This window comes from Mercenaria mercenaria, chromosome 7 (assembly GCF_021730395.1).
Source record: "Mercenaria mercenaria strain notata chromosome 7, MADL_Memer_1, whole genome shotgun sequence".
In the NCBI taxonomy this organism is placed as follows: Eukaryota; Metazoa; Mollusca; class Bivalvia; order Venerida; family Veneridae; genus Mercenaria; species Mercenaria mercenaria.
The window spans coordinates 70,201,093-70,345,271 of record NC_069367.1 but is presented as its reverse complement, the minus strand read 5'-3'; the positions used below and the strand labels follow the sequence as shown (position 1 = coordinate 70,345,271).

General features: G+C 34.9%; 4 protein-coding genes across 4 annotated transcripts; all 4 read left to right on the top strand.

Annotated features, from left to right (window-relative positions):
- Positions 1–27,767: 27,767 nt before the first annotated feature.
- Positions 27,768–36,060, top strand: LOC123555742 (G-protein coupled receptor 157-like). The gene is made up of 4 exons (XM_053548629.1): positions 27,768–28,662; positions 29,205–29,410; positions 31,830–31,974; positions 34,136–36,060. The coding sequence occupies exons 1-4, from the start codon at positions 28,176–28,178 to the stop codon at positions 34,312–34,314; spliced, it is 1,017 nt and encodes a 338-aa protein (XP_053404604.1). The 5' UTR covers positions 27,768–28,175; the 3' UTR covers positions 34,315–36,060.
- Positions 36,061–60,349: 24,289 nt separating this feature from the next.
- Positions 60,350–71,240, top strand: LOC123553961 (uncharacterized). The gene is made up of 5 exons (XM_045343741.2): positions 60,350–60,556; positions 62,702–62,791; positions 63,634–63,823; positions 65,699–65,973; positions 66,424–71,240. The coding sequence occupies exons 1-5, from the start codon at positions 60,376–60,378 to the stop codon at positions 66,585–66,587; spliced, it is 900 nt and encodes a 299-aa protein (XP_045199676.2). The 5' UTR covers positions 60,350–60,375; the 3' UTR covers positions 66,588–71,240.
- Positions 71,241–77,130: 5,890 nt separating this feature from the next.
- LOC128558646 (calcium-activated chloride channel regulator 4A-like) lies at positions 77,131–89,920 on the top strand. The gene is made up of 13 exons (XM_053548628.1): positions 77,131–77,415; positions 78,576–78,858; positions 79,047–79,158; positions 79,691–79,868; positions 80,120–80,264; positions 80,569–80,669; positions 81,647–81,871; positions 82,242–82,532; positions 82,927–83,136; positions 84,004–84,268; positions 85,987–86,142; positions 88,160–88,393; positions 88,776–89,920. Exons 1-13 carry the CDS (start codon positions 77,266–77,268, stop codon positions 89,246–89,248), a joined length of 2,823 nt encoding a protein of 940 aa, XP_053404603.1. The 5' UTR covers positions 77,131–77,265; the 3' UTR covers positions 89,249–89,920.
- Positions 89,921–93,073: 3,153 nt separating this feature from the next.
- On the top strand, positions 93,074–120,638 carry LOC123553960 (calcium-activated chloride channel regulator 4-like). The gene is made up of 13 exons (XM_045343740.2): positions 93,074–93,325; positions 103,068–103,350; positions 103,646–103,757; positions 104,262–104,439; positions 105,169–105,313; positions 114,328–114,428; positions 114,865–115,089; positions 115,620–115,910; positions 116,161–116,373; positions 117,695–117,959; positions 119,528–119,686; positions 119,917–120,150; positions 120,592–120,638. The coding sequence occupies exons 1-13, from the start codon at positions 93,176–93,178 to the stop codon at positions 120,636–120,638; spliced, it is 2,403 nt and encodes an 800-aa protein (XP_045199675.2). The 5' UTR covers positions 93,074–93,175.
- Positions 120,639–144,179: the final 23,541 nt, after the last annotated feature.

Genomic DNA, 144,179 nt, shown 5'->3' with positions numbered 1-144,179 from the left:
GAGGTTAGGTGCACTATAAGCCGGTTCACACTCCCCAGTGGTGTTTTGCAACTAAACGTTCCAATTTGGTTCCCCACTGTGTTCGTTTATTTGTTCGATTTGTCTTTTTGTGCCTGCTTTGTGTGCGAGTGTGTATATGTGCACGTCTTTGCGCTGAGTTGTGGTTTGGGGAGGCTGCTTTCCCTATTGGATATTTATCCTTGATTTTATTTTCTGCAAAGGCATTGATACTTGCGTATTCGTGTCATTAGTTTTTCTTTTTTTGTATATATTTGCATGAGCATGTCTATGTTTTACATATCGCGTCTGTATCGTTACGTTTGTTAGGTATTCACCAAGCGGGGACTACTTTTATTTACACCGTTCCAAGGCGATGTCCCACTGTGTTGGTTTGTTTACTTTGTCTTCCTTTGTCTGTGTGTTTTGTGTACATATCCATTATGTGAATGGATAAATATAACAAATAATTCTTTTTGACTATATTATTTCACATATAGATAGGTAACATACTGATTATTTACACATCAATATATCCTCAGGGGACTGCGTGTTTAGGACGTGGCTTTTCCAAATGGACCTTTGTCTTTGTTTTATTTAGTACTGCTTTCTTTTCAAGCGTGTCGCTATGACGTTTGAGGCCATAACGTAATAATTGTGACGTACAAACAGTGGTTTTCTTGCATAGTTACACAGTTTTCGTTATCTCTGTTGAATAGGGATACAAATCGGGGCGTGTTAGAACATGTCACCACAATGAATAAACTTTTTGATGATATTCGTTCTATTGTGTAAAACAATATCCGTCAAAATTATTTTTTCACTTTCACCAAGTTATTTACAATTATCAAATAGCTGATGTTTTTAATATGTTAATATTTCGTCGGCATCGGCTTCACAAAAGCTTTGCTTGTAAGAAGGTTTCTAAGAAAGTACCGGATAGAATACCTCACATGGCAGGTTTCATAACTTTGGCTTACAATTTATCAAAATTATGCCAATTTTTAATGGTTTGCGTGTAAGCAAATTTCTGACTAAATGCTTTTACGCTCTTCTGAAGATTTCAACAATGAACCAAAATGACCGCTATGAGCCAGTTTCAGTACCTTTGACTTACATTTTACAAAAGTATGCATTTTGTATGTATAACATACATAACCTTAGAACTTATTATCAATTGATATGGCGATGAAAAAATGAGCTAGAAGTCTAAAATTGTCTGAACATCTTTTGGCAAGTATATAACACGACAAAGTTACACATGTTACAATATCTATTTATTGATTTCAATACAAATGACATCTTAAGACCAATCAGCCGATCACCTCAACATGACTGCAATAAAGATCATGACTGTATTACTTACAAACATTTTAACAGCAATCAACTGCAGAAAGCACTGGAGTTAGATATGAAACATCCTATGATGAAAAAAGTAATCTGTCACAAGTACATAATGTACTGAATATTTTTACGCAAAGCTAACATTAGAATGTTTTAACACAAGCAAAGCCGCCTTATTTAACACTTACACTAGATCTTGTGCACGCACTACACAAAGAATAATTTGTCATATGATCCAGGACTTTAAGATGAAGTAAATCCATATTCGTATTGTAGTTCAGCAAAACATATATGGTCATCATGTGATTCAGCAAAACATATATGGTCATCATGTGACTCAGCAAAACATATATGGTCATCATGTGACTCAGCAAAACATATATGGTCATCATGTGACTAAACAATAAATATATGTTCATCTTGTGATTCAGCACAACAGATACGTTCAACTTGTGACACAACAATAAATGTACTTTTGCTTGTAATTCAGCAATAAATATAGGTTTATTTTGTGACTCAGCAAAAAGTAATGTTCATTTTGTGATTCAGCAATAATTATATGTTCTTCTTGTAATTCAGCAATAAATATATGTTCATGTAGATGTAATGATGGTTAGAAGACAACCTAATAGAGATTAAGGTACAAGATAGATATTTAATTATAAAACACTAAATATTTGAAACTGACACTACAGAATGTATAGCTACTGAGATCTTAATTATTTATATATTCTGTCAAGTACACAAACATCCAGCATCAAAAAGTAAATGAAAATACGACATCACATATACAATGGAGAACAAAAAAATAATGTTATAAAGTGATTCATATTTAAATAAAGCATGGTCAGATTAATCTCTATCATTGAGATTGGAAAAGTAATTGATGAACCTACAAAAGAAAAAGAAGGAAGTTCCATCAAAAACAAAACCAAAGAAAATACATGTATGAAAAGAAATGGATAAATTGCATGATGAAATTGAAACCATTTGGATTTTTTTTCAGAAATTTAATACACACAAGAACATTTAGGATATATAAAAAGACTAAAGTCGATGATGGCGTTGTCACGAATGAAATGGATAAAGCGATATTTATGTAACTTTTCTACTGTTGTAGAATTCTTAATTTAAGTATAGAAAACTTGGAAAACTATGTTTTAACTAGCTCTAAACTTCCCAGTAATGACCATAATGAAAGTTCCAAATAATCTACGGGTCTTGACAATATTGGTTCTTAGCTCTTAAAATTATATGCTCCTTACATATGCTAAAGTATTTTGTGGATTATTGATCAGAGTATCTCACTGTCATCTTTCCAAGATGTGTCGAAAATGCCAAAGTTAAGCAAACTTGAAAAATGTAAATATTTAAACGCCCTATTTTGCCGAGGCACTGTGTGGTGTGTCATTTAAAAAAAAAACACAAAAAACAACAAATGTTTCATGAAACTCAAAGAAGATTTTAAAAGACAGTTGTAGCAGACTTTTTGAACAATAGATATGTTTATTGCGTGATATAACTATCAATGTTTCAAGCTAAAAAGTCATAAAACATATGATGTAAAATTCCCTTTACAAACTTTGTACATGTATGCACTGTTTACACATGTATGAACTCATTTACATTGATGGGAAAATGCACATTTTGGTTATGGATGGGAAAATACACATTTTGGTTTGACCCGTATGACGTCTAACTGCAAAAGCAATTTCGAAACCAGTAGAGCAAAGAAAGTGATGTGTTATCCTTGTAAACAACAACAACATAGCCTCTTTTCAAATACAGGCTTTGCAAAATTGCAGTGCATACTACTAATGTATGACCGAATGAAAATGTGTCTGACCGACATTTTTATGATTTAAAAAAGAGTTATTCCAACTGTCCAAATAAAGTAGTATTGCATTAAACAGTTTAAAATTGGATGTTTAAGATTGATAGACAAAGCATTAAACATTTGCTACACTTTTGTCTAGGGAAACCATTCTTTACTAGTTTAAGAGTGTAAGTGTATAACATTCGGTCAGGGACCTCTCAATTAATATCCAGACCTGCTTAAAATTCACATTACATGTCAGACGATCTAGCACCTTTAGCGAAGCCTTCATTGTATTAAACAGCTTTATAGCGATGCATCGAATAAATAACACAGAGGAGGAGAAAGGTCGTGAGACATATCACGTAAGGTTCTATTGCTATTGTAATCTAGTCCGCCTGCCATATCAACTTAAATTGATTTTACAACGTGTTAGTTTCAGTTGAATTTAGTATTAGAAAACTTCGGATGATCAAGCTCATGTGCTTCTTCTCCCTCTTCAATATTCGTCTGTTCAATGAAGTAATCATAGCTCGATGGGTAGTACAGTATTGAAGTAGATGGGTTGTGAGTTTTTATTTGAAGAATGTGAGATTTTACCCGTCATTTGGCGAAAGGGAACCTCGTTAAGTTTAAAGGAAAGTAATTTTTTTTATCAACAGCTGTTTTAAATTTTTGCCATTGGTGCAGTATTGGTGTTTTTTATAATACAGTGAACCATTGTTAAGCTTGACATACAAACATTGTGTACAGTAAATTGAAAGTTTAACTCACTCATCTGACTTCTCACAGATGTAGTGCACGTTGATATGGCACGAGTAATCATTCCATTGCCACGTGTTATGTCCATTGTCTCGTAAAACGGCGCAATTCTCGTCAGAGTGGTAATTATTTGGTTGCCCCGGTTCCCAGTCTGAAAAGGCAGTCGATGTTAAAGGTGTGTGACTGTTCATCCAAATCCAAGTTCCTTCCTCGCGTATATCTGATAGAGCTATCCAAAACACAGCTGAAATAACAATGCTCCAATGAATTTAAGCTGTGTACTTTTATAACCTTTATATAGGAAACATTAACATTAAGGATTCTTCAAAAACAATACTTCGAAGAAATTATATTGATTTAACTTAACTCAACTAACTCAGCTCAACTTTAATGCATTTCGCACTGAAACTTGTTGGGATAAATAGTATCAAATATTTGAGCTAACAGAAGACACACATGATACATGTAGCCTTATGCTCATGCAATAATAACTTATGTCTGCATATCTGAAGAAAAGATTAACACGTGTATAAAGTCTTCTTCGAAACACTTAAAGGTAGAGGGTACAATACTTTTTTTTGATAACAATAAGAATCAAATGATTGCCATTTAATAGGACCTGCTTTCAACTATGATGATAGGTTGACTGAAATACACATGCATAAAGCTGTTTTAAAGATACATTTTAAAGGGACAAACCCGCACATTTTAGGCGAAAAATAATTTCTCTCAAAAAATCCATAGAAAGTGAGCACTCTGTAATGATGGGAGGTGCAAACTTATTCTCATAAGACGTTTGCAAGATATTCTTATAAATTACCAAAAATATTGTAGTAAACCGTTGCAACGCTTTTGAAATAATGCAGGAAATTTGCATTTGTCTTGCATTTTTACCAATATCTAACTTTTTACACCCACTTTATCATTTTTTCAGTGTCATATATACATTTTATGCCAAACTTGAACATGTTGAAAAATTTCACCAAAACCCTGGGCGAGTAGCTTTAAAGATGCTATTTGTATACACAGCCATTACAAAGATGCACTATCATGCAAAAAGTCGTAAGGTTCTACATAGTTCGAGCTCCTATCACCGGAACATATTATACATGTAAATGTAGGTAAATATCCTCGTCTGGAGAAGCTCTAGAAGCTAGGATAAGTCATACATTAATGTGCAAGTTTCTACATGCTGGGTACAATATATAGATGTGTAGGTACAGGCATCCACGTTTCATTATAACTCTCTAAGAATTAGCATAAATCGCTCAACAACATTTTGACCGACTGAAAAGACGTTCAAACTTTGCGGATAAATAAGCACGATTTTAATTTTAGTACAATGTAAATAAATAAAACGCTCATGGTACTTATGCTCTTCCGTAGAGGCACCGTTCTGATGAAATTTTGTTTGATAAGGTATATAATTTGCTATTATTACTTAATACTACATAATTATTTTATATTAACTTGACGTCATGATTATCGGGTCAGAAAATATAGTTTTGACCTTTTATTGAAAGGGCACAGTTTCCTATATAAACATTCTGTTATCTCAAATCGTTATTTTTGGAAACGAAAAATCGGTCTTATATACATCCCATATTGGTATAATATTGTATTTCAAATAATTCGAATTAAAGTTGAAAGTTAAACTGAATTCATCTGATTAAAAAGTATAATGCTTAAGATATTCTGCCAGGATATATTATCTAAACCTTTTATAATGTAACTGTTTATCCAGATGAAATAAATAAGTTTCCTTCAAATTTTGGACTGCTGTTATGGAAATCAAGGCCTAAACCTTAAGCCTGCCGGCGGCCAGTGTTTTTTTTAACTATATATAAGACATCATACGAATCGTAATCGTATACAGCAGGAGCGCTTGCTCGCGTTCAATTATACAACGGGACGTAAAACCTATTCGCCGTGTCAAAATCAATTAAAACACGCAATGCCGTCGTTCATGTCGCTTGTACCTCATCGCTGTGGGTTCAGAAAGTAGATTGTTTCATGTCTATAAACCATCCAGATGGCTTAAAGAAGGTCAATGGTCCTACCCAGGTACATGAGAATGCCTATAATAATGCCCAAAGTCCTACTCACCCGAGGTCTTCCGTTAAACTCGACAAAAACAAAACAAAAGCTTCTGCTAAACATGAATATTATTTCTTAATTCAAATACATACCATTGCGCCAAGCCAGGACTCGGTATCATGGCTGAAGTGATAACAGAAAGCACCATGTGTCACAAAACCAGTTGGACAACCTAGAGCTATGTAAAATATTTCTGTTAAGGAGGTAGGTTACCTTGTTACCAGGGTAAATTCAAATTAGTTGAACCGCAGCAAATTTTTGTATTCCGTGTAATATGATGTTTTAAATGCTACAATCTCAATTTAGTTTATCTCTGTCCCTTCAAGTTCAGTTATTATCCGGGTTTGAAGAACATGACCCTCCAACGGTATTTTATATTGAAAGAAGAAGGAAAATACGGATATTTAACACTTTTCAGTGTATTTTAGTTTCACTGATATCCGTAGAAGTCTGCATGATTGATAACTTTACTTGTATGCGTGTTAGCTTTCTATTATAAGCTTAAAATGTATATGTCGCGGGGCTCGTGTTTCCATGGTAACGCATTTTCTCTCATTTTTAAACAACTATGTATAAAAAACGGGGTTTTCGACGGCTTCAGTGCAATTCTGTTAATGACCAACATGGAATATTTGAGTAATATTATTAGCAAAATACCAAGCACTTTACATGGTACCCTATTTTTCTTAAAGTTTAAAGTAACCATGGCAACAGAGATGTTTAAAATAGCTTATATCTTGCTCTTTGTCGTAATTTCTTATAAAAATATTGAATAAAATTATTTTTCTTGTTAATGTAGCTTTAAAACATAATATTTCTAACGTAAGTTATATTTTCGTGTTATTTGCATTTACTAAAACAAATTTCACAGCTTAAAATACTAACAGCAGTACCCTTCGTCTGGCATTTTTCATGGAAAAATCGTTCAGCATGCTGCTATTATTCTCATAGATATTGTTGAAATGAAAATAAAAAGCCGAAGCTGTGTTCCTTAAATAGACCAGTGTCAACGCTTTTGAATTTTACATTCAGATATATAGGTCACGGGCTTCGTTTCCATGGTAACATCAATTCAATTCAAGAAACCACACTTTTCTACTGAAATTTGTTAGTTTTAGTATATATGTAACAAACTTTCAAGGAAACTGAAAAATAGGTATTTCAAATCAAACTGAAAGTTTTTTATTTGAAAATGGCCGTAACAAGTAACCTTTCACTCAGCTATATTCCAAATTACATTGGTTACCATCATCCATTTTCTTACATTCCGCGTAACATTTCAATATAACTACATAAAAGAAGCAAAATATTGATTATAATTCAGAGCAAAAGACTCATAAAAATTATTTCAGCAAATAATGGCTGTTTGTAAATAGTTCAAATCAAGAAAATGCACAATAATTACGTACTTTCAAAATAAAAGCTATTGATTTTGCGCGGTAGCTGACACGTAACGTCATGACGTCAATGACGTCATTTTAAGGCAACATTGTTTTGAAGCGTTTCTGCGGCAATTTATTCATTATTTCTGGATTATTAAACCATAAAGCATCAGATCGGAGACAGGTCCATGAATTGTTTTCAGTAAAATGGATATATAAACACATTTAGTTTGTCGTAAACGTGGTCGTAAATCGTCACGTTAGCTTCCGGTTGGACATGCGCACATACAAATATTAAGGTAACCTACCTCCTTAACTTTCATTTCTTTTCAAAATTATTTTCGTTAACTTAACAGTTTGAGAAAATATACAGAAGTTAACTTATGCTTTGAAATAATATGCTGTGAAATAAATTGACACCGATAATATCTAAAACTGAAATTCTATTTTACAAATTGGAATATACCGGTACTTCAGTTAAAATGCAATATATTACAAAGTTCATATTTTAATAGAAATACCTACCGGTACCAGTTCCAATTGAAATAGTTACAAGTAGAAACAAAAGTTTTACATAATCCATGGTTGAACTTTTACAGAATAAAGCTTTAAACAAAGCCAGACCTTATCAGCAGTGTTATGAATATGTATGTATGTATTCGTCACAATTAGGTCAACAGTAAATGATGTGCATTTTATAAGGTAGGTTGAACTAAATGGTTTTGTTATTAAAGTATACAATAGTATTTTAAGGATTCCAAGTACCAGAACGATTAAGGTTCGGTTCTAAAGTAGATCTAATCAGTTAAGAGGGCAGTTGGTGCGTCGAATGTCTCTATTCTGTGGATAAGATTCAGCTTGTGGATCTTTTGCTAGTCACATTGTTTGTAAGGTATCTTGTATAAGTTTTGTGCGTATCTGAGAATTAATTCGTATCAGTTCTATTTTTAAATTTAAAATCAATGTTTTTACACCGAATCATCGTTCATACTGAATGTTTCGTATTCAGTGAAAGCACATTAAAGAACATGTCTCGAGTTTAATACAAACATTTCAAACTATTAAAACAAACAGAGCAGAGCCTCGTAACGTAACTACCAACACAGTTGTCCTCGAGTCGGGTGTTCCAGACATATGCACCTACAACCAGTGAAAAATATCATATTCTTACACTAGACATACTTGATTTCATTACATGATAATACAGCTTTAAAAAATCACACAGACCTTCCTTTTTACGTTCAATGGGGAATATGAAAATGTTCGTTTAATTTAAGTGGACAGTTTTCTTGTACAATGTTTGTGTAAATGGAAGATAGCGTTGTCTGAAGACGACTGATCTTTGACGAACGCTGCGTTGGCATGGCTTGTAAAATGTAGTAATATGTGTCGAAAAAACAAACACGGCAGCAGAAGTATGTCAAATAAATAAAATGCAAATACATTCCTATCTTGCCAAATTAAACCATGTAACAGAGTACGACTGACATATACATCGGTGTTCTTATATATTGGTGTTTAAGCGATCAAGTCATTAATGAAAATATTAGGTGCACTACCGGTCACCAAAGTACAACATTATATCTAAATATGACCGTCGTAATATGCTTGAGCTGAGAAAATCAAGTGAGCGATCTATGGCCATAACGACCCTCTTGTTGAGAGAACAGACTATGATATGGACAATTTCTTTTTTGTACTTTCGTCGACTAGGCACACTATGCATGCAGAAAACATGTGTTTTATTTGAGAAAGAAAGATAGTTATGTTATCCTATAGATATAAATAAACTGACTTGGTGTTAACAGTTTGAATTATTCTGAAATAAAACTAGATATATTTCAGATAAAATAATTGTAGAAGTGTCCGATGCATTTAAGCCTCCATCTAAGCAAACACACATAGAAACAATCGAGGACAAAACGAATAAATAAAGGAACATGACGGGATACTGCCTCGGAACGGTCAAAAACATTACAGGGGAGCTTAAACCAGTAAAGACTTACTCCATACATAATGTGTTAGACAGTAATTTGGCACGATGTTAAATATTTTGAGCTACACATTCTGAGAATTTTATGTTCAAATATTTATTAGAAGTACGAGTTATAATAACTCAAGCATTCTAGATTCCAATTAGAATTGATCTTGAAAGTTCAGACTTTGTGCGTAGTCAACTACAGCACAGTGTAAAAGGTACACATTACATATTTAAAAACATGACATATCACTTTATATCAACATAAAATTATGTGTATTACCGGTACTATGCGTTAACTTTAAATTAGTACACACTATATACATGCATATATAAACACAGTATAATGTGTACTGCCACTAAACACTGGCTGTTTTTATAACAATCAACTTTTACTGCATGACATTAAATTATGAAAGTAGTTCTATACGCAAACTGAATTCATATGTGTATATATATAGTTAAATACACTTCATGAGGATGTTTTACTTTTTTGAAGTATAATGAAAGATGGCCATTGGATATTTTAAAACTACTCAAGAAAATCTTCATTACACCGACACACTAATATATGGTGGGAAATCACAGAATACTTTCCTATAATTTTAATTATTTTGACAGAATAACTGTTTTAATTCTGGTAGCAGATACAACGTTAAATAAATGTTACTCCAGTCATAGTTGGATGTTTTTCACAGAAGAACTATACATAACACTATCTATCTACATTAGACATGTGCGAGTTAAGACGAAGCGGAGTGTGAACACCTCGGGCAGGGGGAGGTGGGTGAACGCAATTTGATCTTGTTGTAGAATAGAAAAAATATGCGTATAACGGTGATAAGGTCTGGCTTATTATGCAACTACTATGCGATAGGGATATAGATTTGGGTTCTGTCTCTTCATCCGTCCGTCTTTACTTCAGAGAAAATTTGTGCTACTTATATCGCCAAAAGTATTGAACGACCGTCATGAAATTGTATAGGAATATCATTCAATATTAGGCATCTGAGTTTTTAGCATATCTGAACACAAAGTGCTCAAGGTGAGCTCTTGTGGTAGAACTGTGTTCGTCGTCCGTAATAGTATTTATAATACAATAAACCATTGTTAAACTTGACACACAAACATTTTGTACAGTAAATTGAAGTTTAACTCACTCGTCTGACTTCTCACAGATGTAGTGCACGTTGATATGTCACGAGTAATCATTCCATTGCCACGTGTTTTTTCAATTATAACGTATGACGGTCGATGTTACCGTGACTGTTCATCCAATTCCTAGTTTCTTCCTCGCGGATATCTGATAGAACTATCCAGAACACAGCTGAAATAACAATGCTCAAATTAATATAAGCCGTGTGATTCTTCAAAAACAATACTTTGAAGAAAGTATATTATATTAATTTGACTTAACTCAACTACGAGGGCCTTGCAGAAAGTGCTGTCGCTAATGGGCTACCATAGTTATATCCCATGTATTTTTTAAAAGGCTTCATTGCACTTGAATGGTGTGTCCAATAGCTAACGATATCCGTTTGCAAATTGCTTTTCAAATGACCGAGTAATTTTCAATTGAAATACATGCAGTCATATACACTGACAAATTTACTTGTCACATTGTAAAATGGACGAAGTGACTGAAATTCGTAGCTGTATTAAATGCCGCATTTTGCTTGATATAGATTCGAAGCAGATATTTGATGAGTTGTGTGGTATATATGGACCTGGACCTCAGGCCATTTCAATGCGCACAGGTTTCAGGTGGGTTAAAGCTTTTAAAGTTAGGAAATTATCTGTCTAGGATGATACCTGTTCTGGTAGGCCTAAAACCTCTGTTACCAAGGCAAACATCACTGCTGTAAAAGCTGTGGTCGAACAGGATGCGCGATTGTCGGTGGAAGAAGGCAGTGTGCAAACAATTCTGAAAAAGCGTTTGGAACTGAGAAAGGTTGGCGCTGAGGAGCAAAAGAAACAACACCGTAAATATGCCCGGGAACTTTTGAAAACATACAAAGTCTGTGATAGTCGGGTTACTTCTAACTTGCTAACGGGTGACGAAACCTGTGTGTCCATGTCTGACCCACAGAGACGGGCTGATAATAAGTAATGGAAGTGAAAAGATAAAAAACGCCCCTGTATTGCCAAAAAAACCATAAGTTCGAAAAAGATTCAAAAGTAGATAGTTACCTTTTTGAGGCTTAAATTATCTTTTTGTCGAGACTTTCGACTCTATCTCGGAGTCTTCTTCAGGACTGTGATGTCACGTGACGATGGTGGTGATGGACGATAGACAGGCGGGAGGTCGTAACCTGTATTTTCATTCAAATCGGAGGCCCCTTCCATGATTCCAATTGCTTCATATTCTTCCGTCTCACGGTGTTATCTTCACGGGCCGCCACCCGGATGTTATCTCATGTTATTGAGTGTCCAGTATCTTTACAGTGTTCGCCCACTTATGTTAACCGGCTTCTTTTTGTACTCATGTGTTTCTTTACCCGTACCCCTAAGTTCCTGGCAGTCTCTCAAATATATTCAGAATTGCAACCGTCACACTTGATCCTGTATATAACACATAGGATCTTTTTGGTGTAATTAATTTGATCTTATTGTGTTAAAAGGTTTGTGATATGTTTGTACTCCATGTCTTTAAACACTTTTTATAGCCTCTCTGAGGTCAATCCGTTTCCCTTTTTTCAGAATTATTCTTCTCACTGTTCTTATCCTTCTTTCCTGGTATTTTCAACATCCAGTTCTTATAACCATTTGTTTTAAGCAATATATGATGTTTTTCCGTCTTGATGTCTTCCAGCTCACTGACTACATTTTCCGCTCTATACATGAAAGTTCTTACTACTGGTTTCTTGTGTTGTATATGATTGTTCGAGTCAAAATTCAGATACTGGTCTGTATGGGTTGGTTTCCTATAGATTTTCACTTTTGTGGAGCCATCATCTTTAATATAAATATCAGTGTCGGAGTACAATTTGGCAACAATCGGAGAGATGTGTGAGCCCATTGCTGCCCCGTGTTTCTATTTATAAAATGTTACATGGTACACAAAATATGTTGTGTTCAAAACAAATTCTAGAAGGGTGGTAATCTCATCTACCGAGAGTGTTGACCTTTCCTTGAGTGTGTTATTATTCTTCACTCTTTTATAACTTTTATTGCTTTATCCACGGGTATATTTGTGAAAAGGGCAGTCGCATCATAAGAAACAAGTTTCTTTCCCGGTGGAGCTTCAAGGTCTTTGATTTTCTCCGTAAAATGTTTACTATGCTGAATGTGGTGTTCCATAAAATTTCGGTACCTCATCACTAGTAGGTTCATAGTCTTTTTCATTCATTACGACCGTGGCCCTACCTTTATCGGCCAGTAAGATTATCAAGGACTCGTTTTTCTAGAGATTATTCAGAGCTTGAGATCCGGATTTGGTCACATTGGGGGGTTTTTCATTTTGGATAGCCTTAACTACCTCGTTTTTTAGGCTATGGGATTTCACCGGATCATGCAAATGGTAACAAGCAACCTCGATTGACGTGAGAATATCTTTGACAGGCAAGGATCTCGGTACTACTGCGAAATCTAGACCTTTTTTTTTAGTATACTTGTTTCACTCTCGGACAATTTATGGTCAGAAACATTAACCACCCATATATTCTCACCTACTATTTTACTGTTCTTCCCAATATGAATCAGGATCTTATTCAATTCCTCACGTTTTTTCACCAATACATCAAACTGTTTCACATGTTCATCTTTAGTCAACCGGAAGTGTTTCTCATGCACATGCGTGACCGACTTTTCAACTTCCCTAGCAACCGATTGTGACAAGTGCTTGTTTGCGTTACTAAAATAGCTTTTTGTTCTTCTTCAAGATTTTTTTCAGTGTAAATTCGCACACATTGATTCTTTAATTCAATAACTTGCTCGGAGACACCATCGTTCACCAAGGTAACTATCTACTTTGGAATCAGCATGGCTGAGGCAGGAATCAACCTCTATTCTACGTTCGAAAAAGATGTTGCACTCAATTGTTTTCAATTCTAGTGGGCCAGTCGTTCCAGTGCATTGTCCATTTCGTCATACAGTCACTGGGCTATTCTACAAGAACCCTGTACTGAAGAAACTGAAAAAGATTTACAATAAGAAACGTCCAAGCAAAGGATGGTCAGGAGTCCATCTTATACACGACAACGCCTCCGCTCACAAGTGCGAGGTTGTTTAGTCGTTTTTGGCTTCTGAAAAGGGTGGAAGTTGTGTACAATCCGCCTTATTCACCTGACTTGAGTCCCTGTGACTTTTTTATTACCAAGGCTTAAGAAAATGCTTTCTGGAAGGAAATATAAGTCCAGAAGTTCTCTTGGCAGCGCCATTTATCAGTTTCTCAAACAGATACCAAAAGAAGACTATGTATCTGCTTTTCGCGATTGGATATAATTAAAGGTTACAAAAATGTGTTTTGGAAAAAATATTTTTTATAAAACGTTGCAATTACGAAATCCGAACCCAATGACAGAACTTTTGCAGGACCCTAGGAATAATTTATATGGTATTACTCTTCAGCAATTTTGCTTCTGCTTTTAAATAATTATTTTACGACACGCTTGCTGCAAAAATGAAAAAAAAATCTTAAGTACAATGTTTATTAGAACAGTCTTTCATGGTTATATTGAAGATTAAATAACGTTACATATTTCAGTGATCGTGTTAAACATAATAAAACCCTAACCAACGCATGTGGTCTTCATTTTTGCAAAAAACAGAGCAACAGTAAGGATCTGAGGAAACAGGCCTGAAGGCAAATATCAAAGCAGCTCAATCATAGTCATCCACCCGTTCCATCAGACACAATCAAAGAGGAAAGCATTGCGTCCAACTGTAAAAGTTCTTAACATCAAAGTTACGGTGTGTCTAAATAGTTGAGTTAAATCTGTTTATAATGACACCTAAACGAATTTGAAATGTTGAATGCTCCAGCATCTTACGAAGTTTGTAAGTAACATCCCCGTAACAGTTAGGTTTTTTCTTTGTTGACGCCGATTGTAAAATTGTGTTTAACATATTTCGCAATTTATGATAACGTATGTTTTTTAACAGAAGTTTTTTGGAATAAAAATTTGCTGAAGCTCAATACTGACAAAACTGAGGTCATTTTGTTTCACACAAATCACACAAAAATACCCGAAGATATCTGCGTGAAAGTAGGACCCTCTCAGATTAAACCATCAAGTTGTGTGAAGAATCTCGGTGCTAGAATGGATTCAAACATGGTCATGACACAGCATGTTAACACTCTCTGTAGAGCTAGTTACGCACAACTTCGGCAAATTGGCCACATCAGGCAGTACATCACAGCTGTTGCTACCAAGTCTCTTGTGAACTCTCTGGTTACATCGAAAGCAGACTACAGTAACTCGCTGCTGTATTGAATTTCCAAAGACTCACTGCAAAAACTTCAATGTGTACAAAACACAGCGGCCCGCATCATAACCAGGACTCCAGGATACGATCACGCCGGTCTTGAAGGAGTTGCATTGGCTTCCGGTTCTGCACCGCATTGAGTTCAAAATCTTGACACTTACATACAAAGCTATGCACAATGAATCTCCTAAGTACATTGTCGATATGCTGGACATGTACAAACCTCGTAGAGACTTAAGGTCGGCAAATGGCCCGGTGTCTTTGGTTGTACCGAGGAGTCGAGTAAAGTATGGTAACAGAAGTTTCAAGCATGCAGCTCCAAAGCTTTGGAATGCCCTCCCAGCAAGCATCAGAGGTTGAAGCTCACTGTCAATATTTAAAAAATCTTTGAAAACGCATCTCTTTCACATATGTTATAAATAAATAACAAAATCTGAAATGCTGTTGAAAATGGCGTTAAACCAAATCACACTCACACATGTTATAAATAAATAAAATCTGAAATACTGTTGAAAATGGCGTTAAACCAAAAACCATGAGTTTAGAAAGGGATTGGTCTCGTAATGTAATTTAACGTTGAACATAATTTATGGATGATCTTGTTTTAATTATCCCCCGCCGATGAAATCGGGAGGGGGGTATTGAAATGGCGTTGTCCGTCCGTCACGTCCGTGCGTGCGTGCGTTCGTCCGCAGCCATATCTCAGTAACTAGCAGTTAGAATTTCATGAAACTTGAAATCAACATGAACCAACATACTGCGATGATGCCCGTCAATTTTTTTTGATTGGTCAATTTTCCTTAGAGTTATTGCCCTTGATTTAATGAAAAATGCCCAAAAATGTCCGTCCGCATCCATTTCTCAGTAACTATCATGTAGAATTTCATAAAACTTGAAATAAACATGCACCAACATACTGCGATGATGCCCGTCATGTTTTTTTTTTTTTTGGATTGGTCAATTTCCCTTAGAGTTATTGCCTTTGATTTAATGAAAAATCCACGTCTGCAGCAATTTCACAGTAACAAGCTGGTAGAATTTTATGAAACTTGAAATAAATATGAACAAACATACTTCGATGATGCCTGTCATTTTTTTTAATTGGTCAATTTTCCTTAGAGTTATTGCCCTTTAATTGTTTAAAAATCTACAGATTTGTACATAACAAACCAACCAAATGGTAGAATTTCATTAAACGTCTTTCATTCTTTTCCAAAAATGCAAAAACGAATTGATGAAAGTCGTTAATGCTCTACATAGTTAGAGCCCCTATCACCGGAACATGATACTATACATGTAAATGTAGGTATATATATCCTGGATATAGTTTGACATCTGGTGTAGCTCTAGAGGCAGTGTTAGGTCAGATATTGATGAATGGTAATATATGTTCAAGTTCCTACATGCTTAGTATAATATATAATTGTCCACTTCATAATTTTACAAAAGCAGCCCATTAACATTTTGACAGGCGGAAAGACGTTAAAACTTTGTGGATAAAAAGGCAAAATACTAGTAATATAAATAATATAAAGCACTGAAGCAACTTTGTGCAGCACTGAAGCAATTCCGTACAGGCATTGTTCTAATAAATGAAATTTTATAAAGTAACATTATTACTAAAGGCTACATAATTGTTTTATATTAAATTGTCGTCATGATTATCAGGTCGGAAAATATTGTTTCGACCTGTATTGAAAGGGCACAGTTTTTCCTATTTAAACATTCTGTTATCTGAAATCGTTATTTTTGGAAACGAAAAATCGGTCATACATACATCGCATTATAAGTGTAATATTGTATTTAAAATAATTAAAATATTGTTTCGACATGTAGATTATATTAAAAACAAGACAATTGATTTTTAAATTATTATTATTATTATACCAGATTTACATAGCGCCCTTTTCATGATCAATTTCACGTTCAAAGGCGCTTGACATAGTTCAAATGCAGCTACACAGGGCGCATAATTCATCCTCTACTAGTACAGACACAGAGCGAGCTGACCAGAGGGACAGAGTGAGACAAAGCCCCCACGACAGAGAGATCAGAAATCAGAATCAGGCTTGTCCGGCTAATTTAGCCCAGCTCGTTGCGAATAGACAGCCTGGTTCTTTAACGTGCCCAGTGTATAGCACTGATACACGCATTGAAAATGTAAATTGAAATGTAAAACTCAAAATTATTGAAAGTTTAACCTAAATCACCCAATTAGAAATATTAGTTAATTTATTTGATATTGCTCGAAATAAGAACAATACATACAGCCTTCTCTAAATTTATTATACATGTCACCAATCTGTACCATGAATATATTCAAATAGATATAGACACGTAATAATAAAAAGGAGTCACCGATGAAAATATTACTAATGGCCTAAAATGCTACGAGTCGCATTACCAAAAGAGTCCCACTGATCGTGCAATCATAGACCCCAGCTTCCAAGTTGATCGCACCGTGAATCGGTGCCAACCTTGAAAGCAGAGGACCCATAATCACACCACCAGCTCGATACGAGGTATGCCGGTAGAACATGTAATGCGTTACTGGCAGCAAACACGTAGACTAGGCCTTACCAAAACTACATGGGCCAGACCTAGTGACCCGAAGCAACATTCAGGTCAACGACAGACTACAAACAAACCCGAACATTCGGGTCGACAACAATAAGTAAAGAAGTAACCGGAAGCAACAGTCCAGTTGACAACAATTGAAATAACCTGGTGACTCAAAGTAACAATAACAGCTTACATAAAGTAGTGACCTGCGAAATAAGATAGAATCCGAATACGGACGGCCATGTCTCCTCTTGAACGCAAAATAGAATGCCGCCAAGGAGAGAAGTCACGCTCATATTCCGAAGTAAGCGAAATTTGAAAATGTAAATAACGATAGCTTGTTAAATTTACTTCATAGGAACTGCAACGCCTGGTCACCTTCCGGCCAATAAGAATTTTACCGCCACAATAAATTTTAATTTATCCCCCAAAATTATTATTGAGATGAACAGAGATTTTTTATTATTGCAGATTTCAAATAGTACAGATAAAACTCCAACCCCACCTCATTTAAATGGACCCCGTCAGATCTGATCGGAAAAAATTAATAGCCGTATCAATATCTGGGCTCACTATATCACACTTGCTGGACCGACTTGTAATAATCCGGCCCATCTATTTATTTATTTTTTTTTGTTCGGGTTTAACGTCTTTTTCAACAATTTTTCAGTCATACGACGGTGTCTGCTTGTAGCAGTGAGCACAATACCCAACTTTATAGTGCTGCCTCACTGGAATATCACGCCGTAGACACGTGGCATGATACCCCACCCAGTCACATTATACTGACACCCGGCTGACCAGTCCTAGCACTATCCTCTTAATGCTGAGCGCCAAGCGAGGAAGCTACTAGTACTATTTTTTACGTCTTTGGTATGACGCGGCAGGGGATCGAACCCACGACCTCCCGCACTCGAAGCGGACGCTCTACCACTAGGCTACCAAGGCGGTTCGTTTGCGTTTGACTTCAATAGCTTTGACATTACAGGCCCCATCCAGACCCTCCTTGGTAAAATATCAACCCAAATGATAATTGTCTGGGGGAAGGCATCGCGTAAATATTTCACTTCTGTTTCTATAAGCTTCCTTAGCTCGATAGAGGATAAACTTGTCAAATCGTTACCACCTAAATGTAAGATGATAGCCCTTGGTGTCGATGACAGTTACAATTGAGTCTGTACTGAAATGAGGTCCATCGAAGTCCGCTTATTCCCCACCAGGCTATAGTTATCTCGGGTAACGACAGGTTGGGTTTATCGGTGTCTGCTGCTCGTTTACCAGCCCAAAACGGAATCGAATCGCCCAGGACCCATACGTCTACAAATAGTTATTAAATGGAATTGACAAAAATACCTTAAATGTGGAAAATTCGCTTTAAACGGAATAACTACCAGAAAGAACTGTCTTTAATTTACTTGAAAAAATGTTGTCCGCTGATACAGTTAAGAGTGGGAAAACACCTCTTGACTGTAGAATTACGTTCGGATATATACTTTATAGCAATTGGATTTCCATCTACCAAGTTTCATAATTACACTCGCTGGATAACTCTGAGTTGCCGAGTCTGTAGTCCGGCCGATTCTAAAGCTATGCGATTTAAATGTACCAGTAATTTTAATTTTAATTCAAACATTTATACAGAATGGCTGAAAATTGCGTTCTGGTAACCAGGGTGCCATCTTGGTGACAAAATAAGATTCCTTCATGTTTTGGTCTAACGGCCAAGAAATCTAGTAATGCTTGAACCACACAGACAGGCCCGGATTCTCTGGGTATTTTTAACACAGTCGGTTTTCCCCTTTGATTTGTTTTACTATGCCGAAGTTGAATTGTAAGATAATGGTTATCAATCACGGACAGATCTGATCGTTTAATGGGCCCCTTAAATTGTCCCCTTAAGGAGACCACTAATTCGCTAACCCTGAACAGTCCAAAGTATGCCAACGTAAAGAGTGAAGTAAACAGTTTGTTTAATAGGCATTGAAGCATATTTCTCGCAGAACTCTGCAAATAGATGTAAAAATAGGTTAGTGGGACTCTGTTATCATGTGTGATACGGTTCCTATGGCAACCCTCTAGTAATTTATTAACAAAGAAAACCTGGGTTATATCGTAATATCCAGAAAATTTGTGAAAATAATTTAGCCCAGCTATATACGTCGTGATTGTATTGGGTGACAACCCTTTTTCGAAACAATAAAAATCCCTGACAGAAGCAGCTGTCTAGCTCTAGATCGAAGATGTTCCAAATAAAAGTCGGATGGGGGTGACGTCTGCGTCTGGAGCTAATTCTCTGAACATGTTCAACTGAAAGCGAGATAAAGCGTCGCAGATTTCATTTGTACAACCCGGGACATGAGAGGCTTTGATTAAAATATTCAAGTTAAAGCATCTCAACGTAATATCCTGTCAATGCACATAACTCGTTCTGATTTAGAGGATAACTTGTTAAGAATGTGGACCACAGCCATATTATCGCTGTTAAATCTTATCTTTTTTTTTTATTCATCAGATCTTTTCCCCAAATGAATATAGCTACTAAAATCGGGAACAATTCCAATACTGTCATATCTGACATGCCACGTGTCCGGCCACTTAGCAGAACACCAATGGCTTTTGAAGTATATACCAAAGCCTAATCCCTTGCCACTGCGCTATCAGTGTATAACTCTGTATCGGTGTTCGTGATCCAATAACGGTCATGAAAAATAGAGATACCGTTAAATTATTTTAGGAAAACTAACCACATTGCCAAATGAAGCCGTATCTCTTTTTTAATTCGAATGCGATGAAAAGGCTTCGTGAGACCACAGACTGAGTTTATCAGTCGGCGTACAAAAGGCCTACCCACTACTATGGCTCTGCAACAAAAGTTTAATGACCCAAGGAGAGACTGCACTTTCTTTAATGTTGTTTTATTTCGTGAAAGAATGTCTTCTTTTTTTTGTATAACCTTCTGAATTTTTGAAATAGGAATTTTTACCGTCATATGGTTTGAATCTAGTTATAGGCCTAAAAAGATCAGAACCTCTGTAGGGCCTTCAGTTTTGTCGAGCGCTAAAGGCACACCAAGTTCAGACATTGTACTTTTGAAAATTTCTAATTAACAGATTTGTCTCCCCCTAGGAAGTCATCTAGATAGTGTATTAAGCTATCTGACTGTAGCTTTAATTTAACACAGAATTCAAGAAACCTAGCAAACCTTTCAAAAGTTATGCAGCTTATCGATGCCCCAAACGGGAGCGCTTTGTCAAAATAAAACTGACCACCATAGAACAATCCCAGTAGTTCAAAATCTGCGGGGTGAATAGGTATTAAACGATATGCACTTTTAATGTCTGACTTGAAAAGTTTACAATTTCGTCCTAGATCTTGAACTAACATAACTGCCTTGTCGAAGCTAGTGTATTGGACAGAGCATAAATCTGGGTCAATAGTCATTAATTGAGCCGCCAGGGTGATACGACAAATGATGAATCATTCGGAATTCTCCCGGTGTTTTTTTAGGCACTAAGCCTATTGGCGAAACTATTTAATTAGGAAATGGACGATGAACAAATGGACCAGCTATTCTTCCTTCTTCTAACTCTTTATTAATTTGAGATTTTATTATTTCCGGACTGAGTGCAACAGAACGCATTTGTTTTGAATCTCGTGGTAAGCGAAGACTTGTGTACTGAATGGAAAATCCCTTCGTAAAACCGTCTAGTAAAAACTTTGATTCACTGGCTTCGTACGAGAGTGCATATTGTTTCAAGGCTTCCACTTTTACTGGTGATTTTGCCAAATTAGAAGTATCAAAATTGTTGGGCTGTTGAATCGAGGGGCTGTTTGTTGAGTTAAAGCTTACAGTTTTACTGTTTTCTTGGCTGACCTCGTTTAGGTCCCCTAAACGGTCGGCGAAAGCTCCTGCCACGAAAATTAACCTGAGGGCTTGTCATTAGACTTTGACCTGAAGACCCCGACTGGGAACAGGTGAACTCTGGATGTGGTGCAAAACATTTTGCGCATATATGAGGATATTTACAGTTTGACCAAAAACAACTACCTCTGTTAAAATCACGGCATGTGTACCCGAGAGGATTTATGACAGACTGATTCGCAGACGAATTATCCTTGAACTGTATACATCGCCACCAAAAGTCGTTATTTGTTTGTGACCATGGAGACGGACATAATGCCTGGCGAAGGTGGAATTGTTCGTCATAAATTCTCCAACTGTTGCACCCTTGGCGCATTGCACAGGCCCGTATATTAAATATATAGTGAAGTAACTCGTGAACTTTATCACTATGTGTCTGAGGGTAAATGGAAGCATAAATTATAAAGCGTTAGTCCATTTTTCTATAGATGTAATTTTATCTTTGCATTCTTTTTGAGATGACTCAATGTGGCCGTCCGCCGAAAGTTTGAAAACACTACCCTTACAGAATTCATACAGTTCGATAGCCCCTTTTAGGAGTAAGGCCAAATTAACGTATTCTCCACGACAGATTTGTTGTTTTAAAGATGACGGTACATGTGCAGCCAAATCATCATTTGATAAACGAACGGATGGAAAATTATGATTAAAGGTGGCATTTTGACACGTTTCATTGATCTGACGGGGTGGCAGAGGTACAGTTTTGTCGTGTGGTTATTGTTAAATCCTATATTAGAAGTACTATTTGACCTTGAACTAGTCTAATTACCGTTACAAGGCATAAGACCTGAACTACGAAAAACCTGTTCGAAATCAATAAAATTAGACCAACCGGCAATTTCCTGTAACAATATGTTGCCTTCATCATCTATATCAGATGGCTCTGCAGGACCACGTGGCGGTGTCCTTTCAGCGTGTTCAAGGTCATCGGCTCTTCGTTTCTGCCCACGGGTGTTTGGATGGTTATTGACCTGTTCTGCTTCATTCTGCTGGCCGTCGGCATTTCTGTTTGCCCTAGCCGGCCTTCCTGCCCTTGCCTTGAGGCCTCGTTGTCTAACTCGCCCACGCGGCGTTAGAACGAGAGTAAATTTCAGTAGCAGAGGAAAAGTTTATGAAAAGTTTAAGCTCGATGTTCTTTACAGGTAGACTACGACGTAAGTGAGAAAGGCTGCACGTGTTTTTTTGCATTTATAAGCCGTTATTTAGATTGTTCTCGGTCCAGTAATTATGTGTAATTCGTATCAGTCAGTAAGACGGGAACCAGTTATAAGAAAAGACCGAGAGATAACCGCATGACCATAGCAACGAGCATAACAAGTATTTCTCGAATAAATAAATCAAATTTTTTTTAATTCAAAATAATTTATCTTAGTATATAATGATACACTGAAATAAACACATTATGGTATAACATATAAAAAAACTGACATGGACCGTTAACTGATGGCGAATTAATAAATTTCCTACAAATGTTGGACTGCTGTAATGGAAAGAAAGCAGTTTTACATCATTTTTTTTTCGAAAATATATCAGAAAGAAAAACTTTGAAATACACAATATTTTGGCTAAGTGGCATTTTCTGATGATATCTTTAATTGGAGTTAATTTGTTACAATGTCGGCGTAGCCCAAAGTCGGCATTAAATATATGGGTTCGTCTGTGTGGACGTAAAGACAAAGTCTGCAAATGTAAATATCAAAGAATACAAATACTGAAATTCTGATTGATTCTTAAGATTGACTTATGAAACTATATTTCCACCTAAAAAGAATTTAGTTGAGATTATTTTACTTTCTATATACTAACAGTACGAAAAGGCTATGGAAACTAATATTAAGTTTTAAAAATACACGACACTAGCGACGTCATGTCGACCTAGGCTGTAGCGACCAAAAAGTAGTCCTATACAATGTTCCAACTATATTCAAGACATTGTTAGAATCAAAGTGATATATATCAGAAGCGCTGGACCACCTTAAATAATACAGCGGGACGTATAATCGTTTTGCCGTGTTAAATCAATAAAAACTTTTAAAAGTAATTTTCTGTCCTGTCTAGAAACCATCCACTGGCTTACGGAAGGTCGGTGGTTCTACCCAGGTAGGTTATTAAACAACATTTACGGTCATTTAAAGTCATATATGCGAGAAGTTATTTTAAAACCAGATTTATATGGGGATGTGGTTTACAAATTTCGTAGGATTTTGGGTCAAGGTAATATTCCAACTGTATTTTGTAAAAAATTAAAAGAGGTTACGACCCAACTTTTTTGAGACACACCGCATGTTTAGTGTTCAACCAGTTTACCGTCGGACGCTGATTGTGTCTGACGGAAGAGGTGGAGGACTCTGTGATAAGCAGTGGTTTACAAACTTCGTAGGATTTTGGGTCATGGTAATATTCCAACTGTATTTTGTAAAAATATAAAACGTTATTTTAAAAGAGGTTACGACCCAACTTTTTTGAGACACACCGCATGTGTAGTGTTCAACCAGTTTACAGTCGGGCGCTGATTGTGTCTGACGGAAGAGGTGGAGGACTCTATGATAAGCAGTTTTTAAATCCAACCAAACCTGAGCTGTTTTGACTTGTTTCGTCGAGCATTTAAGTGGGTTTCTTTTTATGCTTTGTTTTCTGCAAAGGGATTGAGTACATGCATTTTTGGTTCTTAAGGTTTGCTTTATATAATTGTGTCTCTCTCCAGACCCCTCTCCGCCCCCCCCCCCCCCCCCCACACACACTCCCCCACTGGGGAGACATATTCTTTTTGCTATGTCCGTCCGTCTGTCCGTCACACTTCATTTCCGATCAATAGCTAGAGAGCAATTCCTCCTAGAACCTTCAAACTTCATAGGGCTTATGGAGTAGAGCATCCCTATTATTTTTGGAGTCACTCCATCAAAGGTCAATATCAAAGGGGCCTGAACATGGAAAACCATTTCCGATCAATAACTTGAGAACTACTTGACCCAGAATCTTGACAATTCATAGGATGATTGGACATACAGAGTTGTTGACCTCTACTGATTTTGGGATCAGTCCATCAAAGGTCAAGTTCACAGGGGCCAGAATATGGAAAACCGTTTCTGATCAATATCTGGAGAACCATTTGACCTAGAACCTTCCATCTTCATAGAATGATAGGGCTTACAGAGTAGATGACCTGTATTGTTTTATGGTTCCTTTTTTAAGGTCTCAGGGGCCTGCACATGGAAAACCAGTTCCGGTCAATGACTTGAGAACCACTTTACCAAGAATGTTGATGACTGGACATGCAGAGTAGTTGATCCCTATTGATTTTGGGGTCACTCGATCAAAGGTCAAGGTCGCAGAGGCATGAACATGGGAAACCGTTTTCGATCAATAACTCGAGAAACACTTGACCCAGAACGTTGAAAGTTCACGGGATGACAGGACATTCCTAGAAAATGACCCGTATTGATCTTGGGTCCATTCTTTCAGAGGTCACGGTCACGGGGTCCAGTTTTCAACAAATAACTTGAGAACCACTTGACCTAGAACATTGGAACTTGATGGGATGATTGGACATGTGGAGTAGATGATCCCTATTGCATTTCTGTCACTTAGCCAACCGTAAGTGTCTCTTTGACTTTCGCTCCTGTCCCCTATTACCTTTTTGCCTATTAATACTATGCTTTGTGGGAGTCATGTGCTTTTCTACAAAATCATCTTCTAGTTATACAGGAGCTTTTTTTGTGTTTTATATGCCATGCCCTCTGTTGCCATTGCGTGTGTGGCGGGGATTACTTTTATTCACATTTTATTTACACGCTCCCCTGACATTGGAACGGTGTGGGGGTAAGAGTGCGGTTAGGTGCGCATCGTATACCGGTTTAAGTTCCCCAGTGGTGTGTTTGCCACTGACCGTTCCAAGGCAGTACCCTACTGTGTTCGTTATTTGTTCGTTTTGTCCTTGTTGGATATTTATCCTTGTGTTTTTAAACAAATAAATTAAATCTTTACAATGCAAAGTACAAGCTATTTTCGAGACCAGCTATGCCCCCAGTTATCGGCGGCAATTATTAGTCTTGATAATTCAGGTGTTTATTGATCTAGACAGATACGCGCAATCTCCTATACAGAGGTACCGTTCCTCACACTCGCTATACATGTACGTAGGAATCTGAAAGAGCAAGAGAGTTTGGTACGAGATCGTAACCGAAAATGTCGGATAAACCGAAGGACGTCATTCCGGAGTCATGGATAAAGAACTCGTCATTGTCTTACCTGTTTTGATAGGGGTTCCCAGGCAACGAACCTGGCCTCAAGATCGAAACAATTTGTTTCAGATAGCACCATTTTCGTCTTCAATTATTTGATCTTTTTAAATATAATACGTTTATTGAAAGCAAAATATATGCTTAATGACTTTTTGTGGTACTATGATTACTCTGATTGCAATTTTTTCAACTGCCAACTTTCAATGGATGTTGAGGCAAAATGAAGGAACCGGGTGAATGTACCGGCTGCTAAAAACCATTTACTTAAGATAGGCCATAAACACATGTATATTAAAGAAATGCATTTTTACTACACAGAATGTAAGTTGTATGATTATATATGCCTTCTTTACAATTTTATAGTATGTTACCGTTGTGAAGAGTGTTGGAACATATTTTTTTGTTTTTGTTAGACTGGTACTGCTTTAAAAACATTTTTGTCAATATTAGTATCCCGTAATAGCGGTCAGGCGTATGCAGATCTAATTGTAACATGTTTACATTGATTGAATAGTTGTGTTAAATCAATAAACTAGTATTTAAAGCGCCGGACAATTTGCTTACTGCTGTCGACGGAATAAACATAGATTATATATCTAACTACATTGAAACATACAGGTACTTTACGTTTTGCAAACTGTTACGTTCATTTACTAAATTTGGAAAATGTAGAAAAATAATTTTGTTATTGTCGGTCTTCGAATGTAGAGTTTGCCAGAATCTGTAGGTTTTCCGATTTAAGCAAAATGTCTTCATAAAACGAAGAACAGACAGAGAATTACTAGAAGTGGTGACAAGTGCGAAGTGAATTAAAGACGTTATGGATAGTTTGGTATTTAATTTTTTTTTTAAATTCTGAAACGTGTTTTCTTCCCATGTATCCAGTCCTGTTTTCTGCTCAAAGATCAAAAGCCACGGCGTATACTTAATATCATATATTACTTGTATAATACTTGTTTCATATGAAAATATCCGGAACACAGGAATAGTAGGTCAGTTCCAATGCAATATGACATTTATTTTTCTTTTCTTTTATAGTTGTCGTGTCTGTCTCATATGGGTCATGACAATTTTCCCCATTGTATTTGGTGAAGTTTGAAATGTTTTGCTTAAAGAGGTTATGACCAAATGTTTGTTTTGAGACACGGCGCATGTTTGGTGTTCAACCTTTTTGCAGTTGAACGCTACGTTTTTGTCTGCTGGAAAAGGCTGGGTCTCTATAATGGTAGTTGTTAAATTCCACCGTGATGGAGCTGTTTTGATATTTTTTCTGATCTATTTCGTTGGGCCCTTAAAAGTGTTTCCACTGATGCTTTTTCTTCTGTAAAGGCATTGAGAATATGCGGTTTTTGTTCTTAAAGTTTTCTTTTTATATAAATTGAAACGATCATTTTTGTGTTTTACATACCATGCCTTCTGTTGCCGTTGTGTGTGTTAGGGATTCACATGGCGGGGTTACTTTTATTAACGATGTTCTATGGCTTTGGTACATGGTCGGGATTAAGAGTGACGTTAGGTCAACATATTAAACTTGTTGAAGCTCCCAATTTTCATGCATGCCAGACAGGATTTTCCCGTGTTTAGCTGGTGCTGGAAAAACTCATCTTACAACCAGGCTTGTAAGATGACTCACGCGCTTAAATTTAATGAATGCGTAAATTCAAACCCTACTATACTCAAATAGTGCTTGAAAGAAAAGCATTTGTTTTATTTCATTTCTTCTTCAATTGAAGAATACGGTATGCAAGAAAAAGAATCTATTACTAGCTGAAGATGCGGATTGAAATATCTGGCTCTCGGGCAACTGATTCGCGGTAGCTCGGAAGAGCCTCATTACCGCTTAAAATGTTGCCATCGAGTCAGATATTTCCATCTGCAGCTTCAACCTTTGAACGATTCCTATAGGTGTTTTACCACAGACCGTCCAAAGGCGATGCCCCACTGTGATACTTTGTTTGTTTCTTTTTATTTTGTCGTGTGATTTGTCTGTGTATATGTGCGCGCGCGCTTGCATGTGTATGTACTAGTCGTGTGCACGTCCACCTGCTTTAAGTTGCCGTTTGGAGAGTGTGCGATTTTGGAACGTGGTTTTCTGTTTGTTTGATTATCCATCCTTGTTTTAAACAGATACAAAACCGGGAGACAGAACAGATGAAAGGTTATAATTGTCAGCATCATATCAGGAAATGCCGATGAATAATTGTGATGACATGTAAATAAACTGACGCACTAAATACAAGTAGGAATATACATGTTAACATGTAATGATATTGAAATTGGATGCTCTACATATACTATTATATGTATGCATGTCAGTATACAAACAATTAAACTTGATAGTAAAATCTAACAAAAGTGTTATCATCCAGCATACCGTACTTAATCAGTCTTTAATAACATTTGGCATTCGTCGGAAGGCAAATATTTTTCTTCGAAGCAGCAACATTTGATGGGATCACATATGATACGAAATTCGTTATCATGAGTAGGGTGCACTATCAGTGATGTTATATACATATTTAAGGTTGTTAGGATGCTTGTCCTTCGGATATTATCAATGTATACATAGTGATAACGAGTTGTTTATTTCACAGTCGAGTTTTTAAGCATTTGCTTGATTGTGTTACCAATCAACCATATTTACATTATGGATCGCTTTATGGACATTTATGGATTAAATACAACAAGTGAATCGCCGCTAGTATTTTATCCTAACTTGCCAGACTACATATTATATCTGACAGTTGTTAGCTGCATTTTGTCTCTTATTGGATCATTAAATATCCTTTTGGCTTATATCTATGTCCCAGATATTCAAAATTTCGCACGAAAACTATTTGTATATCTTACGGCAGCCAACTCATTGGATAACTTTGGTGTAATTATTGGACTCATACGTTATTTTATCATTAACGACGACACGAGAGCGTTTGTTGGTTGGAATTCTATAAAATTGTTGGACATCTGTGTTTTTCAAGCGCTCGTGACGTCATATGCTCCGTCTGTGTCATTCTTTTGGACCACCATGATCGCATTTTACATTTTTATGCAAGTGGAATCTCCGAAGACTGCAAAAGCAATGTCTAAAAACTCATGTCTTTTGTTATATCATGTCATTGGCTGGGGATTACCAGGTAAAGTAATCATTTTTACACTTGAGGTTTTTTGGCAACATGGATTGTTTCAATGAGACTATATTTCTGGAATACCAGTATCAGGTCTACCTTTGTAATTGGTTTAAATTATTCAGTGGATTTGGTTAATAACCTAGAAATTAAGACGTAACATGAACATTGTCTTTATTTTGTTTGCGATATTAACATTTAAAATAAAATCTGTGAAAAGATCCTTTGGAAACAAATAATGTAACCAAGAAGAATAATAGCAGACTCGGTTTGATTGAGTCTGTTCATGAGCGGTATTGAAATAGAGGACTCGGTTTGATTGAGTCTGTTCATGAGCGGTAATGAAATGTGCAGAAAGAATGGACTCTATGATCCCAAAGGACCAGAAAATCTGACAACACTGAATCCAACACTGAATAATTTAAACATAATGTTATTCATTCCGGATCATAAGTTCTATTAAAAACAATCATAGTCGTCTGTCTTGTATTGAATTGATATTTTTTCATACTTCTATAAACAATACTTAGACGCGCTTTTATATACTTAAGCAATACTGTGTATGGTCCCATTATACTATGACGTCTATGGTGAGAACTTTTCAACATACACTGGACCATGGTGTTGGATAAGATCGGGTTTAACACGTAAAGAGACCGTCACCTGGATGTTTGTTTCAGTGAAGGGATGGGAATTCTTTACATATCTTGTTACAGCCGCTGTGTTTATGTTGATACTTTGGACAAGATATAAAAAGGTACACCAATAATTTACTTCTTGGTTTAAAAGCTGTTATTTACGGATAGAGTGTATTTCTTCGATATATTCCACTATACATTTTTGCAGACAGTTTTGTTTTTTCAGAAATGTATCGCGATAACTTGTTTACAAGTATTTCAAAGTTTTCAAAGCAACTTCAAAAACATGTTAATCAAAACGTCCGTTATGTACACATATTATATATCGACAGAAGTGTCAATAAATACTGCAGTTTAATGTGTTGTTTACTACATACCTAAAGTATCTGCGGATGAATCAGGGAATTTACACTCACGCGGCATGCCAATAATGAGAGGTTAATGTGCAACGGTGATGTGGCGTCCGGTCATAATGGCGCACCTGGTACATTGTAAATCTGGGTGTGCTACAGGTACCAGTAGGTACGCACAAGAAATTTATCTAACAGTTTTATTATATACATCACCATAAATCACGCTGACGTCAGAATGCGATGACGTTCTGTCACGCTGTTCCAATTATTTTGTTATTTGGCACAAAGTTCGAATATCACAAATTCAAATGGCATTTGTGTTATTCTAAAGTAAATTTGTAACTATTAAGTATGAGGTATATTAATAATATGTTTTGTGTACGCTTCCCGTTACTGGAACGGTTATCTATATCTATTTACAATAAATCATATTTATTGATGCATATAATTATGATTCATTGTAAATGGTAAGAATCATATACAATGCAGTACTGCTTACCAAATAAACAAATGAGATGAATTCATGTTAGAAATTCCTCTACGTTTACATATTCCGTTGCAACTAATTAAAGCAACTTGTTAAAACACAGAAAAATTTAAATATACTGAATGCTACATAAAACATGTAAGCCCGCCCGCTTAGCTCAGTAGGTAAGAGCGTTGGTCTACGGATCGCGGGGTCGTGAGTTCGATCCTCGGGCAGGGCGGTTATTCTCTGTGACTACTTGATAAACGACATAGTGTCTGAAATCATTAGTCCTCCACCTCTGATTCATGTGGGGAAGTTGGCAGTTACTTACGGAGAACAGGTTTGTACTGGTACAGAATCCAGGAACACTGGTTAGGTTAACTGACCGCCGTTACATGACTGAAATACTGTTGAAAAACGGCGTTAAACCCAAAACAAACAAACAAACATAAAACATGCGAATACAATCTTTTGATAAAAAAGAATGCAGTCTTATCCCGGTCGCGTTACGGACAGACAAACAGGTGGACGGATAGACATCATTCCTATACGCCTTCAGGGACAAACAACACATAACTATTTAGAAGAGGTTAAGGAACAGATTCATAAAAAGTCACTTTAACCACCTGTGAAAGAAATGCTAAATTTACGAAGTTATCTTAAAGAGGACGTTATCTGTCAAGTGTTGAAATAATAAGTGCAGCGATATTTGATAACATAATATGTTACATATTTCTCATTATGTGGCTATCTCACACACTCGCAAACACGCAGGCACGTACTTGCGCATTTATACATGTGTTTACGATATAGAGAACCGCCTCCACAATACACCAGACCAATTACGAGCAAGTTAGAAAGTATACACAAATCTCTGCTTTCTTGTCTCGCAGTGACATTTTCGTCTGTAACTGATTGAGACTAGAGAAATTGTATATTTTTCCCTGAACGTTAATTGAATTATGATGACTATATAGTGAATTCATAGAAATATTGTGCATTCAAGAAAATATCCAGTACGTGAGATCCGCTAGAATACAAGTTTGCAATATAAGTAATTATAGATAGAGATAATTTATAGGGATAAATCACTATCATGATACACCGGACAAAATATGGCAAGACATAAAGCAGTATATACCAGCTTACACTTTGGTTTCTACATTTCACCGTTAGTAGTGTTGGTGAAGCTTTTAATTGGATGACTTGTTACTTGAAATCTTTATAATTACAAAACAGTAATATCACACGTATTTTTCATTAATGTCAGAGCTTAGGTACGAGTAAATGAAAGATCTGCCTTGTCTATCATAAGTGTATATTGAAATGCCCTCAGCTGAGTTAACTCACTACCCACGTTCGCAACGTTATCATATCTTTTAAATATGCGAGTTTAGTATTTGCCACTATTACCCGCTTTAATATTGCGTTTGACAATGTTATATCTTTTATATTTAACTTGTGATGAGTATTTTAAATGTGAAACTTTTTTTTATACATTTTCGAAAGAAAAAGCAGTAGACGTTCGATGGTTCTTTACTACATACTGTATTGTATTTTGGTAATTGATATGGATGTTAGTCTGTTTTAGCTATACAACGTCCTGGGGTTCTAATTTTACTTTTTTGAATTGATTAAGAGAACTTAGAAATTAGAAAACAAACACGTCACAGTTGCAGCAAAATTATCTTTATCTGTGGCTATTTTTAATTTTAGAAACGGAATCCTTTCACAGTTAACGATGCAAGTTACAATTCTCTGTTTCCTAGCGACAGATTCTTGATGTATACGTGGCTATTGCTCGTGCTGCTACGACTGCCAGGCAACATTCGATTGGCTTTATTGCTGAATAATCCAACTGGTAAGGTAGTTTGATTCTTTTAAGCAGCGCGGTAAAGTATCTTGAAATAGTTATCCAATTTTCCTATTTGGATGATATCTCTTCCACATTTTTGTCAGACCCAGCAATACGAGAACAAATAGAAATTGTAATCACAATTTGATATATCATATACAGATACAGTGTGGTATATGGTTTACAAATACAGTGTGATCTATATTATACAATGTTAAATATTTGTATGCATTGTGATATATGGTATACAGTGTGATATATAGTATACAGTGTGATATAATAGTTAACAGAGAGATGTATGGTGTATAGTGTGATATATTTGTATGCAGTGTAATATATGGTATAGAGTTTATACATGATTATAGTATACAGTGATATATATTGTTGAACAGTGCGATAAAGGTATACAATACAGTGTGACTTGTGGTATACCGTGTATACAGTATCATATTCAGTGTGATACATGATGAAAGTTTCAGTGTGTTATATGATATTTTGTGCATTATATTTGTGTATACAGTATGATATTGTGTTATGCAGTATGATATTTGGTATACAGGCAATTATATGGTGTACAAAGTACTACAGTGATGGAAGCAAAAACTACATGTGAAATATTTGTCAGTTAAGCAGACAATGGCAATTACAGTCACTTTTGAGTCGGCTAAACGCTGAAAGCGTTTTGACGAGTCCTTGCTGTTCAGCGATTCTCTAAATGGACCAAATAACACAGTGAAGGGATGTAGTTCCATTAGATTTCTCAAACTTCAAACAGTTCACTGCATGAATGAAGTTAAGTTGTGTCAATTCCCTTTGCTATGACCAATATACGATGTAATCTGTCATATTTATGACTTGTAATTGTGCAATACTCGAATGTAACTCATTAAGCATAAATGTGCATTTTATGAATTGCGCAGGCTTACAAAGCTTGCGTAACATCCAGCGAAAGACAAAAAAGAGTTCCACAGGGCTCCAGATAAGATGCGTATTAGCGTAAATTACGTATAGAAATAATGCAAATACGCATGTCTAATAATTTCTAAGCGTATAAAAACGTATATAAAATTACAGAAATGCACACAATGCTTTTTTAAAAACAAAATCTGAATCGTCTGGATGCGTTAGGTAACATAGCCGATCAGCCTTAATTCTCCCACATTGAACGTATACACGCATCGTATGATTTCTATAAACTTTGCGTGGGTTGAATTTTGCAGTCAGTAAACGGATAAATTATCGGAAGAAGAAGCTCTTACTGGTTTGTTTAGTTACTACAGATATTAAAAATGATTTTAATTCTTATTTTTCGAGAAATAAACAAATCGGCGAAACATTAAATTGTATTTTCTTGTAGTTTTTGAAATCGAAAGTAGATCGTCTATGTTTGGCTGCTTTCACGAAACGAAACAACTTTTTATGAAAAGATTTAAATAAGAGGTAATTTAACCGTAAACTTCAATGTCAGATACTGCCAATTGCTGCTAAATGTCTTTGTATCATCACAATTTGTAAAATATATTGTTGAAACTGGAGAAAAGTGTAATCGTATCCGGATATAATATTTTGGGTAAATATCGAGATGTGTTATGAAATTTTAAGAAAAAAACTAAAAACAAACTGAAACTGGTAGACTATACTGTCAGTACATCAATCATTAGCCGACTCAGGCCCTTCAGACCTTTGATATATGATTTAATATATCAGTATATTACAGTTTACGTTAAACGTTCCAACAATAATAATCGTCTATCTTCATTCTAGCCATTTCGAAGCAACGGAGGTCTAATATCGCAGTCGTATTTGGTCCAATTTAAGAAATAAAGGGAAAAGCGGAACACATTTACGCAATGAAACCGTGCACGATGATAGACTAAAGAGGACATTGGTATTTTTAATAACAAGCAGTTTTAGAAATAGAGTAGTGTTTGAGGCAATAACTTCTTAACGGGGTCTACAACTGGAATGTCAAATAAACAAGGACATATAGTAAGGCTACGGAATGTGCAGCAGCATCAGTTACTTTTATAATATTGTGTTAAAGAACTGCATCGTCGTATAATGATTATTAATGGCCTAATATGCAACACAGATTGAAAAGAATAGAAATTATAGTACATTTAAATAGATAAAACATGTATTCAAGGACTTTCCCTCTGTATTTTAGGTAATTACCCGGGGAGAACATTACTGATGACAATTCAATCAACGTTGGATGCATCACAAGCGTTCACCAATTTTGTGTGCTTCTTTTATTTTGAGAAAAGAATTTTAGCATTCCTTTACAGGTGCAGATGCAAATGCCGTGACAAGGAAAAAAATTATGGGACACTGATGAATGCGTAAATAGATAAATTAGACTAAAATACAGTGTGTTGCATATGCCATTAATTTAATGTTTTACTTGTGGTGTAAAGCTGAATTATTACAACAAAAGGTTACATCGCCAAATAGTCTAATTTATAATTGTATTTTCACATCACTGGTATTTGTTAAGAAAGCAAAGACTTGAACTAGTCTCTTAAAATCTTAAATTTTAAAGTAGTTGAGGATATATTTAGTCAGATCAATCACAATAATACTTTATTATTTTCATATAGTTAAAGTGCAATCTGACTAAAGTACTTCTCCAATTAACGCTAGGCTTTGGATCTGAAGATGCAATTGATAAACTCGTTCTGACGACCCTTCCACTAGCCAATCAGAGCCTTGCTTTCATATATCTTGAAAGTGAAAGTAGAAGTTTAAAAGTCTATATTTAGCCTGGGTTTTTCATATTTACAATTCTTATGACAACCACATCATGACTGCGCCCTCGTGTTTTGAAACGGTACGGACTTGGTCACGTAAGGTGTCAGGCAGTCGGGTAGCTCAGTCGGTAAAACACTCGTCCTGTAAGCGAGGGGTCAAGGGTTAGAGCCCCGAACTGACTGCAAATTTTTCTCACCTTTGACATTTGACGCCATTTTGATGATTTAGCCAAATGCTTGTTGAAACGAGTCGTCTGATAAAAAAGTCGTTCAAATAAAAAAAAATAAATATGCGAAAATAAAAATAGCAGCATTGGAAATCTATTAAGAAGATCATGTAGTTTACCCAGATTGGTTAAAGTGATAAGTACTTTCAGTTTATATTTATGTATACTTTTAGAAACTTAGTTGCATTTTGATCGTTGTACATTCCATTAGCTATTCATCAGCTATTATTATTTAAAACATCCATGAATGTCTCTAAGCTAAATTTAGAATAGTGACAGAGATTATGCAAAACATGATGCGGTCATAGCTGTTCTTTTTTTTTTAAATAGATGTTGGACACCTGATCAGAAAGTGGCTGACCAGTTAGATTGTATTCATGTTACATATTTTATGAAAGAAAAATGCATTCTGAGAAAGATTACCTCAGTATAAAATCGGAACCATTTCTACAATGTAAATTATTTTGTATTTTTTGTATACATGTATCAAATTGTTAGGGTTAAGCAGTCAATAATAATTCATTTTTGACTTTGTATTATCTATTTGTTCTTTTCGCTCATCTAAACTAAAATTTATATTTAGATCACCTTTTAAAATGTTGGTTTGAAAAGTTAAGTAATTTGAAACTTATTTTTCATTCATTTTGCTATATTATCCCTTTCTTAATAATGGGTGATAAAATAGTTTATTGATAGTAAACAGAATATTTACAAGCATTTAAACGAATGTACAGAATATCCAGTCAGGCTAGTTATTTTTATTCTACGCATCTGTGTTGTCATGAGATCGTTTAAAAAGAGTCAGTCCGGACGTAAATATATTTTAATCCCATATCACATTAATTTATCACATCTCAATTGTAACTATCAAGCATCAGAGTTAAAATTTTACGTCAACTACTAGTATGTCCGGTGTATCATGGTTGTGAATTACGTCAACTTATGCGAAGATAGCTAAGTTAAAAGAAACCGATTCTTAATCATTTCAGATGCTTTCAATTTTTATATTATTTCTGTTAAATTATAAAAAGATTTTATTAATGACATGGTTTATTTGGTGTTTATCTCTAGTCCCATATTTTGTGGGAGAGTGATTAAAAGAACACATCAAATTATAGAAAGAAAGTGTTGTTTTACATGAAAATTGAACAGCATATAAAACATGTTCATTACTCCCTAAACATTTTTTTAATTCACTGATATATATATATTTAATTTCGGAAAAGGACTGCATAAAGGGGACACACTTTCGGACAGTTCAACGCCTCAGTAAACCCCTAATTTTTCATAGAACTGTCTGGTCCTTGTGCAATAATGTCCCAGTGCTGAAATTTCACAAAACTAGGTGGAACATTGTCTTCGACAATACTTTATTACTATTTTTTTATCAATTGCATCCATTTAAAAGAAGGACACCTTTCTGAAAATATATAAGTATCCAGTCATACGGGACAGTGTGATAGAACATGTAATGGACATATAGATTGTTAATAGGGGTCATGTAATTTGCAAGACCATTGCGACGCGACACAAAACAACACATAGTAACTCATTAAAATATTGCTAAATTGTTTTGTGTCGTTCAGATATTGAAAACGCGATACACGAAATACAAAGCGACACGTAAAAACGTAGCCTTGTTTCATCGAATACACAGGAAATCGGCTGTTCCAGCAAATATCCTCACCCCCTTCCTAAGGCCTTTTACCCTTTTGAACCCATTTCTAAGACGTCATCATTGAATTGAACAAACATAAGAAGGAAAAACACCCCCATGGACACAATGATTTGACAAGAGGTACTCCCTAGACAACTTATGGAATGCGCTTTCCAGAAAAACACCTCTTGACTAAATGACGCACCAGCCCCTCTTCCAGGATACATATGCTATCTCATGGACAATCTTCCAAAAAGACCCTCCTGGATGCCTATACCCTGGATCACCTACGCCCGACCTATGGTGGTTATTGAGATGGCTTCTCCTAGAGGGTGGTTTCCACGTAAAAATATCTTCCATAAGCAGTCCAGGTTAGCCCGTCCAGGAGTGTCTTTTGAGACAGGTTGTCTAGGTCTAGGTGGGGTCTTTTGAAGGTTTGTCCACGTGGTGCTTTTCAGAAAAAAAAAATACAAAATTGCAATGTATTGACTCCATTTGCAAGGTCTATTTCATTATTTGGAATTCAATGTTTTCTTCTCCAGGCAATGCTATTGTCACCTTATGAGCGTTTTAGCTTTAATTTTGAAGACATTTGTTTGTGAAATCTTTAGTTTCCCTCCAAAAAAAAATATCAGAGGGTGTGGTTGTGGTTGTGGGGAGTTGCAAAAGGACCGGATACACTTATTGTATGATACATTTCTATATTATCAATATTCTGATTGATTTGAGGTGTCGCAAACATATATTTACGGCAATATTTCAGTTTGAATTGCTTAGTAAATGTGTTATTAGAGTAAAAATGTAGAAATTTTGACATATTCAAAGTTCCGAACGTACGTGTACATAACATTTAATTTGTCTATGCCATGTTTTTATTGTACTCACTTATATTTAATCAAAACTTGGCAAAAGTGTTAATGACAACGTTCCGCCTTGGAGGCAAAGGTCAAGGGCGATGTCGGGAAAAAGTAAACATTTGCCGTCCATGCCATAACATTGTATGCTCCGCAAATTTGTGTGCTGATATATTTTCGAGGAAAAGGCAGTTCTTTTATTTGTGTATCTCATATAAGATATTTTACCAACCGCTGGAGAAATGTGTATAGTATTTTTCACTTGAGTGTCAGGCGATGATGCATTTTCGTCTGCTTAAAGCGGAATTTATATACGCTACTTGATAAATTTTACAGACTAAATAATAACAAATTCAGGAAATAAAAAAACAGAGTTTAGAACTCTGCCGGTTTTTGAAGGTTGAGGAAGATCCCGGACGCACTTCAACATGGAACCTGCATAGAATCACATATCTTTTGAAGCCATCTGGATGGCTTCCTCACATGAAGAATTCTAGATCTACAGCTCAAGGAAGCTTTGATCCCTAATTTGTGAGGGGTTCAAATTACTTTCTTTAATCAACCTTTACCCTGCTAAATTTCGAACAAATGGACTGGTCTATCACTTAATTTGTGCAGTACCATTTATTATTTGAAGGGATGGTCACTGAAAATTTACAGACATAGAATAGCGAACAATGCAGACCATGATCAGCCTGCAGGGACAAGCAGGCTGATCTTGGTCTGCACTGGTCGCAAAAGCAAAATCACTTGGCGCTAGCAGGCATAGGATTAAATGAAGAGCAAATATTTTGGATGTTTCATTACCATTTAATACCACAAAATACCAGGGAAAAGTTATATGATGTGCTGTGATCATAACATAGCAAATCAAAGCTAAAACAACTATTTTCTTCTTCTCTGACTTTTCTGAGCTGGTAAATCGTCGTTAGATAATTAACGGTTTAAAATTTGAGTGAATTTTAATGACGTGTAATGTACTTTTGTCAATGTCGTTTTCTTTGACATGATTATATAAAAACAGTATAAAACAATTTTCAACACAAGTGATTAAACTTTTAAATCATCGGAAAACATTCACATACATATTGGATTTGTTACAGTTATTGTTGATAAAGAAAACATACAAATAAATTCAATCGCAAACTGTAACAAGCTATTGCACTGTTTTTTCGTATAGCAATGTATGTACTGTAAACAAAAATTCATTGTTTAATTTTCAAGTGTGTCAACAGTCCCCATATAACTTACCTTTGGTCATATACAAACAAACATTAATGGCAAAGACAGACATACATACAAAAAATCAAAATGTGAACAATACATCAAGTAGCTGAAATGACATTATTACGCACATTTCACAAACAATCGTATTTTCAATGTTATTGTTCGTTAGTTTAAAAGTATGTTTATCATATATTGCTAACTTATATAATATTTTCTTATCTGGATTGACATAAGTATATTCATAGAAGACAAAAATATATAACAATGGTATTTATTTCTCGGACTTCTATATTTAGTACAATTCAACATAAAGAGAAATTAAGTTCCAACCAGATTCTGGTTGCATAATTAACATAATCGTTTTGCTGTATCAATGTCGTTATAACGACTCGTTTCAATTTCTAAGTTAAGTGAACTCAGTCTTTAACCAGCTATGTGTTTCTTAAGGTCATTATTTTTTCTTTTCAAGAATATTAGATACTTTTGAAATCTATACAGTTACAATAATACTCTAATTTAGACACTGACATTATAGATACAGACCAATCCTGCACATATTGTTTAAGGATACGTTTGTTAAACATTGACAAATATTCACAGTTAGATCCATTATCAAAATTCAATCTAACATGTGTAGAACCAAGATGATCAATAACAGAATTAATAAGATTTGCCAGACAACTGGCACTGTTATTGTCAGTAAAGACTTAATATATAGTATAAATTTGAGAATTGATATTTTTCATACTTTAAAGAGCGTTCCTTTAATATGTAACAGATAAAAGTATTCTTCCAAGTTCACCTATAACTGTATATCTTAGTATCTGTTGTTGCACAGCAGAATCTAAAATGTAATTTTTCTACTTCTTTATAGCTATAAACTCCCCAAATCTTGGAACCATACAAGGGTATCGGACCTTCCATGGTATCAAACAATGAAATTGTTTGTTTGTTTGTTTGTTTTGGGTTTAACGCCGTTTTTCAACAGTATTTCAGTCATGTAACGGCGGGCAGTTAACCTAACCAGTGTTCCTGGATTCTTTACCAGTACAAACCTGTTCTCCGAAAGTAACTGCTAACTTCCCCACATGAATCAGAGGTGGAGGACTAATGATTTCAGACCCAATGTCGTTTATCAAATAGTCACGGAGAACATACGCCCCACCCGAGGATCGAACTCACGACCCCGCGATCCGTAGACCGACGCTCTACCTACTGAGCTAAGCGGGCGGGCTAATGAAATTGTAGTTTTAATATCTAATTTAACTTTTTCAAACAGTTAACAGGTTGTGATAAGCTTTCAAAACTCATGTTACTCGTAAACAGAAACTGAATTCCTAAATAAGTAAAGCTATAAACCTGCTCAATTATCTCTCCATTACAAATCTACATTAACAGATCTACGTTTCTTAAATACACATATTTTGGTTTAACTTAGGTTTCTGGGGGACTTTGTATTAGACAAATCTGTTAATGCTGATGTTTCGCGTGTCTCTGTGATAGGAAACATTAAGAACAAGAGCTGTCCGTAAGACAGCGTGCTCGACTTTTCTCAGTGCTTGACTCTGAATTAGAGTTTTGCCAGTAAAACATTATAAAACTTTAACAAAACAATCTAAGTTAAAATAGGCATAACTCTGTCAAAATTCAAACAGAGTTATGGGGATTGTTTCTCCTGGTGTAGACTTTGATAGAAATTAACTGTTTTAAGTTTTAAGTCAATAGCTTTGATAGTAACAGAGATATTTGATGTTATAAGACACTTTAACAAAAACATATCCAAGTTAAAGAGGGGCATAACTATGTCAAAATTCAAACCAGAGTTATGAGGATTGTTTCTCCTGGTGTATGATTTGATAGTAAATAACTATTTTAAGTTTCAACTGAAAAACTTTGTTATTAGTGGACGGATAGCTCAGTGGTTTGGACACTGGCCTTCCAATCCTGAGGTCGTGGGTTCGATCCCCGGCAGCTACTCGGGAATTCTCAGAAACGCTTTTCAGTGTTTCCCACCCAACTAGAGGTGTACTGGTCATGAACCCAGGCAATCCTTGCGTGTATCAGTGCTATACACTGGGCACGTTAAAGAACCAGGCTGTCTATTCAACGAGCTAGGCTAAGTTAGCCGGACAAGCCTGTATCTGATTTCTGATCTCTCTGTCGTGGGGGCTTTGTCTCACTCTGGTCAGATCGCTCTGTGTCTGTACTAGTAGAGGATGAATTATGCGCCCAGTGTGGCTGCATTTGAACTATGTAAAGCGCCTTTGAACGTGAAATTGATCATGAAAAGGGCGCTGTATAAATCTGGTATAATAATAATAATAATAATAGTAACAGAGATATTTGACTTTATCAAAAACTTTAACCAAAAATTCTAAGTCCAAAAGGGGCATAACTCCATCAAAATTCAAATAAGAGTTATAGTGCTTATTTCTCCTGATGTAGACTTTGATAGTAACAGAGATATTTGACTCTATCAAAAACTTTAACCGACGGCGACGCCGACGCTGGGGAAGAGTGCAATACTCGAAAAGTCGAGCTAAAGAAGTGACTCGTGCCCAATTGAAAAAATAACAGTTGATCAATATAAATAGAACAAACATCCCATTAACAACAAATAAGTCTTTCATCTAGAACAGACATCATCATATTCCAATCAGATGCAAGCAATTAATACAAAAAATAGATGTACATATTTTGCAGATGTAGATGATAAACACATACAGATACATTGCATTTTATGATAACTATAATAACAGCTCTATCTGAAGACGATAGCATATTAGTTCATGGACCAGTCTAATATAATGGACTGAAATATACAATACAAAGGGATAAAATGATGACGTAGAGAAAATGAATGAAGCAGGGCTTGGCAAGGATAAGAGTTTGATGAATAAGTGCATAATGCAATCAAATAATGCGAGCAACTACACTTGTAAGGCAAAAGCTGTAATTGGAATATGTAAAGCAGATTAATGTGTCATTTTCAGATTGAAAGACTATCCCAACGCATTGATAATTGGTATTAACAAACTTGAAAAAGGAGTTCATTATGCAAATACACTGGTAAATTTGCTTGGGATTCAACGGCACGGGCTGTTTGAGATTAAATATGATTAATCGTCAGCTTAATTTTTAAGATTTACCTGCAGATGTGTAGAAGCAATTTGCACACTTTGAAATTATTCAGTTTTGTAAAACCATTGAATCCCAAGCAAATTTACCAGTGTATTTCCATAATGAACTCCTTTTTCAAGTTTGCTTCAAAGAAAGTAATTTGAACCCCTCACAAAAGTCTTTTTTGTAAACATCTAGTTTACTTCAATATTCCTTTATGTCTTCATGACCTTTTTGTTAATCCAAATAATATTTGGTGTTAAGGAAACTAACATATAGAATAAAACATTATTGCAAAAAAGAAGTATGTATTTGATTAAAAAGCAATATACACATACTCAGTAAAATCTGATGTGATATAATTTTGCTTCGTCGTGTTTCAAACGGATCATCAAAAAAACAGAAATGTGGACAATTTTTCAGAAATATTGTTGAAGATTTTGTTCATACATCAGTTATTTTTGCGTTTAATTTCGTCAGATTAATCCATGTAGCTACCCATTTCAATATTTAAACAAAAAATGCAAATACTGGCAAAAATCTTTATGGAAACAAAATTATACAGACCAATTTATGTGAACTACGTTACAAAGTGAATAGATACATTCATTACACCTGTATGACAACTAGAATAACATTAAAACACAATTTTTTTTTCTTCCATTTTACTGAAACAATAAAAAAGTTTGAAAAAAAAACTGTTTGACAGAAAAATTGTACCACAGACATACATTTTTTGTTAGATATTTTTTTTTCATTTTAAAATGTGTCTGTTAAAAAAAATCTCTGTTTTACACCATTTTCTAAATATCTTATTTTGAAGTTTAACTATGGATGGCAAAATAATGTTTCAAAACAGGACAATGCATTTAACTACAGGTATTATGACTTCACTTTATGAATAATCCAAAATTAAAATTTAGAAGTAGCAATATCTGCAATACACGTTTGGAAAAAAAACAAATGGTGTTTGGTAACGTAGCTCACCATTTTATAGTTTGCAGTCTATAAATGTCACGTTGCCGTTAATTAATGTTACATAATTTTCCATTAACAAAGCCAAATACTTTCTTGAAAATTTTAAGTTGCAATACAGTAATTTTATACATCTTATATTTTCACAAAATTTTTATTTTACAGTATGTTAAGAGAAGTGGATTATGAAATTTATGATATCACTTAATTTGACTAGCTGTGATGTAAAAAATCCTGCCATATTTATTCAAAATAGACATATAGTCACAACAGCTAACAAATATTGACTAGGAATTAAGATAAAAACAGGAATGTATGGGGGCATAGCTAATGCTGACTATATAACTTATAAGAAGTGTAACCAACATTTATATATAATGATTTCAGTTGATAGTGTTTTGATCAACTGTGTGCTATGTGCTGCATTACACTTAATATTACAAATAAAAGTAGTTACAGTTAACGTAACGAAATGTGAACTAGATGTAACTCAATTAAAAGAACAAGGAACGAAAAGGACATGAAGCTTATGCCGACTAGTACGTGTATTTGGTAACGTAGTTCACAACAATGCTTATTTGTAAAAACTATATCCTTGCTTATAATACAAGTTAAACATATGACGTAATGTTTAAGTTTATGAAACAACAATGCAATGCCATTTCTGAATTGATAAAAACAATTCTGATCACAAATAAATTTTTGTGAGCTACGTTACCATTTTGTGAACGACGTTACCATCTCCAGCATGCTCTCCATGTATTATACCTATGTTTGCATTTAAGGTAGCAGTAACACAACACAAAGTCATCATATTACCACGAGAAAATGTAGAAAATTAATATATATCATTTGGTTAACTTACTTGATCTGTCACTAAACGACGATTGGTTCAAATCTGATAATTTGTGTTACTTTTATTTGATAAAATCACACATGGGACGCACCATCCTTGTTTACACAGAACACCGTGAAGTGAAGTCAGTGCCCATGTGTATCGCTCCCCCAATAATTAGTCCTAGGATTAAGTATTAGACATTTTGCTAATTTGATAGTAACGTAGTTCACGGTAACGTAGTTCACAAAAACTAGATTTAGTATGTTTTGACTGTCTTCGTGACTGATCATAGTTCATATCTATATACACATTGATTTTTAAATGTTCAGCTCAAAATGGTAACGTAGTTCACAGAGATTTCTGTGACAAGACAATATCGCTAAAAGATATTTTTATGTTTTTAATCTGCTCACATTATTTTGCTAGGTTGTTTCTGTATATGTCACCTATTCAATGACATGCAAAGAGTGCATACAAAAGCATCTTTCTGGCAGAGTTTGTAGACCAAAGTAAGCTACCATGAGTTGTGCGGGTTATTTTTGCGAATTCTGACCCTAATACGTACCATGATATTATAAAAGTACCACTGTCAGTGGCCAAACCTTTTTTTAAGTAGATAATGACTATAGCCTTAAATCAAAGCAAACGTGTTATACCTTCTACTCTTAAGTACGGAAGAATGTGCTTGAAACGTTAGTTTTACGTAATTGTCCACTTTTCCGGTTGTTTAATGACTTACACAACAATATGTGTCTACGCTCCCCCAACCGTAACCAAAGAAAACAAGACTGAACCACAACAGTTTTCTCAAATGTAAACATCATCAGAAAATTTGACGTTTAAAAACAATGAGTACTTCTTAACAGTACTGATTAGAAATTTAAATGATTTCTGGACACGAAGTGTCCGAGCGGCCAAAATTTCCGCAACAGACACAGTGATATAGGATTATAAAGACTACACCTAGAATTTCTTAAATGGGGATGTTCATTTCCCAGGGAAACATATTAGCACTTTAGCAAGTCAATAATTAATAGTCATCAGCAAATTGGATACTCAGTTAGTGGTCAGCCAGATATATTTATCTTGCATATTAATTACCATCACATGTGTTTTATGGTTTAGCTAGGTGTTATCAGTATTTTCTTTTTTCAAGATAAAAAAGAGATTGTGGAAACAATGCTTTTTGCTGCTGTAGTATTATTTTCTTTGCAATGCCAGTCTCGCTATTAATTCTTTGGGGTTGTGTTGTCACAGTTAGTAAAATTTAATTCGTCAATCGTATATAACTATTGAAACAAAATGCAAGCACCAAGTTAGTTACAGTTCAATTTATTATGGATGCATTTTATAAAACAAATAGCATGATGTAGTGAATGATTAATTATATTGATTAATTATGAGATTACTATATGTATACGCTGGTCATTATCAAATCGTAAATGTTATGTGCGTTGTCTGCAAATGTTCCGTATATATGATATTTTAAGTTAAATTAAATTTCGTACTAGATCGTAAGTTGACATACACTTTTGAGGATGAGACGGGGCAGTTCAACCTTTGAACTGGAATCACGCCGACTGGTAGACATTTGATTCCGTGTCCGTGTTAATAATGCAATATTATTTGGTATTCCCTTTTATAATATTATGACAGCACATTTTGTACCTTTATAATTAAGTGAGTTCTTATGAATTTTATTTAAGGTGGAATAGCACTTTGTAATTTTTTTACAACCCGCATATGATTTTGATATCATATTAAAGTAGAAGTTATCCCCGGCATGAATGTGTAACTGTTTTCTTGGTTACCAGTGAAACGTTTTAGCTATGACGTCGCAAACATTACCATGCACGTCTGTTTTGGCGCCACGTTAAAAAGCGATAAAAAATCGGTTTATTTTCTCTCATTTGTTTATTTTTCAATTTACGGTAATGCAATTTACATCTTTATATGTGTTTTATACGAAGTTCTACGGCGCTGGATAGTAGTTGTCACTTTTGCTTTCAAAATGATGGAAAAAATGAAGAAAAACGACATTCTCAAAATTTTAGTTTTATTGAAAAAATCACACACTCGTTAAATTAACGGGAAAACGGCTCGAAATTTTTTTGCCAAAATTTTATATATTTAAGATAAAATTATGTTTAACAAAATTTAAAAAAAATGAGAACTTTTACCATCTAGTATTCTTTTTAATCACTGATTTTGTCCGCTATCCGACGAACAAAAAGTGACGTCAAAGTGCGTTCTTAGATACAATGCGGGTATGGTTTCGTAAGAATAATCTATATACTTAAAAAGGCATGTATGCACTGAATATTCCCCTATAAATGTACTTCATTTTTCTTAATTCTTAACTGTTTTATAATAAAAATATTTCGTGAATGAATTTCATAAAAATTCTGTTTCCAGATCTTGTTTAATCTGGCAAAAATGTGCCGTCATGTAGGCAATCAAAGTCATTTATAAATATACCAATTTTTAATTTTTTACGAAATGAAAATTGTTTGAAAATTTTAATAGCTGAAGAATGTAAAAGCCGAAGAACGTTAAAGAAGGATTTTGAGCCCGCCCGCCCGCTTCGCTCTTTAGTGATAGCGCAGATCTGCGGATTGCGGGTTCGTGAGTCCGAGCCCTGAGCGAGGCGTACGTTCTCCGAGACGATATGATAAAAGACAGTGTCTGAAATCATTCGTCCTCCACCTCCGATTCATGGGGAGAAGTTGGCAGTTACTAAGCGGAGAACATGTTTGTACTGGTACAGAATCCAGGAAGACTGTTTGGTTAACTGTCCACCGTTACACAACTGAAATACTGTTGAAAAACCCAAGACAAACAAACAAAAGAAGAATCTCATGATAACAATGAGGTCACACGAACATATGACATAACAGATTCCATCAAGTGTAGTGATAAAAACTGTCTTACAGGAAGCCTTTTTCGCAGGTAAAATATCTTTTTTTCTAAAGTGTAGTAGTGTTTGACAATACCTTGTTTTCCTTTAAATTATGGTACTTTGCAGTGATAGATATATACATGTTTAGATTTTAAACATGTACTTTTACCTTTGCTAGTAACCTTATTCAGACGTAGGCGTACCTTTGTGATTAAAAACTTTTTCAAGCGGATGTACAGCGGATATACTACGGTAGTATGTTTAGGACATGCATCTATTTTTTTAAAGATTAAATTATTCCGCGCGCACGACAGCTTAGCTCGTGGTCACGACATCTTATCTCGTGGTTTCGACAACTTACCTCGTGTGCAAGAAATATTATCTGGAGAGCACGACATTTTGGCATTTTAAAATTAGCATGGTGCACCGGCCTTCCGCAGTCTCATTACTATACTACTAATAACGAAACCCGCTTTCAAAATGATTAAAATGGAATTGCTAAATAATAAATTATAGCCTAATATATAAAACAATTAGCCGCTGTGCCATTCAGTGATTTCGCCTATCATCACCACCCCTCCTACCCAACCCCCTGCCCCCCCCCCCCCCCCCCCCCCCCCCCCCCCAAAAAAACCCCAAAAAAACCAAGATAAAAAAAACCGTATCAAGTTTGGCCTTCCGGAATAACGAAATACGATTGTATTAATCAAACCTGAGAAAGAAAGTGATGAAATTAATGAATAGTTATGATATTGTAAGGACCTACCCCCTGGGTAGTTGCGCATCCTTATTAATCAGGATACTGATCTACTTAGTAATAACTGGTATTTGCTACAGGGAAATATTCATGCGTGAGTGCATGCAAGCGTGCGTACGTCCGTCCGTCCATCTGTTCGGCTAATTTTTATACAGATCATAACTTCGTCGTATATTTTGATAATACTTTATGCTTTACTCAGTGAGAACGATTCTCGGGAGCAAACATAGGACCTCTATCTCTAAGGTAAACGTATCACTTGACTGAGGGGGTTAGACAAAGGTTGTGCTCACAAAAATCATCACACTGAGGCAAGCATGTAGCATTTTCCCAATGTGTAGCAACAAACATTAAACAGACAGATGTTGAGAACTACGTCACACTGACACAATTTTAGTCCTATAGCGGCTTTCCAGCATTTGATGATGGAGGAGACCCTATGTTCCCGTTTGTGCATTATTCAAGGGAAGAGATAAATTGTCATGCGCAGGAGATTATATGCGCGCACGACACACAAGATAATATGTCATGCGTGAGCAGGGAATACGCGCAATATTAACTGAGAAGGTCGTGAAAAGAGCTAGTGTAACTAACAGGTCAAAAATAATGAACTCGTTGTTATTATATTTTGATAGGAAATGAAAATGTAATGTGCAATTTTAATGTACATTTCAGCTGGAACAACTGAATTAGACCTTCCTGGTTTCAGCTCTATTGTAAGTGCACATATACGAGTAGCATTTCATTTCTAAATTTCGTACTTTTTTAAACTCCCAGTTGTTGAAATTCACTGGAATACGACAGCTTGTGCAATTTCATTGTACACGCTTAAAAATGCATTTGTAAAACATAAATCTGATAAGCTATACGTTTAGCTATGTGTAGTGGGCAAAAAGATGGAATTTATTTGTAAAAATTATGCAAGTTTTTTTTTTAACATCCAAAGAAGTTCACTGCACGTACGTGTAACAGTTTGGGATCGATGCATTGCGTGGAACAACCTATATCGAATGTTTAATCAAATGCAATAATTCTGTAAGACTATGTGTCTTTCATTCTTATCATTTCCTACTTATCTTGTTCAAAATATGATGTATGTATTTAATTTGTATATGTATTACTGGGAATAAAATATGTTTAAACTAAATGCAATAATACATTTTCCCAACTGTTACGAAAATGAGTTAATGCAGATACTGCTTGTGTTCTTTTCATTCAATAGCCATTTTTTATTTATTCTAAAAACAAAGTTGTGATATGCAAGACATTTTTCACTTATGTTCAGATGATTTTTTTTCAGTTAAAAATGTTCTGAAAAGAAAACAGAATAGAATTTTATTATTACCTCCACACAGGAAGAGTACGTAATGTGTCACGTTATACATGCATAAATACATTTAACATAAAGTATATTTTTAAAGAACAATACATAATGCAAAATACTTGAAGCTTGATACTTTGCTATTTCTGTCATATGCACATACAAACAAAGCGTGAGTGAAAACGTATTGTATCTGTTCATCCATATTATTCTATTGACGCAACATTAATTAGATAGAGTTTATATTTTGACGTCAAATTTTACTGACGGATATGTTTAATAAACCATTAATTAAAAAATAACAGGATGGTAAAAGTATTTATTTTTTTAATATTCTACCAAATATAAATCTATCTTGAAAATATAAAATTTTGGCAAAAACATTTCGAGCCGTTTTTCCGTTAATTAGACAAGTGTGCCATTTTTTCTAAAAATCTAAAAAATTGAGAATGTCGTTTTTCTTCATTTTTTTCATAATTTTGAAAACAAAAGTGACAAATATTGTCTAGCGCCGTAGACCTTTGTATATCACACATAAAGATGTAAGTTCCGTTGCTGTAATTAGAAAAATAAACAAATGAGAGAAAATAAACCGATTTTTTATCGCTTTTTAACGTGGCGCCAAAACAGACGTGCATGGTAATGTTTGCGACGTCATAGCTAAAACGTGTCACTAGTAACCAAGAAAACAGTTACACATTCACGCCGGGGATAACTTCTACTTTGATATGATATCAAAATCATATGCGGGTTGTAAAAAAAATACAAAGTGCTATTCCACCTTAAGAATAAATTTGCAGTATAAAATCCTCACAGCATAATACATAGAATGAATTCAATACATTGTACACTCACCATGTATTGTGTTGGTATGGAACCTGACCCGGGATTACAACAAATACTTTCACTCAACACTCGAATTTCAGATATACAAAATGCGCTATTTTTGTCTAAGATTGCAAATGTAGATAAGAAAGAACCTATGGAAATGTTATAAGTGTATTGAAAATAAAATTTTATACCTTTTTTTGGGCCTGGTTTACTAGTCATGATATATCTAGATGTGTAATTATGTCTCCCACCACACAGTGGTGTAGGAGACATATATTGATTTACTCCAGTCTATGTGTCTGTGTGTGTGTCTGTCACAAAGCTTGTCCGCACTCTAAGTCGAACATTTCTCATCCGATGTTCACCAAACTTAAACAAAATGTGTTTGACCATAAGACCTTGGCCAAGTTTGATAGCTAGCCAAATCTGTTTAGGCATATTGGCGTTATGGCCCTTGAATTACCAAAAAATCGGCCTTTTTACTTTTGTCCGCGCTCTAAGTCAAACATTTCTAATCCGATCTTCACCAAACTTGAACAAAATGTGTTTGACCATAGACCTCAGCCAAGTTCGATAACTAGCCAAATCCGCCGAGGCACTTTTGAATTATGGCCCTTGAATTACTGATTGGATCCACTCATCCAGACCATCTAATTGGATCCACTAGTCTATACCATCTATAAAACTAGACATTTTTTTTCATAGGGGCAGCTGTGGGAGACAACAATGTAAAAATCCACATATTCTTTCTCACAAAATAGTGTCATTATGCACCTCAAAAGAGGAAATTTCACATTTTATTCTTGTAGCTGTATTAATTACAGGATTACATGTTCTTGATTATTAATGACAATCCTGTCGGTCGATTTTGAATGATATTTTCAAAACAGGGTAATTGAAAAAAATGAATAAACAATCAAATAAACAATAATGTGAAAAACTATTTCTGATAAAAACCTAACTATTCATCTCTGTAGAAATTGTTCTTGAAATGCATAAAATTAAATGTAAATATCTCGCATATTTAGTGAACAGTTTGGTCCTTGATCACATGCGTTCTAACTGGGTACATACTTATTATACTGGCTACTTTGACAATTACCAGTTTGTATATCAATGTACTTTTGTTGTTCATTGCAAATATATAGTATACATGTATAGTACATATTCCTGACTGATAGATAATCACAGCAGGTCAGATGGCCAAGCTGGAAATGGATGGTCATGTTTGCTTCCAGTAATCACTGGGTAATAAAACAAATGAAACGATGATTCATAATAACCTGACAATTAGCTACATGCTATGACCACCAACCGCTACCAACATCCCCCTTAAAGATAAAGACGAGGAAAAACGCTGTCCTAACACTTGTTTGTTCCGTAGATAAAGTAATTGATTTGAGTATGCGGTGCATTGATAAGCTTGATATTGGCTTTGGAAATAATTGTGTATAAGTTATTACAAATATATTAGTTACTAATAATGGCGAAATTTCCAGGAGAAATAAACCAAGAGTGGCATACTATATGTTTTGCAGAACTTCAGTGTATTATAATACGTCGTCGATGTCTTCAAGAACGTACGCTGCTTGCTTCGGAAGCATAAAACTAACCGTTAATCAAAGTTTAGTCAGAATTTTGCATATCTTAGCTAATACTGTGAAATGATCCTTGTTCAACATGAAACTCATGGATGAGTTTGACCGTCAAAAAATCTACGTTATATTTGAACGCGATTGAATCAAGTTCAAAACCGCTGAAACCAATCTTAGAAGATTTAAGCTGTAGGCCTACATCAAGGTACACCCAGCAGATGTGTCATTTCCAATAGCAATGTGTGTATACGAACCCATGACAGACGTACTACTTGTGGCAAGCATATGTCCACAGTCCATTACACCAGGATATATGTTATTTTCAAGTTCTAGCCTTACATCATTGAAAGACGTTAAACGTGTGACACGCCTATGTCCGTAGTCCTTTAACTCATCATAATGGTTACCTATTCTGGTACCACCGTCGACTGGTAGGTAATCATGAAGGTCTTCTGTAAGAATACTATTATAGTCCATTGTCAAATCAACTTACAATAATACATATTTCCTCTGCCATCAGTAACTAAATCCCTACTTTGAGAATTTGCCTTTGCTTTGTGAGAAAATGCAGGCAAGGGTAGTGTTGCATCAGACAAAGGAAGCAAAGGTTTGTTTGTATAAGGCAGAACAGACAAACATTGAGCTGTATCTGACAAATGAGACGATTGCTGGGTTGTATAAGACAAACTAGACAAATGTTGAGTTGTATCACCTAAATCTGATAAATGCTGGGCTGCATCAGACAAAGGTTTGGTTGTCCCAGGCAAATATTTGGAAAGAATGCTAGTCAACAAATTCAAATCGCTTTTCATACTCAATGTATTTGTATGTAGTTTTGACATCATAGCTACTAGTACCTGTGTTGATATATTCAATGCTAATGACAAACTTTCCTGCTTTCTTAACATGGTTAGAAAAGGAATAAGAGATTTGTCTGGCACATTTTCAATGACTTTTGAATGTTTAGTTGTTTTCGCTGAGCGGGTCTGAACAGGGTGAACAGATAGGTCTGGCAGTTCAACGAGGTTAACTAATACACTATTGTACTTGGAGAATTCCGATATCCTTAAACCAAGAATAACCTCGACCTGTTAAAAATCACAAAATAATGTCAGTTTCGGTTTATATAGTAAGTATAATATACATTTGTATTCTCTATTAATTTTTTACATTTAATCGTTGTATAGTCTTAAAGTGCGGCACATGCTTTTTATTCCTTTTTATCGTATTACATACATAACAGAAAATAATGAACTCAGTGCATATTATTTTATGTCCACATTAGCTGCTTACACAACAGAGAAATGACTAGTATGACTTGGTGTGTTTCTGTACTCATTACAACACAATACCATTATCTCACAAAACGAGCAATAGTCCCATGTGGCGACTGTAAATTTTGTCTGCATACTCCGATATAAGTGTTATCATTTTTCTTATCCTTATGGATCAAAGGGTACAGGCAATATCTGTGAAATTGAGTTTCGCTCAAGCCGGTGCTAGTGGGCGTAATAGCTTGCACTTTTCATTACCTCTCATGAACAGACTCCATAAGAGTCTGCTATTGTTTTTTTTAATGCTTCCAAAGGATATCTATATACAGATTATATTTATTCCTTCCCTTATATATGTGACAGGATAAAGAAATTATTTTGATCGTGTCATAATGTTCTTCAATTATAACGAAATTCGCTCGCTTGTAAACTGTATTTTCGTGACTTTTAAAATTGGATGTAGGTTATATAAATTAAATAAGATGAATCACCCGGTTTCGTTGAAATCTGTTTTTGTTTTTGTTTTTGGTCAACATACTGTTTTCAAATTTTACAAAATGAAACATGCTGATAAAGACATTTAATTGAGTGTATATTCCTATATTTGTATGACAGCCAAAGTAGTCAAATGTTTAATCTACTCTAATTGATGTAATTGAGATAATTAAGCATATGAATACTTTGTGTAGGCATATATAGTATCAAATTCTTTATACATTTAAGATTCTACGGAGTAGCAGTCTTCACTTATTTATTTATCGTCGCACCGACATTATTTGCTTTTCTTTATTTAGATATTTTAGTTATATACTCATTTACTAAATACTGAAATACTAAATCTTGAATACAATGCTATTTTGTGTTCAATGTGAAACCTTCACATTTCTTTGCATTATGTAAGTTAAGTAAAAAAAAAAGCAAACCTGCATGTTTATACTGGTACCATGTCTGACTTCTGTGCAAAAATGCTGACAGTTTTTGTAAATCAAGTTGTATCCTTTCTCTCCCAATCGCTTCTTTGCCCTTTTCAAAATTTCCTTCCTTGATAGTGGCCTGAAAGAAACCAATTCTTGACTCTCAGATTTGATATTTGCAGCATAAACTCGAGAATCATCGTTTAATATTTAGAAATACGTGATCGAGACTTACATTATCGATCCTGTACGTTTGAAAACTTTGTTATTATTCACAATACATCCCGCTGATTAAAAGAAGATGATTACCGTCCTTATAGAATAAACGTTTCCTGTATGGCAGGTGCCTCAAGATAATCATTACGTCAATGAAAAAGGAAAATAATACGCGAGAACACATACGCGTTAATGTCTTATTATGTTAAACATCTATGTTATCATGTCGACGTACCATTTGATCCACAATTTAATGAAATACCGGTATACTACGAAAAGGTGTTGTGGTCTCGGCTGCTTTCCTTCTTATTTCCATGTAACAAAGTCGCGGTTTTACGAAAATGCAATTTTACGAAAAATACGCTCCTATGAATGTATTGTTATGCCCTTAAAGCCTGTTTTCAACTTGTTTTAGTTGCAATTTTACGAATGGATCTTCTAAGTTTTCACATCTTCCATAATGGCGTGAAAATGCTTTAGAATGGAAAGTGTCACTATCATTTAGCTGGGCGTAAACAGTGATCAAAGTGTGAAAACTTAGTAATTAAATTCGAAACACATACGCTTTACACTATGCACAAGTTAGTGGTTATTTCTTTCTCCTATAACTATCCGATCGGATGGCAAACAAGTCACACTTGCTTCGATATCTATACGTCTCAAACAATCACTGCATAAAGAAAATAAAACAATATTTAAGTCCTGATCGTCTGTATACTGTCTTTTATTATACCAAAAAATTGGTAAAGGGTAGCTGAGGGTATCGGAATATGCAATTGCGATTTTTTCTCGTACAACAATGTACCCTGTATGTGTTTTATGTACAGTGAATAAAAAGTGAAGGAAAAAAAAACCCGTTCTACATTCTACATACGATCTGAGTTCAGATTCGAATAACATTTGTAGTAAACCCAGATGTACATATAAAATTGGTATACAGGTACTCCGATACGAAAATCACATGTTTAAATATCACGGGTTACGTATATATAAATATTACAGTGTTATACAGCGAAATTTCCTATGCTACGCTCGAATGAAAATGCGATATTACGAAAAAAACGGCCAGTCCCTTGGCTTTTCGTAGGATCGCAATTGTACTGTAATTTTTTCATATGGGCAATATCCCCACTCGTGTCAAACACTCTGTTAGTCTCAAAAGACCAAAACAATGGAAGCAATTTCCAATGAAACTTCATCGCTGCCGACGCTTTACATGCTATAGGTTTAAAAGCTGATTATGTCATGAACTGGCTATAAATTCAAATAAAACTTACATGTATCGAAAGGGAATTCAATTCCTCATTGATTTATGTAAAAACAGTGTTCACGAAAGACTCTGAAAATTCACAGGACAATCGGTCTGGTAAACATGATTTTTTTACAGGACCGGATAATATTTTACCAGACTGAATTCTTTTTAATAAACTTGATATCTGATCTTTAAGTATTTATACATAGTCTATATAGACAGCATTACACAAATTACATCCCTTAAGTTTATTTCCACATATTAACTGAAACAGAATCAGACATTAAGTTTTCAGGCTGTAAAAAGTCTCCCTGTACTGGGATTCAGTGTTGTTATATTTTCTGGTCCTTTGGGATCATGGAGTCTATTCAACATATGTGTAATATTTAGGGTCCTGCTTAAGCCAGTGCTAGGGGGCCTGAGAGGTGTTGCACATTTCATTACCTCTCGTGAACCATTCTCGCATACCAGAGGTCTACCGTGGTTCCCCGGATGAACCTCTGGCACATTTCGCCGATATTTGTGGTTTGGTTACATTACAGGTAAAACGTTTCAGCCAATCAGCGTCGTTTCGCGACAAAATGTAGCGAACCAATCGAAATCGTCCGTGAAAAGCATCACCGCGTCCTTTCATATCGATGCTGACTTACGAGGAGTATTATTATTTCTTCAGGTAAATTTCTTAACATCGAATAACAGAAATAAATCTTTATTAATCGCAATCATGGAATATCGCCTTTATCCATCGTTAGCAACTACCTTGCTTACATATTGTTTGAAATTTCAATTCGGCGTGCCAAATAGTGGTGAACATTTATTGGCTGAAACTTCTCCCGGTAGTAATTACGAGTGCGCATGCTCACCAAATAAACGACAGAAATAAATCAGAGGTTCGTCTCAGGATTTTGACGAACATCTGATAGATGAGAATGCTCGTGAACAGACTCAATCAAAACGAGTCTGCTGTTATTCTTCTTGGTTGCATTCTTTGCTTTCAAAGGATCTTTTTACAGATTTTATTCATATTCATTTGCTATATCATCACTATCTTTTCCCCCACAAGTCTATTGTTTGCACGGAGTCACGTTCAGTTGATGATGACATTGAAAGAGAAAGATGACCTCGGAATTTCTGGGAATTCCCATCTGGTTCCCGCGTACATAAATCGAGTATTCATGATCATTCGGAACAACGCATCCAATGATAACGCGCGTTCTTAGAATTGTTATGACGTCGTGAGGGGTTTCCACTGTTTCTATTTTAAGGACCAATGAAACAAGCGTACTAAAATATAGTTTTACATCAATTTCTCAGGATTCCATGTTACAACAATAATCAGCATGCCCACTCATTTTTAAAGTTAAGGGTACATGTACCCCCTGCTTTTGCAAAATAGGGGTACACTTCAAAATCTGGGGGTACACTACATGGTAGATCTGAATTTTTTCTATTTAACTACTGAAATTTGTATATACATGTTTCTTTTCATGCAGAACTCTTGTGGGTGGGGTATAACAGATGAGATAATTTTAGAAAATTTAAAAATGTTTTTCCAAAGTTAAGATAGGAAATTTGATCATAGGACCCTCCCAATATTATACTAAATATAAATAAGTTTTCAGCACGGTTCATGTATTCCCGATTTCGTGGACGGAACATGATTTGTCCGAAATAACACAGTCAACTGAAGACTGATAAAAACCGCCAATCAATAATAAATGCCCAAACTATTACAGATATGCAATGTGTATCAAAATTGCAGTTAAATATCCAAAAATAAAATACTGTTAACCTTTTGTTGAGTTTATAAAAGCTAAAATGCCTTTTTGCATTTTGTATCCATACTTTTTTTGCACACGACCCATGTGACGTCTGACTAAAACACTTACGAAACCCCTCTATGCGGCTGACAATTATGCCGAGAATTCGGTGATAGAAACGAAATTATCACGTCCCTGGACCGGATCTGCGTTTAAGACTGTACCAAACAATTGGCAAGTGCATGATGAAATAAACAGCGATTTGCCAGCTGAACAGGAGTTCCGAATCTCTGCGTGCATGTACCCCCAACAAGTGATTTTTATGCGTGCATTTGATATTTTGTGCGTGATTCACGTACTGCAGTGCGTGAATGGGCATGCTGATAATGAAAGTCAAACTTTAGTGAAATCATGGAGGCCTTTCTTCAAGGTTTTTTCTAGCTAATTTGGGAACATAGCCTATACCCCCAAAATTGGGAATTTTGATGCGTAAATGTTCCAAATTGGGAAATATTTAGTCCCATAGGATATAGTAAGGATGTGTTTAAGCACTTTCTCATACACTTATTTCACATTGTACAACCTCTTTAACAGACTTCCATTACGAAATTGTCAATAATTTGGTCAATTTTTGTGCAATTTTGATGAAATTTTTTTCAGAATGTAGATTGGGAATTTTTGCACTCATTTTGGGAAAAATACATACTTTTTGGCATTGGGAATATAGCCGAACAACGGCTATAAAAACGGCCGGAAAAAAACCTGTTCTTATTTTATCATATTGACCTGTAATTTTCATCGGACACTCGGTCTTGTGAACATGATATATCACGGTGGACCAGATCAAAATTTACCGAACATGTCCGACGGCTTTCACGACCTCTGTAAAAATTATCAAATAATATCCAAAATTATGAATTTTCTGGTGATTTAAACCTCTGTTTGTACTGTACACGATTAACGTTTACCATGTCTTCATGCCAATATGTGCAAGCGATAAAACCAATAACTTTACACGACCGTGTACTGTGATTTATCATTTTGGTCCTTTTAAAGTTTTGACGTTTAGATTGCCCCGTCACAATTATAAAACAATTTGAGCGTTGAATTATTTTGACTAATAGAAACACTGTGTAAACCTTATATAGATATACGGACATTTTCTATTGTTTACAATGTCGAATATTTTGTATCCGAATTACAGTGTACGGCAAGTTCTATTTAGCTGTAAATATAAGTGAAGTTTGGCAGAATAAATACTGTCAAGTATAACTTACACAATCTGGAAACCAAATATACTTACAAATGTGAACTTTGCCAGAAATTTCCAGCCATTTTCGTTATTTTTCAAAAAAAACGGAAAAAAAATTATTCTTCACGGTTAAATAACCGGCACCAGTCAAATTTCTTCTCGACAATTTTATCCCAGGACTAAGGTGAATTGAGTGACAGGTAAATTACAGGTATTTTGTTTTAAATGACACGTCATTTAAATTGTTGTTAAAAATATATTTTGAAATGACAGTTTGTATGCTATTTTACTTATACGTCAATTTGTGGCAGGAGTTATAATTTCAAAACACATCTCAATGTACTACACCCCACCCACCTCATGATTAAGGTTTTTTTTGTGTCTGCCCGTGTTCATCTCCCCCCCCCCCCCCCACCCCCCCCCAAATTTGATAAGGAGGCACGTAGATTTGCCCTTGTCTGTACAATCTGTCCGTCCGTACAAATTTGTTGTCGTGCATATTATTAAACCTCACAGGGATTGTCATCCAGAATGTGAAGTTCAGTGTGCACCTAGCTGATATAGTCGAACTAATACGAAGATACAATTTGTTTTATATATTGTGTCGGTCAAACTGTAATGTTGTGGTGGCTGCAAATGTCAGAAATGTCAGTTTCGTTTGGATTTCACACTGCAAGACCAGAGTTATTGCCTTGACCTAGTCAAAATATACATTTAGGGCATAAAAGTTTGTGTCAATGTATCTCAAAAGTATTTGATCTGGAGTCTTAAAACATTAGAGGATTGCTACATAAGCTGGTGAAGTTGTGCACTGGTGTTCTGTTTGGGATTTCACCAAGCCAGACCAAAGTTATGGTCTTGATAAAGTGCTTAAAGTGTGTGTTGCATGTTATCTTAAAAAAATATTTCACCTAGTCATGAAACATGTAAAGTGACGATGTAGGTGCCCCGTTTCCTATGGACACACATCTTTGACAATGATTATTAGTTCACCTGTCACGTAGTGACAAGGTGAGCTTTTGTGATCGCCCTTCGTCTGTGGTACATCGTTCAATCAATCAATTTTAATCAAACTTGCACACGACTTGTATTGGCATCATATCACTGTTCCTTTCGATACTGGCCAGTTCCCTTCAGGGGTTCCATAGTTATGGCCCCTTAAAGGGCCAAAATTTGCTACTTTGGCTTGTGAACACGATAGAGACCACATTTTGCAATTGCTTTTAACCAAACTTGCACACAACTTGTATTGGCATAATTCCTCAGTTCCTTTCGAAAACTGGCCAGATCCCATTATGGGTTCCAGAGTTATGGCCCCTTAAAGGGCCAAAATTTGCTATTTTGGCTTTTGCAGCCACATATTTAGAGACTTCAGTTATGGTTTGATTTGATACAAACTTGCAAAATATCTTTAACAACAACAGATCTTAGATTCTGTGATGAATCCGTCAGATCCAATCATAGGTTCTAGAGTTACGGCCCCTGATTGACCCCTGAAAGAGCCAAAATTTGTTAATTTTTACCTTGTGAACATGATAGAAGTGACATTTACATTCAATTTTAACCACAATTATACACAACATAAGTCAGAGTACGATCTCGCTTCCTTTTGAAAACTGGCAAGACTTTATGATGGGTTCTAGAGTTACTGCCCCTGAAAGTGGCAATTTTTTTTATTTTGGCCCTTTTAGCCATATAAAGGTTTCATTTATTCTTTGCTATGATACAAACTTGCACAGAATGTTTAAAACTGGGTCATATTGGGTCAAAAACTAGGTCACCCAGTCAAATCAAGGAAAGCTTGTTAACATTCTGGAGGCCATATTTATGTCCCAAATTTTCATGAAACTTGGTAAGAATGTTTATACTTGATGATTCCTAGTCCAAGTTTGAACTGGGTCATGTGGGATCAAAAACTAGGTCACACTCAAATCAAAGGAAAGCTTGTTAACACTGTAGAGGCAGATTTATGACCCTATCTTCATGGAACTTGGTTATGATTTATTTACTGATTTGTTTACTGTTTTGAAGTTCTTCTAATGTAAAGAATATTGCTTCGGTTTTTCTTTAAGAAATGTCATAACTCTCATATGTGCTAAGTTTTACAATATGTTACCATATCTCAGTCATACTTGTTTTTATACAGAAGGATGCAGAAACTTAATTGTTTGAGGAAAGTCAAAAACAATAATGCTTTTGAACATTATAATATTAAACACCTGTACAGAAATGATTTGGGCCATGCTTTATTTATTGTGAAAAAAATAATAAAAACTAACGAAAATGAGCAATGCTTGCCGGCACTTAAAATGCGAAACTCTTAAAAAACAGATGTTTACCCTAAGCGTATACAGGCACATTGTTTAAACATGGTCAGAATTACCCAAATATTTATATCTGTTTGGAGACAAGGTAATAGCAAGGCATTATATATGCTGGTCATCCCATATTCATTTCATATTTTCTTTCCAGTAAAATGAAGTACCTAGTCTGATTTGGTTGCCTGTTTTTCCAAAAATGCTGATTGGGCATTGTATACCATTGTGATTTAAAACTTACTTACCCTGTACAACCTTAGTATAATTTAAAAGTCAGACCTATTCTGATATTAAACATAATATGGTCAATGCAAGCTTTGTATATTCTGTGTATTATTCAGCTTTGGTACATTCAACAGATCTGATCAACATGTACGGGTTTAGCAAACAGAAGTCTGGGATAGGTAGCAACATGATCCAGAGTTACATGGGAGAACAACTAGACACACTACACACTTCCAGTGCCAAGTCTGTGACCAACTACAAGGACAAGGTCATATCATTCCTTGTCGGAGCGTTTACACTCATAGTGCTGCCATATTTCCATATAGGTAAACATGCTACATATTGTATCCTGAGCAAATCAAATAAGTTGGAAGTAATAAGAATCTTCTGTCAATCATGTTGTCATTAGAATCTGGCCTACTGACTCTTTGTAAATTATTTGATGTATACAATGACCACATCGCACACATTCTGAGGTTCTTCTTGCAGCATAAGATTGAAATACCTTTCAGGGAGTGAATACCGGGTGTAAGATTTCCATGAGTTGCAGAATGACGAGTTGTAATATAAGACATGTTGTTCAGGAGCGAATGATTTTTAGCTGGGCTATTCAAAGGATAAGTAGAGCTATCCTACTCACTGCGGTGTCAGCGTCACACCTTGGTTAAGTTTTTTGTACCAGTCCACATTTTGAAAAAGTCTTTTGAGATAAAGCTTTGAAATTTCAACTACTTGTGTACCATCACCATGTCTAGTTTTAGGCAAGAGTACATAACTCAATCAAGGATTTTGACTGAATTATGACCCTTTTAACTTAGAAATCTTGGTTTAAGTTTTTCTTACCAGTTCACACTTTGTGTAAAGTGTTTGACATACGGCTTTGAAACTTTTATCACTTGTTTATTATAACAGTCTCTATTTGTAGGCAAGAATACATAACTCAGTCAACTATTTTGGCTGAATTATGGTCCTTTTTTGGACTTTGAAATTGGTACAATTTTTGTGTAAGTCCATGTTTTGTCAAAACTATTTGACATGTGGCTTTGAAACTTTGAACACTTGCTTATTATCATGATTTCCATCTGTAGGCAAGAGTACATAACTCTGTCAAGTATTTTGGCTGAATTATGGCCCATTTTGGTCTTTGAAATTGGTTCAGTTTTCGTACATTAGTCCATGTTTGTCAAAACTATTTGACATGTGGCTTTGAACTTTGAACACTTGCTTATCGTCTGATTTCATCTGCAGGCAAGAGTACATAACTCTGTCAAGTATTTGGTTGAATCATGTCCCTTTTGGATTTGGAAATTGGTTCAGTTTTGGTACAAGTCAGCGTTGCTTTGAAACTTTTAACACTTGTTTATCATTTATGATTTCATCTGTAGGCAAGAGTACATACTCTGTCAACTATTTTGGCTGAATTATGGCTCTTTTTGGACTTGGAAATCAGTTAAGTGTTTCATACCAGTCCATATTTTGCCTAACCTGTTTGTCATATGGCTTTGAAACTTTGACACTTGTTGTAATGTAATGCGGCCATTATAAAACAAATCATAACCTTTAACCAGTTTTTATTTAACATAGCAACAGTCTATTATTAATTTGAACCTAACATTTTCAGTACATAGCATTCAGTAACCTAGCTTCTTAACTCTTGAGTCCCATGACTCAATGCCTTAATGGTTCTCTCCCATCTCTCTAATTCTGTCCTCTTAACATACAAAATGTTTTCGACATATATACAACTAGCAGTCTGGCCGCTATGTAAAATTACTCAATTTGTTGTGTCGCTTTCCTTCAAAGATATTATTTTAATGTACCAGGAAAATGAATTATATAGATGTACATGTACCTATGGTAGACAGGCTTAACCCTTGGGCTACATGTTTTGTGACAGGTTTGACAATCACTGTACAGAAACTTGCATCAGATTTTATACATTGTCAAAACATAGAACACACAAAGTTAAGAACCTTTTAAACCTGTTACATTACATTGTTTACCATTATAGTCTACATAATGTAGATATCTGCATAACTAGGACAAGGACTTCAGCTCAGTTATGGCCCTTTTTTGACATAGAAATTAGTTAAGTTTCGCATACCATTTCATATTTTGTCTAAACTATTTGATATGAGGCATTGAAACTTTGAACACTTGCTTACCATCATGGTCACACATTGCCATATAGTGCAATACTTCCATTAATTCTTCAAATAGACAGCGTGCTGTCAACAGACAGCTCTTGTTTGATCTTACATTTATAATGAACACTTTTCTTTTTATTTCATATTTTAATTTAATCTACCCATTTTATAGTTTTTCACCAGTGTAAGATATATTTATTTTACTCTCTGATGTTCTCGTAATTCAGTGAAAAAAACATATAATTAAAGGATACATGTAATGTTGATTTATTATGTAGAGCTCTCTATGTCATTATTTGATATTATTTGTATTTTTATTTGAAGGTATTTACCACTTGAAGATATGGGTACCAGACAAGCCAAGAGTTCCTAAAAATAACTGCACTTGTACTTGTTTTGACACTGTGTTTAGAGGTATGTCTTGATGTAATATGCTACTTGTCTCTTCCTTTTCTTAACCTTTAGCCAGCTACGGGCACATGATTTTGCCTTTGCGACCAGTGCAGAACAGTCTGCACTGTTTGCTATTCAGTTATTACATTTTCAGTGGACAATAATAAATAGTAGATCTACTGCCCAAGCTGAATGAAGGACCAGTCCATTTTAGAAATTTTGCAGGCTAAAGTTTAAGCTGTATCAAACTCAAGCAACAGTTTCAGACAATAAACATTTACATACCAATAAGTATGGGAGGATAAGTTGGTTAAGGTAGCTTACTTGTATCACTTGCAGCCAGTCCATGACATTGTAGTCGAGTGTTTTGAACTGTGCAAGAGATGTAAAATAATTTCATGTGAGGATTCTTATCAAGCTGGACGTTGGTTTAACCCAGTCACCTGCCCATGACTTAAATAATGTCTTGAACTACACAGTGTGGATTGCCTTCAGAATTATAGCTGGAAAGCTGCTGAACAACATATTTTGTGTTGATGTGTCTTGAAAAACATATAAAAACACAAGATTATACATGTTTTGCATTAGAAATGGTTATAAGTCAAATCAAATACTGTCCTCTCATAAAAAAGTAGAATTTATTGCTAGTAGCTTTAACCCGCATTTAATGTTTATTTTCATAAAGTTTTGAATCCCACTCATACCAAGTCTTGGCAATCTAAAATCAACCATATGTCCCAGGGTACTGGACTGTGTTTCTGCAGGATTTAAATCTGAATTGTTAGATTGTAATATACCGTCCCATTCCATTATCATTTAGCAATCTTGTGTACTACCTCTATAATAAATGTATTCTTTTGCAGGACAGTACGAGAACCCAGGTATGACAAGGTACAAACATGTATACTTCAATGCAACATGGCAAACATTTCGTATCTGGATATTTACTATTGTGTTTGTGTTGCTGGCGTACGAAAGCATCAAGTATGTTATACCTCTGGTACGAAGACAGAAAGTGAGAATATCAATGTTTGCCTTATACATCCTGAATATGTAAGCATCTTAGATAAGTGTATTCTATTAAGTTATGGTTGGTGAACTGATATATTTGTTTTCGATATTTAGCCAAAACGTACAGTCAAATGTAATATGAAGAATTTCATGTTCTTTTTTATCAGAAAGTTCTAAAATCAACATTTATTTTTAAGCCAATATAACTGTCCTACTAATTCTTTTGTTTTGACTCAGATGCCAAGTTACAGCTTCAAAAAACTAGGATTTAAAAAGTGTAAAAGGAAATAAATTTTGAGCTACTTTAATAAAAGGAATGTTTATTTGCCGCAGGGTTTTGCATTGTTATATATGTAATAATTAATAAGCATGTGTTTACACAAAATAATTAATTGAAGACTATATTATTTAGAAACTGTATCCGAAAACAACCTTCTTACCCTTGCCAAAGAGGCAAAGCTGTCTCTGAAGAACTGAAACAATTTCTCTCATTTAAAAACAGATGTCCACTAATACATGTACATTGAGTGAATATTCACAAAAAAGGTCCGCACTGCCTGATTTCCTAACTAAATTTAATGTGTTGAATGATTTTGTAATGTTTATAGCTACCAACATTACTACTCCTCTTAAATGTTTTTGTTATGTTTACAACTACCTACATTACAATGTTTTTGTAATGTTTACAACTACCTACGTTACAATATTTCTGTACTGTTTACAGCTACCTACGTTACAATGTTTCTGTAATGTTTACAGCTACCCACAGATTTACTATTCCTGTTCAATGTGTTTGTAATGTTTACAGCTACCTACATTACAATGTTTCTGTAATGTTTACAGCTACCCACATTACTATTCCTGTTCAATGTGTTTGTAATGTTTACAGCTACCCACATTACTATTCCTGTTCAGTGTGTTTGTAATGTTTACAGCTACCTACATTACAATGTTTCTGTAATATTTATAGCTACCTACATTACAAAGTTTCTGTAAGGTTTACAGCTACCTACATTACTATTCCTGTTCAGTGTGTTTGTAATGTTTACAGCTACCCACATTACTACTCCTGTTCAATTTGTTTGTAATGTTTACAGCTACCTACATTACAATGTTTCTGTAATGTTTACAGCCACCCACATTACTATTCTTGTTCAATGTGTTTGTAATGTTTACAGCTACCTACATTACTACTCCTGTTCAATGTGTTTGTAATGTTTACAGCTACCTACATTACAATGTTTCTGTAATGTTTACAGCCACCCACATTACTATTCTTGTTCAATGTGTTTGTAATGTTTACAGCTACCCACATTACTACTCGTGTTCAATGTATTTATAATGTTTACAGCTACCCACATTACTATTCCTGTTCAATGTGTTTGTAATGTTTACACCTACCTACATTACAATGTTTCTGTAATGTTTACAGCTACCTACATTACAATGTTTCTGTAATGTTTACAGCTACCTACATTACTATTCCTGTTCAGTGTGTTTGTAATGTTTACAGCTACCCACATTACTGTAACTACTCCTGTTCAGTGTGTTTGTAATGTTTACAGCTACCTACATTACAATGTTTCTGTAATGTTTACAGCTACCCACATTACTATTCTTGTTCAATGTGTTTGTAATTTTTACAGCTACCCACATTACTACTCCTGTTCAATGTGTTTGTAATGTGTACAGCTACCCACATTACTACTCTTGTTCAATGTGTTTGTAATGTTTACAGCTATCTAGATTACATGACCTTTTTATGTTGATTCGCCATAAAACCCAACTCACTCACTCACATTACATGTTTCTGAAATGTTTACAGCTACCCACATTACTGTTCCTGTTCGATGTGTTTGTAATGTTTACAGCTACCCACATTACTGTTCCTGTTCAATGTGTTTGTAATGTTTACAGCTACCCACATTACTACTCTTGGTGGAGTTACTTCAGTTACTACAATGAAGATTTCTACCGTTACTTCAAGCATCACATGTGGTTCACCATAACGGAGATAATCACCACATGTATCGTCCTCAACTTGTGTGACAAACGTAACGAGATCGTCTCCTGGAAAATTCTTGCCATTGTCAGCATAAATGTTATGCATATTTTTGTTGGTGGTATGGACCAGTTTATAGCAGATGTCATTTACGGACAAGGGGCAGCATTCCACAAAGCGAGAAATATTGGTAAGTTTTAGGAACCTCTTACCTTTACATCTCATTTATTATCCTAATTTAAGCTCGACTTTTCAAAGAATAGTCCAAGCTGTTCTACTCACCCTGGCGTCGGCGTCGGCATCACACCTTGGTTAAAGTTTCGAATGTAAGAACATATAGCTATCATTTAAAGGCAGTTAGCTCTGAAACTTATCTGTTCTTTTTCTAGGTCAATTACCAACCTCCATGTGTCAAGTCCCATAACTCTGACTTGTATTTTGGCCAAAATATGCCCCATTTTAGACTTAGTAATACATGCAAGTTACTATCTCCAAAATTAATGCAGATATTAAATTGAAACTTCACATGTGTCTTCGAGGTTATAAAACCGCGCAGGCTGGTCTGGATCCATGCTGTTCGCAAATGCACTATGTTGGTTTTCTCATTGTGCGGCTCAATTATATATAAATTTACTTTCAGCCTTGATGATTCCAGACTGTCTACATGTTATAATACCAGCATGGGAACTGTACAAGTTTGCTCAACGGAAAGAACTCAAGATCAATGAGATATGCTACAAGGAGGAGATATTTCTTTGTGTTATATTTATTTCCATGGGAACCCTTGTTGGAAGATTACTTTAATAATGTTTGCTGAATTGAATCAGTCTTCAACTTTACAGATCTACTCAAGAATCTCGAGATTTTATGGCATAAAACAATGACCAAATGCCAAAGAAGTTCAGCCATGAATTGACAACATTTTATGGAAATCTTTAGAAAGTGCTTACAGTTGTACATGTATATGGCGATGGTTGTCAGGGATTAGCAATACTATGATGAAATGTGTACTCTGAGTTTAAACAATGTATTTTGTAGTCATTTTTTATACTGTTTTGTATATTTGAATGTAGGACAAAGTCCTCTGCTTAATTTGACCAAGGCAGACAAACTCCCCCTGCTGTAAAGGTGGTTAATCAGATTTTGGTCAGCTAATAGATTTGTTCAAAACATAACCAACTCATCATTATGTCTTCCCCAGGGGGTAGACATATTGCTTTTGCAATGTCTGTCTGTCCTTCCGTCTGTCAGACTTCATTTCCGATCAATAACTGGAGAACTATTTCACCTAGAACCTTCAAACTTCATGTGATAGGATTTACGGACTAGATGGCCCCTGTAGTTCTTGGGGTCACCCAATCAAAGGTCAGTGTCACAGAGGCCTGAACATGGAAAACGGTTTCAGATCAATAACTTGAGAACCACACGACTCAGAATGATAAAACTTTGTAGGATGATTGGACGTGCAGAGTTGATGACCCCCATTGATTTCGGGGTTACTCCACCACAGGGGCCAGAATCCGTCACTTCATTTCCGATAAATAACTGGACAACCTTCAAACTTCATAGGATGATAGGGCTACATAGTAGATGACCCAGTTTTTTTTAGGAGAGTCATTCAATCAAAGGTTAAAGTCATGGAAAACTGTTTCAGATCAATAACTTCAGAACCATTTTACCCAGAAAGTGTAAACTTCATAGGATGATTAGACATACAGAATAGATGACCTCTATTGATTTTGTGATCACTCAATTAAAGATCAAGGTCACAGTGGCTAGAACATGGAAAATCATTTTCAGTCCATAACTTGAAAACCACTTGAACCAGAAAATTGAAACTTCATGGGATAATTGGACATGACGAGTAGATTAACCCTATTGTATTTCAGTCTATAAGCCAACCATCAGTGTCTCTTTGATTTCTGCTCATGTCCTCTATTGACTTCTTGCCTGTTACTACTATGCTTTGGGGGAGACATATGCGCTTTTCTACAAAAACATCTTCTAGTTTACACTTATTTGTGTTCACCAAGTTCTTGATGCAAGTCAGATCTTTATTGGAAGTATTTTTTAAAATTTGATTTACCTATCCTGGTTGCCAAACTCAGATAATGTTATTTAGCATAAGTATAAAATTAGAGAATATTTTGCCTAAGGAATGATATGAATATAAGCACTATTGTATTAAAGCAGGGTTTGAATTTAAGCTCGCATACTCATGAAATGCGAGTGCAAATTTCAAACTGCGAGGTGAGATTTCAGACACCAGCATTTTTTTGCGAGTGAAAATTTTTGGCCGAATAATGTGCATTTCAAACGGTCGTCTCAATCTTACACTGTTCTTTCTTTAACAACTCGCGGTTATTGCAGCGCATTGTCATTTGCAGAACGAATTTCGGAGCACTCTTTCATCTTTCCTCGTAAACGGAAGTTTACACTCGATACATGTCCCGTGCGCATGTCTTTTCAATTGCTAACAAGTACCTGCGCCAATTTTGATGACGTTTACCGCATCCGGTGGGTTTTTTGGCAATCTATAATAAGTTACTATTTATATAGCATAAATACGATTGGCTGGACTCGTCACGTTGATGTTTGTGTTAATGTTCTAATAAAGTGACAAGTCGCGGAAAATGCAAGTTGTTTTTCCATTTAGCAAGTTAAAAAAAATACCACTTGCGAAAAAATGCAAGTAGAAAATCTGGCTAAATTCAAACCCTGTAAAGTTGTCAAAGATTTGCATTGACAAGTATATATTCTGCAGAAATTAATCAGAAATGCAAGTTGATAAAATTTCAGTTACATCCCTTTGTCCATCTTGGTTTCACATGAAAATAGATGAATTCCAAAGCTACATGTTATTTTAAAAAATTGTGTTTTGTTTCAGGTAGTTGAAATATTCCAATATTTGTCAATGTAAAACTAGAAATCATATTGAAATCAAAAGAAACAGTCCACAAGTTTTTTGTGTTAAAGGTAGGTTATTACAAAAAGTAATAAAATAATTATACCTTTCCAATAGGTATCTAACTCTGTGTAAAGGCTCTTCTAGTTCCTTAAATAAATCTCTAATAGAATCTATGAAAATTGAAAACTGTCATAAAGTGTCCCTCAAATGTGATTGACCACCTTTAAGATGTAAAATTTATCAACATAAATTGAAAAATAAGGTGATTTTTAATTGTAATTAAATAATATATTTATTTTATACATTATAGAAGAAAATCATAGGGTGAGAGATCTTGTCCAATTGGTCAAATTGAGTAGGTTTTTTTTTTCAAGGTGTGGTACAAGGTGATGAATATGTGATCTTTATTTAAGTTTAAGGTTGTTCAGTGTCACTGACCATGTTGACCTGCAGATACCAGATTTCTGGAATATTAGCTATTGCATTCTTACCTTATTTTCACACTGAAGTATGTTTACAGTGTTTATATTGTCTTTCAGTTTTAATGGATATCTAAAATGAAGTAGATAAGAACTTTATTTTTTTTCCACAACCATATTTATCTTAGTGTATTTACTATTATTTAGGTTGTAAATCATGGACATATCAGAATACATTCCAACAATTTTACTAAAATACTTATTTTTATATTTTTACTGATAAATAGGACATTGTTGAAATGTTGTTCAGTGGTTGTGTTTTACATTGTCTTTTGAAATGTATGTATATATTGCAATTATATATGTATGTATATAGCCAAAATGAATTCTTTTTGGAAATTCAGATAATACTAGTCTAGGTTCATTGTGTATATTTGTTTAATGTTTTAAGTGCCATCATGGTAATTGTATAAATGTTCACAGAAGTGTAATTCTTCTATTATCTGTTGCATGGTTGTAAACACACTATAAGATTATATTGCTTGATCCACTTATTACATAACAAGGTTTTTTTTAGCTCACCAGAGCACAAAGTGCTCAAGGTGAGCTATTCTGACCGGTCATTGTCCGTCGTCGTCTGTCCTCCATCATGTGTCGTCTGTCAACATTTTGCCTTGTTAACACTCTAGAGGCCAGATTTGTGACCCAATCTTTATGAAACTTGGTCAGAATGTTTTTGTAGATGACCTCTAGGTTAAGGTTGAAACTGGGTCATGTGGGGTTAAAAACTAGGTCATTAGCCAAATCAAAGGAAAATCTTGTTAACACTCTAAGAGTCCACAGTTCAAGTTTGAAACTCATGAGAATTGGCAGAATGTTTGTCTTGATGACCTTTAGGTCAAGTTAGAATCTGGGGCATGGGGTCAAAAAACTCGGTCACCCATTCAAATCAAAGAAAAAGCTTGTTAACGCTCTAGAGGCCACAGTTGTAACCCGATCTTTAGGAAACTTTGTCTGAATGTTTGTCTTGATGATCTCTAGGTCAGGTTTGAAACTGGGTCATGTGAGGTCAAAAACTAGGTCAGTAGCCCAGATCAACTCTGTTAAGCATAAAGGGCCATCATGGCTTGTTTTGTGAATTGCAGCTTTATTTTGCAAGATCTGTATAACATACACATCATTCTAAAGACCTCCTGTGGTTGTAGAAGCTAGGGTCTTTTTAGTTACGTTTTAAGGTTTATGGCCAAAAAGAATCTTAATTTCAAAACAAAAATCTTTATACAATATTTATATTTTTTTTGAAAATGTTGCTATCTTGCTAACTAAGACATTCTGAAAGGTTTACAAATACATGTAAACACAAAAAAAGAATTCATAAAAAGTGGCTGAAATTTACAATGGAAAATACACCATAAGAATTGTTTTTGAAGATAAATTAAAAACTAACCAAGGTATTTTAAAAATGTAAAAAAATTATATTACCACCCTTAAGGATGATATACATGTATAATACCAGTGGTGTTATCTTATATTTAAAGGGGAATCAAGGGGAAACCTTTTAGTGCAAAACATGGATCAAATAGTTGTACAAGTTTGTCAGTCATATGTAAATAATGGTAAAGGCAGATAAGTAATATGTCAGTACTGAAAGGAAAAAGAAAAAAAAAATCTGATGTCTTTTATGTTTGTAACTACTCATACTAAAACTTTAATAGTAACAAGCTCTTTTTAACCAGAAGAATAAATCATGTCTGAAATTTTAAACTGGTAACTGATCTTCTTAATGGATTTTATTAATATTTTGGTTTAAACATATTTTATTTCCCAATAAGTTACATACATAGATTTTGGATTGGACTGGAAGCCAGTAGGCTTATTGAAGTCCTCTCCATCTATTAATATTTTGTCTTCATGAAATTAATTTTTCCTTGCTGAATATCAAACTTCACTGAGCAAACAAAGCATAGTCAAGTCTAATAATATGAAACATTACATTAAATGTACTTATCATGTAGGTTATTTTACGATAATTGTTCGTACAAGTATGTTGAACTAGTACATTTATATATGTTATCAAATTAATCATTTATACATTTATAGAAGAAGACAGAAAAACTGAAAATATATTGAAGAAAGAAATTACTTTGTTTGTTTTTCCTTCTTGGGTTAGCAGTTATCATATTTGGACATCTATTTTTAGTTCACCTGAGCACAAAGTGCTAAAGATGAGCCATCATGATCACCCTGTGTCCGTTGTTGTGAGTCATCTGTCGTCAATTAAATGTGGCTTTGAAACTTTGAACACTTGTTTATCAGTATGAATTCCATCTGTAGGCAAGAGTACATAACTCTTTCAACTATTTTGGCTGAATTATGGCCCTTTTTGGACATGGAAATCAGTTAAGTTTTTCATACCAGTCCATATTTTGCCTAACCTGTTTGTCACAGGGCTTTGAAACTTTGACCACTTGTTTACTATCATAGTCTTCATATGTAGGCAAGACTACATAACTAGGACAAGGACTTTAGCTCAGTTATGGCCCTTTTTTGACATAGAAATTAGTTAAGTTTCGCATACCATTCCTTATGTTGTCTAAACTGTTTGATATATGTCTTTGAAACTTTGAACACTTACTTACCATCATGGTCATACATTGCCTTATAGTGCAAGACTTATATCCAAATCCACAAATGCAGGTACATGTTATATCTTATCTATTCTTTTTCTTTTGTCTGAAAATCTCTGCCATACTTCCATCAGTTCTTCGAGTAGTCGAGTGCGCTGTCAACTGACATCTCTTGTTGTCTACTTAAATATTTTATCAGACTATTTATGTCTCCCCCTCACACCCCCACCACTGGGGGAGACATATTGTTTTTGCCCTTTCCGTAAGGCCATCCGTCCGTCTGTCACACTTCATTTTCGATCAATAACTGGAGAACCATTTGACCTAGAACCTTCAAACTTGGGGTCACTACATCAAAGGTTAAGGTCACAGGGTCCTGATCATGGAAAACCATTTCCGATCAATAACTTGAGAATGACTTTACCCAGAATGTTGAAACTTCATAGGATGACCGGACATGCAGAGTAGATGACCCGTGTTGATATTGCAGTCACTCTGTTAAAGGTCAAGGTCACAGCGGCCTGATCATGGAAAACCATTTCCAATCAATAACTTGAGAACCACTTGAAACAGAATGTCGAAACTTGATAGGATAATTTGACTTGCAGAGTAGATGACCCCTATTGATTTTGGGGTCACTATTTAAGGTCAAGGTCACAGGGAAATCCATTTCCGATCAGTAACTTGAGAACCATTTGACCTAGAACCTTCAAGCTTCATAGAGTGATAGGACTTACAGAGTAGATGACCCTATTTGTTTTGGGGTCACTCCATCAAAGGTCAAGGTCACAGGGGACATCCGTCTTTCACACTTGTGACTTCATTTTCGATCAATTACTGCAGAGCCATTTGACAAAGAACCTTCAAACTTCATAGGGTGATAGGGCTTATAGAGTAGATGACCCCTATAATTTTTGGGGTTACTAGATCAAAGGTCAAGGTCACAGGGGCCTGAACATGGAAAACCATTTTCGATCAATAACTTGAGAACCACTTGACCCAGAATGCTGAAACTTCATAGGATGATTGGACATGTAGAGTAGATAACCCTTATTGATTGTTTGGTAACGGTTTCCAAATAATAACTTGAGAACAGTTTGACCCAGAACCTTCAGACTTCATAGGATGATAGGATTTACAGAGTAGATGACTCTTATCGTTTTTGGAATCACTTGAGCAGAGGTCAAGGTCACAGGGACCTGAACATGGAAAACGCTTACCTATCAATAACTTGAGAACCACCTGACCCAGAATGGTGAGACTTTATAGGATGATTGGACATACAGAGTTAATGGCCCCTATTGACTTTGGGGGTCACTCGATCATAGGTCAAGGTCACATGGGCCAGAACATGGAAAATCGTTTCCAATCCATAACTTGAGAACCACTAGGCCCAGAATGTTAAAACTTCGTGGGATGATTGGACATGTCGAGTGGATGACTCCTATTGCAGCCAACCATCAGTGTCTCTGTGACCTTTGCTCCTGTCCCCTATTGACTTCTTGCCTATTGCTACTATGCATTGGGGGAGACATGCGCTTTTCAACAAAAGCATCTAGATGTGATTAAGTTTAAAAATTTGTTACATTAGGTCAGAAACTAGGTCACTAGGTAATTCATAGTTAATAATTCATTATAATCGAGAATTCCAATTCATGGTTTCAGAGTACCTTTCTCTGTATATGTTGAGTAACTCCCACATGCTAGAAACACCTACCTTGTCAAGATTGAACCTTCCACTAGGCATTGCACCAGTTCCAATGAAATCTCATCAATCTCTCATATGAAGAAGACGTTTCTTACTGTAAACTAACGATAGGCTGGGTATATTACTAGGAATAATGTCAAAACCTTAAACTAATTCCAACATAGTTTTATTGATGATTTATAAGCTCTAGCTACTTATGGAATACAGGAAAAAAGTCCTCAAAGAATTCCAAGCCAAACTATTCTAAAGGTGATATTTCAGGGCAGCTTCCTTTCGATTTTAATAATAAACAAATTACTGCAGATTTATGCTGACATTTGTTTTAGAAGTATGTATGTATGTATAAATTTGGTTAGAAATTCTATGTTCTGAATTTTGACACTTATGTTCTGAATTTTCACATCCTGAAGCGGTAAGATACTAAACGTAGTCTATTAATATTTGCTAGAAATCACAAATATCTTTTTTTCTAATGTTCAACAAACATTTATGCTATAGTATACCAGTACATACGATCTGCAGTAACGGCTGCAATATGTATTAGATGTTACTTCAAAATTCCAGATGCAATATCTAAAAAATGTGCCATAATATTTTTGAGGATCTTTTTCTGTGTTTCATTTCCTTACATACTTATTATTCCACACCAAAACGTTTATGTTGGAGTTAGCTCAGTTCAACCCCAAAAGTTAAAATGACCAGCCTACAAGTTACCACCAGCGGTATATTCAGATGTCATAAAGTGCCTTAATCTTTTATAAGGCTAGTATTGGGGTTCTAATATTGTCAAAAAACTTCTGCAATAAAGTCTAACTAGTTTACCCAGCTCTAAATAATGCATGCGTTGTTTACATGGATGTCAACAATTAGTACATTGAGTGTGGATACATGTATAAAAGTGTGATTTTAATTGCTTGATGATCAGTTTCACTGTTTCGTTGGTTTGCATTTACACCTAATAATTACATAAATACACGAGATACTTCGCTCCTACAAGACGATTCTAATTAAACTTACCTGCAGCAACATTGCCCACCACGGAAATTGTTTGTATTAACGGTAATACAAATGCAAGCGTTTTGTTATGTTTTATGAGATAAAATTGTAAATCTCATTTGAGATTTTGACATATATTAAGCCCTTTTGAGATTTACACTCGACTTCTCTGGAGTTACAAGGACATATACACTAACTCTAAACACATCATGTCTCAGTGTGGCTCTTGGTCGGATGACACGACTAACAGGGTCTTGCTGTATCTCTATGATTCCAGCTGGACCCAGTTTCACGAAAAAACTTAAGTAATTACTTTGTTAATATTGTTATTTTAAAAGCGTGCTATTGCTTAAGTTATTGTTACTTAATGTTGATTTTTTCTATGTACTGATAGCTTAATTATACTGGTTATTAGTATTTGTCTGCAGTACCTATTTCAGTCACGCAAATATGATATTTGTATTTAAGCACGATATAAAGAACTTGAGTATTTGTTTAAGTATGTTTCTTATTTATCATCTTCGTTTTCTGAAAAATTCAGAATTGTTGTGTTTTGATCATACGGTTCTGATATAGTTGAAAAAAGGCAACGCGTAAGAATACAGGGCAAAAGCAAGCAGATGAAAAAAACAAACTTAGTTAAGCAATTTCTTAAGATCTTTTCGTGGGATTGGGGTCTGATTCCATACCTCATGCTTTAATTTTGATGTAAATGAGACGTTAAACCAAACTATTAGTCTTGTTTGCCGCCATATAACTTTAGATGTGTTGTTGCGTTGTAAAAACAAAAACAAATTAAAATCAATAAACAAGTATCAAGGGTTCTTAACTGCATTTTCCCCCTAAAGTCACTTCTTTACATTTTTTTTATATACATGACATTATCAATATGTGGTAACAATTTTGAAGTTATATACAAACCATTTATGAACGCCATAAACTAAAACTTTATGAAGCAGTATAATACTAAGTGTACTTGGCAGTAATAAATAAAAAATAAAACAGATACATTTAAGGACTTCATTGGAGACATAATTAAGGTGGACATTTTAAAGTTGTTGTTCTATTGTTGGAAAGCATGCTTGATATTTCAGTCCAGATTAAAAGTAAATATTATCAATGGCCATTGAAAAGTCTGTGTTAGTTAACAGCGTCAATAACAAATGCGTAAGGAATGTTCATTAACGAAACAAATGATCTTAAAAGTGGAACACGGCGAAGAAACAAGGGGCAATGACTAGACAAAATTTGATTTATAGACGATTACTAAAATGAAAAACTGAAGTACTAAGTGTCTAATCACAGAGACATGCATACCTTACGAAAAATCTTACCTTAAGGATGTAGGAGCGAATTTTTTCTAACGTTAAGATTTTTTTCATACTCTGTGAGCTTGAAGAACATTAGTTTCTAAGACAAACAAGAGAAGAAAAAACACAGGTCACCGAACTCGTTTTATTTTTATAGGGCATTTTCTTCACCAACTGTTAAAGCATTTCTAGAATTTTGTAAAATTGAAAAAAATGGTGGTACTTTATAAAAATATAATATCCCATTTAATGTTATAGGGATTTCATGTCTTAAAGGGTAATATGAATACAAGGCGATGCAAGTATTATATAAGCATAAATGTCACTAACAAATCTCTTTCATTTTTACATGTTGACATAATTACCCCACCCACTTTATTTTCAATGGAAAAAAAGTATCTATATCTACAAAAAAAAAAATTCAAAATATTTTGCAGCTTTAATGACACACAAAAATGCTTCAAAACGGAAAGAAAAACGGTAGGGGTTACCGTGCATCTAAGAGATTCATTAAGAAAAAACTGTTAAAAACTGGTGAATTTTGATATTTTTTGTTCTTTTTGTTTTAATCTATTGTTTCTAGATAAAATAAAGTGCTATCTTGAAAACTTTTATTTCAAAATATAGCTTATTGTTATATGTATCAGTCAGGAAAATATCAAAACCAAACCTGATCTACTTTCATAGATATTTGACATCACCTACCCCTACTCCATTGTAAATCTTACGTCAATTTTAGGCAAATGCCAGCCAAAAATAAGAATGAATTTTTTTTTTTTCGCAAAAAGTAGAATCTATTTGGTTAAATGGTACATTATTAGTCATATTTTAATTATTTAGCGTTAATTTTTGGCAAAACTTTTGTTGGAAAGCAATATTCGAAAAATCATTTTTCAAAATGGCGGATATCCTGAAAAAAACGCTCGTACATCCTTAATGCATTCAATATAAATTGTCAAATAATATATTTTAGAGTTAGAGAGAATTAAAATGCAACTACCCTGAAAATACCCCGCTCGCTCCCAATCTTTCAAAACTATCAAAGGTTCTTTTCCTTCTAAACTTGTCCTTCCTTAGTGATTTCGGTCACGTATTGCTTCAGTGCTGCATAAAACTTAATGAATTGCAAATATTTTTATTTTCATTAATAAGTTAGGAAAACCTGAAATACTGACTGAATAGCTAAACCTCTACAAACGAAAACCGTATTCCTTTCCATATATAAAAAAAAATTAATTTCACTCATTTATTTCGAATATTTGCAGAGAGTCGTGTCTATTTTTGGTATAGGTTTCATACATCCTTAAGCTTACGGCATAGATTCATTTTCAACTGTTTGCGATAAAAATGCTTCAATAAATATTCCTCAATGTGAAAGCCTCAACGTAGTTGTTCTAAAGAGTACAAAAGATTCAGACAAAAAAAATCAGAGAGAAAGAGAAAATATTTATCTATCTACACTTACTTTTCATTACCTTAGTACATGTAGTATAATTCATGAAAATATATGAGATATGTGGACAAACACAGGACTATCTTTTTGTTTAGCTTCAATTGTTGTCGGTGGTTTTGGTATTTCTGTAAACAATGGTAGATACGAGGATATAAATATTGTCATCCAAGATACTGTTGCAGAGAATGAAATTCTCCTGGAAAGAATTCAGGTAAATATTTTTGTATGGTCTATGGCGACATTCTTTGATGGAGGAAGGCACCAGGTGACCCTTCGTGCAACATTTCAAGCACGGATGGGTACATGGGTAAAACCACCGACCTTCCAAAAGGTATCTAGAAGGCTTCTTCTAAGGTACATAATAACGCTTATAAAGTCGACAATTCTCATTTGAAATGTATAACAAATGATAGCTTCATCTTTAAATCTTTGCCCTTTCGTGTTTTAGATTTTTATTTATATATTTTCAAACAAATACCGACATTAGAAATATACAAATTTCAACCGAAAATAAGTCTAAGACATTATTTCAAAATTCGAGACACAAATATAGCCACTGTATCTCAAGTAAATTATTTTGCGGCCTCTTCAATATGGACGATCTGTACTTAGACGACGTCTGGTTAAACCTTATCGGCCAAACATTCTTAGCAATAGCGAAACTGCATTGAAAACAAATTTGAACCAATAATTACAGAATTCATAAAGGCATTCTTCGTTAAATGGCCAACATTTGGAATTTCTTTCATTCATTTTGTACTAGAGTTTATCATGAAATCAAATTTTGATACAAGTGTTAACAAACAAACACAAGTCTGTTTAAGTCATTTTAAAATGTTACACTGGGAAAATTAGAAGAAATGAATACTTAAATAGTTGTGATGAAAAAGCCTGACTACTTGACTATTTGAAAGCAGATAAGCCCACTTCCCGTTTTCACTCTAAAAGAACAGTATTGCAGAACGAGTAAATCCTCCGAAGTCCAGAATATGCTGACTTGGAGTACCGATTATTGCAATTTTATGATTTAAGAGGAATTTCTTCGAGTCACTTACGGGACTCCGATTTTTTTGTAGTAAATTGACTGATAAAGTGTATGAAAAATGAATAAATGCCAAACAAAATAGACAAAACGTTTAAAACTTTTAAATAACGCCTGAGGGAATAGAAATATAGGAGAAATTATAATTTATTAAGTAAATAAACAAATAGTACTAATACTAAAAGATACCTATATATCGCAAGATGATTATGATTTAAAATAGCGAACTGTGGTTAATTATTAATATGGAATAAAAATTATTATTTTGTTAATAAATTAATGTTTTATCACTAATAGCTTATAACTGAACTCTCGGATTTGCTTTACAGGAAGTATTTAACAAAACATCGCAGACGCTTTTTCAAGCGTCCAAACAACATGTTTATTTCGGACAAATCAACATCATATTACCCAAAACTTGGAGCTGGAAACCGGAATATACAGGTATCCCAGCACGGTCTGAACCAGAGTCCTATATTACTGTTGAAGAGGGAAAAGTTAAATCTCCACACACAAAACGGAAGAGAAAGAAGTGCGGCTATCCTGGACGGTACATATACCTACACACTGACTTTTTGTTAACAGAAGGAAAAACTAAGTGGGGATACCATGGTTAGTATATTTTGGATACTATTTAAACAGTTGTGCTATTATGAACTACGTTATAAATACGCTAATCTACATAATTTTCTACTTTTCAAAAGATACGTTTAAACGTGTCCTATTTTCAATAGTTTAAATTCTTTCTAAAACTTATCCTGTAGTGAACACGTATAATATATCAACCATTCTTTGTATAGAAAACGTTCTAGTACACGAGTGGGGACATTTTAGATGGGGCCTGTTCGAGGAATATAGTACGAGAAAAAAGGGACGATTTTATCTGGACAATGGTGTATGGAATCCAGTAAGGTAATGAGAATTTTCGACAATCGTTTCTGTTACCTTGTTATTATATCAAGGTTTTATGTTAGACATTTCTTTTTATAAAATACGAATAATGTTAACGGTAGGAAAGCATAATTTACACTAGTACTTATAATGATTTTAAAACGAGTGTCTCAAGAGAATAAACATTTGAAGGATTTATATAAAAGATAAGCTTAAGGTCTCTTTAGGTTGCATGTCCCGAACGTGAAGTAATTCCTTATGAAACAGTTCTAGATTTGTGTTAGTAATTCAGTGTTATAGGTTATTATGGAGTCCATTTAATGTAGTTCTACTTCTTGAGGCATGAAGGATGTTGGACATTCCATTTAAACTGATGAACAGATTCAAGCAAATATCGGCTATTCTTTTGCTTGGTTGAGTTCCATTCTTCCAAACATCCTTATAACGTTCTTATAGATCTAATTAATGAATTATTGTTTGGCATCGGAATTACGAAAACTCTCCGTTCAGTCAAAATATTTTCCCTTTCTTCTGTTATAACAATTTAATATAGGTGTAGCGAGAGCGTGAATGGGAAGGTTGGTAAAGGAACTCGGTGTAATAGGGCAGCGTCAGAATGTGATACAACAGACACGGAACAGGTGATGAACAAAAATTGCAAATTTTGTCCAGATGAGGCCCAGACAGAATCGAGAATGAGTTCAATAATGGCATTCAACTGGGTGGATGCGGTATGTGTGTTATGTATTTTATATTTCCTAGTTTAAGTAGCATGTTGCTGTGAAAGTAGATCTATTATTAGCTGAGTTTACAGAAGTTGTAGTTTTTTACCCTGCTTACTTTAAACAGCTTGGTAATAGTTTCGCATAAAAATGGAATGACTAACACTTATATAGACTCGTTCAAAGTCACTTTATAATGTAAAGCAGCAAATATTAAAAGAAAAATATTCCATTTATATTTTTGTAAACCTTTACATTAGGTGTCTACGTTTTGTGACAACGGAGACGATGAAACTGTTCCATTACATCAAAGACACAACAGCAAGGCCCCTAATAAACACAATTCGAAATGCGGTGGTCGAAGTGCTTGGGAATTGATGAGAGACCACGGTGACTTCAAAGCTGGTAATCAAAGACATTAAAAATATAAATGCACTTGGAAACCGTTTCATGCTTTTATTAAACCGTTTAAAACTGTTATCGTATCATTTTATTTGCTAGTAATACAGTGAATTTTCCATGTGATGCGTGGTTCGACATATATCATTATTTCAGGCTTAAAAAAACGTTCAATATTTTGGGGATTTAATCTCACTCTAACACCTTGTCTTATAGTAGTTATATGTGCACTTTTAGAAACGTTCAATATTTTGGGGATTTAGTCTCACTCTAACACCTTGTCTTATAGTAGTTATATGTATACTTTTAGAACCGTTGCCAGCAAACACAGACACTAAGCCGATATTCAATATACTGCGAGAAAGTGACAGCTATCGTGTGTTTGTACTAGATGTTTCCGGTAGTATGTCGGTAAATACCTATATCCAGTAAAAACCTTCAACTTCCATTTATGAAGTGTTCCTAATGTTACTACTTGAAACTGTAGTTCAGCTGGAAAGTAAACACCGATTGAATAGGTGCAATATCTTACTACAAACGCCTACCATGATCCAAAGGTACAGGACATTGTAACAATGAGTTATCCTAGCAAGATGAATCTTGTAAGATACGCGATGTTAACGAAGAGCACGATATGTCTACAACAGGAAACTTCATTTTAATATATGCAACAAAGAAGACCGATCATAATTATGTTCAGATAATAGAAGGCTGAGCAACAAACAAAAACATCATAAAGAGTCCAACAAGTCCATACAGAAGACTAATATCAAAGCAACTAAGTCCTAGTGGGCTTTATGCCCTTGATGTCGAATCTCTAAAAATCAAATCAAAATAACGATAATGTAATTTGATAAAATATTAAGGCAACGTATTATAGTAGAACCCTGTTATGGCCATGGTTCACTATCCTGTTGTGATATAGCTCACTATATTATTTTTATGTTATAATATGTTTCAATGTAAACAAACATGTTATACAGAAATAAATCTAGCTATCTATCCGAAACAGATTTATTACGTTCATTGAAGTCCCAACTTGACAACACTCCACAAACCTAAAGTAAGGTCACATTGGTACAAGAGGGGTACCTCCACAATTAAAGTATGACATAAACTGTGGCACTGTGCCGTACAATCCACCAAACTATCCAATACAAAACACACCAAACCCAGTCAGCAAAACCTACACGGTTATTACTCAAAGCCAGACATATTATTTCACATGTATAACAATCCCTTCATAGAATTAATAAATGGAATTATCTAGATTTTTCAGCATAACTGTGAAAGACCAGTTTTAAACACATCAAAAGAAATATGTATCCTTTTTCAAGAAAAAGAAGAAAGGCATTAATATATTCGTTTATGTCTTTTTCTGTTTTCAGGGGGAAAGAATCGAAACGTTGTATCAAGCATGTGAATATATAATTCAAACAAAGATTCCTGAAGATAGCTGGTTAGGTATTGTTTGGTTTTCCAGTTCTGCTTCAACCCGGCTGAATATTACACAAATTACATCACAAGGTGTGAGGGATACACTTGTAAATGCACTGCCGCAGTCAGCTGGTGGTGGTACATGTATTGGATGTGGCATAGAAGAAGCTTTAAAGGTTACACTTTCAGACAAAGAATAAAAATATCCGCTTTTCCTACACCTGTGCGTGATATCAGAATATATTTTTCTAAACATTCTGATATCGAAAAGATAAATGCTTATGGTCATGATGTTTCGACATATGTCGAATATTATATGTCTCCCCATTAAAAAGCTATATTAAGTGATATATTCCCCGGAAGTATAGACTAACCTGTATTCACCACAAAAAAATCTTACAGTTGAATAATACGAATTTTTTTAACAATATACGTAATATATGAAATAAATTCTTTCAAACAGTATAGTATCAGAATGCAGAGGTGTTAGCATTTCTGTTTTGGGTATTTTGTTTACCTAATGATACGCCATCCTTTATTTTGTAGATTTTGAAAACCCATCGTACTGACCCGGCCGGATCCGAAATCATAGTGATTTCCGATGGTCAAGACAATAGTCCTAACCTTGATACGTCTGTCCAAAGTGCTGTAGATGCGAACGTAATCTTACACACTATTTCTATATCGCAAAATGCGGATATAAGAATGATATCCATGGCAACTGCAACAGGAGGCTTCCATATATCTTACCTCGAGACCGGAACTATAAGTTTTGCTTCAACGTTTATGGAAATATTGTCAAGCGGTGTGACATCCTTTGCGACCGAATCAACAACGGTTTGTTGTATTTCTGTAGTAAAAGTTTAGAAACAAGTTTAGATTAAGGCGTGCATATTGTATCGCATGAAGTTCTGCACTTGTTCGAATAACTGTGAAATAGATTAAAACACGTGACTGAGTTGTAATCTAGCGCATGTACTTCTGGCTCCAGGAAAAATATATCTTTTTCGTCCTCAGTAAGCGGCGGTAAGCGGTCGGAACATTAATTCAAACCTTTCTTGCGTGCTTGCTATTTATGTCTTTTTATTTATTCTTAGATTTGCTGATACAGTTAATGACATTTTCATTTTATTGATGAATTTCGTTTTGCCTTTCTTTTACTATTATATGTTGTATATAGAAAGAAATGAAGAAATGAAATTTCTTTTCTGAACGTATTATCATTGTTCAGCTTTTGGCAGAGAAACTTGACTCCGTGACGTCAGACACCGTCTGGTTCAGTTTTGACATTGATAGCAGCGTTGGAATGAATACTACTGTCAGCATACTGCAGGGATCCTCCACAGATATAAGCATAGAGGTCCAAAGTCCAGATGGTATAGTTTATACAAAACAGACTACTGGAGACAGCCTGATATTGGATATTCCTGGCACAGCTGTGGTAAATGAATTATGACTATGTATTATCGAGCTTTAAAATGTACAACCAATTCCCCATATATCTGGTTGGTATGAATGTCTAAGTTAGTGCCATTTTACAGGTAGAAGTTGAACATTTGCATGAAAAAGAAAACATTATATTAGATAATATACATGTATAGTTAAGAATAACCAAACGACGAGGTACGCAAACATTGTATACTATGAACAAAAACTGCTGTACACAGCATTCTGAAACGGCAACCCCAAACTAATGTGTGTATGGATGAGCATTTTATTAACACATACACAAGCATACATAGCCAGAGTTAAACATGGGCAACGAGAACAAAAGAACAAATAAAGATACCTAATGGGGCACCATCTTTGAACGCTCAGATGCAAAAATACTACTGGGAAGTATAAACTCAAATCGTACACTTAATCCCTACCATGTTTCAACATCAAAACAAAATAGAGAAGAGTCCTAGGAGGAATTGAACATAGCGAGAGTCTCAAATCGGGTCACCCTAAAATAGAAACTATAGTAGAAAAAGTCATATTTGCCTTTATCAAAGGTTGAATATCAGGAGCAACATCTTTAAGGGCCCGATGAATTGCTGTAAATTAAGACACAGTGAATATTTTTTATAAAACCATATACACTTACGTGATTCATTTTTCATTTACAGTTTATGTATATCTACTAATCCTGAATTTAATTATCTTTTTGTATTTCTATTACTAGTATTGTATTCTTGTTTAGTTTATACATTTTGTGTGTTATTATCCTCATGTATTTAAAAATACAATGGATTTAAATAAAGTATCTATCTATCTATCTACCTACCTACCTATCTATCATTTTGTATATATTTACATTTTGCAGACAGGACACTATAATGCAACCGTTGTAACACAAACGTCATTGTCTTTCGAGTACTACGTATCGTCTTTACCTACAAGCCCTGAAGTTGTCCGTGTAGTTTCTTGGATTTCGCCAATAGATTTAGACTATCTTACTGGTGAATTGCCTGTGATCGAAGCTGATGTGATGAAAGGAAGAGCTGCTGTTTTAAATGCAGTTGTGACAGCAGTTATTGTGAACGATAACTCAGAATACTGCAATGTTACATTACTGGACGACGGAGCAGGTCAGAATGTTTTTCATTTATTAGTGTAACAACTCAATTTTGTTATATTTTCCGGTTCTTTGGGGCTCTTTGGGGTAACGGAACCAATCTTATATATCGCTACAATAGATTTGCACTTTAGTCCGTGCTAGCGGGTGTGCTGTTTAATTGCTTTGTTGCTTCCAAACCTTCTTCTTACGGATTTTGTTAAAAATAAATTTAACCCGTCTAAAGTTTTACAAAAGTAACCCGTCTAAAGTTTTACAAAAGTGACAAAGGAGTACTTTCCTTAGATACAATTTAATACAAGGCAGTCTGAAAGACAGCTAAATCCCCCGCCACTGCTATGGATAGTGAAAGGGTAAAACCTTTGATTTTAGCTGTGACCTTGACCTTGAACTGACACGGCTGACTCATGAATTCGGCACAACGTCTTGATGAGGTGATCATTTGACCAAAGTTTCATGAAAATCCTTCAAGGGGTTTAGGAGATACAGAACTGAAACCTTTGACCTTCAGTTGTGACCTTGACCTTGAGTTGACATGGCTGACTCATGAGTTCTTGATGAGGTGATCATTTGACCAAAGTTTGATGAAAATCCTTCAAGGGGTTAAGGAGATACAGAGTGGACACCAAATGGAAGGCTCAAACCTTCGACCCTTAGTTGTGACCTTGACCTTGAGCTGGCATGGTTGACTCATAATTTCTGCACATCGTCTTGATGAGGTAATAATTTGACCCAGGTTTTATAAAATTCCTTCAAGGGGTTTAGGAGATATAGAGTGGACACGAAATGGAAGGCTCAAACCTTTGACCTTCAGTTGTGACCTTGACCTTGAGCTGACATGGCTGACTCATAAGTTCTGCACATCGCCTTGATGAGGTGATCGTTTGACCCAAGTTTGATGAAAATCCTTCAAGGGGTTTAGGAGATATAGAGCGGACACAAAATGGAAGGTTCAAACCTTTGACCCTAAGTTGTGACCTTGACCTTGAGCCGGCATGACTGACTCATGGGTTCTGCACATCGTCTTGATGAGGTGATCATTTGACCCAAGTTTTATAAAATTCCTTCAAGGGGTTTAAGAGATATAGAGCGGACACAAAATGGCAGGCTCAAACCTTTGACCTTGAGTTATGACCTTGACCTTGAACCGACAAGGCTGACTCATGGGTTCTGCACATCGTCTTGATGAGGTGATCATTTGACCCAAGTTTCATGAAAATCCTTCAAGGGGTTTAGGAGATATGGACCGGACACGAATTTGTTACGGACGGAAGGACGGACGGACGGACGGAAGGACGGACGCAGACCATTCCTATAATCCCTCCGCCACGGCGGGGGATTAAAAATAAACAGCTAAAGATCAATAACTACCTTAAAGTACGTTGATAGCATATTTTAAAACTACATTTTGTGGGCTGAGCACGAAACTATTGTATCTTGTTCTTTATTAACATTTACAAGATTTTCGCGCTCAGCCCTCGATTAGTGCATAATGAGATGGTAATACAATCCACTGACAGTGTTAGGCTCTTTCTTTATATTTTCATCAGTAATATCCAGTAATCTGATATCTGTGATTAATTACCTTTCTTAATCAAGGGATCCGTAATTATGTTGCTAGTTTTTTTTGCAGACATGAATTAGTAGACATGGAAAAAATGATACGAAGTTGTGTCGTTTCATTAAATTGTTAAACACTTTAAGTATTTGAGTTTCCATTCACTATTACAGATCCTGATGATACCCCGGACGATGGGGTTTATGCCGGCGTTATACCAAGGTTCTGTCTTTTAAATGGTCGCGTTAGTGCAAAGGTGTACGCACTAGGTGAAAGTGGCACATCGTCTGTACAGGATGCCTTCAGCGGCGCTTGGTCTCCAGATTTAGGTTAATTGTTAGCTCACCACATAAGAGCGTAGCATGCTTAAGGAGGGCGGGGGCATTATGCTAACTCACTGTCCGTTGTTTCGTGGTTCTTCCAACGGCGTCAACATTTTCTTCCAGCGACATCACCTTTGAAACCACTAGTTAGAAGTTGATGGATCTTGGCCTGGTCTTTGGTGGTCATCTTCAAAATTGTTAATATGGTTCCATTTGGTTGTAAATAGTGGTTACCAGAGCTAAACCAGAAAGAACCTCAAACGACAGCTCCTCCTAAACTGCTTTTCCAATATATATAAATCTATCTTTCTTAGACGACTCTCTAGGAACGGTTGTTCAAATTATTCCGATTGATGAAAGACATGACCCCCAGGGGACGTGGTCACTGTTCCAGTTATTATGTTTATAGTAGAAACTTTAAAGATCTTTTTGTCTCTGTTGGACCGACTTTAAGATCATTTCAAACAAATGATCTTTGGGTGACACTGTTCGTCCTTTATTAAAATTTTTCCGATTCGTCAGAAAACAAGGCGGTCAGACGGCTTGATTACTTTTCCTTGTGTGTTTATAGCGTAAATTTTTAATATGTTCTTGTTAGGAACTGCCTGTTTAGTTTTTTAAATAATTAACTATTCACTGTTGACCAGGAGTGAACAAATTATTCTAACTTGTCATAAACATGGCCACCATAGGTAGTGGTCACTTTTTTCTACGTGTATATACTGAAAACTTTTAACATGTTTTGATAGAAACTGCTAACCGTATTTAGAATAATTAAAAATGATTCTTAGAGTAACATCGACGTAGAATATTCAGATTATTCTGATCTGATAAAAATAAGCATGGTCACCAAGGGGGAGTGATCACTTTTCCATTTATGTCAACTTGTAAAAATCTTCTTGTCAGAATACTGCTGGACCGATTTGAAGATAATTTTACGCAAATGTTCCCAGAGTGACCTTCTTGTACGATTTCTCACATTATTCTGATTCAACAAGAAACATGGCCGCTGGAGCTAAAAATAGAAAAAAAACTTCAAATAGCATCTCCTTCATAACGTTGGTCCAATCAAAAATACTTTCATCGAAATGTGACACTCTCCCAAGTTTTTTCATATCATTCTTATCATCGTCGCTACGGTGTGTAATGAATTTTCAGAAAGTCCAGTTTCAAAATTATTTCACAAAAAAGGTTTATTTTTTGTTCGGATGACACTCCACCAAGATTGTTAAAATAGTTATGACATATACACTGTTCAAATACATCAGATAAGCATCTACCAAGAGTATTCATATTATTCCGATTGTCTGAAAACAACTGTGGTAAAAATAGAAAAAAAATATTCAAACGACATCTCCACCTAAACCATTTGTCTAATTATGGTATAATTTTATAGAAATGTTCATGTAATAAAATATAGCACCAACAACATGGCTGCGAGGGCTGGTCGTGTTTTTCCTACTTTTCAAAGTAATTTGGAAGAAATGTTTCTTTTTCCATCTGTTTGAGCTGTGAAATTCTGGTGAACGGTATAGGCCACAATGACCCTCTTGTTAGATGAAGGACATTGTTCTTCTTTAAACAGCTTCCTGTTCAATTATTTGGGTAATTGAAAACATCGTGATTCAAAGTAGAGTGCATTGCAGTTCACTGCAGTCCACTACTTGCGTTATTATATAGTATACCTTCCAAGAAAATTACATACTAGTTTTCAAGAGCATGTATTCAGACTTTAATAATAATAATGTAGATAAAATATACTTTTGTTCTTGATGTCCAAAATAAAAAAGTATAATGTATATTGAAACAAATGGTAGTAAAATGACAAATTATAGGCAATAAACGATACCCGTTTGTTTCAAGTTTGGAAATCTAAGGCTTCGAACCAAAATAGTTATAAACACAGATGAACTTTCAGTTCTTATTGGAAATGTCCAGTCACAAACGATTGTTGAACGAAATGAACGTTTAAGGTCGCGAGATATTATTATTTGAGCCTATATGATATTGGTTATGATTGTAGATGAAGACATAAATCCTGAGGTTCTTCAAGACAACTTTCAACGAGTCACTTTGCCCAATGAGATTTTAATATCGAACTATGAAAGTACAATTGCAAGTCAAGATATTACTGCGCCCGGCCGTATAACAGATGTTTCTATAATAGACATTTCCACAGAGAATACACAGTATGGTGAGAGCAGGAACTTCACCATCACGTGGACGGCTACTGGCGACGATGTGAACAATGGTCAAGGTTAATTTTTACCACTCTTTGTTAAGCACAATAATTCTCTTGGCTTGAATATAAAATTGAAATGTTTTATCGAACCATAAGTAATAGCTCTGTTCTATAAATATCTTCAGACAGATGGCCGTGGATAACGTTACCGTAGTTTAGGGGGACATATGTTTACCCGGCTATTTATCAGTTTTGCTTAATTTTGTGCGGTTTTAATTTACACAGACTTTATTCAGGTTACAAAGCGACTTTTGAATTTGAATGATGCCATGAGACCCTAAGTGTACCTCCGAATATTGTATTAGGCATGAACGGGCACTTATTTAGAACCACCGGCCTTCCGCAAGACGATGCATAGATTATTCACATAAGATAATCTCTGGTTTTCTCATTTAAGCCACGGAATATGAACTGAGGATCTCTGATGATATAAATGTCCTGATAAATAACTTTTCGAGTGCGGAACTGCTGGATGTCGTAAATGCAAACTTCACACCAAAGGCTGCTGGGGAAGTTGAATACATCAGAATAGAAATAGACGCGGAGGAGTCATATACATCTACAACATTCTTTGCTGTACAGACGAAAGACGAGGCTGAGAATGCAGGCGCTGTTTCTAATATTATTTCTATACTTGTTGCCAATGGATACCGGATTAAAGTAGAAGGTGATGTGGTTTACTCTCCTACCGACGTAACAGATGAAGATATCACACAAGAAGAAAAGGATGAGAATCTTACAGGACTTGCTATTGGTATTTCGTGTGCTGCTGCAGCTGCTGTTGCAATCATTGCAATCATCATAATTGTTTACGTGAAGAAACAGAAAGCTAAAGAAAGTGTCAATTTACCAAACTATATTCGTAAATAATTACATCAACTATAATATGCAAAATTAGGCAATTGCTTTGTTATTTGTGCCGCACTATTTAAGAAGTTACACCATGGTATAACATTTTACATGTTCTATAATAAATAGTGTATTCTTTCGTTATCCTGCTTAACCATTTATTCGGTAAAATGTGCGTTAATGAATTGAATGATTTTTAATTTTAAAACAAATGAACAGTGCATGATATACACGATTTCAATGGGACACCTGATTCTATAGCTTACAGTAAAGCTGAAAATTTGATTACAATCTGAATTGCATGTTTTACATTGCCTGTGAACTGTTTATGACATTAAGTGCCATGTGCCATGTATTAGATGCATATAATTATGTAGTATTGATATATAAACTAGACGTGTTCATTTCTCAACAGCTCCTATCTATGATATTGAACAGTCTTTAAGTTATATTGCATCGGCGAAGCAAAATACAGGTCAAAGTTCATGAGATTTAGGTTTTTCCTGTCATATTTCGCCGTGATCAATAAGACGTAGCAGGTCATATTCTATGGCTAACTAGTAAATAAGTGTGTAATATTAACAGTGGGTAAGATATTCATTGGTATTTTTTATTTTTCAAAATGCTGTGCCAGGTTCGATTAATAGATATCTGCACAAATGATAACAAACTAATAAAGCTCAAACATCTACATCTTTTTGTTAGCGTTCTCTCTGGAGGCGTTTTAGCAGTTTACTATGTTAAAGTGGCTAACCACAGACTCAATCAAACCGAGTGTGCTATTATTTTGCTTGGTTGCATTCTGTGCTTCCAAAGTACATCCTTACAGATTTTATTACCCTGCTGTAAGAGACTGCCGATAACAGTGAATATGGCTTAAGACCACCGTTATTTTTTTACTACATTGTCTATGACACTGCACAATATTGCAGTTTTGCCTGCATTCTAACTTGCACTAAAGAGGAAAAATCCAACCACAGTAAACTTGGGATTGACTGGCCCTTTCTTCCGCTATTCCACTGTCTTGTCTTGAATATGAAGAATACAATGTAGTCTCTAAATGGCCGCAAACAGATATATCAGAGTCATGTAATGCATATTCTGATATTCTCATTCTGTCAAATTGTACATATTTTTATTAGGTCATGGGCCATAACTCTGGGCTTGTAAAGTGCAATCCAAAACAAAACCCCAAGTATACAACTTAACATGCTATATAATTATTACTTGTTTCTTGACTCTAGCTGCTTTTTAGATAGCTGCCTAACAAACATTTAGGTCTTTTGACCATAATTGTGGTCTAGCTTAGTGAAATCCCAAAAGCCCAAGGTGCAACACTTAACATAATATTTCTGTAAGGTTGAAATCGCACGAGGTCTAGTACCCTTTGAGATACATGCGTGACAAGTTTAAAGCCCTTTCAATATGTTTTTGACTATGTCAAGGGCCATAACTGTGGTCTGGCTGAGTAAAATCTCAACAAAACCCTAGGTGCACAACTCTACATGCTGAATAGGATTTCCATAATGTTTCATGACACTAGGTCTAGGACATAACCAATATGAAAAAGGGTAAAAGAAACCCCAACCACACAACAATAAAAACTAACTCTTAATAGTGCTTTATAAGTATAGAAACAGTACTAAATTAATCATGCAAACGAGCTAATGCAAAACTTATAAAAGATCAATAAAACCCTACAATAAAACATGAATTCTATAGTCCAATGATACATAAACGTTTAAGTAGATACATGTATTACACATTTAGCAAGGCTATACATTCACTTCAACAGGAAGTTTTTTTTCATGCTGTTTATCAATCGATCAGGTACACGTGAAACAGGGCAATAATGACGTCATTAAATGAATTATCAAACCTTATGATATCGTAACTAATTAACAGTACCCTTAGTTAAGTGCTTTTTACGAAGTCGTTAAGAAGTGTCATCAAACTACAGACTACGTCGCTGTATGTGAGAAAAGCCATTTTTGTCAGTTAAACTTTGAGACCGACTTTATACGTTATATGTCTCGCATATCACCTCGCGAAAGAATAGCAGAATAACTCCAGCAGAATAGCAACATAGCAGAGTAACTTCAGCAGAATAGCAGAATAACTCCAACTTTTTTCAGTTTACCTGGCATCTGCATAACAATAACAATTAACCTCACGCAATTATCATTAGCCTAAGACTTGCGACATACCATATCTCCAGCACCAGCAGAATAACGCCAGCAGAATAGCAGAATAATTCTGCTGGAGTTATTCTGCTAGTCTTCTAGTTTAGGCTACTGTTAATAGTGCGATGTATTATGCGAGACGTATAAAGTTTTTAAGTCAGTCTTAAAGTTGTAATTTTAACTGATAAAAGTGTGATTCTAAAATGTAATTATGGTTACATGTTTACTGCAAAAATAGTCTTAGGCTAATTTTAATTGTCATGGGAGATAAAATGAAGAAGATATATTCTGTTGGAGTTATTCTGCTATATATCTTCGATAGAAATATTCCAAGTAGTGGTCATAATGTTTCTGATACAAGGATCAATAAAGATAATGTTAGATTTCCAGTAAATAGCGACATTTTCACATTGAAATACTTAACTATAGTCAAAGGTAATTTTAGATCTATCTGTAGATAATGTTCTTTGTATTCTTTTATCTGGCAAGGCATATCTTTATAACACCCGTAAAGTATGTTTGCTAAGCAAACTACAGATTGACTCATTCACCCATTTACCCACACTTCAAATTGCTGTCGTACCATTATACAAATTCAGTGTCTCATTTTCATTTTCCAATGGCTGTTACTAGTACACGGATAGCAAATATATTTTACTCTTTCCTGTATAAAGGTAAACACAGGTGTAAGAGTCATTTCTATAAATGCAAAACTGCTAATTCATCCATCCACACACTCACGCAAACATGTATGCACTCATTCACCCATTTACCCACCCCTCAAATTGCTGTCTAACTTGTTCACTAGTCAACTCGTCACTCTCTCAATCACTCTCTCACTAACTTAATCACATCTGGACACATTTCTCTGTCCACTATCTCATTTGCCCACTCATATTACTTAGTCGCATTTAGATGGCAAGAAGCGCCTTTTATTCTTACTGCTGTGGTTGTATTTATAGCACATAATTGAGCCGTGCCATGAGAAAACCAACAAAGTGGGTTTGCGACCAGCATTGATCCAGACCAGCCAGTGCATCCGCGCAGTCTGGTCAGGATCCATGCTGTTCGCTTTCAGATCCTATTGCAATTAAAGAAACTGTTAGCGAACAGCATGGATCCTGACCAGACTGCGCGGATGCGCAGGCTGGTCTGGATCTATGCTGGTCGCAAACCCACTATGTTGGTTTTCTAATGGCACGGCTCATATATGTAATGATATTAGATAAGGAATTATCATCTATAGTCTCGGTTAACTCAAAGAGAGTGGCCATTTACATTTGTGATATGTTTTTACTGCTTATAGTGTTTTAAATGCATGTAAATAGATGAGATCGAAATAGAATAAAATATATCGATATTTTAGTCCAGATTTAAAGTAAATATTATCAATGGCCATTGAAAAGTATGTGTTACGCATTCAATATAAACTACTAAATGATAAATTTAACAGTTAAAGAGAACTAAAAATGCAGCTCCTGAATATATCCCGCTTGCTCCAAATCTGGCGTCTTATCCTTCTAAACTTGACCTTCTTTTGTATTTTTCGGTCACGTATTGCAGCTGCGCTGCATAAAACAAAATGAATTATCAAACCTGAAGTACTGACTGATAGTTAAACCTCAACAAATGAAAACCGCAGTTTTTTTGTTAAGAGAACAAAGGATTACGACAAAAGTTTATAAATAGGAAGAGGAAGAGAAAATATTTATCTACACTTAGTTTAAATTACCTTAGTATAACAGTTCATGAAGCTTTATAAGATATGTCGACTATGACTGGAACTGCATGCTGTTTAGCTTTAATTGTAGCCGGTGCTTTCAGTATTTCTGTAAACAATGGCAGATACGAGGATGTTAATATTGTAATCCAAGATACAGTTGCAGAGAATGAAATACTCCTGGAAAGAATTCAGGTAAATATTTCTATGTTTGTTGTTAGTCACACCGACATGACTTTAGGTCATATAATATGGCAACAATTAAGCTTTCTTTGATGGAGGGAGGCACCAGCTGATCCTTCGTAAAATATTTCAGGCACGGGCGGGTACTTTAGAACCACCGACCTTCCGTGGTTTCTTCTAATGTAAATAAAATTAATTAAGTCGAAAATTTTCACTTGAAAAGTATAATAAATGACAGGTCCATCTTTGTATGTTTGCCCTTCTGTGTTTTAGATTTTTATGATCCTATCCAGTTTACAAATTATAGACGCAGTGTATTGTAAAATATAAAGTTTAAGGTTCACAGGACTACATATAATGAACAAAATAGCTAACCGCCGTTTGCTAATATCCAACAAATTTGGAATTACTGTAAATACATTTTTGAAAAGCGTACCTTTAGACCAAAGTGTTGTAAATAACATAAATTTCAAAAATATCAAATGACCCAAACATAATCTTATTCAATTTACTTCCTATCCCTATTTGTAAAAAGTAACAAAATACGCATAAAAGTTGTATTTTTAGAAAACGAGTGAATACATTTTGTTAGGGTGTAGAGATTTCATACTAAAGTTTTATAGAGAATGGTTAAATGTCAAACTAAATAGAGAATATTTGATTGTTTTTCGTGAATATGGATTATATCTCACTGAGAAGTGAGAACATCACTTTTTCTCACATCCTGTCTACACCCAATGTGAACATGTCTATGGGACGTGTTACTATGTGAAAGGCTTTTGCTATGTTATCAAGGTGTGGTGTAAACTGTTCACATAGTTTCTTATCATGTGCGGTGTTTCCATAGCAAAACAAACATTTATGGATGTTTTGCCTATAAACTAAAAATCTATAACACACGGAAAAGAAAATTTTGAAAAAAAAAACTATTTTTAGCTATTTTTTCTCACTAAAAATCCGAAATATTCGAAATTGCTGAAATTATTATGAAAAAGAGGGTATGTTTGTATTAAGACATGTGTTTTAAATAATTACCAAGAACAAAATCAAAAGTCATTAAATACACTGAAAATAGCCACATCTTTTTAATTTTTGGCGGCCATCTTGGATTTTCTCGGACCGCACCATAATGCGACACTTGAAACATGGATTTGAAAATAAAGGCGATTCCTATAAAACAGTTTAGTTTCATTTTGTGTCCGTTTATACGATTCCTAGACTTGTTTTTTTTTTCTAGCAACAAGATAAGAAAAAAGCAGTACAAAATATCATTGTGAAAAAATAATAAAACATTCTGAATAAAAATGAACATCCGTTTTCTTTGTTGCATAGTATAAATACTGTGTTGTCGTAGACTTCTCTAGGGAAAAAGTCATTGTTTTTCATTAGTTTTGATAATTGTTGAATGGTCCATAAAATATTTTTTTAATGAAATCTCAAGAATGGTTTCGTTTGACATTTCATCTAAACATGCAGGAAGAAGTTCTCATACATGTATCGTTCATCCCCATCGAAACGAGATACGATATATTACCATTATTTAGCGACAACATCCTGAATTAGTTATGTATCAGCATGTTTGAAAATTAAAAATAATAGCGGCTTCGTATATCAGATTTTGAAAAATGATGAAGACAGGCTCGATCTTGATGACTGAGATCACGCCAAGATTGAAATCCTGGATTTCTGTTTTCAAAACATTTTGAATCTCAGCTGAGTTTGGTTATGAAACTTTGTCATTGATATTAAAATCGAATGCTAAAATTTAAGTTTTAAATTCATGACTATTTTCAATAGACTATTCAGTATGGATTGTCAGTCTCAACTGGAATTTAATCTTTAAGTACCATTAAAACTAGCTGTCAAAATTTCAATCTAAAAGCCAGGTGAGACCGAAAATTGTTTTGTGAACAAAGGGCCTGGAAAGCGTTGAATGACCTTTGTATTATAATGCAAAATGAGACACAACCTATTATTAAAAAGGAATGTACGGAAGACCATTCATCTCTTCGCATAAAAACACAAGCTGCACGAGAAAATAGAAATATAAATTTGTGTAAATTGGAAAGTTTTAACTGATTAAATATAACTATACATACTTTGACACTGCATTGTATACAAACTAATTCCATATAAACATATGTGGCTACCGTTGGCACTCCCTTATTTCTACAATGAAATAATCGATATGAATAATCAGCCTTAGGTCAACCATCGAGGTCAAGTTGCGACTACTATACACATAACACGCGTATACATTTTCACATTTTCCAAACAATTATGTAAAAGACTACGCGGATGATTTTCCTGTTTAATATTACACTTTTGAAAAGAATATGAACAGATATATTCTGACGAATAAATTTAGTGTTGGAACTTACGTTTTATCACGTAAACACACCTGCTTAGTTCAATGAAGTAAAACACAGTTTTCTGCATCCAGAGATTGCAACTTCGATCCCAAGCTCGCTTTAAAAGATAACAGTGTGTAATCGGTCTCCACATTCGAGTCATATGAATGTGTAAAGGCACTTTATTTTACCCGCACATTCATAAGTCATATAACCTCCGGGCATAAGCTCGTCTTGAGCGGGCACCTGGGTAGAACCACCGATTTTCTATATGCCGGCTGGACTATTGTACGAGTATCTACATTTTTGTAAATTTTACAGGAGAAAGAAAAACATAGCTTAGTATTACCATTCTCAGTATATTCTCAACATAAATTTGAATAAGAAATAATGTACTGGCTTTTAAAATGCATTCAAATAATTTATTTTTTAAAGATTGAACAAAACATGTCAGATACAATAGTTTCACGCTCAAAATGAATTACTGAATTTAAAAAGTTATCAGGAAGCTATTGTATCCGCAATGTTCATTAAGAATTATTTATAAAATTCATATTGCTTTAAGCTTTTACTTATAAATAACATAAATTACAGATAAACAGTGAAAATAGAGTGAGATACAGTATTTTCTTTCTGATGTCTTGGAAACTATTTTCTTGCACACCGGACTGGCGTTTCCGGTGATTTCACCCATGCCGGCAAAACCCATCTGGCACCCCCCATTCCAGATGACTCTTGTGCTGTTAATGATAACTAGTGGTTCGGGCACTGATAAAATATTGTTTATGTAAAAATACGAAAAAAGCAGCTACCTTGATAGCTTCTCTCCGTTCCTTATAGCATATTTCTCGATTCAAAATACGTTAGATTACCATAAAAACCTAACGTTACGCTACAAACGACAACACTAAAGTGGAACTTTATTATTGCGCGTAACGCAAAACATCATGACGTCACTTCTGCTTACGGACGTTAATTTCCCGCGCTTTGTGTTCATTCTCCACTATAAGAAAGAGTGCTAAAAAGAAATGTCTACCTTTTGTAAAATACGGTCGGCAAGAAAAAAGTCTGTCAGAATAAAATGCTAACATGTATACGATATGCAAGAAAAAATATTAGTCATGTGTTTACGAATCGGATGGAAATATCCGTCCCTCGGCCACCTGCGCATGGGCGGTAATTCGGCAAGCCTCATTACCGCCCAATGCGCAGGTGCCCTCGGGACGGATATTTCTATCCGATTCGTAAAACACATGACAGATATTATTAATACCTGCATTTGAATTATTTTTTCCTTTTTTTCATTATTTTATTGAATTATCTTTTATATTTATTTATCTTTCTATTTTCATTGATAAATTGGTAAACGTCTATTTGTTAAATTTTGAACGTTACTAAACAATGCTTTAAGCCAGTGTTAATGGTCAAGGATAATAAAAATGCTTATCTGTTCCTTTGATAATCTTTTTTTTTAAATTGTTTTATTACAATAACTTCAATCTTCAATAAACTTTATTAATATTTATGTTGGGACTAAAATTTCAAATAATATCAGACAGTAAAATGAAAGTCAGAAAGCAGTATATGACCGCACGCAGCTGCGATAAATGAAATTTGTCATGCCTTTGCCCTTTCTGAAGCAGACAACCCTCCCATGTGACAGAATAGCAAATTCAAGGAGTAGTCACAAAGGAAACTTCTTTGGTAATGCATCATTTCAAAAGTAAAGGCCAGGAAAAAGCATCAAGATAAGTTATTTGTCACATTACAGAATGACACATGGTTGCTTCCGTCTTCCATATTTGTTTAAAACAAGATTACAAGATTAAGTCCATAGCCATTAATGCTTTAGCCACGATTGTTTTCTCCTTCTCTGGGGTTTGGCAGACCATGTACAGCATACAAGTTAGCAGATACAACATTTTATAAAAATATAACCAGTGTCTTTGCAGTTACCGTGAAACTATTGTATCTACAGCACATTGTGTTAAATTGTTAATACACACTGTTATTTAGTTTATTTCTTTAATTTTCACATAAAACCTAAACAACAATTACAAATTTTCTCCTTGTTGTGTTTTACAGACCATATTTTCACGTACAATTTTTTTTTTCAACTTGAAACCGTAACAGGAAACTATTGTATGTGCAAGGAGACAGATACAATAGCTTTACGGTCAACAAGGTTGGTGGTCTCATTATTTAAAAAAGAACATGAAATTGTTGAAAACGTTTATATTTTATAGTTGCATGACAATAAAAGGCTTAAGAAAATGCAATAAAACCATTTTTGATCAGAATGTCAGATACAATAGTTTCCCGGTCTGTCTAATCGCCTATTGCATCAAACTGAAGATATTGTGTAAAAGAGTCACGAACCAAAAAGTTCATTATCAACAAGAGCTTTGTCGGACTGGTATAAACTGGTACAGGCAGTCGAAAGAGTTATACTTCCTGCACGCTGCATTTCCTCCCAATGATCTCTATAATTGTGTGAAATCAAATGTCAACTTGATACCTTGAATAATTTTTCAGTTATATAGTATAATACAGGAATGTGGTTCGTTGACGTTCAATTCCTTTAATTGTCCTGTTATGAACCAACCCCTTTAACCATTTCTTGAAATGATCTTTTTAAATGTATAAAAACGATAAGGTGACTGGGGAAGATTGAAAAAGGACAAACAGTAGAGTTATAGAGTTATGTTTTCTTTTCCAGTAAATGTATCTATCCGTGTATGCAGTTTAAATAAACTTCCTTCAACATACAGAGTAATGTTCAGAACAAATCGATTTGATTTAATAAATGGAGATTATTCAAAAAGTAAGCAAGGTGGACTTCTTGTACACAACTATTCCTTTCAACGCATCTTGTGCTTTCAGATGTTATATCTGTTTCTTTTGAATGAATGCGATTTTATTTTTAAATTGGTAAGAATTAAGAAATTCTTGACTTTTGCATGACACCGTTGCTTATGAAATAAATTCACTTCACACTGGCGTTTTCTGCATCGGTTTCATCTGTCATGTAAATAGAGTCCCGTTATTATAAATCTTTAAGTTAATTCTTATTTTTTTGTATGTCTGATGTATATTTTATGACCTATTTAAAGAATGTTAAGAGTTTAGACCATTAAGTTGTTTTTCTAAGAGCACATATGCAGTAAATTTTACAATAGAACTAAACGGTAATATATAGTTCAAAAAGGAGATCAAATGGGTTATTTTGATTAATAAAAAGAACATAAGGTTTTATTGTTTTCTTTTCTACCAGGTTCAAACTACTCCATTATGCAATCAACGTTGGGAAAATTGTGGGAGGGGGCATTTTGTTCATAAAAATTATGTAAAGTGAAAGTGACTTGTAACAAGAACTGACTAATATAAAAAGAAATTAAGAATAACACCTGTGTTATGTGGTAAATTTGTTTTTCAATTATAAAAGTAAATAAACATTAGTAGCATGCTGAAATAAAAAAGGAACCCCATTTCCTATAACAATGCTTAAGATATCTGTGTTAAAGTATTTACAAAATGTGCAGACAAAGGGAATATACAATTATCAAAGGTCATTTGTAGTAGATATGTATGTGTCAAGGAGCTGCGGTTGAATATTTGACGTGTGCTTATAAATATTTGCATAATACAGTAGTCATTAATCTCTGAGTCTTCTGATTGAGACCATCTGCTGACATGTTTTGAATAAAATTGAACAATGCCAGTAACGTCAGTATTATTTTAGACGACTGAATAAAAAGTAATGCCAATATAAAATAATAACCCCTTTTCTATAAAATGCTGACACCCCTTATAAAATAATGACCCCACGATTTTATCTATAAAATATTGACCCCCTACATAACCTATTACTAACATACTCTATATCAATTCAAGTCACTGTCGTGTTTCTATTACTTATATTTGTTGTTGTTGTTGTTGCTGCTGCTGTGTCTACAGCTGACACAACAGCAGTATAACTTAGAGACCCCGCTCACAAATAAACGTACATCTATTGAAAAATAAAATTTAAAAGGGTTTTCATTTGAATTATCATTATTGTACTTAAGGAGAAGTATTACAATAATAGAAGATATACCTAAGTCGTTTTAAGGTTACTATAGAAATAGAGAGAACCGATATTTATGCTGGAGGATAATTTGGTTTTGTTTACAAACAGTGTATTATAATCTTTTATTAGTCATCTGAAATGATTCTGGTCATGTTTTTTTTGATAGAAATTGAGATCATCCTTTAGAAATAAAACATTAACGAAAATAGAAACATTTGGAAATATATTTTATATGCTGGTTCGTCATCGATTTTGGGCCTTTATATAGCCTATTTTACGGAGAAGATTTGTTTCTTTGCCTCTCCAGATATGGCATTTGATAAACACTACCCGAAGAGGACCAGACTAGAAATATTCACATCATGTGCTATCAGCGATCTGATGCTAATCACATTTTTACTGGTCACTCATTCTAATTGTTTTTCCTCCCGAGCAAGTCGTGTATATTCGATTTTTTATCGTTACAAACATTACTGCATATAAGCTAAAATATTTGTTCATAAATACTTACCACTTTTGTGAGCCTCGGTGGCGCAATGGTAGGGCGCTTGCTTATAAAAGCGGATAGGTCTCACCAAAGAGATATTGTTTCGCCGTATCAAACCTTTGCAAATAGAAACAGATGGCCTAATGGAAGGGGGATACATAAAGGAATCCTTTTGCAACTTGGAACCCCTGCAACTTTCAAGGTACACGGTAGAACATACTTAGAACATATATCACGAAACTCATGCTTTAAAGGTGCATGGCGTTTTGTTTAGAACATGTTTTAGATCTAAATCTTTTTGTTACCTATAAAAGTTAAATGCTTCAAGTATTTCAACAGGCATAAGTTTTATTTTTCCAAGATTTTTCCAAGATTCGGTGAGATAGTACCTTTAACAGCCTCGTATCTTTGTGACATCGCATTATATGCAAGGTATAACGTTTAATTATGTTACACATACATGTATATAATTATTAATTTACCTTCTGTACAATGTAGTGTAAGCATTCTGGAACTTATAGTAATGGTGATTTTGTCCGAAATTTTAGAGGAAACATCATTTTGTTATTGCATCCTACATGTTGCACTAATTTTGCAATAGCATGGGCTCGCGGGCTCATTACGAAAAAATGCTAAATATTGACGGTAAATTAGTTCATTTTCTGGAGTGCAAGATTGTAAAAAGGCAATTTATACGTGGAAAAGCACAATGTTTTATGCCACCCCTGAAAGTGATGTCAAATACCCTTAACTTTCATTATGTCACCTAAATGTCACTCATATATACCTCCAAAAATAGGCGAAACGGGTGTGGGGTAGCCCAGTGGTTTTATTACCTGTGACGCTCCTCGTCGTTAGTATATTGTTGAAGAGACACCCTTCTTTGGATTCTGGGTATTTTTGTCACTTTTCAGGCGTTGGTATGTAGAAAAAGTCAACAATTACATCAATATAACGCATAAAATATGCAAATCGGTTTTGGGGAAGTCTCATGTTTTATGACCCGTGACGTCCATGACAATAAGATGTTGTTCGAATTTCAGTATAATACTGAAATATAGTCATTCCCGTGGAGGTTCGGGTGATTTTTGTCACTTTTCAAGAGCTTTTAAGTAACACGTGTTGAGCAATAATAATGCCCCTTTATAACAGTCAAAGCCATTGCACAATATGTTAACTAAGTTTCTGTTACGATACCCGTCACGACGAAGAAAAATGTAACAAAGGGCCATAACTCCCGAACAGGTGGAGCAAATCCATTTTTTTTGTCTTCCTGCACAACTAGGCATCGGTAGTAGTAATCCCTGAAAGTTTGAATCAATTCTTTCGAATAATGAATGAGGAGTTGCGTCACAAAAATGTTGCACGGACGCACGCACGGACGGGTGCAATTACCATATTCTCCTCCGATGCCTATCGGCGGGGGATAATTATGTTGTAAGTGTACCTTAAATGGGGTTAGGGTTAGAGGGGTCGTTATTCTATAGGGGGGTCACAATTCTATGTGAGGGTCATTTTTCTACGTGTGGGTGAGTCATAATATTATGACCGGGAATCACTATTCTATATACAATAATGACCGCGGGGTCATAATATTATGACCGGGGGTCATTATTCTATGGTGGTCAGTTTACAACGTTACACCGGCACCCATTAGATGATTTCTAGGGCACTTTTGTCGCTAGGACCACCTGGCTATAAGAAGAACGACAGGACTCTGAGTCGAAATCATACACGTAACTCTGTACTATGTACCTGTATCTAATGACCACTCCGCGCGTCTATCAATTAATCGGTCATTTCAATGCCGCAAGACGATTTAAAAAAAAACAACTTCGAGGGCAATATTTCCTTACCTTGATTGGATTTTTATACATTTTCATTCATAGTTTATGACATGATTTCTTTAAATAAAGACTGCGTATTAAAATGACTTATAGATTATTGAAAATTGAAAAACATATTAAACAAAAAGAAACAAATAAAAGTTTGTAAATAATGGGTGCACTGTTTTTTACAATATATTTATAGAAGAAATTACAATTTATTAAGTAAACAAACATATAGTACTACAAGGAGCCATACATCGCATGATGATTATGATTCAAAATAGCAATCCGTGGTTGATTTTTAATATGCGATATTTATTATTTTGTTAATGAAGTTAATGTTTTACCACTAACACATTTTATAATTCCCTGCCAGATCATGAGAAATCTGACTTTGAAGTTATTCGAATTGTCATATTCAATTATAACACCCGGCGTCACTCGAAAGAAGTTCGTCAATTACATCAAAACAATAAAAATCGATACAGGTGTGCTTTTCTCTAATTGGGATTCATCTCGAGTCACACCAAGGATTTCCTTCGAGTGATTTAACATTATTCCTCGGAGTATAAAAGAGAAATTCCTTGGCGACATTGTGCTCATTTCGGTCATCCTCCGAGGATCGAGTAGAATAGATTGTCTGGGGAAATTGGGATGCCTGTACACCTTTTTTTCCATTCATGCGTCGCAGTAAATTGATAAACATTTAAAGCATAAAGTTAACTAAGTAAAGGAAATGGAATTTTTCAGTTGGCAGAAGCACATGTTTACGCCAACAAAGCCTTTAACCTGTAGAAAAGAAATAAAAGTGTGTAGTTTCTGTGCTCTATTTTGAAACGAACCGGAAATGTTAATACAACCAACTTTCATCTTAACTGAATAGTTTTGTCCTAAAACACTGGTTATATTTTCAAAAATATACGATCAACCTTTCTAAACATGTAGGTTCAGGAGTACAACTAAGGCCACTGCATCATGCCAGTGCACGACTTACTGAACTCTCGGATTTGCTTTGCAGGAAGTATTTACCAAAACATCGCAGATGGTTTTTCAAGCGTCCAAGCAACACGTTTATTTCGGACAAATCAACATCATATTACCCAAAACTTGGAGTTGGAAACCGGAATATACAGGAATCCCAGCACGTTCTGAACTAGAATCCTATATTACTGTTGATGAAGGAAAAGTTAAAACTCCTCAAACAAAACGAAAGATAAAGAAGTGCGGCTCCCCAGGACGGTACATATATCTTCACACTGACTTCTTGCTCACAAAAGGAAAAACAAAGTGGGGATATCATGGTAAGTATATTTTTGATACTATATATCATGATAAGTATGTTTTTGATACTATATATCATGATAAGTATGTTTTTTATGATAAGTATGTTTTTGATACTATATATCATGATAAGTATGTTTTTGATACTATTTAAACAGTTTTGTTATTATGAATTACGTTACAGAAGCGCTAATTTACGGGATTTTCTACTTTGCAAAAGTGACGTTTAGACGTGTCAAATTTTTGATAGTTTAAATTCTTTTTAAGACACCCTGTAGTAAACACGTATAAAAAAATCAATCATTCTTTGTATAGAGAACGTTCTAGTACACGAGTGGGGACATTTAAGATGGGGCCTGTTCGATGAATACAGTATGAGAAACAAGGAACGATTTTATTTGGACAAGGGTGTATGGAATCCAGTGAGGTAATGAGAATCTTCGACAATCGTATTTGTTGCCTTGCTATTATCTCTGGGTTTTATGCTAGAATATAAAGCTGGGTTCACATTGGTACTATCAATGATCTAAGTACGTGTGTCGCAAGACAATATACATTTGAACGAGTTTTATAAAAGCACAAGCTTAAGGTATCTTTAGGTTGCATGTCCCGAACGTGAATTAATTCCTTGTGAAACAGTTCTAGCTTTGTGTCAGAGACTCAGTGTTGTTATATTCCATTACAAATTCTATTCAATTTCTAAATGCTATAGTTCTACTTTTAGAGACATATGGATATTAGACATTACATTTAAACTGATGAAGAGATTTAAACAGACCATCTGCTATTCTTTTCATGTTTCCAAAGGACGTTCTTATAGATATAAATAATTTAACATTGAAAGCAATTATTGTTTCGAATCAGAATTACGAAATCTCTTCGTTTGTTTGATATTATTTTTCTTCTTCGTCTTTAAAACAATTTTATAAAGGTGCAGTGAGAGTGTGAAAGGGAAGGTTGGTAAAGGAACTCGGTGTAATAGTGCAGCATCGAAATGTGATACAAAATACACGAAGCGGGCGATGCACAAACAATGCAAATTTTGTCCGGATGAGGCCCAGACAAAATCCAGTATGAGTTCAATAATGGCATATAACTGGATGGATGCGGTATGTGTGTTATGCATTTTATATCTTCTAGTTAAATTAGCATGTTGCTGTGACCAGGATAAATTGTTATTCTTAATAATGAAGACCGATGTTATTTACAGCGTTCGAAATGTTGTTTAAAATGAAATTTATTCGTACAAATTTTGTCATATCGCTTCTTGTACATTTATTTGATATTGTCATGTTGTGATGTGAGCTTCTATGCATAGCATATTTTTAAAGATGCAGTCGCCATTTTCAGAAAGGATGTAAAAGTACATTTCAAAATGGTCTTGCAATATTATTTTTATAAAAACTTAATGTCTCTTAGAATTGTATCATTACAGGATACATAACCTCAAGGGAAAGAAAAAGGGCTTGAACTAACTGATGAATTTTCCTCATCAAAAGCATATATATGTTATAATTCCGTTTTAATAACCTTTAGCTGTTTCAGCCACAAACAATAGTCGAACATCATTATGTGTATCCCACATAATTGTTTTGATTTAAAAACCACATTAATTTTTGTAAACTTTCAGACGGATGACGACAGTAGATCTGGTTCCAGCTAAGTTTACAAATATTCTAGTTTTTTACCCTACTTACTATAATCAGCCTATTCATAGTTAAATGTCAAAATGGAATAACTGAAACTGATATGGACTCATTCAAATTCTATTTTAAATGTATGCAGCAAATATTACAAGAAAACTACTTAACTAATACCTTTGTAAACCTTTACATCAGGTGTCTACCTTTTGTGACAACGAAGACGACAAAACTGTTCCTGTACATCAAAGACACAACAGGAAGGCCCCTAATAAACACAATTCGAAATGCGGTGGTCGAAGTGCTTGGGAAGTAATGAGAGAACACGATGACTTCAAAACAGGTGATCCAAGACAGAAAAACGCATATTTTAGTCTAAATACATTAAGATAGTGTTTAATGCAATTATTCCGAATTTACAATATTCTGAACTTTGTTAAATGGTTGTACTTTTCTCTATTCATCAAATAAAATGCATAGCATATCATCTGCACAACATTGACACCCAGTTTAACCTATATCAATCTAAGTTTATTATTTATGCAAACGTGACTTACATATACAACAATATTTTGATCGTTACAGCTTCTTTTTGCTATGAGCCTACTTTGCAATGCATGGCTCTATGTATAACCATTCTTCTAAAAACAAATCATGAACCTGTCTCCGATCTGATGCTTAATGGTTTTATAACGCAGAAATAATGAATAAACTGCCGCAGAAACGCTTCAAAACAATGTTGCCTTAAAATGACGTCATTGACATCATGACGTTACGTGTTTTTTATGAGTCTTTTGCTCTGAATAATAATCAATATTTTGCTTCTTTTATGTAGTTATATAGAAATCTTATGCGGAATGTAAGAAAATGGATGATGGTAACCAATGTTATTTGAAATATAGTTGGGTAAAAGGTTACTTGTTACGACCACTTTCAAATAAAAAACTTCCAGTTTGACTTGTAATACCTATTTTTCAGTTTCAGTTGATAATTTGTTACTTATATACTAAAACTAAGATCTAAAATTGTTCAAATTTCAATAGAAAATTGTGGTTTCTTGAATTGAATTGATGTTACCATGGAAACGAAGCCTAAGACCTATATATCTAAATGTAAAATTCAGAAGCGTTGACACTGGTCTATTTAAGGAACACAGCTTCGGCTTTTTATTTTCATTTCAACAATATCCATGAGAATAATAGCAGCATGCTGAACGATTTTCCATGAAAAATGCCAGACGAAGGGTACTGCGATAACTATTTCAAGTTGTGAAATTTGTTTGAATAAATGCAAATAACACGAAAATATAATTTACGTTAGAAATAATATGTTATAAAGCTACATTAACAAGACAGATAATTTTATTCAATATATTAAAAAAAAAATTACGACAGAAAGCAAGATATAAGCTATTTTAAACATCTCTGTTGCCATGGTTACTTTAAACTTTAAGAAAAATAGGGTACCATGTAAAGTACTTGGTATTTTGCTAATAATATTACCCCAAAATCCACATTGGTCATTAACAGAGTGGCACTGAAGCCGTCGAAAAACCCCATTTTTATACATAGTTGTTTAAAAATGAGAGAAAATGCGTTACCATGGAAACACGATCCCCGCGACATATACATTTTAAGCTTTTATTAGAAAGCTAACGCGCATACTAGTAAAATTATTAATTATGCAGACTTCTACGGGTATCAATGAACCTAAAATACACTGAAAAGTGTTAAATATCCGCATTTTCCTTCTTCTTTCAATATAAAATATCTTTGGAGGGTCATGTTCTTCAAACCTAGATAAAAATTGAACTTGAAGGGACTGAGATAAACGAAATTGAGATTGTAGCAGTTAAAACATCATATTACACGAAATACAAAAAATCGCTGTGGTTCAATTAATTTGAATTTACCCTGGTAATAAGTTAACCTACCTCCTTAAGCAGCCATCAAAGGCAGCGACTCAGCGTGGCTGCTTAAGACAGATGGTTGCTTAAATCATGTTGAAATTAATTTGTTAATTAGCTACTTAATACAGATGACCGCTAAGGCAGTATTTACTCTATACCTCTATCACAGTTTAATAGATTATATTGTTATCAAGTGTGTGCAAAAAATCTCCATGAATCTTTATTATAGCTCGACTATTCGAATAATAAGGAGAGCTATCCTACTCACAACGGCGTCGGCGTAAGCGTCGGCGTCTCACCTTGGCTAAGTTTTTCGTACCAGTCCACATTTCGACAAAACCTTTTGTCATATAGCTTTGAAACTTTCAACACTTGTGTTCCATCACCATGTCCAGTTTTAGGCAAGAGTACACAATTCTGTCAAAGATTTTGACTGAATTATGGCCCAATCGTGGTTAAGTTTTTCGTACCAGTTCATGTGTGTAAACGGTTTGACACATGGCTTTGAAACTGTGACAAAGCTGAAAATAAAAATATCGAAAGAAGCACTGAAACAGATTAGACGAGGGTATAAGACTAGTGCCAAAGTTTGTGCATATATTACAAGATTTAGCTTACCAAAAGGTTCCTTCTAGCGCATATTAAATATTCTTTATAAGGGATGTTTTTAGCACCTTGTTACAGATATTTAGTAAAACAAATATGAAAAAAGAATTTTGTTTACGTGCATTCTTATCTTTTAAAATATCTAAAGTTATTTCTTACAAACCTTTATTTAATTTATATTCTAATATGATAATCAAACACCTTTAGATAAACGATTCTACATAAATATCAGCGGACAATAAATAATAAAGACCATCATTCTAACAAAATTTCTTGAATCCACTGTCGAAACCTTCCCTAAATAATCTTATTTTTGATAATGTTCCAGTTAAATTTGTTAGTGATCACAAACATCTTGGTGTGACTTTAAGTAGCAATGGTAAATGGCATAAACACATTGAAAATATATTACTGTCCGCTTCAAAAATTTTAGGCATTATGCGCAAACTGAAATTTTCATTGCGCAGGAAATCTCTGAATCAAATTTATATATCGTTTCTCCGACCATTGCTAGAATATGCAGCTGTCGTATGGGATAATTGTACAAATTTTGATAAAGATAATCTTGAAAAACTACAGAACGAAGCTGCAGGAATTGTAACTGGTACAACGCGATCAGTATCGTTAGAAAATCTCTATAGGGAAATAGGATGGATATCTCTGGCCGAAAGACGGATATATCAAAAATTAAATATTAATGTATAAAATAAAACATAATACTAGTATGGTCCCAGAATATTTAAGTAATTTATTTCCTAATGTAGTCGGTGATAATAACCCCTATAACTTAAGAAATAATGAAGATTATGAAATCTTAAGAAGACGTACCTAAATATTTTCTAGTTCATTTATTGCATCCTCTATCTCGTTGTGGAATGAACTACCCATTGAAACAAGACAACTAGAAAGCCTATCAGCTTTCAAAAAGTTATTATTGACCACACGGTTTAAAGCGCCAGAAGTACCGGAGATATATTCCCTGGGAGATCGAAAATATTCAATTTATCACTCTCGACTAAGAAACAAATGCAGCAACTTGTGTTTTGATCTTTTTAATAATCATTTAGCTACCGAATTTAGTTGTAGTTGTGGATATAATATTGAAGATTGTGAGCATTATCTTTTTCAGTGTCCTAACTTTATAAATCAAAGAATAGTTATGTTCCAGTCAACCAAGGACTATCATCCTTTAAGTACAGATACATTACTTTTTGGAAACCCTTCTTTATCACTAAACGATAATATTACTATTTTCAGAAGTGTTAAAAAATTTATTAAAGCTACAAAACAATTTGAAAATTGAAATACTATTGTGACTTTTGTGTCCAAATTCATCTAGATTTAGTTTTGCAACAACAAGACCAACAATAAAAATCTAGAAAGCAAAAACTAAAATATTAGTTTTAAGCGAAATACAAACATTATGTTGTACTTGATCTAACTAGACTTCCTCTTACTATTCTTTCTTCCCTCTTTCCCTCTTCTTTTAACTTCAATTATATAAAATTTTGCATAGCTTTTTCAATACACATTTTGTAGCCAAATCTCATGTAAGTGAATTTTGTTAAGGGGAGGGTATGTAATAATGTTGAGAGAACTTGTTACCCAACCCTTTTGCATATAATATTGTTAAGTTTTGTATTTGAGATGTAGATATTATGTATATTGATATGCATTAAAATATGTTTAAACCAAACCTTCCCTAGTAGCACAGATCGGAATTTTGCCGTATGTTTGCCTCTTTGTAAATTTAAAGTTTCGCATAGCAATACATGGACCGAAAAACTTTGCATCGCATGATTGATATTTCCAGCTCCAGAACGAAATATGGCCGTCGGTTAACCTTTTTTGTTTGTTTTTGGTTTAACGCAGTTTTTCAACAGTATTTCAGTTATGTAACGGCGAGATGTTAACCTAACCAGTGTTCCTTGATTCTGTACCAGTACAAACCTGTTCTCCGCAGGTAACTGCCAACTTCCCCACATGAATCAGAGGTAGAGGACGAATGATTTCAGACACAATGTCTTTTATCAAATCGTCACGGGGAACATACGCTTCGCCCAGGGCTCGAACTCACCACCTCGAGATCCGTAGATCTGCGCTAAGCGAGCATAGACCCCATAAAAGTTAAGCAGTCAGTCTGTGTTTAAATTTAATAACGGTCCATCCGCCCTTTCGGACACAATGAAGCATAAAGATGCCACGTAGAGTATAGACCACATAAAAGGAGAAAAAGGGCTTATATATAAGTCGGCATCAACAATCTTATGGGTTTGAAAAAAATGTGTACAAAAAGTTCACAGCTTGAATCTTACAAAACAACTTATCAAAAGGCATAAAATTACAAAGTTCAAAACATTTTATAGCTCAATAAAGTGAAAACAATGCATTTTACAGTTCCGGATAAAAAAACAAGGGAAGAAATTGAAATGTTGTAATACGGTGACGGTGCGTAGCGTGGAAATAGCATCAATTAACAGACAAGGAAAAAGTCTCGAATTACTTTATAAGTACAGAAGATCTATGTTTTGATGGTAATATTTAACGTCAAAATAATATAGTTGATATAAAATAAAATCTGTAAAAAGATCCTTTGGAAGCAAAGAATATAACCAAGATGAATAATAGCAGACGATATTTTGGGGCGGGAGTCTATTTTTAGATGATGCATATTCATTTAATTAATCTCGATTCTACATTACGACATGTTAGATTTAGGAGTTATATTATTTAAACTATATTGTTGTTTCTTGTATGTCTGTTATTACGTAGTTGTATTTCACTAAAGATTGACTTAAAGATGCGTAAACACACATTGGCAAAGAGGCTATTTGTAATGAATATGCATGAGTCCAAGATGGCGGCGCCCTACTGGAATTCGGATGCCTTTGATGATACCCTTGTATCCATTACCTGCTCAGTCAAGTGTGACATGTTCACCATAAGTGTTCCTTCCCTTGAGAAGGAACAATAAACTATATTTTTGTAGATTTTTAAGGAAATACAAACTGTTACAAATCATTGCGCAAAATATTTAGATTGCATCTATTTCGGTCTCCTACTTACGAGGACATGTTTGAAGAAATATCAGATCTCGACGTTTCAGTCGTTCAGTTAAAGCGTTCCATTTTTTAATGAAACTTATTAGCTAGTTCAGTGATTGATAATAAAAATTATTTTTCTTTTAAAATAATTTGATTTATTTTTAGAGAAATCAAATGTCACGTCCGTTGCAATGGAACCGATACGCCCTCGCTCTTATCGTTATAAATTGGTACCCGAGTTTATACAAGCCTGTAGCTAGTTAAATTTGATATCGGTAAACAGTCTGTTAAACTTGCATAAAAAGCTGAGAATTCTCGTGCAGCTCTCTGTCTGTTTTTGTACGTTGGCTGAGCGAGTACATGTAAAGTTGACAATTTTGAGTTGACAATTTTATAAAGAATTTAATTCTCTACGCTTGCCGAGAGGTTGTAATAAGAGAAGCGGGCTGGTCTGGCACAACAACCATTGGTATTTAACCTTAGTTTGTTTAAGTTGTTGAATTGCGTTGCAGTTACATATTTTCCGTTAAGGTATGATTTTTGATTATTCGGACTGACTGGCATGTCACGCTTGGTCTCCTTCCCGTCGAGTGAATTTTTCATCAACTTGGTCGGAGCCCTCGCGCTTACCCTATCAAGTTTAATTAGAGCGGCCGTTACAACCCAGCTTATTATAATACTATCCCATCTTGTTATAATATTATGTAAATGGAATTGAACCTTCAAACCAACTTGACAGGAGCTTCTGTGCCTACCCTGTCTCGTTGAAAATGTTACTGCGTATTTAAGATTGAATTAGGTCTTAATTACTTAACGGATAACTTTATTTTTGTCACATTTAATTTTTGTTGTTGAGTATGTTCAGAATTGTTGGCAAGGCAGTTAAGTTCATTAACCTTCATCAGCTGGGCAGGAGCCTCAGGCGTACCCGGTCCCGTTGAGGAGGTTACTTATTTTTGACATAAAAAGTTATTAATTATTTAACTTATGATCACTTTATTTTGTTACATTTGTTGTTATGATAGAATTGTTTGCAAGGTAATTATTAAACATATAGAGGAGGCAATGTGTGTTTATTTTTATTTCGAGTAATTTCAAATAAAACATTTCTGTTGCATATGCAACTTCTTGTTACACTTTTATGCTTACCATTGCTTCAAAATTATACGAGTATTTTATACGAATAAAATAAAAAAAATTATATATTTATCATACTAGAAAAAGTATATTCGTGTAGTACACTTTAAGTGTTACAGCTTTAAATAATCCATAATGTCTGTCTCAAACAAATTATGTCAAACATTGTAGATACTAGTTTAAACTTTGATCTTCCCTATTCAGTTTCAAATAAGCTCCAGTATTGTAGTATGAGCCAAGGATGAGGGTCAAAGGTCTTAAAACTTTTTATTCGTCACAATAGAAAAGTCAGATTGGGAAGTTTCTAGATTTGCTACTTAAGGCAAGTGGCTGCTTAATTAATACCTGTAGGTGACCGCTAATGCAGGATGTACTGTAAACCTCTATCGCAGTTCAACATTAAATGTGTGCAAAAAGTCTCTTGGAATCTTAATTTCATCTTACATCTCATCCCTTCAGCCTTCAAGTTTTACTTATTGAACTTCTTTTTTTTTATATTTCTATTGTCGAAAAATGGCGATATGCATGTGCGTATGTTAGTATGCTGAGCTACACGCCTGTCATGTGCATTATAGATCTACGCAGGTCATACTGGCCAATCACTTTTACAAGAAGCCACTAGTTCTCATTCTGTTTGTAGAATCTTTATCCGATGAGAGATTCAACTGACCCACACAAATGGAAGAGGTTTCCCTTTTTCGCATCCTCCTGATAGTAGCTTCACAATTGGTTGCGCTACGCCCTGAGTACCCGATATATGTAATAAAGTAGGACTGTTTTCTGGCTATTTTATGTTTAATTTCCTACAATATAAATTCATTTTTTCCCAAACCTAATCTGATTTCAAAGCATGGTTAAGATTCAACATAAATCGACGAATTTGTTGGTGCCAAAAGCAAAATCATTTGAAACTTAATGATTTATCATTATAGTTTATTTTTGTTACATTTTTATCAAAATATCACTGATTGACAGCGGTGCGGTTTATTTTCACTTTAATATTTTGAAAAATATTAAGCGCGAAGTTGTTGTTGAAGCATCATATGCAGACGATAGGTAATGCCGCGTGGACATGTGGTATCATGATCAATTGATCAAACTTCATTTATTAATATGGATTTGAATATTCTTTTCAACCTAATGAAGTTTTATTTTAATGTAAAACTAATGTGCTTTTCAGCATGAGAGCAACATTAGACGGAGCTTTGATTGTAGGGAAATTTGTTCGAAGCTTTTTACATCTAATTTTACTCGTATGAGATAAATAAGGAGCTCCATCAAGAAGAATATTATACATACACCTCCAAAAAAGTAGGTGCTGTGTTGCATCCGAGACTTCTATCTCAAGAGAGACACATTACAAACGAACCATAAATCTGTATTAGTACCCGGGGTAGATCGCGGAGTGAAAGAGTAATTTTTTCTCTTTTATATAAAAACAGCGCACCAGTGTGTTTTTCATATCATATATCCTATTTTTTCTTGGGGGAGCCCCCAAAACCACTCCTATGGAGGAGGTTGGTACACAACCTTCCAAACTAACCCATGTCGGGGCTTTTCCTTTACCATTCAAATTTACCTAACAACCATGAACAAACGAGCATACTCGTTTGCCTAGATATAGTTTTATCTCTCGCTAAGGCCATAAAATTCCATGCATCACAACGTCAAGGCCACTAATGAACACGATCGTACCTGCGGAGTAAATATGTATACAAACAAGTTAAAGCATAGCAAAAGTTCCTCCTAGGGCACATCTATATAAATGTATAATTATCTTGTAAAATTTTGGTTGCAATGTCTGTTTTAAATATTGGTCATCAGTGTGTGGAACCCTAGGATTGGACGCAAGGACAAGACCATTCTACCTTATTGACATTCCGTATCCCTCCGTTTAAGTGCCCCCGGGGGCGTTACTTTTTGCACCAAGGGGGCTTTCATTTCTGCACCGAAATACAAAGCACTAAAATTTTGAAAAAGAGCTAATAGTATGCTGTTTTCTATTGACTGAAAAATGTCAAGTCCGCTATTTCCACTGTATTTACGATAACATTAGTTGTTAAATCCAACAACAAAGTAAATCCATTACCACTTTCAGCTGAGTAAATACGGCAATTAAGAAAACACTTGCTGTACACATTGACCCGATATAAACTCAGTCAATGTCCACGTGTTACTGGAAAATCGTACACACGTCTAACAAACTAGTGGTCATTGATCAAGTAATTCATGGCTGAAATTTAGTATTATTTGTCCTAAATCTTAGGGCATTCGATGCGTAATTTGTTGCGCACAATGAGAGGGTCGCAATGGGGTTTGTTTTCACATGTTGACCATGCATTCGAAGGTAACGACGTATGTTAACTTTTGTGACAAATAAGATGTTTGGCATGTTAGATCAACATCACTTTTCCATCCTAGGGTTTAGTAAAGTGTAATCCGCGGAGCGCGTACAGCCAGAGAGTCGCCTCAATTAGGAAAGAATAATTTTAACGTCAGAGGTTATTTCTAAGGTCACGGAGTTTGATTGGCCAGCTTGTAATGACAACAGATTTCGAGGTCAATTGCTCAGTCAAGTATGACTTACCAACAATAACTTATCTTCAGTTTCACTAATTTATATTCGCTTTCTTCAATTCTATGTTTTTTCTTTACTTTAAGTACCATTGTCGGCCAGCACAAACACAACGCCTATATTCAAGATGCTCCGAGAATCTGACGACTATCGTGTGTTTGTACTAGATGTTTCCAATAGTATGCAGGTTGCTGTAATATTATAGATACCAAGCAGAAATATTCAAACTTATCATTAAAAAAGACTTTTTTTTGTATTAAAACGTAAACATTTATTTACTAGTAGTCAATATCAATTTTATTTCACTGATAAAAATCCGTATTTCACTGAAAAGCATTAAATAAAACGCGTTATTGGAGGTTATCATTACTCAATGAACACTTGAGTCATGTTACATGGGAGTTTTCCAGCACTGTTGGAAAGACCTGAAACTCACTTCTGGCGTGTAAGAATGCATTACCCAGCCATATACCAAAGAAAAAAACTATATCTGCGCTGACTCTCAATTCAGACGCTATTTCATTAAGGTTAATACTTGTCGTAATGTGTATATATTATATTATATAGGTCACAATACTTGAAACAGACATTTCCTTATCTATGAATGTATTTTCTGTCATCAGGGTACAAGAATTGCAACGTTGTATCAAGCTTGTGAATATATAATCCAAACAAAGATTCCCGAAGATAGCTGGTTAGGAATTGTTTGGTTTTCTAGTAGTGCTTCAACAATGATGAATATTACTCAGATTACATCCCAGCAGGTTAGAGACGCGCTTATAGCTGCAGTTCCGCAGACTACCGTTGGAGCTACATGTATTGGATGTGGCATAGACGAAGCTTTAAGTGTAAATATTGAATGGATTTCTTTCCTCTTCCAGTTTACTCATGCACGAGGGGTGTTTATGATATTACAGACATTAAACCGATATCTAATATGAATTTAAAGATTACAAATGCCTTCTTTTGATATATTTCTATATTGTACCCATCAATAATAATGTCATGACTGGTATCATAATGTTTAGAGCACCTTTCGTGTAGCAACTACTGCTTAAATAAAATTCTTCGCGTGTCAAGCAGTAAAATGTGATAACTCATTGTTTGCCGTTAGAAGTGAGACAGTAATTATAATCATAGATTTTTATAATGAACTCATTATGAAGTTAGATATAATACTCCACCCTTACAAGCAAGAACTTAAGATTTATCATTTTTGCATAAATCTTCGCACAGCATCATTTTTTTGTTATTTTAGTGTGCCTTCAAAGCAGGCGTGCTTCAAACATAATCTTAATGTTGGGTATTTTGCATTGATACTTATGTAAAGATAAGATACTAAACGTTAGATACAGCTTGTTATGCCATATTAATGCAGATTTTGTCCAGCAAACTTGGTGATCCTGCCGGATCCGAAATCATGGTGATTTCAGATGGTCAAAACAATCGTGGTGACCTTGATGCGTCTATTGAAAATGCCAAAGAAGCAAATGTAATCATACACACTATTTCTGTGTCGCAAGACGCAGACGAAAGAATGATATCGATGGCAACTGAAACGGGAGGCATACACATATCTTACCTCGAGACCGGAACAATAAGTTTTGCATCCGTTTTTATAGAACTACTGTCCAGTGGAGTGACCTCCTTTGCGACTGAATCAACCACGGTTTGTTCAATTTTTGTTATAATAAAACTATGTCGAAATAAAATACTTAGTAAGTTCAAGACGCACAAACTATTTACTCACATGAAATGAATTAAAGTGTCTTCATTTGTTTAATATGGCATTATATGTGTTTGTCAAGAATCATCATATTTGTCTCCTGTCTAATGCATAAACATTTTAGTAAACACGTCGTACGTGATTATGGTTTAAAAATACTTTCTTTTCTGTATAGTCTTTTTATCATTCTAAGCTTTTGTCAGAGAAACTGGACTCCCTGTCGTCAACTACCGTTTCATTCAGTTTTGACATCGATAGTAGCGTTGGAATAAACACTACTGTCAGCATACTTCAAGGGTCCTCCACGGATATAAGCATAGAAGTCCAAAGTCCAGAAGGAACGGTTTATACAGAACAGACTACTGGTGGAGACATCTTGATACTGGATATTCCTGGCACAGCTGTTGTAAATATATATTTTATGAGTTTGCAATTTGTAGTGTTTAGTTGAGATTTACAATGGCCACGATATTCCTAAAATATGTCTGGTCACTTTACTGGTTACAATGTATTAACTTTTGTTACCTATTTCGGGTAGGATAGAGCATATCCTTGAAATCAGGAAACGTTGCAATAGCCATGCCGTTACGACTGATACAGCAGAAAATGCGCATAAATGAAAAAGGCGAAAAATACAGTCAATACCGCAGTTTTTATTGGTTTCTCAATATTCTGACATCAATCTGCATTTTTATACACAAGTTTCAATTTTGAATATATTAAATGCATTTTGACTACTGACGGCAATTCTTAGGACCTCTTATCTAAAGACAACATAAAAAATGCTAAAACCTCTTTTACTTCCAACAACCTTTATACAATAAAATGCCAAGTAATGGCAATTGTAAAATCACCGTCAAATTAACAGGTAACAGTAATAAATGATCGTTGATAAAAAAAATTACTTTAATGTTTAAAGATATATTTACTTCATACAGTGTATGTAAATTAATCATACAACTAACAAGTTTGTGTGTTTTAGCAGTGCTATGAATTAGGTTTAGAATTAGGACAGACCTTATACATGCATTGATAAACACAGTTTAAGTGTGTACTACCACTAAAAACTGGGTGGATTATTTTTACAATAAACTGTTACTGCATAACATAACATTTAATTATGAATGTAACTTAATCTAAGTATTTAGTAAAGTTAAATACATTTGATGAGGATTTTATTCATTTGCAGTAAATATTTAACGTTATAATATTTAAGTGAAAGATGGCCATTTGATATCTTCGAAGTTTAAAATATTTATATATTATTTTGTACGATAAAATAAGTCCAACCAGCTGAACGATTTGGCATGGCCAATTTCTTTGACTGCTTGACTCTTGTCTTCTAAACCGGCTTGATCAGCATTTGGTCACTAAAAGCGTCGAGGGAGTGTAATTATGCGGTACAAAATGCAAGGAATGCTTTCTGTAGTTTTTCACCGTTTACAGTGATGATCTCATCGTTGTATTTTTATGGTACAATTGTGCGAGTTAGGACTAGCATTCATGTTTAAACAGAATTAATTACATTGAAATTAAGGATTTTTTCGGGATCAAGATGTTTGCTCGGTTTACACGGAATTTCGTTACTGTATAGAGCACCATCAATGCAAACACATACTTTTCTGTAGAGTAACAAAATTTACATATTGACTGTTCACTTGATTTTTTACCTATAATTATTATCATTTGATGATATTTATATTAATGGTATAACTTATATTTTACAGACAGGGAAATATAATGCGACAGTAACAACACAAACTTCGTCGTCTTTTGAATATTACGTAACGTCTTTGCCTAAAGGCTCCGAAGTCGTGCGTATATCCTCTTGGGTGACTCCAATAAATTTAGACTTCTTTACTGGTGAATTACCTGTGATCGAAGCTGATGTAATGAAAGGACGAGCGGCTGTTTTGAATGCAATTGTGACAGCAGTTGTAGAGACAGGCGGAAATGAATCCTGTGAAGTTGCATTACTCGATAATGGAGCTGGTCAGATTTTTATATATTTTTTTCTTGCGTGATATTAGTTCTGTCTACAGGATTCTAAATTTGACAAAAATGTAACACATATAGCTGAAATCATTAATTGTTATTTTAGTAAATCAACGCGTGCCATTATGTAGTAAAGAGATCTTCAACATGTACGAAAGGTGTTAATAAATAACAAGTAGACTGGCTGTACAACTTTTTCAAGTTATATACAGTATACTCAAATGATACCACTATAACCAGTAATGTTTTTCGCTAACAAGTGTTCTTTTTAAATAGTATGACTTTGCATAGTAAAAAATAAGAGGTTATTTTATAACCATAGTAACACATTATTGGTGCCAGGAACAGGTACATTTTGAAGCCTTAATGTAGTTCTGCACGTACGTCAAACCAACAATTGTGACGTAAAGTCATTTATCCGGATAATGTAGAATAAACCATGGACATTGCATACGGAAAAGGAAATCATCATACTTTTAGCTACCCCGTGTGTAATGTTGAAATGACAAAGTTTCTTTTTTATGAAAATGAAAAATAAGAAAAAGTTTGAAACGTGAAATAACTCTAAATAATGCCTTCAGATAAGCGGATCTCTTTCAAATGTCATGGGCAATATCCCAAAGAATAAGAACTATTTGACCATACAGTAAACAATATGAGAATTTACCTGAATCAGTTAAATGTATTTTCACGTGAAGAGGTGATGAAATTAAACTGAGAATCCTGATTCTTCAAAAAATGTTGTTTTTCTATAAAAAGGATAATATTCTAGTATACTTTTACATTTATCATGAAATATATCGAAATTTGACGTCATGAAGACGTTGCTGAATTTTTACCTTAATTGAACAATTGATGAAAATACAATAATAATTATAAAATAAAGTAAAAGCTTCAGATTTGGAACATTTGTAGCACATTTGTATTCTAAATTGATATTGATTTAATTTCTTCATTTATTGTTTTCGAAGTCATGACAGGAGTCTTCACATTATGCGAACAATACTCCTACATGAAGATCTGTTTATTTAAGTTTAAACGTTATCTTTAAAGGAAATTGGTTTCCTTGTGAGCTCAGCTTGCGTGCTCAAGGTGAGATGTTGTTTCTATCTGCTCGTCAAGAAACTTTTTCAAAATGTTTGTTTTTGTGAAATCTTAGGCCAAGTTGAAAACTCGGTTATCTAAGATTAAAAGTACGTCACATTGTCAAATAAACGTTGTTGGCTAACACTCCAGAGGCCAATGTTTCTACCCGATGCGAAATTGTCGGAATGGTCATTTTTCTAAAATAACTAAGTAAAGTTTGAAGAAGTTAGAAGGACATGAGCTGCGTGATGGTATTCTTTATCTGTGATCAAAAACATGCTCTCAAAAGTGTGCATGTGGTTTTGTTTGACGTCGTTATTCTAACCAGGGTTCTGTCTATCATATGATGATAGTAGGAATGCTTTTCACACAAAACAAAATTGTAACACCTAATGATAATATTGTGTCTTGATATATATTTAAGGTCATGGACAGGTGGGCGTCTATATGACCATTATGTCCCTCTTCTTCCATTACAGATCCTGATGATACCGTAGATGACGGGGTTTATGCCGGCGTTATACCAAGGTTCTGTCTCTACCAAAACGGTCGCGTTAGTGCCAAGGTGTACGCTCGTGGTGAAAATGGAACAACATCTGTACAGGATGTCTTTAGTGGAGCTGGAAGTCCTGATTCAGGTTGATTTATACCTATGACATTTAATATTCTGTTTTGGTACTTTCCAATCAAATTGTTCTAATGTTTAAACTGGTTCAAGATTCTGTCATTCTAGATTTTAAGTTAAACAATGACATTATAGCGTGTTTAAGTTCTTGATGCCCTGAATAAATAGTTGCAATGAGTACTTACGCCGATAGTGAGGGACAGATGGTAAATTTCAAACATAATTGATTCATGATCATTGTAGATGAGGACGTAAACCCTGAGGTTCTTCAAGACAACTTTCAACGAGTCAGTCTGCCCAGTGAGATTTTAGTATCGAACTATTCAAGTATAATTGCAAACAAAGATATTACTGCACCTGGCCGCATAACAGATGTATCTATCATAGACATTTCCACGGAGAATACACAATACGGCGAGAGTAGAAACTTCACCATCACGTGGACGGCAACCGGGGATGATATAAACGTTGGACAAGGTAATTATATATTAACTAGGTTTTTTTATTAGTCAGTAATATTCGTTATTTTGCAGGCATTTTCCAGTCCATTTATATATTAATTGATTTGATAGTAAGCAAACGCTTAATTAAAGCTCATTTCCATTAGAGATTTAATCGTATTGTCTTGAGATGGCCGTCAAGAACGTTACTAACGTGCGAGGAGTCTATTGACATGTGTTCTCCCGACTTTTATGATTGTTTTTCGTTGTAGTTTTTACAATCTTAATTCATACTTATTTAATTTTGAAAATATGCCGACATTCGGGTTTTAATGTAGAAGAAGTTCCTTTGTGTGCATCTGAGCATTACTCAAGGCACTTATTAGCACCATTTGTGGCGATCCATATGCCAGCTGTATATCTTTTTCTCCTGAAATGATTCTACATCCCAAGGTTAACTTTTTTTTATTAATTTAAGCCACGGAATATGAACTGAGAATCTCTGATGATATAAATGTCCTGTAGAAGTGTATTTGTTGTATGACAGATACTAAGAAAGATATAACTTAGGTTAAATATAAGCCGTGGAATTATAACCAACATCATAACAGAATCTATCCCAATTTTTTTACCTTTAGAGTACCTGACTCGAAATCTAAATATATATGTTCCTTACCAAGAGCAATTCCTTTGTTAGGTTTGATGATTATTGCCAGAAGTTAGGAAATAGTGGAGCAGAGAAGCTTGCCATAAACCAACAAAATTACAATATAAATTACAATATCTCTCTGTGGCTTTCGGGGATCTTATATAAGGTTTGTTGATAATAGTGGTAGTAGTGAAGAAGACAGACTGAAATAGAGGAGCTTACTACAAAACCTGAAAGCAGATGGCTCCAGGGCCAAATGACCCTCCTTCGAATAAAATTTTTTACTATAACTTATGACTTGACGATTTTAATTGAAGATATTAAAAAAGAGATTCAAAAAACAAAGACAAATATCAAATAGGGAATGCCACGTACCAAAAACGCAGCCTCCCCGAAACGAAACCCACAGCACGCAGACGTGCACACCACAAACACACACACACACACACACACACACACACACGCGCACACGCACACAAACTCGCACACAGGACAAGTCATGACCGTGCACATGTCATGTCTATATTCCAATGATCTTTTCTTTTTCAGTAACAGTATACCACCCGTCTGAAATATTTAATGTGAACATTTGTTGAAAATTTCAATTCCTATAAAACTACCATCACATAAACGAAGAAAATGTTGTTTTCATGAGAGTGATATCTGAAAGGATCCAAATTTGCTTTGAAGTCATCTGTTGAGTTCATAAATATCATAAATCAGTTTGAACCTGTATGTTTGGTCATAGCGTTATCTAGTGTAGGGGGACTACTTCAAAAAAATTAAACGCAATTATTTTGCTCTCTTTGAAAATTATACACTACACTATACATTCTCTGAAATCAAACAATTATCGCATTTTCAATTTGGATGATGAGGTTGTTTAGACCTTTAATCACATCTACAAAGGGTTCATCAAAGTGTGACCGATATAAAATTACTTAGATCAATAGATATTTGAATGAATTTCATATCAACTGTTCAACGTAGCTGGTCTCACAGCTTTCATTGTCTCTTACTTTTTTTATCACTTTTCGATACCTATGATAACTATCTGAAATAGATACCTGGTTTTCAACTTCCGCACTTTGTCTGACTAACCATTGAAATATAGACGATAACGAAATAGCGTACGTCTATGGCAAGCCAATTGTCCAATAATTACGTGAACCCTAGTTCACGGTCGAAAAACTAGGATTAACGATCGATAAACTAGGTTTTTCGAACGTAAAACTAGGTTTTTCGAATACTAACCTTTATTTTCAAGCGAAAACATAGGATAACGCCGTGAACCATAGTTCACGCTCGTAAATGTAGGTTCACGATTGTAAACCCAAGTTCACGGTCGTAAACATAGGTTCACGTTCGTAAAATATGGTTTACGAGCGTGAACCGGGGTTTACGAGCGTAAACATAGGATAACGATCGTATACATAGGATAACGACCGAAACTCATAGTCCAATCGAAAAACCTAGTTTATCAAACGTTAACCATGGTTTACGGTCGATATATTAGGATTATAGAATCAACAATGAATTTCGGGCGTGAACATGGGTTTACGGCCATGAACCTATGTTTACGACCGTGAATCATAGTTAACGGACATGAACCTATATTTTCGAGCGTGAACCTATGTTTACGAACGTGAACTTGGATTTACGAGCGAGAACTTAGGTTTACGTTCGATAAACCAGGTTTTTCAAACGTAAAACCAGGTTTTTCAAATACTAACCTATTTTTTCGAGCGAAAACATAGGATAACATCGTAAACCATAGTTCACGCTCGTAAACGTAGGTTCACGTTCGTAAACCCAAGTTTACGGTCGTGAACATAGGTAACGACCGAAATTCATAGTTCAATCGAGAAACCTAGTTTATCAAACGTAAACCATGGTTTACGATTGATATACTAGGATTATGAAATCAACTATAAATTTCGGCCGTAAACCTATGTTTACGGTCGTGAACCTATATTTACGAGCGTGAACCTAGGTTTACGGCCGTGAACTACAGTTTTACCTTCGTAAAACCGTGTTTATCGATTTGTAATTATATGGCAAGCCAATTGTCCAATAATTACGTGAACTCTAGTTCACGGTCGAAAAACTAGGATTAACGATCGATAAACTAGGTTTTTCGAACGTAAAACTAGGTTTTTTGAATACTAACCTATATTTTCGAGCGAAAACATAGGATAACGCCGTGAACCATAGTTCACGCTTGTAAATGTAGGTTCACGATTGTAAACCCAAGTTCACGATCGTAAACATAGGTTCACGTTCGTAAAATATGGTTTACGAGCGTGAACCGGGTTTTAAGAGCGTAAACATAGGATAACGACCGTAAACATAGGATGACGACCGAAACTCATAGTTCAATCGAGAAACCTAGTTTATCAAACGTAAACCATGGTTTACGGTCGATATATTAGGATTATAGAATCAACAATGAATTTCGGGCGTGAACATGGGTTTACGGCCATGAACCTATGTTTACGGACGTGAACCTATGTTTACGACCGTGAACCATAGTTTACGGACATGAACCTATATTTTCGAGCGTGAACCTATGTTTACGAACGTGAACTTGGGTTTACGAGCGTGAACTTAGGTTTACGTTCGATAAACCAGGTTTTTCAAACGTAAAACCAGGTTTTTCAAATACTAACCCATGCTTTCGAGCGAAAACATAGGATAACATCGTAAACCATAGTTCACGTTCGTAAACCCAAGTTTACGGTCGTAAACATAGGATAACGACCGAAATTCATAGTTCAATCGAGAAACCTAGTTTATCGAACGTAAACCTGGGTTCACGAGCGTAAACTATGGTTTACGCCCGGTATCTGATGTTTTCATTCGAAGATATAGGTTAGTATTTGAAAAACCTAGTTTTACGTTTGAAAAACCTAGTTTATCGATCGTTAATCCTAGTTTTTCGACCGTGAACCGGGGTTCACGTAATTATTGGACAATTGGCTTGCCATATACGTCAAAGATAAACCTATTTGATTTGCGTCCATCTACAAACAAAGAATCGGCAAATCATTTAATAAGTTTAAAAACGCCCAATTTATGATGCAAACTGCTCATTGTCAAATGCTCTATGTCCAATAACGAATGTTAAATAATTGCCACATACAAATGCTCTTTGTTGAATTCGAATGCTTAACAATGGACGCAAAATGATTGTTGATTACAGCTTATCTAAATAAGGGACTCTAAATCACGGTTAGTTTCCTTCTGTCCTTTTAAACATTATCCAAGATGTGTAGAGAGAGATTTACGTAAGACTATTTCAAATAATGAAGCTAACAATCATTTACCGCCAAAGTTAGGTATATAGAGATCAAGTCCTTGACACACGGATTTAAGGATTTGAAAATTAGCATTTGGCTTTCAACGGTAAGCAAGAAGCATTAAATATATAGAGCATATTACATGAGTGTCTTTTCATATTGAATTTATTAAACGAGTTTAATAAATTCAATGTGGAAAATCACAAATATCACATGTTAGCTTTTCCTGTCGAAACATCAAAAATTCTACTTTTTTAAACTATTATAAACAAGTCAATTTGACCAACGTCTCGTATATTGTAAACGACGTCGACGTCAAAGCTTTATTACACTATAGTCTGTCCCACCTAATTTTGGACCTCCGATAATTTATTTATACTGTATATAAAATTGTCAAAAATAACATCATTAATACCGGAAGGTTAATATCTCTAGGCACCTTTGTCAGTTTTTGAAAAAATGTAAAAAGAAGTTGAAAATCAAGATTTTTTGTTTTTTCCCCATAGACTTGCATTGTAAACTGACGTGACGTCCATTTCAAGATGGCGGCGTCCATACAAACGTCATTTGAGGGTTTGCTCACAGTTAGCGACGTCTTGAATAACAGACTTGGAAAATTAAAACTTTGTCCAAAACTGGTAGGATTTACTTGCACGGAAGGCCCAGAATTAACATTTCATTTCAAATTAAGCAGTTATTTCCGTTTCAAGTGTTCAGCTTTTTTTTCTGAAAATGTATTTGTACTTATTCGTTAGCAATACAGTCAAGTCAAGTACCTACGTATCACTGGTACAGCCATAGATGATAGAGTTGGGGACAGCTGGAATGCACGCAACCCATTTAACTCATTTTCATTATATGGGTTACTGTTGTTAACACTCTGTTTTTTAGCATGAATACATGTTTGTGTACTGACTGGTGCTTTCTGTTACCTGTGTACTCACTATTTTTAGTGATCGTCCGATCTTGGTTAAAAAATTCTACATCAACGCAATTAATAATCTAAACTTTAATGTACGGTCACGATATATTTTAATTTGAGCCAACGGCCTATATAAAGGACTACGTTAAACAAATTAATAATTGCCTTTATTCTTTATAATAACATAATATCCATCCTCGCGTCTTTATTTCTCATGCTTGGTCGTTCAGTGAAATCCAAAGCAGAGTGGCGGTATGTCAAAACATTTTTGCGTTATTGATAGGCATGGTAGATCTATAGACGAATTGAAAATATGACCTTTTAAATGGGTATTTTATTCTTCAGCTTAAGATAAAAGTAGCATGTTCAAGCGCATCAGTTACTTTCATTTTCGATGGTATGAAACACGCGAGTTTTCCCCGCCAAAACGTACGTATACGAAACATTTACTTCTTGTTCTATTACAAAGGATGGGGGGTGTGGGGGTGGGGGGGGGGGGGTGCAGTAGATAGCTTTACATTGAAAATTCCGCTAAAAACGCGTTGACAGCGACAAAACAGTGTTTCCGTTAAAAGTGATTTGTGGCGATTCAAACTTCATAGATACTCGAAAATTTCGTAATTGCATGAAACTTTACCACCCCGTGTATAACTAGCCAATTAAATACATCAACGTATTTCATTAAGAAAAATAAACTCTGGCAAAAATGACGGTACTGTACGGAAGCCTAATAGGGCCGTTTTCAGTAAGAACTTAGACGAAAACAATTAGAAGTTAGAAGTTATGACTTAGACCTTAGAACTTAGAGCTTAGATGTTAGAAATCTAAAAAAGCGGGAATTTACAGGAAAACACAGTGAGGGTCGGAAGAGAAAGGACGAGGTAAAAATTCAATTTTTTTATGTTTTTATTATTATTTTTTTTAGTTTAACGACCGTTTTCAACAAGGTTTCAGTCATATACAAGCGGATAGTTTCTTAACAATCGTTACTGGGAAGTACCAGTACTACACTTAAAATACGTGTATGCCTATACAGTTAAACTCGGCTAACCCAGGGTTTTCTTCCACATTAAAACTCCAGCATCCAGCACTCATAAAATTTTCTAGTTTTCGCAGGTTTACTGGTTTAGTTCAGCTGTTCACAGTTCCATCAGTTTTTTAATTAATGTTTGGTCCCCTTCTTGGACATTAGGTATGACAGACCATGCAGGTTAATAGCTCTTAAAAAGGCACTGTAGGTTTATTTACTCGAGTTTGGCACAAAGAGGAATATCATCACTATAATATCATACTGTATTGCAATTTCAATTCTACGAGATATTAACACCTAGTAATACCCTTTACAGCAAACTTTTTAAAGATATCTGGTACCGTAGTGCATTTAACATCCCGGTACATTTATCAGGCGTGCTTCTTCAGTTTCTTGTCATAAAATAGTAGTAGTTGCAGTAGTAGTAACAATAATTACAAAAATATCAACTTTATGTTTTTTCAGTATTTAAAAAAATCATTTTTTTATGTTTTAACAGTATTACTAAAATGTCATTTTTTCACATTGGAACCATCAAAACAAAACATTTGTTAAAATTTCACATGACTGCTTTTTGTTACAATATTTGAAAAACTCATGATAAATACAATAAAGCTCCACTATTCGGCAATTTGATAATAAAATGAATGTATGTCTCAATAAGAGACCTCTACCTTTAAAAGGAAGATACACCAAGGGGCATAATTCTGTCAAGAACACAAATAAGAGTTATTCGGATTTAAACCACACATGCAGATGATGATGGTAAAGATATATTTTGAATTTCAAGTCATTATCTTATATAGTACCAAAGTTATGTCCAGAAAACGAAGTTTGTCAAAAAAATTAAGTATGAAAGGGGCATAACTAGGTCAAAAATACAAATCAGAGTTATGGGGTTGTTACCACACATGCAGATGATGATGATAAAGATACATTTTAAGTTTCAAGTCTTTATCTTATATTGTACTAAAGTTATATCCAGAAAGCGAAGATTGCCAAAAACATTAAGTATGAAAGGGGTATAATTCTGTCAAAATACAACAAGAGTTATGGGGATTGTAACCACACATGCAGATGATGATTATAAAGAAATCTCTTTAATTTCAAGTCATTATCTTTTAAAGTACCAAAGATATGTCTATAAACAAAGCTTTCGAAATAACAACTTTGTGACCTTGACCTTGGGTATAATGGGCCCAGCCCCCTGCATATACTTTGTGTGTATGCTGGACAATGTTTATGTGAACTTACGGTAAGATATAAGCAATAGTAACAATGATATGACAGAAAAGCAAAGGTTGCCGAAAAACTTTAACCTTAAAAATAACCCAAGTATAACACCTTGGTGACCTTGACCTTAGGTATAATGGGCCCAGCCCCTGCACATACTTTGTTTGTATGCTGGACAATGTTTATGTTAACTTACAGTCAGATATAAGCAATAGTAACAAAGATATGACAGAAAAACAAAGGTTGCCGAAAAACTTTACCTTAAAAATAACCCAAGTATAACAGATTGGTGACCTTGACCTTACGTATACTGGACCTAGCCACTGCATATACTTTGTTTGTATGCTGGACAATGTTTATGTGAAGTTACAGTAAGATATATGCAATAGTAACAAAGATATGACAGAAAAACAAAGGTTGCCGAAAAACTTTAACCAAGAAAGGTCACGCCGACGCCAACGCCGGGGCGAGTAGAATAGCCCCCCTATTCTCCGAATATTGGAGCTGAAAATAATAATAAAAAGTCTGGCACTGGGACAGGGATCGAACTCCTGACCTCTCGAGTGTAAGGCGGACATGCTACCACCGCACACTTCCACTAATTCCACATTTTATTTATTTTAAGGTATCCGATCCACAAATAGGTAACATTTCGATGCCTGGTGACCCCATGTTTTTGTTGTTGTTTTTTTTTTAATGACAACTCTTACGCTGTAGTAGGCCTAAGTGGATTTTAGTTGAATTATCATTGAAGACTATTAAGTTTGATTTAATCTTATTGCTTATATGTACATGCAAGTAGATACACAGAATTACAATACAAAAGCAAATGGGTTGTGCAACAAGTTCCATCAACATTAGGCCTACATTAAGCCCTTCCCTCTATAGTAAAGTAGGCCTAAATAATAAAACATTCTATAACATGTTTTGTCATGTAAATTATATTTTTTTTCAGTAGATCTAGACAATACACTTTCAAATGATACCAAAATTATATGAGCTTAGATCTAGATCTACCAGGCATCAATATTTGATCTATTTTAATACAACTGTTATATTATAAACTTGCTTATTTGTGGATCGGATAGACTCTACCTTAAGAATATTAGAATCTACCTCTTCTTTGCTCATCTTAGATGGTTAGACAAGCTTACTGTCGCTGAGTGGCTGCTTTTTAATTTCTGACTTTTGCAGCCACCGCAGTTTGACCTTCACAATATAAAACAAACTGTATAGGGGAGACCGGGGATAGTTGTTACATGGGGTAGGTTGTTACATTGCAAATATTGAAGTGATGACGCATCATATAAAGTCACAGATTATGCGTGTTTGTTAGTTTTAAAAGTCGCCATCTTTTACGGATGCGTTGTTTAACTTGGTGACAGTTATTTGAAAAATAGAACAAAAAGCTAGATTTTGGGCCACGTAAGTAAATTTTCGAGTTTCTCATACATTTTTGGTTCATGTGCACACTTGAAATATATATAAAACTTTAAAAATGTTGTTGGACTAAGCAAGGAATTGTGCTAAAAATCGTAAAACCTCAAGAGGTTACATGCTTTCTCTGAGTTGTCTACCTTAGATATTGTCACGTGTTGTGGGGTCGGGGCATGTTGTTACAATTAGTGTGGGGCACGTTGGTACATACTATAAGTGGATCCCAAAAAGAAGATTCACAAGAGAATCTTTATTTGAGACTGGAACAACCGTATTAGACCTTCCTGTTTGAGACAAGGGAAACCAGAACACTACTTTTGTTATAGTAAATGCCCGATTGAACCAGGAAGCTGCATATGGGGATGGACATTGTTGGCTCTATGCTGTAGTTACATTGAATAGCAGAGATGACAACCCCATGCGCACACTACTGAAAATGAAGTGAAATGACCATGCCAGTTACTATATAGATTTTTCAAATGGCCAAAATGTAACTGACGATATTAAGCGCTACCTTATATTGTCTACTTTGTGTAGCTGCCTTGGCACCTCTGCCATCTTAAACCATCAGAGCTCCTCTGGCGATACAAACATTATTGCAATTTGTCTATGAAGATGTCGTATAGTGGAGATATATATATCTTGTCCTTATTGGTGTGAATAGAAATGAACATTACAGTGGCGTCAATAAAATCTAATAGTGCACTAAGAGCAGCGAACAACTACAACAGGCCTGCGTTTTCTCCAGATAAGAAATGCCAATTTAGAATGAGTGCTGGATGGCGAAAGAATGTAAAAGAGCTCTTCTGACAGATACGCCCGAAAAGAGTGCTAACATAGTAAAACAAGAATTCACCATGAAACTGTGGAAAATTTGCTAAAAATGAGCAAAACAAGTGCTCAAGACTAAAGTACAGAAAGCAACAAAACAAAAGAAAAATGTAAACAGATGTAAACATCGTCCTATTTGTCATCATTGTGGATATGATGGAGAAATGGAAAAGATGTTTTGATTTAACCATATTGTATTGCCTATATACATGCAAATAGATACAAAAAATACAAGAAGCAGTTTCAGTAAATAGTAGGGGCCTATAGCATTATTCAGGCTTACATTAATGCTGAAAGAACAGAGTATGGACCTGTACGGTTTGAAATTCGCAAGGTTTTGTTTAACTTCCAAGGCTCTACTACCAACTCGGTGAAACGATTCATTTGTGAAATGAAAATGCTGTGTTATACATGTTATAAACAAATTGGAAAACATTGTATGTTTACTGTTGTGTTGTAAAAATGTAAATTCTTTGTAAAATTGCTTATTGTAACAATTTGCCCCAGACGCTGTAACAATTTACCCCAACGGTGGGGTAAGTTGTTACATTTCACCAACATGGTACAACTATCTTTATCGAATAGAAATATTCTTCGTTTTAGAATTAATAGTACAAATTTAAAATTGCAATGAATGAGCTTTACAAAGATAATGAGCTGGACAAAATCGGTTAAATAATTCATCCGATACAATATAAAATATGAAAAATGTAACAACTATCCCCGGTCTCCCCTACGTCGGATTAGTTCGACTACTTAGATGGTAAATAACAGATTTGGTATTATGAACTAGACGGTAGCTCTAGATTCTAAATTGGTATTGGTAGATCTATTTAATACCAACTGGTATTTTAAGCTAGATCTCTTATATTTATTTTGGTATAATTAGTAGGCATACCGCACGAATACCGTCCTTGTTCGGTATTGTTTTGAATTTCGCGCCGTTTCTCCTATATATATACTCAGACTCAGAGACTGTGACGTCACGTCTCGTGAGAGGGCTCCAAAACCAGGAAGTAACTTTTATTTCATGATTTTAAGAAACAAACAAAAGGATATTTCGGGAATAGCTATTTCGTAAGTAAATCACATTTGAATTATTGATTGAAAGAAGCGTAAATTTTTTTATCAGCATTGATCACGCCAGTTTCAAGCACAAACTCGATCGCGAACGCCAGTTTCAAGCACAAACTCGATCGCGAACGACGATGCACAGTAAAAATAAAATCTGTAATCGAAAGCATGCATTATGTACATCATATTACAAATAAAATTAGTGAATTTACATTTAGAAACAAGTATCAACACCAACAAGTGCTATTTCAATATGGGTCACAGGGTGGGGATGACATGACAGGAGTTTTAAATGCCAATCAGACAGCTGCATTTTCAAGCACCTGCCAGTTTCCACGTAATTTTACAATGAACATACAGCGACTTTAGTCAAAATAATTCGACGTTCAGATTGTTTTATATTTGTGATAGGCGAGTGGGGACATTGCCCATATGAAAAAAATATCTCAATATTTCCTAGGATCGCGTCAAATTAGTTGGACTAACAGCGACTTTAGAAACACATATCACACTATTTCTGAAATCAAATTAGATTTTTGACTGCACATGCCCCCAGATGATGCTACAAACTACAAAGTTTTGTAGTTTCATTAAAAATTATATGAATTAAGATCTAATAGCTCTACCTTTATTTTACTTTTAAGCTTGAGATTTTACGCAGGGAGTCTATGATAAACCTGAGTAAAATGTAATTATTACCCAAATTTGGGCTCTGGTGCATGTTTTTGTCTAAATTTTGTTGAGGCACTGGAGGGTTACTCCCATCATTGTAAACTATCTATCTATTTATACTGCAGCGCTCCTCTCTGCGAGTATTATGTGCAGCTGCGCGCCTGTACAAGAAGTTAAAATTAGATTGGATAGGAGTATAAAAGTAATACACGGTGTGTTTTGCAGTATAAATACAATTGATAGTGTTAAAAACAAGAAGGATTTACAGATAAAAGCAGTTTAAAAACAGGTCTGTCATGTTAAGCATTGTGTGCAAGTTTGGTCACACTCTGTTTAAACTGATTAGGGTGGGGGCTTGCACAAGTTGTATTGGAAGGGCATTCCAAAATTAAGTACTTACAAGTCGAAAGATTTCCTGCGGCCAGAAGTTATACAGACCAGAAATTGTTATTGATGTTTGTGTGACCATAGTCTAAAAAGTAACTTATGGGTGAATAGCGAGCTTGTTTTTTATCATACCATTACGCTTTAGTGTAGGATATATTACTCCATTCTACATGTTTTACAAGTAGATCAATGAAATGTGTATTTTCAAATAAGTATGAAATACACAGAATCGCAACAGGAGATGATCTATTTTTAATCTAATCTAAAATTATTTTTATAGCTCCTTGGTATTTCTTAATTCTGAAAGTCATTGTTTTGAGCAAAAATAACTATATTTCCCTTTCATGTATAACATAGCTTTTAGCTCAACAAGTCACATTCCTTGACTATTGAAATACTTCATGCACTAGAGCTATCACAAATGTGACTCATGCCTTCACCTGGACGTCGTTGACAGATAGAGCAAAACAACACAAAACCATAATCTAGAAAATTAAAGAGCATTTGAAAAATCTCATATGCATAACTAAGTACCAATATTGATCATTGCTGAAAGTTTGAATAAATTATATGAAATAATGAATGAGGAATTCAGATCACAAATATTTCTCTATATATCATATAGCTTGCCAGCTATATTGCGGAAACGGCGTTTCATAAATGCGATAAACCAATCACATATCGGTACAAAATCACGTGATATCACCCATTCCCCATGTGCTACACTACTTGTTGCATTCCAATATACCTGCGGCCTTCAGGCCGCAGGTAATAATGGTGGCTGGGAAGAAAGAGTACTTATAGTAATTACAGGGAGTGAGGATCTGAGTATAGGAGTGGGGATGCATATGTCTTGTTAGACGGGATGGTGGGCTGACATAGGGGGGGAGTGGCACAGCAACGTTTATGTATGGGAGGTGGTAGCCTTCAAATTTCGAAATACAGGTATGCATTGTATTATGGTGGCCTCTGGTGCATTTTTTGGTCTCAATTTTAAGGTACTGGAGGGGTGCTCCCCTCATTTGGCTTTTGTGCATTTTTGGGTCTACATTAACGTATGGGAGGGGGTATCCCTGTCATTTTAGATATATTTGTAAATATGAACAAACATGAGACGGGAGCCACATAATAAGTCCACATGAAAATCCTTACCAGGTAGCGATAGGTAAAAAAAAGTACACCTAAAAACTGAATATAACATGTATGTTGTACTACAGAAAAGTGGTCTAAAATTTTCCCTATGGCCAGTAATCAATAAGTTACAATATAAGCTATTTATAGTAATAACAAAGGGAAGTTATTCTAAATTAGGTACATGACACTCCATTTCATGATGGTGAGCAATTGTGCCAAGTAACATCAAAATTCCTCCATGAATGAAGAAAAAATGCTCCTGACAAAGTCATTCTTATATCTGACCTTTGGCCTCTAAGTGTGACCTTGACCTTAAAGCTATGGGTCTGCATGGATCTTAAGCATGACACTTCATCTCATTATGGGGAACATTTGTACCAAGTGATTTCAAAATCCCTTGATGAATGGCAGAGTTATGAACTGGACACAAAACAGACCCTGTTAACCTTAACCTATACTGTGTTGGTGCGCCGTAAAACCCAAATAAATAAATTTGACTTCTAAGTGTGACCTTGACCTTGGAGCTAGGGGTCTAGCTCTTGTGCATGACATACTTGTCCAAATTATCACCCTAAGGTAAAAGAAATGGCCATGCCCCTGTGTCTGACATTTACTTACCATAAGCTTTTATATAAGAAACATAGAAAATGACATATCGTCTCATTATGGTAAACATTTATGCCAAGTTATTTCAAAATAATATTGTTGGTAGACACTAAGTTATTGACAACTTATCATTTTTGTCAAATTATCAAAAGATATTTTTCATGTGATGAACAACTCATTCAGTAGCCGTGACATTGCTGGTCTTCATGGGGGTTTGAAAGCTGTATTTAACTGCCATATTTTACAATGTACAAGTGCAAACGTACCGGTCGATTTTAGACAATGCCTGAAGGGAAGATTGGTCGTTATATTAAAACATAACAAGAGCTGTCCGTAAGACAGCACACTCCACTATTTGGCAATTTGACAGTAAAATATATGTCTCAATAAGAGACCGCTACTTTAAAAAGAAGATACACCAAGGAGCATAATTCTGTCAAGAACACAAATTAGAGTTATTGGGATTGTTACCACACATGCAGATGATGATGGTAAAGATATTTTTGAGTTTCAAGTAATTATCTTATACAGTACCAAAGTTATGTCCAGAAAACAAAGTTTGTCAAGAAATTTAAGTAAGAAAGCGGCATAACTTGGTCAAAAATACAAACCAGAGTTATGAGGATTGTTACCACACATACAGATGATGATGATAAAGATATATTTAAGTTTCAAGCCATTATCTTATACTGACTACTATTAAACTTATATCCAGGAAGCGCGAAGATTGCCAAAAAAAAATTAAGTATGAAAGGGGCATAATTCTGTCAAAAATACAATAAGAGTCAAGACTTTGTGTTAATACTGATGAATTGTTTTTACTGTTTTTAATGCATGAGTGTACAACGCCATTGAAGATGCTTTGTGTGTTGAAATAGGCGTTTAAGAAAATTCTCAAGTTTCAAGTTATGGAGATTGTAACCACATATGCAGATTATGATTATAAAGAAATATTTTTAATTTCAAGTCATTATCTTTTAACGTATATCAACGGTATGTCTATAAACAAAGCTTTCGAAAAAAATTTAACATGAAAATAATTCCAAGTATAACAACTTTGTGACCTTGACCTTGGGTATAATGAGCCTAGCCCCTGCACATACTTTATATGCTGGACAAAGTTTATGTAAACTTACAGTAAGATAAAAGGAATAGTAACAAAGATATGACAGAAAAGCAAAGGTTGCCGAAAAACTTTAACCTTAAAAATAACCTAAGTATAACACCTTAGTGACCTTGACCTTATGTAAAATGGGCCCAGCCCCTGCACATACTTTGTATGCTGGACAATGTTTATGTGAAGTTAAGTAAGATATAAGCAATAGTAACAAAGATATGACAGAAAAACAAAGGTTTCCGAAAAACTTTAACCAAGAAAGCTGACGCCGACGCCAGGGCAAATAGAATAGCCCCCTATTCTACGAATAGTGGAGCTAAAAATGCGGTCTCTTAAATATATCTTTGCAGATCACGACATATTTTCGGTGACCTTGGTCGCATAAGAAAAAAAAGTTCTTTAATAGAATTAATTTATATAGTGAAAATGTTAGGGAGAATGGATTTTAAATGGCGGTTTAACTGATCCCTGAAGTCTGAGTAGGACCCCTAGATTTAAAAAGTAGAGATTCCTTTGTGCATCATCCTGTTCAAATAAGTTAGTGTCAAACCCTGCTTCTTCTATTATAGTAATGGCAAATGTTCAATACTGATACATTATGGCCATTTATAGTTCAACCATTGTTTTTATCCAATGACATTTGCGAGGGATTTTCAAAAAAGTAACCAACTTATTTTCATATTGTTTCATAACTGAAGAATCTGATCCACTTAATCATGAAGTAGTTCAAAATTAATGAGTATTCATTGTTCCGCCTATTATGGATTTCCCACATTCTAGGAGGCGGAGCAATTACCAAAGCAGGGACTGCATACAAGTAATGTGTCTATGTAATAAACGGACCAAACAGATAAATGAGCTGTGCCATGTGAAAACCAACATAGTGGGTTTGCGACCAGCATGGATCCAGACCAGCCTGCGCATCCGCACAGTCTGGTCAGGATCCATGCTGTTCGCTAACAGTTTCTCTAATTACAATATGCTTTGAAAGCGAACAGCATGGATCCTGACCAGACGTCTGGCGCGGCTCAAATATTTTAATGCAAGCTGTACATTCATAGTTCAAGTTTGACCTTTCTGCACCTTTCACTACCTGTACTGGTCTAAAAATAAACCAGGGCGCACTTAAATTCTACTTTGTCTTGTTTTATTTATACATGTAGTTGCTTGAATTGTACTGTTAGATCATTACGAGTTAAACCTGCATATTATATTTCCATTGAATAAGAATATAAAATTGTGTTCCACAATCTACTTGATAAGACTGATGTATTTATGATATAAACTAAATTAAAATCTGGCACTAAAATGACCTTGTATAAAGTTGTAGTAAACATGTACTTCTCAACCATGAGTGCATGAAGATAAGACTAGCCAATGAATTAACAAAGCGTTAGTTTACTCAAGACTTTGCGGTTTGACCGTCATTAAGAAAGGCTTAAACTTAAGCGTTATAGATTCACGTTTGACTTCTAAATGCATTAAGTTGTGCCTTCAACTACGCTACGCTCGGTTATGCAAACTTAATTGCATTAGAAGTTCAATAAATGCATTATTTACCTACTACGCATGGAGGCCGGGTTCAGAGAAATAATTGCTGTCAGAGTTTCAATAAGGCTACTTTAACCACCTAGTATTTCCTAACTTGTGGGAGGATAAAAAGAGAAAATAAACAGTAGCTTAATTTCAGAATGATGTGTTTCCATCCACCGTTACTTTAACTCAACTTCCAACTAGTAAATCCTTAACTAGTATGTATAAGCCAATGATATTTACGTAACTAGTATGCATTCTAAATTTTTGATGAAAATCTGTATTCCAATCCCCCTATTACTTGGAACAATTTGCTTAATCTTGCAACGTGACAATAGTCCCTTACTTATTATAGCCCACTCGAAAGGATTTGTAATTGTTTTGCAGAATTTCGGATCGTCGTCTGTAGACCAATCCATTTCTGGATGATACCGAACCACTTTGCCTAGGATCATTGAAACTGATATTAGGTTGGACATGACCAGCAGATGATCCCTATTGATTTGAGCTCATGGAAAAGAGTAAAGTCAATGTGACCCGAACCAGTCGTTAACAATCTTTCAGGATGAAACACTGAGAACACTTGGTCTAGGATCATGATACATGATTAGTGTTAGGGTGGTGGATCATGACCTGCAGCAGATGACAATGTATTGATGTTTGAGATCAGTAGTTTAAAGAGTCAAAGTCACAGTGACCCAGGAAACGAGTTAATTCTCAGGATGAAAAACTTGAGAATCTTGGGCATGGTAAGAGACATTGGTAGAGGTTGGTCATGACCTGCAGATAACATTTATTGATTTGAGATCAGTAGGTTTAAGGTCAAGTCACAGTGACCCGGAAACGGTTTCCGGATGATAACTTGAGAATGCTTGGGCTGAAGATCATGAAAGTTGACAGGGAGGTTGGTCATGACAAGCAGATGACCCTTATTGATTTTTAGGTCAGTAGGTCAAAGGTCAAGGTCACAGTGACTCGGAACAGTTAAATTGTTTCCAGACGGTAACTTGAGAATGCTTGTACCTAGGATCACGAAACTTAATAGGGAGGCTGTTCATGACCTGCAGATGACCTCTATGGATATTGAGGTCATTAAGATCAAGGTCACAGTGTCCGGATAATATCTCAAGAAAACTTGCGCCTAGGATCATGAAAGTTGATAGGAAGGTTGATCACGACCAGTAGATGACTCCCGTTGATTTTGAGGTCATTAGGTTCAAGGCCAAGGTCACATTGACCCGGAACAGTTAAACCATTTCAGGACAGTAACTTGGGACAGCTTGGGCTTAGAATCATGAAAGTTGATAATGAGGTTGGTCATGACCAGCAGATGACCCCTATTGATATTGAGATCAGTAAATCAAAGGTCAAGGTCACAGTGACCAGAAACAGTTAAACAGTTTCTGGACAATAACTTGAAAACGCTTAGGTCTAGGATCACGAAACTATATAGGGAGATTGTTAACCCCTACTGATTTTGAGGTCAGTAGGTCAAAGGTCAAGGTCACAGTGTCCTGGAACAGTTAAACCATTTCTGGATGATAACTCGAGAATGCTTGGGCCTTGGATCATGAATGTTGATAGGGAGGTTGGACATGACCAGCAGATGATCCCTATTGATTTTGAGGTCAGTAGGTCAAAGGTCAAGGTCACAGTGACATGGAACAGTTAAACTATTTCTGGAGGATAACTTGAGAACGCTCAGGCTTATGATCAGGAAACTTGATATGGAGGTTGATCATGACCAGCATATGACAACAGTCCTATTGATTTTGAGGCCATTTAATTCTTAAATTTGTAAAGGTAAACAACACCCTGAATTACCCATAAAACAGCTTCTTTCATACCTATGATTTTGACCATTTCATCCCTAAATTTTTTAGCCAGGGATTGCTTGAAAGCCTAAATTAGGTAAAGCCAAGGAGGCAAATGTAAAATATAATTGTAACACATACCTTTATTTTTCCTATTACACTGATGAAAACATCTCAAATGTAATTAGGTCAATTTTATTAGTTTACCAAAAATTACTTAATCAAAAATAACTATCTATGCACAGCAAGACTTAGTAGAGAAGTAATGTTTGTGTAAACTAAGTCATGAAAATTTTAACACATAACTGTTCATTTATTGGTCATCCATACAGATGGTACAAAGTATGTCCAGAGGGTACATAATAGGAGATTGAATGAATAAACTTATAAATACATATTATTTAACCCCTACCCCTACAAAACAAGGTTTTGAGAGTAATATTGGAATCAATTTATAGTTTTATCTATTAATCTGTCCCAAATTATCTAAGAGGATTGGAGGGTGTTCTCTGTTATATATCTCTTAGTGAGGGGTAGTGAGGGGGGTGGGGATGCAAGAAAAGCTCAGTTTTCACCCCCAGCTTTAAGGCATCGCCTACAGTGGCGGCCATTTGACTCAAAATTTTACATGCAAATTTTCATAAAAATAAAAGATGACTAAGTGGTTATAATAAAGTCAATAAATTTGTCATAATTGTGTTTTAAATATCTATGTGAACATATGCAAGTAGAAGGATGTGCATTTCACTACCTGTATTATGCCTTTATTCGATATTTTTCTATGACAAAATTTTGCAGTTTTACGTGCAGTCACCCGCAAGCTCAATATATATTCAATACATTTCAAAGATAATTACAGCCAATTGTAAAGCAGACCGTGAAGAATAAAGTCTTCAGAAATTATTTTGAAATTTTACCTGATTACTGAATTATACAAAAAAAATCCCAACACCATCAATTTATCCAATTTGTGTTATCTGTTCACACATAATTTACATGTATATAAACAGGTGATATTATAGGATTATGTATAGGTTTACCTGGCTACCTGTGGTCAGTAATGCATGTACAAACAACATTTTAAATTAAATTTACATGGGGTTGTCTTTTTGTGTCTTAAATGCAATAACCAGGAACAATTTCGACAAAAATCCATAAGAGTTTGCAGTATACATATTGTACTATGAAATTAACTAAATTTTGTCTTTGTAATATTTTTTATATTGGAGTTTGACTGCACATAAAATTTCAATATTTTGGGGTAAACTTTCGGTCTAAACGAGACTCAAACATTTTACAAGCAGCATATGTACTATAAATCATCATATGCTACTTATGTTGTTGATAATTTGACCAGCTGTTAAGGCTTTAGTGCAATTTTCAAGAGAAAAATACTCCGCCTGAAAATATGAACTGATACTGAGTTGTGACTGTGGCGATGCCTTAAATGCCAGTGGAAACACTGGAATAGGGGTTTTTATAGAAAAAAGTCCAACTTGATTTGCTTGAAAGTATTCTAGCATTTACATAATTGAATTAATAAAATTTTATTTAGCATTTAAATCTATATGGTGGCATATTTCTGCCAGCTAGGTTACTAAGCTGTATTGTGATTCTTAAAAAGGTTATCTTGATAAAGCAAAGTTTTCTGAAAAGATTAATTATCTCGATAGCCGAAAGTTTCCCGGAAATATTGTTGGTAACTTAGTATCTTCATATTAGCAAGATCTTGATACTTTCAGCAGTTATCTTGATATTTCTAACTTTCCTGAAAACTTTATCTCAATAGCACAGTTTCCTGGAAATAAAAAGCATCTCTTGAAATCAATAATTTATTGCATATTGTTTTCAGAAAAAATGCACAACTTTTCTAGAAAGTTTAGAATGTTATCTTAATAGCTATACCAAGCATCTTAATATGGCAGTTTCGATCAAGCACTAATGTGAAGTTTGTGCTAAACATTATTTAACATTTTCAGGAAACAAATGAAACATCTATAAAATATTATGCTTTGCTGAAATGTTTTCAGAAAAATGCTCAAATTTCTTGGGAAGTTTACAATATCATCGTGATAGATATATAGCTATCTGTGAAAGAAATATGCCACCATACAAATCAAAGAAAAGACCAGATTATGGGCGGCAGGTATACCGCCAAAATTAGTAAATATACAATCCATTCATAAACAAGTCAGTCAGTGCAGTGCATTTCAACGCCATCTAAACATGGAACGATGCATTGGAAAACTTGTTGCGATGCTTCGTTCTATGAAATCATCCAACAAAACATGATACCATCCAGCTCAATGTGAAGCTGTTTAACACAACATGAGTACACTGCATTGTAAAATGAAATGATTTATTACAACTTGACACCGTCTAATGCATATTGTAGCTGCTTTGTGTAATTAAGAGCGGTGTATAATAACTTGATGCCATGCAGTCCAATGTGAATTAAGACGTTTAACGCAACATGAGTTCGTGCAGTGTAAAATGAAACGATTCATTAAAGCTTGGCGCCGTCTAATGATTATGCATACTGAAACTGTGTTGTGTGATTTGGAGCGAAGTATCAAAATTTGATGCCATGCAGCCAAATATGAAGCCGTTTAACGAAACACGAGTACGTGCATTGTAAAAGGTTAATAAGACTATTAGTTCATAAGTTTGCCCTGTTATAAATACAGATTCTGGATCAGTTTTACATAAGAATATCTTAAAATTTGTCCTAAAACCGACTTTGTGGTAAAATTCTAACATTTAATTTGACACTGTTCCTGCGATTTATCTGACTTATTTTCTTGAAACATCTTTCTTCTTAGTTTAAGTTTTGTCAGAAGTACTGGTTTCGAAGCAGTTTCCGTCATAAAATGAAGGTTTTTTTAAAATATCTTTTTTCTTGAACGTTTCAGTTCCATAAAATGCTCCCAAAGAGAACACCTTAGCTCTTCTGCTTTACGAAAACATAAATATCAATAGTGTCTAGCGCACGTGATAACACACAGAGGGGCTCCAAAAGGGATGAATAAATAGAGCTGAATCGGTTGACTACAGAAGCAGTTTCCGTCATCAATTTTTGTTTTAATATTTATGTACATTTTTACAGTGAATACGACTAGAAAAGCACCATCCGTGATTTTTTAAATCTTTCTGGTGAAATTAATTAATACAATTTTAAGAAGTTTGAAGGTTCAGGTGTTAAATTAGGCTTGTTGAAAATAAAAGGTAAAAAAACAAAAAGCAACACTTGAGACTTGAACTCGCGATCTCATGCTTGTGAAGCCGATGTTCTACCGATTGAGGTAATCAGCCAGTTGACATCATAGCGACAATTTATATATGTTATATACGCATATACTACGTAAGGGATACAACCGTCATTTTGTATAGCACATAGTATGTGACCAGTTACCCCCCTTGGATAAGAAAATCTGGCAGGGGTAATTGTGAAAAAAAAAATTATTGCCGATGCACAAAAATGACTCATTTTTATCTTTATTATGTATTTTTATGCCCCCGAAGGGAGGCATATAGTTTTTGAACTGTCTGTCGGTCTGTCAGTCTGTCTGCAATTTTCGTGTCCGGTCCATATCTTTGTCATCGATGGATGGATTTTCAAATAACTTGGCATGAATTTGTACCACAGTAAGACGACGTGTCGCGCGCAAAACCCAGGTTCGTAGCTCAAAGGTCAAGGTCACACTTAGACGTTAAAGGTCATTTTTCATGATAGTGCATTCATGTCCGGTCCATATCTTTGTCATCCATGGATGGATTTTCAAATAACTTGGCATGAGTGTGTACCACAGTAAGACGACGTGTCGCGCGCAAGACCCAGGTCCGTAGCTCAAAGGTCAAGGTCACACTAAGACGTTAAAGGTCATTTTTCATGATAGTGCATTCGTGTCCGGTCCATATCTTTGTCATCCATGGATGGATTTTAAAATTATTGGGCATGAATGTGTACCACAGTAAGACGACGTGTCGCGCGCAAGACCCAGATCCGTAGGTCAAAGGTCCTAAACTCTAACATCGGCCATAACTATTCATTCAAAGTGCCATCGGGGGCATGTGTAATCCTATGGAGACAGCTCTTGTTGGTAAATCATCTGGTTTCGACTGCCAAAAGGAGGAACTTTCAACTTAATTGGGGACTACGGAGTTATTCTTTGCGCATGCGCATTAGTTGCACGTGAAATCCCCCATGTGCGGAATGTAAACAAAACAATTATGGAATGAACAATTCGAGTTTTCTTGGAAAGTTTTTACCCTTTGTTGCTGAAATTTCACAGAGCTCTGGATTGCAGGGTAGCATTATGGAAACAATCTCGACTTCATTGTGAAGAACGTCATGAAACGTAAAATAACGCGTTGACGGATACTACTAGCCGACGGAAACTGCTTCGAAACCAGTATGCTTCGTGAAACAGACTCAGTAATAGAAATAATAATGACAAAATTAACAAACACTAATAATCTCCCGAGTCAATGTTTTGTCAATTTTTGTTTGTTTGTTTGTTTTTTCGGTGATGGGGGTTGGGGCGGAAGATCTTACGCCGTTTCTAAACGGTATTTCATTTAAAGGCCTAGATTTTGGCAGTGGGCCAAGGGATTTCTGTCGTCACCAGCACAGTTGGGGGCTAATCACCATCACAGTATGGTTCCAATTAACAAGGGTCAATGCTTATTTGAGTCAGTCTACCTTACAAGTATATCAATTAGTGAGAAGGGGAAACTATGTAATTTATCTTAAATTGATATATAATTGATAACTTTTAAAGTTATACCATTTTTTTTTTGGCATTTCTATGTAAAGAAAAATATTTGTTGATCAAACACAATAATAAGATAATCAGAAACTTATTTTCACAATAATGAAATAATGATAAACTTACTTAAAGAAATATGCAAGTTTTTATTTTTTCAAAGTCTGTCTGGTCTGGAGAATCAGTGTGATATTTCAGAAAATTGTGACTTTCACTCATATAAAGCTTGCAGAATACTGTAAATAAAATTTGTCTAAAAATTGAAAATAGTATGTGCATTTCAAAGTTACAAAGCAAAGCATGAAAAAAGTCACTTTTGGCAACATACTGAAAATGAAAATTCAGTATATATGTTGATTACATGAATACAAGAAACCCAGTTTCCAATTAGAAAAATATTGTTTGTCAGTTTTCACTATTAACTTGTGTTTTATTATCATTATTATTTACAATATTATTACTGTATCTTTAATCATCCTTTATGTAATATAATAATAACAACAACAATAATAATAACAATAATAATAATTATTATTATGATTATTTTTATTATTATCATTATTATAACATTAAAGTAATACTTATTATCATCTATATAATATCAAAATAATAATTAATATTATTATCATTCCACATTCACTGAAGAAAAATTAATTTCTTTCAACTCCACTGCACACATCTTCATGGTCCAGCTGGGGTCCCTGCTGTGCTAATTGCCCTCTAATCAGTTACGGTTACATAATCGCTGATAAGCAGCAGATAAGATGGGAGTTGTATATTGGATTTGGGGGTGGGGGGGGGTGTGGGAACACTTATATAGTAGGGAATCTAGGCCTTTAAGTTGGACACTCAGTTTCCTGGATTTCATACAAGTATTAACTTTAACTCCTCAAGTATCTGCTACGCTCGCTCGGTACACAAATCCCCTTACAGGTCGTATGAAATCCAAACTGACTGTCCACCTTAAATGAAATACTGTTTAAAAATGGCATAAGATCTTCCGGTCCCCTTCACCCCCCCCCCCCCCCCCCCACGAAAAAAACCCAACAAAGAAACAAATTGCACTGTACAGTGAAGTACATGTAATTTTGACATTATGTCTAAAAACATAAACATGCTTTCATTGATATTATATGATTAATAATTAACTCGGGAGATTTTTAGTGTTTGTTTATTTTGTCATTATTATTTTTGTTACTGAGTCTGTTTCACGAAGCATACTTCTGACAAAGTTTTAACTAAGAAGAAAGACGTTTCATGAAAATAAGTCAGATAAATCGCAGGAACAGTGTCAAATTAAATGTTAGAATTTTACCACAAGGTCGGTTTTAGGACAAATTTTTAGATTTTCTTATGTAAAACGGATCCAGAATCTATATTTATAACAGGGCAAACTTATGAACTGATAGTCTTATTAACCTTTTACAATGCACATACTCGTGTTTCGTTAAACGGCTTCATATCTGGCTGCATGGCATCAACTTAGACAGCGCCAAACTTTAAGGATGAATCGTTTCATTTTACATTGCACGAACTCATGTTGCGTTAAACGTATTCACATT

Excerpts from the sequence above, each read along its gene's own strand:
- LOC123555742 (XM_053548629.1), top strand. The coding sequence starts at position 28,176 with ATGGATCGCTTTATGGACATTTATGGATTAAATACAACAAGTGAATCG. Across the intron at positions 28,663-29,204 it reads CATTGGCTGGGGATTACCAG|CAATACTGTGTATGGTCCCA; the intron begins GTAAAGTAATCA and ends TATATACTTAAG. Across the intron at positions 29,411-31,829 it reads TTTGGACAAGATATAAAAAG|AAACGGAATCCTTTCACAGT; the intron begins GTACACCAATAA and ends TTTTAATTTTAG.
- LOC123553961 (XM_045343741.2), top strand. The coding sequence starts at position 60,376 with ATGTACGGGTTTAGCAAACAGAAGTCTGGGATAGGTAGCAACATGATC. Across the intron at positions 63,824-65,698 it reads GCCTTATACATCCTGAATAT|CTACCCACATTACTACTCTT; the intron begins GTAAGCATCTTA and ends TAATGTTTACAG. Across the intron at positions 65,974-66,423 it reads CCACAAAGCGAGAAATATTG|CCTTGATGATTCCAGACTGT; the intron begins GTAAGTTTTAGG and ends ATTTACTTTCAG.
- LOC128558646 (XM_053548628.1), top strand. The coding sequence starts at position 77,266 with ATGTGGACAAACACAGGACTATCTTTTTGTTTAGCTTCAATTGTTGTC. Across the intron at positions 78,859-79,046 it reads AACTAAGTGGGGATACCATG|AAAACGTTCTAGTACACGAG; the intron begins GTTAGTATATTT and ends TTCTTTGTATAG. Across the intron at positions 80,265-80,568 it reads CCACGGTGACTTCAAAGCTG|AACCGTTGCCAGCAAACACA; the intron begins GTAATCAAAGAC and ends GTATACTTTTAG.
- LOC123553960 (XM_045343740.2), top strand. The coding sequence starts at position 93,176 with ATGTCGACTATGACTGGAACTGCATGCTGTTTAGCTTTAATTGTAGCC. Across the intron at positions 103,351-103,645 it reads AACAAAGTGGGGATATCATG|AGAACGTTCTAGTACACGAG; the intron begins GTAAGTATATTT and ends TTCTTTGTATAG. Across the intron at positions 115,911-116,160 it reads TTGCGACTGAATCAACCACG|CTTTTGTCAGAGAAACTGGA; the intron begins GTTTGTTCAATT and ends TATCATTCTAAG.